This window comes from Cuculus canorus, chromosome 26 (assembly GCF_017976375.1).
Source record: "Cuculus canorus isolate bCucCan1 chromosome 26, bCucCan1.pri, whole genome shotgun sequence".
Taxonomy (NCBI): Eukaryota; Metazoa; Chordata; class Aves; order Cuculiformes; family Cuculidae; genus Cuculus; species Cuculus canorus.
Genome location: NC_071426.1, coordinates 6,628,418 through 6,740,239, shown reverse-complemented (window position 1 = coordinate 6,740,239; position 111,822 = coordinate 6,628,418). Strand labels below are relative to the sequence as shown.

General features: G+C 57.7%; 7 protein-coding genes across 10 annotated transcripts; 4 read left to right on the top strand and 3 right to left on the bottom strand.

Annotated features, from left to right (window-relative positions):
• Positions 1 to 6,133: 6,133 nt before the first annotated feature.
• On the top strand, positions 6,134 to 16,817 carry SEMA4C (semaphorin 4C). The gene is made up of 15 exons (XM_054049731.1): positions 6,134 to 6,169; positions 8,742 to 8,891; positions 10,672 to 10,820; positions 10,918 to 10,980; positions 11,076 to 11,174; positions 11,882 to 11,978; positions 12,057 to 12,173; positions 12,269 to 12,420; positions 12,506 to 12,681; positions 13,191 to 13,335; positions 13,414 to 13,636; positions 13,715 to 13,830; positions 14,342 to 14,499; positions 14,580 to 14,650; positions 14,752 to 16,817. The coding sequence occupies exons 2-15, from the start codon at positions 8,771 to 8,773 to the stop codon at positions 15,576 to 15,578; spliced, it is 2,514 nt and encodes an 837-aa protein (XP_053905706.1). The 5' UTR covers positions 6,134 to 6,169; positions 8,742 to 8,770; the 3' UTR covers positions 15,579 to 16,817.
• A 2,729-nt stretch (positions 16,818 to 19,546) lies between these two features.
• ANKRD39 (ankyrin repeat domain 39) lies at positions 19,547 to 21,646 on the top strand. Its single transcript, XM_054049631.1, has 4 exons — positions 19,547 to 19,704; positions 20,296 to 20,399; positions 20,483 to 20,686; positions 21,269 to 21,646. The coding sequence occupies exons 1-4, from the start codon at positions 19,605 to 19,607 to the stop codon at positions 21,404 to 21,406; spliced, it is 546 nt and encodes a 181-aa protein (XP_053905606.1). The 5' UTR covers positions 19,547 to 19,604; the 3' UTR covers positions 21,407 to 21,646.
• Positions 21,647 to 21,824: 178 nt separating this feature from the next.
• Positions 21,825 to 33,677, bottom strand: CNNM4 (cyclin and CBS domain divalent metal cation transport mediator 4). The gene is made up of 7 exons (XM_054049630.1): positions 30,800 to 33,677; positions 27,249 to 27,392; positions 27,032 to 27,169; positions 25,422 to 25,591; positions 25,196 to 25,295; positions 23,523 to 23,704; positions 21,825 to 22,996 (listed from the first exon to the last, which is right to left on the bottom strand). The coding sequence occupies exons 1-7, from the start codon at positions 33,345 to 33,347 to the stop codon at positions 22,787 to 22,789; spliced, it is 3,492 nt and encodes a 1,163-aa protein (XP_053905605.1). The 5' UTR covers positions 33,348 to 33,677; the 3' UTR covers positions 21,825 to 22,786.
• A 1,167-nt stretch (positions 33,678 to 34,844) lies between these two features.
• On the top strand, positions 34,845 to 45,131 carry LMAN2L (lectin, mannose binding 2 like). Of its 2 annotated transcripts, XM_009569699.2 has the most exons (9): positions 34,845 to 34,988; positions 36,045 to 36,163; positions 36,609 to 36,726; positions 38,081 to 38,163; positions 40,090 to 40,122; positions 40,483 to 40,644; positions 40,718 to 40,832; positions 43,414 to 43,533; positions 43,993 to 45,131. In XM_009569699.2, exons 1-9 carry the CDS (start codon positions 34,862 to 34,864, stop codon positions 44,133 to 44,135), a joined length of 1,020 nt encoding a protein of 339 aa, XP_009567994.2. In that variant the 5' UTR covers positions 34,845 to 34,861; the 3' UTR covers positions 44,136 to 45,131. The 2 variants fall into 2 exon arrangements, with proteins under 2 accessions (XP_009567994.2, XP_053905604.1); XM_054049629.1 differs by lacking the exon at positions 40,090 to 40,122.
• A 640-nt stretch (positions 45,132 to 45,771) lies between these two features.
• FER1L5 (fer-1 like family member 5) lies at positions 45,772 to 65,717 on the bottom strand. The gene is given in 50 exon segments (XM_054088788.1): positions 45,772 to 46,478; positions 46,563 to 46,710; positions 46,795 to 46,904; positions 46,987 to 47,189; positions 47,817 to 47,916; positions 48,003 to 48,144; positions 48,229 to 48,324; positions 48,403 to 48,491; positions 49,414 to 49,547; positions 49,677 to 49,825; positions 50,398 to 50,568; positions 51,367 to 51,458; positions 51,542 to 51,697; positions 51,774 to 51,868; positions 51,871 to 51,904; positions 52,353 to 52,457; positions 52,535 to 52,576; positions 52,687 to 52,772; positions 53,014 to 53,173; positions 53,252 to 53,401; positions 54,763 to 54,930; positions 55,271 to 55,452; positions 55,525 to 55,602; positions 55,677 to 55,791; positions 56,418 to 56,519; positions 56,841 to 57,003; positions 57,085 to 57,185; positions 57,283 to 57,365; positions 58,060 to 58,153; positions 59,044 to 59,199; positions 59,277 to 59,463; positions 60,093 to 60,184; positions 60,270 to 60,394; positions 60,901 to 61,078; positions 61,189 to 61,290; positions 61,750 to 61,835; positions 61,923 to 61,990; positions 62,841 to 62,884; positions 62,998 to 63,066; positions 63,143 to 63,234; positions 63,788 to 63,899; positions 63,983 to 64,033; positions 64,178 to 64,333; positions 64,407 to 64,469; positions 64,546 to 64,674; positions 64,752 to 64,904; positions 64,986 to 65,094; positions 65,176 to 65,267; positions 65,346 to 65,401; positions 65,633 to 65,717. Coding segments are annotated over 50 exon segments (5,637 nt in total). The 3' UTR covers positions 45,772 to 46,394.
• Positions 65,718 to 72,033: 6,316 nt separating this feature from the next.
• Positions 72,034 to 106,302, top strand: KANSL3 (KAT8 regulatory NSL complex subunit 3). The gene is given in 27 exon segments (XM_054088840.1): positions 72,034 to 72,313; positions 73,979 to 74,149; positions 75,620 to 75,710; positions 76,390 to 76,575; positions 76,752 to 76,883; positions 77,568 to 77,684; positions 78,587 to 78,688; positions 78,833 to 78,904; positions 79,985 to 80,059; positions 80,868 to 81,025; positions 82,337 to 82,400; positions 83,212 to 83,412; positions 83,684 to 83,840; positions 85,129 to 85,206; positions 88,858 to 88,913; positions 88,916 to 88,945; positions 88,948 to 89,053; positions 90,804 to 90,893; positions 91,911 to 91,945; positions 91,947 to 92,018; positions 92,020 to 92,048; positions 92,518 to 92,578; positions 92,580 to 92,648; positions 93,305 to 93,537; positions 93,762 to 93,897; positions 100,634 to 100,796; positions 103,056 to 106,302. Coding segments are annotated over 27 exon segments (3,480 nt in total). The 5' UTR covers positions 72,034 to 72,086; the 3' UTR covers positions 103,625 to 106,302.
• Positions 106,303 to 107,231: 929 nt separating this feature from the next.
• On the bottom strand, positions 107,232 to 111,460 carry ARID5A (AT-rich interaction domain 5A). 3 transcript variants are annotated; one of them, XM_054088838.1, is made up of 7 exons: positions 111,405 to 111,460; positions 110,782 to 110,992; positions 109,915 to 110,077; positions 109,781 to 109,833; positions 109,177 to 109,274; positions 108,949 to 109,093; positions 107,232 to 108,743 (listed from the first exon to the last, which is right to left on the bottom strand). In XM_054088838.1, the coding sequence occupies exons 2-7, from the start codon at positions 110,953 to 110,955 to the stop codon at positions 107,496 to 107,498; spliced, it is 1,881 nt and encodes a 626-aa protein (XP_053944813.1). In that variant the 5' UTR covers positions 110,956 to 110,992; positions 111,405 to 111,460; the 3' UTR covers positions 107,232 to 107,495. The 3 variants fall into 3 exon arrangements, with proteins under 3 accessions (XP_053944813.1, XP_053944812.1, XP_053944814.1); XM_054088837.1 differs by lacking the exon at positions 111,405 to 111,460 and having other exon boundaries at positions 110,782 to 111,152; XM_054088839.1 differs by lacking the exon at positions 111,405 to 111,460 and having other exon boundaries at positions 110,905 to 111,152.
• Positions 111,461 to 111,822: the final 362 nt, after the last annotated feature.

The following is a 111,822-nucleotide window of genomic DNA, read 5'->3' as shown; positions in this document are numbered from 1 at the left end:
CGGCTCTCCATTGGTTGCTCCAGCCCAAGCCCCGCCCCTTCCTCGCAACCCCGCCCCGTCCCGCCATTTCGGGGCTCCGGAAGGGGACGGGCGCTGAGTGCGACAGGGACCCCCCCCCCAGTCACTCCACGTCGCCCACCAGTGCCCCAAGGAACTCCATCACCCTCATGTTGCTCCCACAGCCCCCCCGTGCCCCGTGGTCTGCACAGTCACCCTGCGTTGGCCTCCGAGCTGAGGAGCCCCCGGTCACCCCACATTCTCCCCAGAGCCCCATGGAGCCCCATGGATCCTCCATCACCCTCGCATTGTCCCCCGAACTGAGGGAGCCCCCAGTCACCCCCACGTTGTCCCCGTAGTCCTGGTATCCTCACGTTGTCTCCATGTTGTCCACAGAGCACCAGGAACCCCCAGTCCACCCCCACATTGTCTGCACAGCCCCAGGGGCCCCCACGTAGCCCCACATTGTCCCCACAGTCCCAGTGTCTCCAGGGAACCCCCAGACTCCCACATTATCCCCAGAGCCAAGGAACCCCCTAGTCACCCCACATTGTCCCCACAGCCCCCTGCCCTGTGCACCATGGGCTCTACAGTCACCCCACATTGTCCCCAAAGCTGAGGGAGCCCCCAATCACCCCCACGTTGTCCCTACAGCCCCTTCTGTGCACCTTGGACTCGACAGTCATCCCATGTTGTGCCCCGCGGGCCCCCAGTCACTGCCACATTGTCCCCACAGCCCCAGTGTCCCCAGGGACCCCCAGTCACTCCCACATTGTCTCCAGAGCTAAGGGACCCCCCGTTACCCCCACATTGCCTCCACAGCTTCTCCTGTGCCCCATGGACCCTCCAGTCACTCCACGCTGTCCCCACGTTGTCCATGCAGCACCAGGACCCCCCAGTCACCCCACATTGTCCTCACATCCCTCCCTCTGCCCCACAGACCCCCCAGTCACCTCCACATTGTCCCCACAGCCTCTTCTGTGCTCCATGGACCACCCGGTCACCCCACATTGTCCCCATATTGTCCACACAGCACCAGGACCCCTCAGTCACCCCTACATTATCCCCAGAGCTGAGAGACACCCCAGTCACGGCCACATGGTTCCCAGAGCCCACCCTGTGTCTTGTAGACCCCCCAGTCACCCCCACATTTTCCCCAGAACCAAGGGATGCCCCAGTCATCCCATATTGTCCCCACAGCCCCCCTGTACCCCATAGACCCCTCAGTCACACTACATTGTCCCCACAGCCCTCCCTGTGCCCCAGGGACCCCCCAGTCGCCCCACATTGTCCCCAAAGCCGAGGGACCCCTCCAGTCTTCCCCACATTATCCCCATGCCCCTTCTGTGCCTGGGGAGATGGAAGAGCGTGAGGGAGGGTCCAGTGATGCCCTCGTGCCCATCACCACCATTCCCTAGTGCAGAGCTGGGACATCACACAGCGCTAGCATGGCCCTGGTGCCCTCTGGCTGCCTGCGGTGCAGGACAGCAGTGCCAACGGTCGGATCCTGCCAGCTTTGTGCCTGCGCAACCAGCTGGAATAAAGGAATTAGAGGCAGACGCATCCCAGCCTGCCCAAGCGTGGCACGGTGCCACAGGGCTGTGGCTGCTCCCGATGGCTCCCCATCACCGATCCGTAGGGTCACCATTGCCAGCTCTGCCTGGCATCTTGTGGTGCTGCAGGCAGGGATGTTCCTGCCCCTGCTCCGGCATCGGTGCAGCCAAGCTGTGGTGGTGCCAATAAAACTGGCAAAGGGATGGGCAATGGTTGGAGAGAAGGAGACGTAATAGTGGGCATGGGGCAAGGGATCCCCTGGTCAGGCAGGTCTGTCAGTGCGGCTCCCGGTGGGTGCCAGGGGAGATAAGGAGGGTGACAAGTGCCGGATGGGCACTGTTGGCACTGTGGCACAGCTGGGTGACCGGGCAGAGCACCAGGAAACAGAGAGCAAGGTGGTGCCCCACAAAGGAACCCTCAAATCCCACCATGGTGATGTCCCACCAGGCCAGGCTGGTGTGGCTGGCAGTGGCCCCAGCGGGCACCCCTCCAGGAGCTGGCACCAGCAGCGCCTGCACAATTAGCCAGGTGGAGATAACGAAGGCACAGAATCTGGGGCATGGGCAGCAGACTCGCACCTTGCACATCATAGAATCATGGAGACATGGAATGGTCTGGGTTGGAAGGGACCTCAAAGCCCATCCAGTTCCACCCACCCACTGGATCAGGGGCTCCAAGCCCCGTCCAACCTGGGCTGGAACACCTCCGGGGATAGGGCAGCCACCACTAAGGGTGTTGGGGTGTCTGCGCCACTGGGCTGAACTGGGATGAGCTGAGCCAGGCTAAGCCAAACTAAAGCTGGGCTTGAGTTGGGTTGAACCGCAGTGAGCTGCACCAAACTGGGCTGGGCCTAACTGGGAGAAGCTGGGCTGAACCAGTACGAGTTGGGCTGAGCCATACTGGGCTGAGCAAAACTGGGCGGAGCCATACTGGGATGAGATGAACTGGGCTGAGCTGAGTCTGGTTGAGCCAAGCTGGGTTGAACCAAACTGGGCCGAGCTGAACTGAACAGAGCCAAACTGGGGCAAGCTGAGCTGGGCTGAGCCACAGTCCGGTTAAGCTGCTCTGATCTGATCTGCTTCGCTCCAAGCTGAGTCGCTCCGAGTCAAGTCAATCAGATCCGCTCCGAGCCAAACCAGGTCAATTGGATCCACTTCGATTGGATCCGATTAGAACTGAACAAGGCCAGTGAGTGGATCCAAACAGAGCTGAGCCAAGCTGAGCAGATCCAAACAGAACTGACCCAACTGGACCCGACCCGATTGGACCCAATCCGATCCACTCCATTTGGATCCACTCTGAGCTAAGCTGATAGGACCTGAGCTGAGCTGATTGGATCTAATCCACTCCAATCTGACCTGATCAAAGCCAAGCTGACCCAATCAGATCTGACCCAATCAGATCTGACCAGAGACAATCCAGTTGGACCTGACTCAAGCCGAGCCAAGTGGATCTGAACAGAGCCGATCCTATCCAATCTGATTCGGCCCTACCCGATCCAATCTGGTTGGATCCAGGCCTGACCTAAGCCAAGATGAGCAGATCCAAACCTAGCTGAGCGGGTTGAACACAACTTGACCCAACTGGATCCGAACAGAGATGATTCAATCCGATCTGATCAGACCTGAGCCAAGCCAATCGGACACGACCTGAACTGATCCGAGCAGATCCGAACCGAGCAGAGCTGAGCATATCTGAACAAAGCTGATCTGATTTGACCCAAGCCAAGCTGGCCTGATCCAAGTAGATCTGACTTGATTGGAATTGAACTGAGCCAATCAGTTTGGATTCAATTGTATCCAACCCGACAGAATCCAAACTGAGCCGAGCTGACCAGATCCAAGCCAAGCTGAGTGGATCTGAACAGAGTTGATCCAAGTGGATTCAAACTGACCCAACCCAATTGGATCTGAACTGAGCTGATTCAATCCAATTGGATCCAAACTGAGCTGAGTCGACCCAACCTGATCGGGTTGGAACTGAGCCGATTCGATTTGACCCGACCTGATTTGAATCAAGCCCATTCGACCCAAGTGGATCCAGACTCAGCCGATTCAATCTGACCCGATTGAATCCAAATTGAGCCGATTCGATCTAAACCAATTGGATCCAAACTGAGCCGATTCAATCCAAACTGATCAGATCCAAACTGAGCCAATTTGACCCGGCCCAATTTGACCCGAACTGAGCCGATTCACTCTGACTGGATCCAAACTGAGCCTATTTGATCTGATCAGATCTGATTTGATCTGACCCAATCGGATCCAAACCGAGCTGATTCGATTCAGCTCGACTGGATCTGAACTGAGCTGATTCAACCCCGCCTGACCAGATCCGAACTGAGCTGATTCAATCTGACCCGATTGAATCTGAACCGATCTGATCCAACCTGATTGGATCCAAACTGAGCTGATTTGATAGGACCCAATAGGATCCAAACCGAGCTGATTCAACCCGACCTGATCAGATCTGGACTGAGTTGATTTGATCCAACTGGATCTGAACCGAGCCCATTTGATCTGATCTGATCAGATCCAAACCGAGCTGATTCAACCCGACCCGACTGGATCCAAACTGAGCTGATTTGATACAACCTGATCGGCTCCAAACCGAGCTGATTCAATCTGATTGGATTTGAAATGAGCTGATTGCATCCAACTTGACTGTATCTGGACTGAAGTGATTCAATATGACCTGACTGGATCTGAACCAAGCTGATTCGACATGATTGGATCTGAACTAAGCCGATTTGATCCAACCTGATTGGATCTGAACCAAGCTGATTCGACATGATTGGATCTGAACTAAGCCGATTTGATCCAACCTGATTGGATCTGAACCGAGCCAATTCAATCCGATTGGATCCAAACTGAGCCCATTTGATCTGATTGGATCCAAAACGAGATTATTCCATCTGACTCGACCAGATCTGAACTGAACCGAGCCCATTCAACCCGACTGGATCCAAGACGGCCTGATTGGATCCGAACTGATCCTATTCAACCCAATTAGATCTGAACCAAGCTGATTTGATCTGATCTGATCGGATCCAACCTGATCGGATCTGCACTAAGCTGATTCAACGTGATCCAATCGGATTCGACCTGAGCTGATTCAACATGACCCAATTGGATCCGAACCAAGCTGATTTGACCCAACCTGATCGGATCCGAACTGAGCCGATTTGACCTGACCCAATTGGATCCGAACTGAGACAATTTGATCCAATTGGATCTGAACTGAGCCAATCCAATCTGACCTGATTGGATCTGAACTGATCCTATTTGATCTGACTGGATCTGAACTGAGCCAATTCGATCTGATCGGAGCCAAACAAAGTCAATTTGACCTGGCCCAACTGGATCCAAACTGAGCTGATTCGATCTGATGGGATCTGAACTCATTTGATTTGACCTGATTGGATCTGAACTGAGCTGATTTGATCCAATTGTATCTGATCTGATCCTATTTGACCTGACTGGATCCAAACCAAGCCTATTCAATCGGATTGGATCTGTGCTGAGCCCATTCGATCCAATCAGATCCAAACTGAGCTGATTCAGTCCAACCTGATCGAATCCAAACTGATCCAATTTGATATGACCCAATCAGATCCGATCTGAGCCAATTCGATCTGATTGGATCTGAACCAAGCTGATTCAACACAACCTGATCGGATCTTAACTGATCCTATTTGACCTGATCGGATCTGAACTGAGCCGATTCCACCCAGTCAGATCTGAACTGAGCCCATTTGATCTGATCAGACCTGAACTGAGATGATTCAATCCAACCTGATCAAATTCGAACCGAGCCAATTCAATCCAATCGGATCTGAACCGAGCTGATTTGATACGATCCAATCGGATCCAAAATGAGCTGATTCGATCTGACCTGATCAAATCTGAACCAAGCCAATTCAATCTGATTGGATCCAAACAGAGACGATTTGATCCAACCTGATCGTATCTGTATCGAGCTGATTTGACCCGACATGGTCAGGTCTGAACTGAGCTGATTTGATCCGATTGGATCTGAACCAAGCTGATTTGATCTGATCGGATCTGAACTGAGCTGATTCAATCCGACTGGATCCAAACCAAGTTGATTCGATCTGATCGGATCTGAACCGAGCCAATTCAATCTGACCTGATCAGATCTGAACTGAGCCTATTCAACCTGATCAGATCTGAACCGAGACGATTCGATCCGACTGGATCCGAACTGAGCTGATTCGACCCGACCTGATTGGATCCGAACTGAGCTGATTCAATCCGATCGAATCCGAGCCGAGCCGATTCGATCCAATTGGATCCGAACTGAGCCCATTCAATCTGATTGGATCCGAACTGAGCCGATTCGATGCGACTCAATCGGATCGGAACGGAGCTGATTCAATGCGACCTGACTGGATCCGAACCGAGCCAGTTCGATCCGATCGGTTCCTACTGAATCCGAACCGAGCTGATTCGGTTCGATCTGCCCCGACCGGCCCCGCTTCGCCCCGGCCCCGCCGCCCCCGGACAAAGCCCCCGCTCATTTGGCCCCGCCCCCCGTGACGTCACGGGGCGGGGCCGCCGCGCCGCCGCCGCCGCCGCCGCCGCCGCCGCCGCCCGAGGTGAGTGCGGCCCCCCCCCCGCCCCGCCCGGTATTGTTGGGGGGCGCTTTGTTCCTCCCGGTACCGGGAACTGCCCCCGATCGGTCTGTGCGCGCGGCCCCCCTCCCCCATCGCCATTCGGGGGCACCGGGAACCCGGTATGCACCAGGACCCCCCGTTATGGCACCGGGAACGGGGCACCGAGACCCCCCCGGGATGCATCGGGATCCCACCACCGGGACCCATCCGGATGGAACCGGGAACCAGGACCCCCCGTTATGGCGCTGGGAACCAGCCCCCCCCCCCCAATTATGGCACCGGGAACCCCCACCTTTATGGAACTGGGACTCCCTGTTATGGCACCGGGAACTGGGCACCGGGACCCCCCACCGTTATCGTACCAGGAACCCCCTCCTTGTGGCACCGGGACCTCCCCGGGATGCACTGGGAACCTTGTTATGGCACCGGGAACCCTGCAGCGGGACCCCCCAGACGGAACCAAGAACCCCTTGTTATGGTGCTAGGAACCCCTCAGTTATGGCACCGGGACCCCCGGGATGCACCGGGAATCGGGCATGGGGACCCCCGGTTATGGCACCGGGAACCCCCTGGGATGCTCTGGGACCCCCCCATTTTGGCACCGAGACCCCCCCAGAGTGCACCAGGAACCGGGCACCGGGACCCTCGGTTATGGCACCAGCAACTGGGCACCGGGAACCCCCTACATGGAACCATGAACCCCTTGTTATGGCACCGGGAACCAAGCACCGGGAACCTCTTGTTATAGTGCTGGGAACCCCCCCCATTATGGCATGGGGGACCCCCCTGGGGTGCACCAGGAACTGGACACTGGGACCCCCCACCCCGTTATGGCACTGGGATTCTCCCTGGGATATACTGGGACTCCCTGTTACGGCACTGGGACCCCCTGGATGGCATCGCTGCAGGGACCCCCTGGGGTGGCACCGAGACCCCAGCACTGCCACGGGACCCCGGTCTGGCTCAGGCATGAGGACCCCGTGGTGGCAGTGGGGATTGCCAGGTGTCCAGCACCAAAACCTGAGACCCCAGGGACCCTGGCCATGACAGTGCCCGGCGCGCGCTGGCCGTGACTGTAGCACCCCGGCCGTGCCGATGGCACCCTGGCTGTGCCCATAGCACCCAGGGCTGTCTCCGTGTCACCCCAGCCATGCCTACGGCACCCTGGACATGCGTTTGTTGCCATGGCTGTGCCGACAGCACCCCAGCCATGCCCGTGGCATCCTGGCTGTGCCAATGGCACCCTGACCGTGCCCACGGCATCTCAGCTGTTCCCATGGCACCCAGGGTTCCCATGGCACCCCGGCAGTGCCCATGGCTCCTTGCCATGCCTTTAGCCCCTCCACTGCTCCCTTGGCACGTTAGCCGCACCAATTGCACCCTGACCGTGCCAATGGCACTTCAGCCCTTCCCCTGGCATCCTGGCTGTGTCCATGGCATGCCAGCTGTTCCCGTGGCACTCCAGCAGTGCCCGTGGCACCCTGGCCATTCCCCTGGCACTCCGACTGGACATTGGCTGTGCCAATGGCACTCTGACCATGGCAGAGACACCCTGGCCATGCTTTTGTCCCCATGGCTGTGCCCATGGCACCCTGACTGTGCCCGTGGCAGCATTGCTCTTACCCTGGCACCCTGGCCGTGCCCCTGGCACCCTCACCATGCCCCTGGGACTCTCACCGTGCCCACGGCTCCTTGGCCATGCCTTTGTCCCCATGGCCATGCCCATGGCACCCTGGCCATGCCCCTGGCACTCTCACCGTGCCTATGGCACCCTCACCATGCCCATGGCTCCTTGACCATGCCTTTGTCCCCATGGCTGTGCCTGTGGCACCCTGGCCGTGCCCATGGCACCTTTGCTCTTACTCTGGCACCCTCACCATGCCCATGGCACCCTGGCTGTGCTCATGGCACTCTCACCGTGCCCACGGCTCCTTGGCCATGCCTTTGTCCCCATGGCCATGCCCATGGCACCTTTGCTCTTACTCTGGCACCCTCGCCGTGCCTGTGACACCCTGGCTGTGCTTTTGTCCCCCTGGCCGTGCCTGTGGCCCCGGCAGCTCCCCGGCTTTGGGCAGCCCTCCCGGGGTGTCCCCCATTCCCACGCCCGTTCCTGGCCCCCCACCCTCCCGGAAATCCTTCCCGGCCCCCCCTGAGCCCCCCTTCCTGCTTCCCGCCGGGCAGGGCAGAACAATTCCCGGCCGCCCGCATCCTGCCCAGCCTTGGAGGGGGGGACACGGGGGGGGGTGACACAAGGGACACCCCAGGACAGCGGGCAGGGGCGAGGAGGGGGGTGTCCCGGGACAGGACACGGGGGGGGTAGGGGAAGCGGAAAGGCCTCTTTCCTCCTCCGTGGCATCGTCAAAGCCGGAGGAGGGACGGTGGCAAAGGGGGGGCAGCAAGCTGGGGACCCGCCTGTGTCCCCCCCTCGGCTGCGTGGGGTGCTCGTGACGCGCAAGCCCTCAATGCCCGCCTTGTCCCTGCGCCGCCCGCGTGACGCTGGTGTCGATGCCCCATAACCTTAACAGGGTCCGGGCGTGTCCCTGTCCCCCCCCAGGCCCTGCGTGTCCCCCCCACCCTGGCGCCATGGCCCCCCGCTGGACACTGGCCCTCGCCTCGCTGCTGGCCCTCGTTGTTGCTGTCACCGCTGCCACCACCCTGGGGTCCTCGTGGAGTGCCGTGCCCCGAAAAACTGTCCCCTACGCTGGTGAGTCCTGGGGGGGTCACAGGGAGAGGGGAGCAGGGTGGGGAAACTGAGGCACAGAGGGCAGGCACAGCTGTCCCATCACTCGCTGGCAGACAGTGACATCCTGGTGGCTGGGGTTGTCCCCAGCTTGGGTCGCTGCTGTACCCGCCCTGCTCCAAGCTTTGTCAGTGCTGTGGAGACCCCCAGGTCGTGGGCCTAAAACTGCAGGGAGCAGAGAGGGACACGCAGGGTCACTGCTCCTGTGTCCCCAGGCTGAGACATCACCCCTGTCCCCACCCCTCTGCTGTGTCCCTGTCCCCCGTTGTACTATTACCCCCAGCTCTGTGCCATGTCCCTACCCCTCTGCCCTGTCCCAGTCCCCAGGCTGTGCCATCGCCCCTGTCCCCACCCCTCTGCCCTGTCCCTGTCCTCAGCCCTGCGCCATCGTTCCTGTCCCCACCCCTCTGCCCTGTCCCTGTCCCTTCGCCAGCCCCTGTGTCCCCATCCCTTTACCCCACTCCCCTTTCCCTGTGCGGTAGCAGTGCCTCATGTCCCCCGTCCCAGTCCCCATGCCGTGTCCCCTGTCCCTGTGCTGTGTCCATGCCCAAGACCCTCTTCCCTCTGAGGTGTCCCCTGTCCCCATGCCATCCCTATGCTTGAGATCTCTGTCCCTGTGCTATGTCCCCTGTCCTCATGCCATCCCCGCACCAGAGACCCCATGCCATCCCTTTGCCGTATCCCCTGTCCCCATTGGTCATTCCCACGCCCAAGCACCCGTCTGTGTTCTATGCTCCTGTCCCTGTGCCATCCCCACACCTGAGACCCCTGTCCCTTTGCTGCGCCACGGTCCTTGTACCGTGTCTCCTGTCCCTGTGCTGTCCCCACACCCAGGACGCCTGTCCCTTTGCCTTGTCGTCTGTCCCTGTGCCCTGTCCCCCATCCCTGTGCTGTGTCCATGCTTGAGATCCCTGTCCCTATGCCATGCCACTGTCCCCTGTCCCTGTGCCATAACCATGCCCAAGGCCCCCATCCCTTTGCTATGTCCCCTGTCCCCATGCTGGATCCCCTGTCCCCGTGACATGTCCCCTGTCCCTTTGCCATGCCCCTGTCCCCATTCCATGTCCTTTCTCCCCATGCTGGCTCTCTTGTCTCTTTGCCATGCCCCTGTCCCTATGCCATGGCCCCTGTCCCTGTGCCATCCGGTGCTCAAGACCCCCATCCTTTTGCCATGCTGCTGTCCCCATGCTACATCCCCTGTCCCTGTGCCATCCCGTGCCCAAGACCCCTCCCTGTCCCTTTGCTGTGCCCCTGTCCCTTTGCTGTGCCCCTGTCTCTTTGCCGTGCCCCAGTCCCCATGCCATGTCCCCTGTCCCTGTGCCATCCCCACACCCAAGTCCGCCGTCCCTTCGCCGTGCCACCTCGCCGTGCCACCTCCCTGTGTCCCCATGCTGTCCCCTTGTCGTGCCGGCCCCATGTCCCTGTCCCTGCCTGGGGGCCCTGGCGCCCGCCCCATCAATGGGGCCTTTCTGCGGGGCCTGGGGGTGGAGGGAGGGATGCGGGGGGGGGGGGGGGCGGGGTCTTGCCAAAGGCCACTGTGTTCCCCTGGCCCCGCCAGCGCTTGCTCTGGTGACAAAGAACCCTTTGTGCCTCACGGGGGCTTGGGGGGCTTCTGGCAGCGCTGGGGATGCAGAGGAACTGTGGGTGCCTTGGAGGGGGGGTCAGCAGGGACAGAGGTGGCCATGGGGCTGGTGGTGGACTCCCCCTAATGTCCCCATGTCCCCCCCTCCCCAACACCCCGCAGAGCTGCAGGACGTGGCCAAGCGCTTCTCACAGGGGGGAGTCTCGCATTACCTGACGCTGACGCTGGATGAGGCCGAGGCACTCCTCTATGTGGGCGCCCGCGAAGCTGTCTTCGCCCTGGCCACCGGCACTGTGGAGCTCAAGGCTGCGGTGAGAGTCCAGGGACCCCCTTTTTTTCAGGGTGGGGACACGCACCGACTCTTCAGGGGGGTCTCTTCCAGCCTGCTCACTCTTTTCCTCTCCTCAGATCTCCTGGGAAGCCCCCATGGACAAGAAAGCCGAGTGCATCCAGAAGGGCAAGAACAACCAGGTGGGGGACACGGGTGCCGTGGCTGCGGTGGGGGGGTCCCAGGGCACCCCAATGTGTCCCCCCACCCCCTGATTGTGCTCTTTCCCCCTCTCCAGACTGACTGCTTCAACTACGTGCGCTTCCTGCAGAGCTACAACAGCTCCCACCTCTACGCCTGTGGCACCTACGCCTTCCAGCCCAAGTGCACCTACATCGTGAGTGCGGCCCCAGTGGGGAGGAGCAAAACCAGCACGTGCTGCCCCCCTCCTCTTTCCCAGGGAAGCCCCTGGCCTCAGGAGCATCATCTAGGGGTGTCCCTGTTCCTAGGGGTGTCATTTAGGGGTGTCCCTATCCCTGAGAGCATCATCTAGGGGTGTCCCTGTTCCTAGGGGTGTCTTCTAGGGGTGTTCTTGTCCCTGTGAGCATCATTTATGGGTATCCCTGTCCCTGAAGTTGTCATTCAGGGGTGTCCCTGTCCCTCGGGGTGTCATTCAGGGGTGTCCCTGTGCCTAGGAGGGTTGTCCAGAGTTGTCCCTGCCCCTGGGAGCATCATTTATGGGTGTCGCTGTCCCTGGAGGTGTCATTTAGGGGTGTCCCTGTCCCTGGGAGAGTCATTCAGGGGTGTCCCTATTCCTGGGAGCATCATCATTTTGGAGTGTCCCTGAAGGTGTCGTTCAGGGGTGACCCTGAGTGCAGGAGCATTGTCCAGTGGTGTCCCTGTCCCTGGGAGCATCATTTAGGGGTGTCCCTGTCCCCAGGAGGGTTGTCTGGGGATGACTGTCCCTGAGAGCGTCATTTAGGGCTCTCCCTGTCCCCAGGAGGGTTGCCTGGGGGTGTCCCTGTCCCCAGGACTGGTTTGGACACTGGGAGATGTAGAATGGGAAGGGGTTCAGGGCCCCCCACTTACGCTTTCGCCCCACAGGAACTGTCTGGCTTCACCCTGGACCAAGTGACGTTCGAGGACGGCAAGGGCAAGTGTCCGTACGACCCCACCAAGGGCCACACCGGCCTCATTGTGGGTAGGTGACACTGCAGGGCACTCGCTGGGGTCAGGGGTTCCTCGTTGTGTCCTCCACCCCTGAACCTTTGCCTCGCAGATGGGGAGCTCTACTCGGCCACCTTCAACAACTTCCTGGGCACGGAGCCCGTCATCCTCCGCAACCTGGGTCCCCACTACTCCGTGAAGACAGAGTATCTCACCTCCTGGCTGAATGGTAGGGTGGAGGGGACACGGGGAGGGGACAACATGGGCACACAACCCCCTGCCCCAGAGTGGTCTTACCCTCCTCTTTGCATCCCATCTCTGCAGAGCCCCACTTCGTGGCTTCAGCTTATGTGCAGGAGAGCACGGCGAGCAGCACCGGCGATGATGACAAGGTTTACTTCTTCTTCAGTGAACGGGCGGTGGAGTACGACTGCTACGCGGAGCGAGTGGTGGCCCGTGTGGCGCGGGTCTGCAAGGTACGGGGTGGGGACACTGTCCTGGCACAGCGTTGCTCCACCAGGGAGTGTGGTGACCTTTGTCTTGATGCCCTCTGGTGCTCAGGGCGATGTTGGCGGTGCCCGCACACTGCAGAAGAAGTGGACGACCTTCCTGAAGGCACGTTTGGTGTGCTCGGCGCCCGAGCAGCAGCTCCACTTCAACCGCCTCCAGGCTGTCTTCACCCTCCCGGGGACCGATTGGCAGGGCACCACCTTTTTTGGGGTCTTCCAGGCCCGCTGGTGAGTTTGTGGGGAGGCAGCAGCTCTGAAATTTCCTTTGAGTAGTGGCTCTGAGAAGAGCAGCATAGCTGGGGAAGGGGCTGGAGAGCAAGGGTCATGAGGAGCGACTGAGGGACCTGGGGTTGTTCAGCCTGGAGGAGAGAAGCCTGAGGGGGAGACCTCATTGCACTCTGCAGCTCTTGGAAAGGAGGTTGTGGTGAGGTGGGTGCTGGGCTCTGCTCCCAAGTAACAGGTGATGGATGAGAGGGAATGGCCCCGAGCTGCCCCAGGGCAGGTTCAGATTGGACATCAGGAAAAACTTCTTCACTAAAGGGGCTCTCAGGCACCAGAACAGCTGCCAGGGAGGTGGTGGAGTCCCCATCCCTGGAGATGGGCAGATGAGATGCTTAGGGATCTGGTTTAGTAGTGGACGAAGATGGTTGGACTCGATTATTTCAAAGGCCTTTTCAAACCAAGTGATTCTTTGATTCTATGATTCTCTCCCTAAAAACCTGCCCTCTCCCCTTCAGGGGCGACGTGGACGTCTCGGCTATTTGCCGTTACCACATCCTGGAGGTGAAGAAGGCGTTCGAGGGCCCCTACAAGGAATACCGGGAGCAGGCGCAGAAGTGGGGCCGGTATTCGGATGAGGTGCCAAGCCCCCGTCCTGGCGCGGTGAGTGTTGGCGCTGGAGATAGGAAGGGAGAGGCTGCGGGATCCAGCCGTGTGCCTGATGGTGCTTTCCATCCCCAGTGCATCACCGACTGGCACCGCCGCAATGGCTTTGCCAGCTCCCTCGAGCTGCCCGACAACACCCTCAACTTCGCCAAGAAGCATCCGCTGATGGACGAACCCATCCTGCCCCACCGCGGACGCCCTCTCCTCCTCAAGAAAGATGCCAACTTCACCCAGCTGGTGGTGGACCGGGTGCCTGGGCTGGATGGCACCATCTATGAGGTGCTCTTCATTGGCACAGGTACCCATCGGGGCCTGGGAGGGGACAGTGGAGGGCTCTGGGCATGGGGGCGTCCCTCACTGCCACCGCGCCCCCCAGGTGACGGCTGGGTGCACAAGGCACTGAACCTGGGCACTGGTGTCCATCTGGTGGAGGAACTGCAGGTTTTTGAGCCGGCGCAGCCCGTGGAGAGCCTTGTCCTGGCTGGCCAGAAGGTGAGTGGGGATGCAGGGAAGGGGCTGGTGCCCAGGGTGTCCCCTCAACCTGTCGCCCTCTTTGCTGTATCCCCTCTCCATGTTCCCTTGCTGTGTCCCCTCTGCTTGTCCCCTTGCTGTGTCCCTTTGCTGTATCCCCTCACCTTATGCCTTGCCCTATCCCCTTTCTGTGTCCCCTCCCTACATCCCCTTTCCCTATTCCCTCTCCGTGTCCCCTTGCCATATCCTGTCTCCCTCCCTTCACTGTGTCCCCTCATCACGTCCCCTCACGGTGTGTCTTTGCCGTATTCACTCACCCTATCCCCTCACCGTGTCCCCTTGCTGTGTCCCCTCACTGTGTCACTTTACCCTATCCCCTCATCATGTTCCCTTGCTGTATCTCATCACTGTCTCCTCTCCATGTCCCCTCACACTATGCCCTCTCTGTATCCCCTTGCCGTGTCCCTCACCGTGTCTTCTCCCCGTATCCCCTCTCTATGTCCCCTCACCCTTGCCTCTTCTTCCCTGGCAGAAGCTGCTCTTTGCTGGCTCCCGTTTCCAGGTGGCCCAGTTGCCCCTGGCCGACTGCGGCCGCTACCAGTCCTGCACGGACTGCATCCTTGCGCGGGATCCCTACTGCGCCTGGAGCCGCAACGCCAGTCTCTGTATCCGCACCGACGGCCTCAACGGGTAAGGGGGTTCCCTGGGGTGCAAGGGACACCCCACGGTGGCACAGGGTGCCCCTTCATCGCCGTCATGTCCTCCCACAGGTCCCATCTGGTCCAGGACGTGCTGAGCTCTGACACCCACGCCTGCGCCGTGCCACAAGTGACCAAGCAAGGTGAGACTTTCCTGGTGCCGCATGGGGCTGGGAGAGTGGGGAACACGGCTGTGTCCCCCTGTCCCCAAACCTCCCCTCCTGACTCACCCCGTCTCCTGCAGGTCCCATCACCCCCAAAAACGTGACGGTGGTGGCAGGCACCGACCTGGTGCTGACATGCCGCTTGGGTTCCAACCTGGCCCAGGCACTGTGGACCTTCGAGGGCCGAGCTCTGGCGGCCGAGCAGGCGTTGATGCTGCACGATGCCCGCCTGCGAGCGCTGGTGGTGCCAGGAGCCGGGGCACAGCACAGCGGCACGTACCGCTGCTTCTCAGAGGAGCAGGGCGCCCGTTTGGGGACGGAGGTGTACCGGGTGGTGGTTCTGGCCGGTCCTGGGGTGCCTCTGGAGACACGGGCACCGCTGGAGAGCCTGGGGCTGGTGTGGGTGGTGGCGGTGTGCCTGGGCGCCCTGTGCCTGGTGCTGGTGCTAGTGGTGCTCTCGCTTTGGCGACGGCTGAGGGAAGAGTTGGGCAAAGGCGCCAAAGCCATTGAGAGCACCTTAGTTTACCCCATCGAGCTGCCCAAGGAGCCTCCAAGTCCCCACTTTGTGCCCAGTGCTGCTTCTGACTCGGATGAGAAGCTTTGGGACCCAGCAAGTTACTACTACTCGGACGGCTCACTCAAAATCGTGCCGGGTCACGCCGCCTGCCGCAACGGCGGCCCCCCCAGTGCCACCTCGCCACCCAACGCCATTCCCGGGCAACCTCTCCACTCACCCACCCGCATCCACCTGGGTCCCCTGCGCGGTTCCTCCTCCAACGGTTACATCCGCCTGGCACTGGGTGCCGAAGAGCGGCCGCCCTGCGCTGATTTGGCTGAAGAGCTCCGGCGCAAACTGCAGCAGCGCCAGCCCCTGCCCGACTCCAACCCTGAGGAGTCATCGGTTTGAGCCACCGCCAAGCAGCCGTACCTACCTCAGGGCCCCGCATCCACTGCATGGACCCTGGCACCGGCACCCGCCGCGGGGACCACCGCCTCGGCACCAGCATCCGCCTTGGGGCTGCTGCACCGCAGGCACCAGCAGCTGGTTTGGAGATGCCGGTGTTGGCACCCGTCTTGGGGACTGCTGAGCTGGCACTGGCACCCGTCTTGGGGACAGGACTGCAAGCCTGGCATTGGCACCCATCTTGGGGACAGGATTGCTACCCCGGCACCCGTCTTGGGGACAGAACCACCACCCTGGCACGTGTCATGGGGGCAAGACTGACACTCTGGTGCCAGCACCCGTCTTTGGGACAGGATTGCCACCCCAGCACCCATCTTGGGGCTGCTGTGCCGTGAGTGCTGGCAGCGTTTTGGAGGTGCCAGTGCTGGCACTTGGGGACAGGACTGCCATGCCAGCACCCATCTTGGGGACAGAGCCACCATCCTGGTGCACATCTTGGGGCTGTGGCACCGTGGGTGCCAGCAGAATTTTGGAGATGCCATTGCTGGCACCTGTCTTGAGGACAGGACTTGCCACCTGGGCACCCATCTTGGGGACAAAACTGCCCATCCCAGCAGTTGTCTTGGGGACAAGACTGCCACCCCAGCACCTGTTTTGACACTGTGGCACCATGGGTGCTGGCAGTTGTTTTGGAGGTGCTGGTGCTGCCACCCACCTTGGGGACAGGACTGCCACCCTGGCACCCACCCTGGGGACAGAACTGCCACCACGACACCCAGCTTGGGGATAGAACTGCCACCCAGGTGGCAGCATGCATCTTGGGGACAGAGCTGCCATCCCAGCACCCACTTTGGGGACAGCACTGCCACCCTGGTGCCAGCACCCAGCTTGGGGACAGAACTGCCACCCTGGCACCCACCTTGGGGCACAGGCACCCGTCTTGGGCACCGGTGCTGCTCCCATCACCACATCCGCCTTTGGTACCACGTCCCGGACAAGGGACTGAGCTTGGAAACTGCCACCAGCCTTGGGGACCACTGACCCCCCCACCCCCACCCCCATGGCACCGCATCCCCCAGGATGAGTTTTTTGGGACGATTTAAGGACCGATTGGGTTTTTTTGCTTCCTGAGAACTTTTCTACCACCTCCCCCAGGGCCCTGACCTCAGCCCTGGCTGTAAATCCCCGCCTCGCCCCCTGCACGCCGCCCCTTTTTATAACCCCCCCAGTGTAATTTATTTGTTACCAAAATATATTTATTTGCTGTAAATACCTGAGTATTTTTATATTAATAATAAAAAAGGAGTAAAAAAAATTGGATGACACCAAGCTGAGTGGTGCAGTTGGCACACCAGAAGGATGGGATGGCATCCAGGGGGACCTGGACAGGCTGGAGAAGTGGGGGCTGTGAGAACCTCATGAGGTTCAACAAGGCCAAGGGCAAGGTCCCACACCCAGATCGGGGCAATCCCTGGTTTCAATACAGGATGGAGGATGGTTGAGAGCAGCCCTGAGGAGAAGGACTTGGGGTGCAGATTGATGAGAACCTCAACATGAGCTGACAATAGAGTCATAAAATAGTTTCGGTTGGAAGGAACCTTAAAGATCATCCAGTCCCACCCCCTGCCACCTCCCATTGGGTAAGGGGCTTCAAGCCCCATCCAACCAGTGCTTGAACACCTCCAGGGATGGGGCAGCCACCAGTGCTCTGGGTAACCTGGGCCAGGGCCTCCCCACCCTCAGTGTGAAGAAATTCCTCTTTGTGCCCAGTCTAAATCTGCCCCTCTCCTATTTAAAACCATTCCCCCTCGTCCCATCACTCCATACCTTTGTAAACAGCCCCTCCCCAGCTTTCTTGTAGCCCCTTCAGGTACTGGAAGGTCACTATAAAATCTCCATCCAGTACAGAATGAGGGATGATTGAGAGCAGCCCTGAGGAGAAGGACTTGGGGTGGTGGTTGATGAGAAGCTCGACATGAGCCGGAAACGTGTGCTCACAGCCCAGAAACCACCTGTGTCCTGGGCTGCATCCAAAGCAGCGTGGCCAGCAGGGAGGGAGGGGATTCTGCCCCTCTGTTCCTCTCTTGGGAGACCTCATCTGGAGTATTGTGTCCAGTTCTGGAATCCTCAACATAAGAAGAACATGGAGCTGTTGGAACAGGTCCAGAGGAGGCTCCAAGGATGATCCAAGGGCTGAAACACCTCCCATACGAGGACAGACTGAGAGTTGGGGTTGTTCAGCCTGGAGAAGGCTCCAAGGAGAACTTACTGCAGCTTCCAGTACAGAAAAAGGCTCCAGGGAAGCTGGGGAGGGGCTGTTTACAAAGGCCTGGAGTGATAGGACGAAGGGGAATGGCTTTACAGAGGAGCAGATTTATACTGGACACAAAGAGGAATTTCTTCACGATGAGGGTGGGGAGGCCCTGGCCCAGGCTGCCCAGAGCAGTGGTGGCTGCCCCATCCCTGGAGGGGTTCAAGGCTAGGTTGGATGGGGCTTGGAGCCCCTGATCCAGTGGGAGGTGTCCCTGCCTGTGGCAGGGGGTGGGACTGGATGGGCTTTGAGGTCCCTTCCAGCCCAAATCACTCCATGATTCTATGATATACACTTCTACGCCAAGCACAGCCAGCGTGGCTGTATCCAGTGCAGCGAGGAGGGCGCTGAGCCCCCTCCCGGCACTGAGCTCATGGAAAAAAGCCATAAAAGGGCCTCGGGCACGTTCCCGGGGGGAGCTCAGCAATTCCCAACCCCCCGGATGCTGGGGTCGGGGGGGGGGGACCTGCTGGGAAAGCAGACGGAAACAGCACCCGGGGTCCCAGTGTGGGGCCTGGGAGCGGCGCTAGGGCGTGGGAACAGGCGCTGGGGGGCCCTGAGCCCCATAGCGGGGTTGGGGGGGCAGGCACCCACATAGCTTGGAGGAAGGGGGCCCTGAGCCCCATTGCAGGGCTGGGGGGAGCCCTGGGGCCCCATAGTGGTGTTGGAGGGTAGGGGGCCAGGCAGTCCCACAGCCTGGGGGAGGGAGCCCTGAGCCCTATATTGGGGGTGCAGGGCAGGCACCCCCATATACTGGGGAGGTGTACCCTGAGCCCCATAGCAGGGTTGGGGGAGGGACAGGCACGCCATAGCTTGGGGGGCAGGGGGAGCTGAGCCCCATAACAGGGTTGGGGGGGCCCAGGCAGCCCCATGGCTTGCGGGGGAGGGAGTCCTGAGCCCCATAACGGGCTTGGGGGGGGGCAGACATCAGCTTGGGGTGGAGGCTGAACCCCATAGTGGGGTTGAGGGGAGGGGGCAGGCAGCTTTGGGGGGGTGTGTGCCTTGAGCCCCATAGCAGAGTTGGGGGAGGGGGGCAGGCACCCCCATATATTGAGGGGGTGTACCCTGAGCCCCATAGCGGGGCTGGGGAGGGGCAAGCAGTTCCATAGCCTGGGGAGGAAGCTGAGCCCCATAGTGGAGGGGGGAGCCCAGGGACCCAATAGGTGTGTGCGGGGGGGGCAGACACCCCTATAGCTTGAAGAGGTTGGGGGGTGCTGAGCCCCATAGCGGTGTTGGGGGGAGCCCAGGCAGCCCCATAGGTTGGGGGAGGGGGAGCACTGAGCCGCATAGCAGCGGGAGGGGGGCAAGACCTGAGCCCCTATAGTGCATCGCACCCCACAGCTGGGGGGACTGAGCCTCATAGCGGGGGTGGGGAGGGGGTGGGGAGGGGGTGGGGAGGGGGTGGGGAGGGGGTGGGGAGGGGGTGGGGAGGGGGTGGGGAGGGGGTGGGGAGGGGGTGGGGAGGGGGTGGAGCCCGGGCTGCGCCTGCGCCCTTGAGCTGGGGCAGGGGCGACGTTCGGCTCCACTCGGCTTTTTCCGTCATCCTTCGACCCTACTCGGCTCCCTTCGTTCTCGGCTCTTTCCGGTTCGGCCTCCCTCGTCTCTTTCCGTCCTCGCTCGGCCCTTTCCGTCCCCGCTCGTCTCTTTCCGTCCTCGCTCGGCCCTTTCCGTCCTCGCTCGTCTCTTTCCGTCGCCGCTCGGCCCTTTCCGGCGCGTCCATGGCGGCGGGCGGGCGCTCAGGGCCCGGCTGCTGCTGCCCCTCGCGGGTCGCGGCGCCCAGCGCGCACCAGAGCCTGGCCGAGATGGACTTCGAGCGGGGTGCGGGGGGCTGGGGGCGTTTGGGTTGCGGGAAGAGCTGGGAGGAGCCTGGGCAGGGTTTGGGAGCGGGGGAAGACCGGAGAAACCGTGTGCAGGGGAAGCTGAGGGTCCCCCGCGGCCGGGTTTGGGGCGCAGAATGGGATTGGAGAGCTCTGGGCAGGGTTTGGGGTACGGGGGGGGGGGCACAGAGTTTAGGAGTAGAGGGGCTGAGGGAGCTCTGGGCAGGGTTTGGGGTACAGGAGGGGCTGGGGTTGCTCTGAGCAGGGTTTGGGGTACAGGGGATTGGAGAACCCTGGACGAGGTTTGAGGTACAGAGTGGGTAGGGTTTGGGGCGCGGGGGAGGTAGGGGGTGCCTTGGGCACAGGTCGTGGTGCAGGGGGGCTCAGGTTGCCCTGGGCAGGATTTGGGGTATGGGGAGGGGGCAGAGTTTGGGAGCTGGAGGTGTTCAGGATAGGGTTTGGGGTGCAGGGGAGTGTTGGGGAGCCCAGGACAGGGTTTGGGGTGCGGGTAAGTCTGGGGGTGCCCTAGGCAGGGTTTGGGGTGCAGTTGTGTTCGGGGTCCCCCCCATTGATGCGCCCCCGCTGCCGGCAGGGATCTGGTCGGCGGCACGGGACGGGGACGAGGCGCGGGTGCTGGAGCTGCTGGAGCGGCACGGGGAGCCGGGACAGCCGGACGAGGCCGGGTACACGGCACTGGTACGGGGGGCATGGGGCAGGGGCGGGAGGCAAGGGCGGGGGGCAGGCAGCGCTGGAGCCTCACCACTGCACCTGCCCCCCAGCACTACGCCAGCCGCAACGGCCACCTTGGTGTCTGCCAGCTGCTGCTGGGGCGCGGCGCTCGCTGCGACGCCCGCACACCTGGAGGGGCCACCCCACTGCACCGTGCCAGCTACTGCGGCCACTTGGCCATCACCCGCCTGCTGCTGGCCCATGGCGCCGACCCGGCGGCCACCGACAGCGATGGCCACACCAGCCTGCACAAGGTGAGGGCATGGCCCGCATCGACACCGCACCAGCAGAATGTAGTGTTGGTGTTGCCTGTATGAGGATAACATGGTGCTGGCGTTGCCTGCACTGGGATAATGTGGTGGTGGCGCTGCCTGCACTGGGGTAATGTGGTGCTGGCGTTGCCTGTACTGGGATAGCATGGTGCTGGCGTGGCCCACACTGGGATAGCATGGTGCTGGCGTGGCCCACACTGGGATAACATGGTTCTGGCATTGCCCACACCAGGATAATGTGGTGTTGGTGTTGCCCATGCTTGGATAAAGTGGTGCCAATGTTGCCCACACCGGGCTAATGTGGTGCTAGTGTTGCCCACGTGAGTATAACGTGGTGCCAGCATTGACCATGCCAGGGTAATGCGATGCCAACATTGCCCACACTGGGATAACATGGTGTCGATGTTCCCCATACTGGGATAATGTGGCACCAGGGTTGCCTGTACGGGGATAGTGTGGTGCTGGTATTGCCCATGCCGGGATAACATCGTGCCAGTGTTTGTCGCACTGGCATAACATGGTGCTGATGCTGTCCACACTGGGATAACGGCCGTGTCTCCGCAGGCGGCTGAGCAGGGGCACCGGGAGCTCTGCGTGCTGCTCCTGCAGCACAGCCCGGCGCTAGCTGGCCTCCGTGATGCCAAGGGCCGGTGTCCCCGCGATGTGGCTGCCCCAGCGGTGCAAGACCTGCTGGACACCTGAGAGGAATGTGGTACCACCAGAATCAGAGTCACCACCCCGTGGATTCGCCGGGACCCCTCTCTGGTGGATCAGCAGCTCCCAGCACTCAACGCTGACTCTGCTGCCAGTGGTCGCCCCTGGAGTCATGGCACCTTCGATCACCACCAGCTTTGATTTCCTCAAAAAACACTATAAATGGGGCAACTCGTAGTTTGTTGAACCGGAAAAGGCCGTGGAACTGGGAAAAGGGGGCAGAACTGGGAGAAAGTGAGGGGTTAGAACTGGGATGGGGGGGTTGGAACTGGGAGAAGGGGGGGGGGCCAGCACCAGGATGAGGAGGCCCAGCCTCTCCCACTGCGACGCAGAAATAAACAGCAATTCCAGGGCTGGGAGGGGTTGCATAGAGGAAGATTTAATTAAAAAAGGAGGTTTTATTATTATTAATTATTATTATTATTTCTCGTATCTCCCCACGGAAGGAGCCAGGACCTGATAGTCGAGATGCCATTAATAAAAATAATTAACCTTCTCCAATAACTTACAGGGTTCACCCCAAACTTTGTGCTTTTTTGGGGGGAAGCTGTGTTTCCCCCTCCCCGTGCACTGCGCTCCGGCCTCACCAGGTTCACGGTGCTCACCAGGGTCGTGGGCTCCGTCCCGAGGCCACCAAAGGATTGGGGTAGGGGGGGACCTACCCCCGCCTGCCTGTACAACTTTGGTCACTAGCTTTGTGCCGCCTGGAAAAGCCAGACCCTGCATCCCGACCACTCCTGTCCCCCCGGCACGAACACCCTGAGACGCCCCATGGCACGGGGAAGGCACCGGCAGTGCCAGGAGGGGTGGCTGCCATCCCTGGGGGTGGCAGAGGTGACAAGGGACTCCTGCTCGGCTTCAGGCCAGAGAGGCTGAGCCCATTCCTTCGGCTGCCGCACTCGCCACCACCGAGCCCACCGCATCCCCAGTGCCAGCGGGAAAGGGGAATGGGCACAGAGCCGCAGTGTCACCCCAGTTCATCTGGAACGCTGCGCTCATGCCACACCCAAGCCTGGAAAACACCAGAAAGGGGCTGCGATGCCCATGCTGGGGGGCTGTGGCAAAGCCCCCCGCACCGAAGCGGCGTCCAAAACCTGAAGCTCCCTGAGCTGAACGAGCGCCGCCAGCGGGGCGGCCGGCAAAGCCGCACCGTCTCCCGCAACATCCATTTAAATTAATTAAAAATAAGCCAGTCTGGAAAGCAGCAGCAAATCCCGGCTCCCGTTTCCAACCGCCGCCTCCTCCAGCTCAACCGGGCTTCTCCGGTGCAGCATCACTGAGGAGATGCCGAGTGTTTCCTACCGGGGAAAAGGGTCCCTAAAAACGGGGACGTGACGTCCCTCCCGGCGCAAGCCGGCAGGGCCGGGGTCATATGCAGTTTTCCAGGGTGCTGTGGTTGCTCCGGCGGCTCAGGCAGTTCCTCTCGTTCAGGAGGCTGGTGGTCTCGTCAGCGGTGGCGGTGGGTTCTGGTTTCTCCGGTAAAGCGGTATCTAGCTTTGGGGCGTTGCTGTCGGGGGACTGGGGACAACTGTCCATGCGGGAGGCCGTCAGGCCATTCTGGTATTCCTGCCGCGTGATCTGTGCCAGGGAGGAAAAGAGGGGTGAGGAGCGGAGCTGGGCTCTGCAGGCGCAGCACCGTCTCTGCGCTGGTGTCACCCTCCTCATGCCAACATCAATGTCCTTGTGTCACCCTCCCCATGCCATCAATGTCCCTGCACCAGCATCGCCATCCCCATGCCAACATTGATCTCCCCATACTTGTGTCACCAACCCCATGCCAGCATCAACCTCCCTGTGCTGGTGCCACCATATCCATGCCAACATCAATGTCCCTGTGTTGGTGTCACTGTCCTTGTGTCACCATCAACGTTCCCAAGCTAGTGTCACTATCCTCATGCCAGCATCAATGTCCCCACACTGCCATCATCATTCCCCTGCCGATGTCCCTGTGTTGGTGTCACTGTCCACGTACCAACATCAATTTCCCTGTACTGGCATCACCATTCCCATGCCAGCATGAATGTCCCTGTGTCACCGTCCCCATGCCGGCATCAACGTCCCTGCACTGGCGTCACCGTCCCCATGCTGGTGTCACCTGCCTCACCTTGACGAACTGGAGGTCGGTGAGAGCGCGGACACTGAAGTCGGCCACGTACTGGGCGCCAGTGCCAGCGTTGAGCTGGTTGTTGCTGCCGCTGACAGGCGAGGAGACGGAGTCGGAGCGCTCGTGGTAGCTGAGCGACGCCGAGCGGTTGAGGCTGCTGACGTGGGATGGGGAGCGGATCTCTGTGGGATGGAGCAACGGCATTAGCAGTGCCGTGGCAGCTCTCTGCCTGCTGGTTACGGGGTGCTGGACCCTGGGGACTCTGGGCTAGGATACCTGCGTCCCACAGCCTCCAGGGACATGGAACCTGGTGGTGACAGGGAGTGATGGGACACACGGCATCCCCAGCACAGCCCTGTGCCGCCTGGCAGAGCGCTGCCGTTCTGGCTCTGCTGGATTCATCCCTTGCTGAACGGCCACTGACCATGGCAAGGGAGTCCATGGACCCTGCGCCGGGGGCAGGGGACACTGGGGCTCTGACAGGGTGGCTCAGTCTCCCTGTGTGGGGTTAGGGACAGGGTGGGAGTTACGGGGATGGCACAGTGATGGGAGAGTGGCTCCTCCTTGCCGGCCAGTGCTGGGACCAGTGGCCAGTGCCACGATTCTCTGCCCACACCCACCCCCATGGCGCAGCCTGCACTGAGCGGGAGCTGCCTTTCTTCCTCCAGAGGCCCTGAAATATGGGGCAAGAAAGCTGATGGTACGGGGAGACAGCCAGGAGGGCACACGGAGCCAGGGGAGACAGCACACAGCCAGCCCGGCATGGGGGACAATCCTGGAATGGTTTAGGCTGGAAGGGACCTCAAAGCCCATCCAGTTCCACCCCCTGCCATGGGCAGGGACACCTCCCAGTGGATCAGGGTGATCCAAGGCCCATCCAACCTGGCCCTGAACAGCTCCAGGGATGGGGCAGCCACCTCTGCTCTGGGCAACCTGGGCCAGGGCCTCCCCACCCTCACAGCAAAACATTTCTCGCGAAGATCTCATCTCAATCTCCTTTCTTGCAGCTCAAAACCATTCCCCTTGTCCTCTCCCTGCACTCCCTGATCAAGAGCCTCTCCCCAGCTTTCCTGGAGCCCCTTTCCATACTGGAAGCTGCTCTAAGGTCTCCCTGGAGCCCTCTCCTCTCCAGACTGAACAACCCCAACTCTCTCAGCCTGTCCTCGTACAGGAGGTGCTCCGGCCCTTGGATCATCTCTGTGGCCTCCTCTGGACTCGCTCCAACCCCCCACCGGGTACCGCATTACTGGGGCGGGGATGCCCCCTGTGCTGGTTTAGTGCAGTCATGGCACGGTTTGGCACGCATGCAGCTGCGCCATTACCTGGCCAGTGTTGACCTTGGCTTTGTGTCTGGGTGCTGGGGCTGCGCTGGGAGGGCTGGGGCAGAGATGGACACAACAGACAGAGAGGACAAGGTCAGGAGGAGCCTCCAGGGCAAAGGAGAGGGAACCTCAGCCCCTGTAGTGCCTGGGAAGTATGGCTCGGGGGGCACCGGTGAGGGCTCGGTGCCTCCAGCACCATCTACAATTTCTGCCCCTCGACTCAGCACTGGTGAGGCCACACCTCGAATCCTGGGTTCAGTTCTGGCCCCTCACTCCAAGAAGGATTCTGGTTCCCACCAGCGGCTCTAAACTGGGGTGGGAGGCTCTGCCCAGGCGGGTGGTGCTGCTTACCTGATGCAGGAGGGGGGCTGATGGCCATCACCCCGTAATAGGAGAACGCTCCCGCTTCAAACTTCATGCATTCCTTGCCGGCCTCCACCTCCACCTTGCCCTGCGAGGGAGAGACAGTGTGAGACTCCGTAAGCCACATCCTGCGGTGCTGTGTGGGATGAGATCTCCTCTCTCATCGCAGCTCATCTTGGGGTGATGGTTCCCCAAGAACCCCGTGCCCAGGTACCTGCAGGATGAGGATGAAGTAGTCGGCTGCCTTGTTCTTGCAGTAGAGGAAGTGACGCGGGGATTTCTTGTTCTCCTCATCGAATTTCAGCTCCTGGATGACGTCGGAGTATTTGAGGAGCCGCAGAAGGATCTTCTCCGAGATGAAGTTTGGGGTGAAGAGCGTCACCTCTGAGAGCGAGAGGGGAAGGGGATTCAGAGCCACAGTCCCTGTCCTTCTCCCATCCCTCTGGATGCAGGTGCAACCTCTCCATCCCTCGGGGTGGGGCTTGAATGTGACTGGAGCAGAAGCCCACGGCTCCAGCTCCAACACCAGTTCCAGGTCCCCAGCAAGGCCATCCCCAGCCTTGGTGACACACCTACCAGCTGGGGATGGGACCATCCTGGAGGGACAGGGCCACACTGTGCATCAGAGGCAGGGACAGCATTCCTGAGCCCTGTCCCTTCTCATTTTGCGGAGGACAGAGCAGAAGAGAGTGGGACAAGTTGCAGAGGCACTTGGCCAGGCTGGATCCATGGATGGAGGGCAGGAAGGATCTACAGAGGGATCTGGCCAGGCTGGATCCATGGATGGAGGGCAGGAAGGATCTACAGAGGGATCTGGCCAGGCTGGATCCATGAGCCAAGACAAATTGTATGAGGTTCAACAAGGCCAAATGCAGAGTCTTGCACTTGGGACACAACAGCCCTGAGCAGCTCCAGCTTGGGGAAGAGCGACTGGAGAGCTGCTGGGTGGAAAGGCCCTGGGGGTGTTGGTCAACAGTGGTTGAACGTGAGCCAGCGGTGGCCCAGGTGGCCAAAAAGGCCAACAGCACCTGGCTTGGATCAGCCACGGGGTGGCCAGCAGGAGCAGGGCAGGGATGGTCCCCCTGTGCTCCGTGCTGGTGAGGCTGCATCTCGAATCCTGGGTTGAGTTCTGGGCCCCTCACTCCAAGAGGGACATTGAGGGGTTGGAGTGTGTCTGGAGAAGGGAACGGAGCTATGGAAGGGGCTGGAGAACAGGGGTTGTGGGAGTGGCTGAGGGGCCTGGGACTGTTTAGCCTGGAGAAGAGGAGGCTGAGGGGAGACCTCATTGCTCTCTGCAGCTCCTGAAAGGAGGTTGTGGTGAGGTGGGTGCTGGGCTCTGCTCCCAAGTGACAAGGGATGGGATGAGAAGAAACGGCCTCAAGTTGCACCAGAGGAGGTTCAGATTGGATATTGCGAAAGATTTCTTCACTGCCAGAGTGGTAAAGCCCTGGATCAGGCTGCCCAGGGCAGTGGTGGAGTCTCCATCCTTGGAAGGATGAAAAACCTGTGCAGATGTCGCAGTTCAGGAAATGGTTTAGTTGGCATGGTGGGATTGGGCTGATGGTTGGACTGGGTGAGCTGAGAGGGCTTTTCCAACCTTAACAGTTCCATGATTCTAAAATGCAAGCACTCTGTAATTTCTAAGCGAGGTGGCTGAAGTGACACTTCCCCTCTGGGAGGATGGGAATGGAGCCCAGGTGGCTGCCAGGAGGACACGCAGCCCAACCAGGCCGGCGCTGGAGAGCCTCTGGAGCCAGTGCTCCATGGCCACATCGGGTCAAGGGGTGCCCTGTGCCACTGGGGGTTCCCTCCCAAAAAACTCACCCGTGGAGAGGAAGCGGTGGGCGGCCAGGAGCAGCTGTGGGGAGACCTTCACTTTCAGCTCATTGACAGGGTCCTTGAAGGCTGAGAAGTCCCTCTTGTTCTTCTGGTTGCCCACCCGCTTCTTGCTGCGGTTGTCGGCTGTGGGAAGTGGGGTGTCAGGGGTGCAAGCGGACCCCAGCAGTGAGGGAGGGGGAAAGGGGCTGAGCCCCAAACCTACTGAAGGTATCAGACTCGTCCAGGATCTCCGACTTGATGATCTCCTCGATGACGTCCTCCAGCGTCACCAGCCCCAGCACCTCGTAGAAGGGATCGCCCTCACCCTCGTTGTTTACCTTCTGCACAATGGCCAGATGGGACTTCCCTGTGGACAGACAGACAGACATCAGAAGGGAGAGCATCCCCAGCTCCACCACTGAGTCCCAGCACCCAGGAGGTCACCAACCCTTCCCTCCCTTGGCAGGAAACAATAAACCCGCTACAACCCAACCCAGCCCCTGGGCTGGCCACTAATTCACTCGAATGACAGTAATTAAGCCCACGATGGAGGCGCCTGCGAGGCTGAAGTCACGGTGGGGTGTGGGCTCAGCTCAGGGGTTCCCCAGGGACAGGATGTGTCCCTGGAGGAGCCTGTGCTGCGTCAGCGGAGCAAGGCACAGCCCCAGCTGTGCTGGGTGAGCACCCAGGAGTTGAGGGCACCTCCGTGTGCCATGAGGTGTGGGCCCAGGGGACAGGATGTGTCCCCCGAGGAGCCCGTGCCACGTCACCAGAGCATGGCATGGTGCGGGCGGTGCTGGGTGAGCACCCAGGGGGTTGTAAGCACCTCTGTGGGGTGCTGGCTTGGCTTGGGGTTCCCAGGGGATGGGATGTGTCCCCAGAGAGCCTATGCCATGTCACCGGAGCATGGCACGGTCCCGGCAGTGCCGGGTGAGCCCCCACGGGCTGAGGGCATCCTGGCACGGCAGCAACAATGCAGCCATGGTTTGGGTTTCTGCCAGCAGCCCCATCCTCTCCGAATGTCCTCGGCGGCTCTGCCAAGCTGATCCAGCACTGTCTCATCCCAGAGGCAACGCTCTGGACACCAGGTGCCGCAGCAGCTTCCCAATCCCAGAGCCAAAACATCCGGGGAAAGAGAACCAAGGGCAGCAGGCGCTGCCCAGCTGGCCCCAGCCACGAGCACGGAGGTTCTTGCTGGTGGGCAGAGCTCTCCAGCCCTGAACATCTCCCCTGGCTCTGCTGGCCTCGCCTCACGCAGGCACGACAACGTTTGCTTCGTTCCAGCTATATCCAAACTGCCAGCTCGTGTCGAAGCCAGTGTCGCTCCTGCCTCAGCTGCCGGGCGCTCACTGAGCCTCTCTGCAAGTCCACATTTCTCCTGCTTTGGCCCCAAATTGCCCCGAGCCGCTAGGAAAAGCCCCTCGGAGGAGGACACAAGAGGATTATCCACCTCCACTCCAGGGAGAGGAGCCGAGTGGCCACATGGAGAACCACACAGTGACCAGGCCAACACACCCACAGGACTGGTATCCTTAGCCTGGGGAAACTGAGGCAGGGCAAAAGGCGACATTCCCCAGCCTTGGAAAACCATCCCTTCCATCTCCTCAAGCCCCATGCTGGCCCCTAGGCCAGCAGCAAGGTGTCCTGCTCACTGTCTCGCTCCAGATCCGCCCTTCTCAACATTCTCTGCCACTCGGCTTCAGAGCTGGAGGCCGCAGGTGCCTCCTCGCTCAAGGAAACACGGATTTTAGGGATGGGCACCACGCAGCTCCCTGTTTTCTCCATCTTCAGCCAAACGAATGTGGTTCAGACTGCAAAAAGGCATCGGGGAGAAGGGGAAAAGACCCTAAAATTAACGCTTGGGCTGCGAAACCCCGTTCTCTCCCCTCTAACACCCACGGCTGGGCATGGTGGCTCCTTCACTGGCCGTGTGCGAGGCAGGGAGAAGAGGAAGGATCAGATGAGTCAGGCAGAGGCTCCTCTCTGGGACAATTGCAGTGGGGAGCGGCCGGTGGCAAAGCAAACACGCCACAGGGAGCCCCAACACTGGAGCAAAGGGCACGGCGCTGGCTGCTGCGGCATCGCCAGAGGGCTCTGACAGACCCTGTGCCACCACGGGGAGGAGGGCGAGCAGCCCCCTGCACTCAGCACGGTCCGAGTGGAGAAGTTGGGAACAGGCATTGATCTGAGTGCCGGCAGTGGCTGCAGGAGCTGGGCCACCTCTGTGGCACCCAGAGAGCTGCGTGGCGGCCGCGCGCCGCAGTGATAAGTGCATCTGGTGGAGTTTTCTCTCTTTATCCCTTTGCCGGGAGCTTCTCCTGCCTCTGCTCTGGATCCTGAGCAGTGGGGTGAGAGCAGGGCCTCGCTGCGCTGGGGCATCCGTGGAGATCGGGGTTCCCAGAGGGATCCCCAAGCCAGCCTGGCCCCATGGATCCCCAGCTCCTGACCCGGAGAGGCCGCGATGGAAAAACAACAACGCAGGCTATGGGCGGCTTTGGAACCGGAACAAGCGGGCTTTAAATCCCTTAATAAGGATTCGCCTGACGGAAAGCCAGAGCCGGCAGCTAGGATAACGCCGGCTCGGGCGGCAGTAGGATTCTGCTTCCGTACCAGTGGGTTTTGGGAACGGGGGTGAGCCGCACGGCCGCACACGCTTCTAGGGTGTTCTCGAGCTGAGGCGAGAGGAACAGAAGGAAAAGTGTGCGCTTTCAGTCATCAGGGCAGCTCTGAAATGATGAGATCCTGTTGCCAAGCCACGACCGAGGGGTTTACTCCCACTCCGATGTTTTTGGGCACTGGGAAAGCACGGGCGCAAAGGGAGGCAGGAGCAGAGCTGCCATCTCTGCCCGCCCTCAGCGATCAGCTGGGCGTGGATCCACCAGCTCCCAAACCCTTGCCCAAGCTCAGGCTGAGCTCTGGCTGCAGAGGGGATTATGAAATTCCCCAAATCCTAAATCTCGGCACGATCCCCCCAGATATGCCCAGGATGCAGCAAACCACCCAGAGCAGAGCGCAGGGTCATGCACAGCCGAGACTTGGCCCAACACCACCCAGCGTTCTTTTATCCCAGCCTGGGTGCCAGCAGCCGATCAGGGCTGGCAGGAGCGACGAGAAGCTGGAGAGGGCCGGAGGGTGCCCGGCTTGGTCTGGCAATGCTGAGCTGGGCCCCAAGGCAGGTCAAATCCTGCCTCTGAGCTTACCCAGCCTTTCCGGCTCCTGGTGGGATCAGCCCAGGTCCTGCTCCTCTCCCAGCCCTTCAGCCGCTCTCGGTTTTAGGCGCCTCGATGCTGCGAGCAGGAAGCAGAGCAGGAATGAGGGCCGGCACCGAGCTCACCGTTCCCTACGGCAGGGAAGAGCACCAAGCCCAAACCAGGGAGCCAAGCGATTTTCCAGCACTATTCAAGGGCCTCCGGGGCTGGCAATTAAAAACAAGGAGCAAGTAAACATTCCCAAAGTGTTTCCGGAGGCTGGCGCTCGGCATCGGTGGCTCTGACGCCGATAAAGCTCTCCTACACGGCACAACCTCGTTAAACCCCAAAGCCCAGGAGCCCCCTGTTCTGCCCATCTGCACCGCAGCAGCACCGACCCGGGCACTTGATCCCTTCTGGATTGATGCCTCCAGAGCAGCACGGACCCCATGCAGACCTGGAGTGGGGAGCTCCAGCGCCAGAGGGCAAAACTCCCTGGAGTTTTGCTCCCAGCATCCACCGGCCTCCTCCACACGGAAGCAAGTGGCGCCCCGGGAAAGCGTGGTCACCCCCTTCCCCCCCTCACCCTTTTTGAACTCCTCCAGCATGGCATCTAGCTTGGTGTCGTGGAAGACGACGTGGACAGGGTGGTTGTAGAACTTGGTGATGGTTTTGAGGGGGGTACAGTCATCCGGGTCGACAAAGGCCAGGTCCTTGACGTACAGGATGTCCATGATGTTGGAACGCTCATCCTCGTACACGGGGATGCGGGTGAAGCCGCTCTCCATGATCTCTGACATGGTGTTGAAGTCCAGGATGGCGTCGCTGTTGATCATGAAGCAGTTCTGCAGCGGCGTCATCACGTCCTCCACCGTCTTGGTGCGCAGCTCCAGGGCTCCCTGGATCATGTTGAGCTCTTCCCTCACCAGATCATTGTAGGGTTCCGTCACCTTCAACATCTCCACCAGCTTCTCCCGGTTGTAGACGGTGCCGATCTCTTGGCCTAGGATGCAGTCGAGGAGCTTGCTGATGGGGTAGGAGAGCGGGAAGGTGACCAGCATGAAGAACTTGGTGACCACGATGGTGTTGGCACCAACGGCCAAGCCGTGGCGTGAACAGAGCGCTTGGGGCACGATCTCCCCAAAGATAACGATGCCGATGGTGGAAGCCACAACAGCACCGATCCCGGAGCCGATGAGATCATCGAGGAGGATGGTGAGGGTGGTGTTAACCAGCACGTTGCCCAGCAGCAAGGAGCAGAGCAGATAGTTCCCTTTCCGTCGGATGGGCTCGATCTTACGGGCATACCGCTTCTCCTTCTCGGTGCCGCAGTTCTGGACGATGCGCAGCTCCATGGGATCCAGTGCCATCAGCCCCAAGTTGAGGCCACTGAACATTCCCGACAGCACCAACAGCCCCGCGATCAGGATGATCTGCAGCCAAAGCGGGAGCAATGATTTCTTCTCCTCCAGGACCAAGATGTGACCATCGGGGCCCTGGTGGGGCAACCAGGGCTGGCCAGGCTGGCGCTGGGTGCAGAGGATGTAGGTTTTGTCATGCTCGTCCTTGCGCAGGGGCTGGACGTGGACCCGCAGCAGGGCCGAGGTGCTGTGCAGGGGTTCGGCCGGGCCAGGCTGCACCACCAGGTCCTGCGAGCGCTCGGGGCAGGTGCCGTTGGGCGCCGAGGCATTGGTCTTCGGGCGCAGTTCGGCGAAAGCCACTCTCTCGGCAGCGCGGGGACCCAGGCCGTGCCCGTAGAGGCGCAGCAGCACCTCACTGCCCTCGGTCACGCGGATGGGTCCGAGGGATGGAGCCCCCACCGGCTTCGTGCTCTCCTCCAGCCGCATCCCCAGCACCACGGTGTCTGCCGGGGGCCTCGTGCTCTCCTCCAGCCGCATCTCCAGCGCCACACCATCCATCACTGGCTTTGTGCTGTCCTCCAGCTGCACGCCCAGCGCCATGCTGTCTCCTGTGAGCTTCACGCTCTCCTCCAGCCGCATCTCCAAGGGCTTGGCATTCTCCTCCAGCCCCATCCCAGGTCCCACACTGTCCCTGGGGGGCTTTGTACTCTGCTCCAGCCCCATCCCAGGTGCCACACTATCCCTGGGGGGCTTGGCGCCTTCCTCCAGCCCCATCCCCAGTGCCATGCTGTTCCTGGGGGGCTTCACACTCTCCTCCAGCCGCATCTCCAAGGGCTTTGCACTCCGCTCCAGTCGCATCCCTGGCACCATGCTGTCCCTGGAGGGCTCCAGCCCCATGCTTGGGGACTTCAGCTGCATCTCCAGGGGCTTCATGCTCTGCTCCAGCTCCAGCCCCACCCCGAAGGCCACAGTGTCCCCAGGGGGCTTCACACTCTGCTCCAGCTGCACCCCCAGGACCATGCTGTCCCCTGGGGGCTTCATGCTCTCCTCCAGCCGCATCCCCAGAGCCGCACTGTCCCTGGGGGGATTGATGCTCTGTTCCAACTGCAGCGCTGGGGGCTTCATGCTCTGCTCCAGCTCCAACCCCAGCCCTGGGGGCTCTGCTCTCTGCTCCAGCCGCATCTCCAAGGGCTCCGTGCTCCGCTTCAGCCGCACCCCCAGGACCGTGCTGTCCCCCAGCGGCTTCGCATTCTGCTCCATCCCCACCCTCAAGGGCTTCACGCTCTGCCCCAACTGCATCCCCAGGATCGCGCCGTCCTCGGGGGGCTCCAGGCTCTGCTCCATCCCCAACCCCACACCGTCCCTGGGGGGCTCCAGGCTCCGCTCCAGCCGCATCCTTGGGGGCTCCGTTCTCTGCTCCAGCCGCACCCCCCGGGGCTCTATGCTCTCCTCCAGCCTCATCCCCAGCGCCGCACCATCCCTGGGGGGACTGACGCTCCGCTCCATGCTCTGCTCCAGCTCCATCCCCGCCGCCGGGGGCTCCGCTCTCGGCTTCAGCCGCGCGGCCGCGCTGTCCCTGGGGGTCTCCGTTCTCTGCTCCAGCCGCGTCCCCAGGGTCTCTGCACTCCGCTCCAGCCGCGCCCCCAGCGCCAGGGCCCCGCGGGGCAGCGGGAGCAGCAACAGCAGCAGCAGCAGCAGCGGCGGCGGCGGCGGGGAAGCCACGATCCCAGTCCCGGCCCCACTGCCCCCGCGCCGCCCGCCGCCCGCCGCCATCTTCGCGCGTCTGGAGGCAGCGGGGCGCTCTGCGCCACCCCCCCCGCCCCGCGGCTTAAAGGGGCAACGGCAACGTATGGGGCCCACAGTTGGGGGGGATGTTAGAACCTAGGCGAGGGAAGAACTTGGACCTGAAGCGGGAGTAACTAGGACTTTGGGGAGAGGTACTGCGACATGAGAGGGCACAGGAATCTGTCGGGGAGGCAATAGGACCCGGCTGCCGGACAACAGGAGCCGACTGGGGAGGCACTAGGACCTGGAGAAGAGGCGCTAAGACTTGGCTGGGGGTGGGGTGGGAAGTGGGCACTAGGACCCGGCTGGTGGGCGGGGAGGCTCTAGGACCTGGAGGGGCATTAGTACCTGGCTGGACGGAGAAGGGGCACTAGGACCTGGGGGGGGCACTAGGGCCTGGGGGAGAGGCGCTAGGACCCGGCTGGGGGGGAAGCGCTAGGACCCAGCTGGAGGTGGGAGGCATCAGGACCTAGGGGCCCGGGCACTAGGACCTGGGTGGTACTAGGACCTGGGAGGCTGAGCACTAGGACCCTGTTTGCAGGGGCGACCTCTCTCAGGCCTCCAGAACTACATTACCCATCACCCCTTGCGTCCCAGGTTCCCCCGCCCACTTGCCAGGCGGGCGGAGCGGCCAATGGGAGCGCGGGGCGGGGGGTCAGTGGGGGGCACGGGGGGGTGAAAGGGGAGTACGGGGTGGGGGTCATTGGGGATGAATGAGGGGGGTCAGGGCGATCCAGGGGGGAGATGGGGGTACGGGGAGGGGGGTCGATGGGGAGATGGTGGGGGGGTCGATGAGGATGAATGGGGGGGACGGAGGGGTCCATAGAGGGGATGGGGAGGCCAATGGGGGGGCGGCGAGGCGCTCAGTGGGAGCGATGGGGGGGTCCATGGCGGGGGGGTCCATGGGTGGGGCTGTGCTGTCGATGGGGGGGACGGAGCGACGGGGGGTCAGTGGGGAAGATGAGGGGGTCTTTGGGGGTGAATGGGCCGGACGGGGGGGTCAACAGGGGGGACGGGGAGACCAGTTGGGGGGGGCGAGGGGGGGAGACCAATGATGGGGATCAAAGAGGATCAATGGGGGCATAAGGGGAGGGGGTCAGTGGGGGGGGGGGGTCAATGGGGATGAATGGGGGGACGGGGGGGTCAGTAGGGGTGAGGGGGGGAGAGCAATGTGGGGGGGAGCAGGGGGGAGCAGTGGGGGGACGGGGAGGGGGTCGGTGGGGAAGAATGGGGGGGCGGGGGGTCAATAGAGGGGATGGGGGGGACCATGGAGGGGGGCGGGAGACCAATGTGGGGGGGCGCAGGGGGGATCAATGAGGGGGCGGAGAGGGGGTCGGTGGGGAAGAATGGGGGGCGGGGGAGTCAATAGAGGGGATGGGGGGCCCCATGGTGGAAGCGGGGAGGGGGTCAATGGGGAAGAATTGGGGGGGGCGGTGCGCGGGGGGAGCGATGCGGGGGGCGGGGCCGGGGCAGGGCCGAGGGGGGCGGGGCCGGGGCCGAAGATGGCGGCGCGGTGCGGGTGGTTCGCGGGGCTGGCGCTGGTGGCGCTCGGGGCGCTCGGGGCGCTGCGGGCCGAGCAGACCGAGGAGCACCTGAAACGGGAGCACTCGCTCTCCAAGCCCTACCAGGGTGAGCCCCGCGCTCTCCCGGTGAACGCTGCGCGGTTCTCGGTTCTCTCCTCTCCCCCCCTTTCCTCTCCTTCCCGCCCCTGTTTCCCCCTTCTTTTCCTTCTCCTCTTCCCTTCTTTTCCTTCGCCCCCTTCCCGTTGCCGTCTCCCCCTTCCCTTTTCCTTTTCCCCCTTCCCTTCTTTTCCTTCTCCCCCTTCCCTTCTTTTCCTTCTCCCCCTTCCTTTCTTTTCCTTCTCCCCTTCCCTTTTCCTTCTCCCCCTTCCCTTTTCCTTCTCCCCCTTCCCTTTTCCTTCTCCCCCTTCCCTTTTCCTTTTCCCCCTTCCCTTTTCCTTTTCTCCTTCCCTTTCCTTTTCATCTTTTCCTTTTCCCCTTCCCTTTTCCTTTTCCCCTTCCCTTTTCCTTTTCCCCTTCCCTTTTCCTTTTCCCCCTTCCTTTTCCTTTTCTCCTTCCCTTTTCCTTTTCTCCTTCCCTTTTCCTTTTCATCTTTTCCTTTTCCCCTTCCCTTTTCCTTTTCCCCTTCCCTTTTCCTTTTCCCCTTCCCTTTTCCTTTTCCCCTTCCCTTTTCCTTTTCCCCTTCCCCTTCCCTTTTCCTTTTCCCCTTCCCCTTCCCTTTTCCCCCTTCCCTTTTCCTTTCCCCTTCCCTTTTCCTTTCCCCTTCCCTTTTCCTTTCCCCTTCCCTTTTCCTTTCCCCTTCCCTTCTTTTCTTTCCCCTTCTTTTCTTTCCCCTTCTTTTCTTTCCCCTTCTTTTCTTTCCCCTTCTTTTCTTTCCCCTTCTTTTCTTTCCCCTTCTTTTCTTTTCCCCTTCTTTTCTTTTCCCCTTCTTTTCTTTTCCCCTTCTTTTTCTTTTCCTTTTCCCTTCAGTTCCCATTTCCCCACTTTTCCCCCTCATCCCCCTTATCTCCCAATCCCACTTTTCCCCCTCATCCCCCTTATCTCCCAATCCCCTCCTATTCCTGCCTTTCCCCCCCTCCCTATTATTTTCCTCCTTTCCCCCCATTTCCCCAGTCTCGTTACCCCCCCACCTCGATGCCGGTACCGAGGGTCGATGTCCCCGCAGGTGTGGGCGCCTCGAGCTCGGGGCTGTGGGACCTGCAGGGCAACGCCATGGTGATGCCGCAGCACATCCGCCTGACCCCCGACCTGCAGAGCAAGCAGGGGGCCCTGTGGAACCGAGTGGTGAGCGGGAACTGGAGGGCTTTGGGGGGCACAGAGAGCTGGGAGGGGGGCTTTGGGGGGTACAGAGCTGGGAGGGGGGCTTTGGGGGGCACAGAGAGCTGGGAGAGGGGCTTTGGGGGGTACAGAGCTGGGAGGAGGGGCTTTAGGGTGTCAAGAGAGTGGGAGGCAAGAGGGTTGCTTGCATCCAAAATCCTGGAATCATAGAATGGTTTGGGTTGGAAGGGACCTTGAAGCCCATCCAGTTCCACTCCCTGCCATGGGCAGGGACACCTCCCACTGGATCAGGGGCTCCAAGCCCCATCCAACCTGGCCTTGAACACCTCCAGGGATGGGGCAGCCACCAGTGCTCTGGGAAACCTGGACCAGGGCCTCCCCACCCTCACAGGAAAACATTTCCTCCTAAGATCTTATCTTGATCCCTCTCATATCCCAACTTCTCTTGCAGCCGTGTTACCTCCGAGACTGGGAGATGCAGGTGCATTTTAAGATCCATGGGCAAGGCAAGAAAAACCTGAACGGGGACGGCTTTGCCATCTGGTACACCAAGGACCGCATGCAGCAAGGTAAAGCGCCATCAGGAGCTGTTGGGGCTGAGGGCAAAGCTCTTGTGTGCCACATGTCACCTGCTGCAGGACCTGTGTTGGCCAAACTTGTGTTCCTGGTCTTTAGGGGAAGCTGTGGTGTTTTGGAGCCTCAGGGCTGTGTTTTTCTCCCACCCTGGCAGGCACGGAGGGAATGATGACTGCCTGCAAGGCTGCCCCTGAAGCTCAGCTCCGGGGTTGGGGTTTGTGGGTGCCCAGGGAGGCTGGAGACAGCTCAGGGGTGGACGGATTTGGATTGTTCTGCCTTGATCTTGAGAGGGGTGTGATGGGAAGCAGGGCCTCCCATACTGGGAGTCATGTCCTTAAAGGAGAGGCTGTGGAGGGAGCTCCATCCATGATCAGCCAAGGGTGGGGATTTAATCTGGCCCTGTGACTTCACTGCATGGAGGGTCTGTGTAGGATCAGAGAATTGTTTGGTTGGAAAAGACCTTTGAGATCATAGAGTCCAGCCAACCCTGAGCACCTCGTCCACCTGTATGTTAAATCCCTCCAGGAACAGGGACTCCACCACTGCTCTGGGGCAGCCGTTCCAGGGCTTCACCACTCTGTCGGGAAAGAAATTTTTCTCCAATATCCACTCTAAACCTTCCCTGGTGCAACTTGAGGCCATTTCTTCTCGTCCCATCACTTCTTACTTGGGAGCAGAGCCCACAACCTCTTTTCCAGGAGCTGCAGAGAGTGATGAGGTCTCCCCCGAGCCTCCTCTCCTTCAGGCTAAACAGCCCCAGGCCCCTCAGCCGCTCCCACAACCCCTGTTCTCCAGCCCCTTCCCCAGCTCTGTTCCCTCAATGTCCTTCTTGGGAGTGAGGGGCCCAGAACTGCACCCAGAACTTGAGGTGTCGCCTCTTCAGCACTGAGCACAGGGGGACGATCCCTGCCCTGCTCCTGCTGGCCACCCTGTGGCTGATCCAAGCCAGGTGCTGTTGGCCTTCTTGGCCACCTGGGCCACCGCTGTCGACCAACACCCCCAGGGTTGTTGTGACCTTTTAAGGTACTCGATTAAGGCTGTGTGGAACTCAGCTCCATCTCTGGCCTTTGAGGAGGTGACACAGCTCTGTCCTGCAGGTGGAAGCTGGGGACAAAACATCCCTCCCTGTGGATCCCCCATTTCATTGTCCAAACTGGATCTGCCTGACCCCATACATCTTCCCTACTTGACTTGCCTGTGAGTTTTGATGCAGAGTTACCTGACTTGAGGGTAAATCGAGTATGGAGAGCACCTGCCTTGCTGCCCAGCACTAAGGGATGGGTGACAAACCCTCTGCAATGCCTGCCTGGCTTTGCCACCCTTATTCAGTGCTTATCCTTTCTTTAGGACCTGTCTTTGGAAGCAAGGATAACTTCTTGGGTCTGGGAGTGTTCGTGGACACCTACCCAAACGAGGAGAAGCAGCAGGAGGTGAGCTAGAGAGGACAAATGGGAACATGCTGGTGGCATATGGCTCGCGTCGCTGAAAACACAGGTCTTAATTGGTGCAGCGCAATCTTCTTTGAGCTCCGAATTGGGGACCAAACATCACTGTGCCTCCTCTGTGCTGCCGTTCCTTGCCATGCCTGGTTCTCCTTCCTAGTGAGGCAATAACTCTTCCGAAACATGAAAAGCCCCGGGGGGGTTGCGTGGTCAGCTTTACCCTGAGAAAAAGCTTTCAGGGCAGGAGAAAACTGGCTGCTGATGCCACTTCTGTGTTGTGAGCTCCTCTGATTTCTGGAGATGGCCAGCAAGCAGCGCTTGAGGTGAAGTTGTGCCACGAGCAAGGGTCCCTGCAGACCTTGAGTGGAGTAGAAGCCGAGCTGCTAGTCCAGGGCTGCCTGTGCCCAGGGGCTGCTTCATGGCAGGAGGCTTTCCCTGCTCTCCGGAGTGCAGTGTGGCTCTGCCTCTTTGAAGGATGCCTGGCTAAAGATCTGTGTGTTCCTGAGGTACCTGTTGGTTGTTTGGTGTTCATTCGTGTCTGTTCCTGTGGAGAAGGGAGCACAGAGGCAGTTAAACCCAAGAAATAGGTGGAACAGAACCACAGAATGGTTTGGGTTGGAAGAGACCTTTACAAGTCATCCAGTCCAACTCTCCTGCAGAAGAAGGGACATCTTTAACCGGATCAGGCTGCTCCAAGCCCCATCCAACCTGGTCTAAGATCCATCTCAATTTCCCCTCTTTCAGCTTCAAACCATTCCCCTCATCCTATCCCTGCACTCCCTGATCAAGAGCCCCTCCCCAGCTTTCCTGCAGCCCCTTTCCATACTGGAAGCTGCTCTAAGGTCTCCCCACAGCCTTCTCTTCTCCAGGCTGAACAACCCCAACTCTCTCAGCCTGTCCTTGTACAGGAGGTGTTCCAGCCCTCGGATCGTCTCCGTGGCCTCCTCTGGACTCGCTCCAACAGCTCCATGTCCTTCCTGTGCTGAGGACTTCAGAGCTGGATGCTGTTACATGACTCCAAAACCAAAGCTGGACCCTTTCTTCCACCTTCCCCAAAAAATAGGTGCTGTTTTACCCCAGGGCCTTGGTGCTAAACCCCAGCACTCTGCACAACCCCCTTCGCCCCAGGGAGAGAGATGTAAAGGCTCAGTCAGAATGTACCCTGACCTTAGAGCTGCCGAGCAAATGTTAACTCTCAGCTTTTGTTCAAACATACCAACCAGCTGGCTCGTGCACTGGGGTGGACTTTGTGCTTGTAAAAGCCTTTCTGATTCCCCTGGCACCACATTACCAGCAGCACTTGCGGATCAGCGTGGTGTTGGATGGATCCTGTTGATATGCAGGTTGGCAGTTCTGCTTTTGTGGGGTAAAGGGATGCACGACAGGTCTTAATTAAAAGAAATCATCAGTGGAAGGTGGGTGTCTGCCTTCCCAGCACCGTCTGCAACTGGAGGGCACTGCCCTTCTCTGGCCAAGCACCGAGGAAGGGGAATGATGGAGAAATGCTGGTTGGCCAGTTGCTGTAGTGGCGTGTGGGTTCACAGCTGCTTTCTCTTTCCTTTAAAAGGACAAAATAAGTGTCTTTTTCTCGAGGGAAGAGGGGCAGGTTAGTTGGGGGTCCCTGGGGGGGGCAGTCGTGACCAATGTGTCCCCTGTAGGGCGCTGGCTTTTGGGTAAGCAAGCTGCTGCGTGGCGAGGAGGAGAAATGCCACCACGTTCCATATGGCTTTCACCCACTGGCGCGGTTTCCTAGCTGTGTGTCCCATGATTCTGCACCGAACCCCTAAACCCCTTTCGGCTTTGGTCTCTGCTGACCAATCTGGGGAGGAAATTTCCAGGTTAATACTAAACTCTGGTCTGTGACCGTCTTGCTTCTGTGCTCTTTCTTGCTTTGCGTTAACCCTGGACTGGCAGGCTCAGAAGAGGAGGTACAGCCCGGGAAATCAGGTACCTGCTCCTTGCTGACCTACCCATTCCCAAGCTTTCGGGTTCCACTCTGGCTCCCAGTTGAGGAGTTGCCTCCTCAGCTCCAAAAATATCCCAGTGTGAGCCCTCAAATCCCAGTGTGAGCCAGGAGAGGAAACAGGCTGTCCTGCATCCCAGATATTTGGGAGCTGAAGCTGAGCCTAAGAAAGGCTGGGGATGGAGTGGGGTTGTGGTGTTGTCTTGCTGAGATGGGTTCTTGCAGGGAGTGAAGGAGTTTGGGGTCCGTGAGCTGCCCCGGGACACGTGGGCAGCCAGTAGAGCCGAGCTGTCGCCGGCAGGGCGAAGAGCAGGAACTCACCGCCAGCTTTTTCCACCTCGCAGCGTGTCTTCCCCTACATCTCAGCCATGGTGAACAACGGCTCCCTCACCTACGACCACAATCGGGATGGGCGGCCGACGGAGCTGGGGGGCTGCACAGCCATGGTGCGCAACCTCAACCACGACACCTTCCTGGTGATCCGCTATGTGAAGAGGAGGCTGACGGTGAGTGCCACCTGCCAGGGACAGGGTAGGCGACGTTGCCATGGTGGGGCTAAGGGACCACCTTCTTCCTCAGGTCTTGATTGATATCGACGGTAAACATGAGTGGCGAGACTGCATCGACGTGCCAGGCGTACACTTGCCCCGTGGCTACTACTTTGGGACCTCTTCTGTCACCGGAGACCTGTCAGGTACTGCCCCGGGGTCCCCATCTTTCTTTCCTAAGTGGCTCTGGCAACTCCTGTGCAGCTTTGGGTGCCCGAAGGTGCAGCTTGGTACTTGGTGGGGCTTACGGAATGGTTTGGGTTGGAAGGGACCTTAAAGCCCAAGCAGTTCCACCCCTCCATGGGCAGGGACACCTCCCACTGGATCAGGAGCTCCAAGCCCCGTCCAACCTGGCCTTGAACACTTCCAGGGATGGGGCAGCCACCACTGCTCTGGGAAACCTGGGCCAGGGCCTCCCCACCCTCACAGCAAAACATTTCTCTGTAAGATCTCATCTCAATCCCCCATCTTGCAGCTGAAAATCATTCCCCTTGTCCTGTCACTATGAGCAGCACGTGAGGAGTTTTCCATGCTTTAAGCGTCCTCGAGCTGTGAGTGGGAGCCTTGTGGTTTTTATCTTGCAGCAGCTCCTGAGGAGCCAAATGCCCAGTCTGATGTTGCTCCCCTGAGTGCTTTGTGTAGCGCTTCCCACTTTCCTGAGCTCCCTGCAGGGCCACGGCCTGGCCTCTCTTAATGACACGGTGGCAAAGTGGCTGTACTTACTCAGCCCGAGGGTTTGTCTCCAAAACTTGTGCCCTGGGGGGAGTAAAAACAGGATGAGCATTTAAAAAAAAAAAATCTCCTGTACTCATAGAATCCCTAGGTTGGAAAAGATCTTTGAGATCATTGAGTCCAACCGTCCCTGTCCACTAATAAACCAGATCCCTGAGCACCTCATCTGCCCATCTTTTAAACACTTCCAGGGATGGAAACTCCACCACCTCCCTGGCAGCTGTTCCAGCGCCTGAGAACCCTTTTGGTGAAGAAATATTTTGTAATGTCCTGTCAGGACCTGCCCTGATGCAGCCTGAGGCCATTCCCTCTTCCCATCCCTTGTCACTTGGGAGCAGAGCCCAGCGCCCACCTCACCACAACCTCCTTTCAGGAGCTGCAGAGAGCGACGCGGTCTCCCCTCAGCCTCCTCTTCTCCAGGCTAAACACCCCCAGGTCCCTCAGCCACTCCCACAACCCCTGTTCTCCAGCCCCTTCCCCAGCTCCGTTCCCTTCTCCGGACACACTCCAGCACTTCAATGTCCCTCTTGGAGTGAGGGACCCAGAACTGAACCCAGGATTCAAGATGCAGCCTCACCAGCACGGAGCACAGGGGGACACATCCCATCCCTGTTCCTGCTGGCCACCCCATGGCTGATCCAAGCCAGGTAGGGCCTGGCCCCTTCTTGTCCACCGGGGCCACTGCTGGCTCACTCTTCCCCAAGCCTGGAGCTGCTCGGGGCTGTTGTGTCCCAAGTGCAGACTCTACACTCGTCCTTGTCAGAGGCCACAACCTGTGGTGCCTGGATTGGCCCCGAGGGCAGCGATGGGAAGAGCTGACAGCGCTGTGGACACCCCAGGCGTTACAGCTGAGGCTCAGTGCTCGCTCCTGCTCTCCGGGACACACTTGTGGGTATATTTTTCTCATTTCCCAGCACGAGAGCTATCGCCTGCCCATTATTGAGCGAGGCAGCAGCTACGTGTGCTTGGAAATGGTGGCACAACGTGGGCTGATGTTATTGTGGGCTGGAGAACAAGGGTTATGAGAGGCAGCTGAGGGACCTGGGGGTGTTTAGCCTGGAGAAAAGGAGGCTGAGGGGAGACCTCATCGCTCTCTACAACTACCTAAAAGGAGGTTGTGGTGAGGTGGGTGCTGGGCTCTTCGCCCAATTAAAAAGTGATAGGACGAAAGGAGATGGCCTCGAGCTGCACCAGGGAGGTTCAGATGGGAGATTAGGGAAAACTTCATCATTGTAAGGGTTCTCGGGCACTGGAACGGCTGCCAGGGAAGTGGTGGTGTCCTCATCCCTGGAGGGGTTTAAAAAACAGGTGGATGAGGTGCTCAGAGATGGTTCAGTAGCAGACAGGAATGGTCAGACTCAATCTCAAAGGTCTTTTCCAACCGTATGATTCTATGAATTGAGTTTTGCTGAGACCTAAAACCAAAGCCCCCCACCTTTCCTCAGCGTAAAACCTCCCTCCTGGTGCTGGTTAAGGCGCTGTGAGGCCTGATGTTCCCCCGCTATGCCCCTTTCAGCAGGTTTTAGGCCCAATTTGATTTGTGCCTCTACAAAAGCGCATTGATGGTCGGAGTCTGGGCCCATTGTTGGCTCCAACAAAAGTTGCTTTTCCCTCTCAGACTGGCGCCAGGGGAGCGGGCAGGCTGGCGTGGAGTGCTTGCCTTGTCCTACTTAACTCCTCCGTCGGGAGCGAAGGAAGCAGGGCCACGTGAGGCCGATGCTAACGCGTTCCCTTTGGTTGGCCAAGCGCTTTCGAGTCAGATGATTTCTGGGTCTGAGCTGTTGTTTTTAAGTAGCTTAAAGGTTCCTGTTGGCTGAGGGCCCTGTGCTGGGGTGCCGATGCTCAGCCCAGTGCGGTGCAAAAGCGAGTTCTTCCCCCTTGGGTGGGAGAACCAGCGCCGTTTCCCCAGGTGATAACGTCTCACGGTGCTGCCTGTGACAGTGGGATCCCTGTCCAGAGCCATATTTATTGAACACGTTTCTGCTCTGCTTCCAGACAACCATGACATCATTTCGCTGAAGCTTTACCAGCTGACGGTGGAGCGGACGCCAGAGGAGGAGAAGCGGGACAGGGAGGTGTATCTGCCGGTTGTGGACAACCTGAAGCTGCCAGGAAGTGAGTAGGAGCCACCGGCCTCCAGCAGGGGAAAGTGGGACTGGCAGGGATTTGGGAGAGGCTTGCAGGGTCGTGTAGTTGTGGTACTTGTGGAGCTTCCATCTCGCCAGCAAAACAGCTGAGCTCCAGCTGGAATGGAGAGGTCTATGCCCCCTTCCTCTCCGGTCATGCCATCTGTTGATGCACTGGAAGCTCATGGAGGTTTGAACCTTGATTGGTGTCACCTCCTCCCAGAAATCCCATCACAGCTGCATCTGCCAGCCCCTTGTGTGCCCTGAGACCTTGTGGCTCCAGCCCTTGTGATGAGCTGGACCTGGGAGCTTTGGGAAGCCAAACCCTGGGCTGTGGGGTTACTGGTGTGTTGGGAAGAGGTGGGTAGAGCCTGCAGTGCAGGTGAATCTCGGCTGGGTTTTGGGGCGTTGGGGGCTCATGGGCTGCTTTTCCTCCTTCATCCCGCAGTGGAGGCACCGCTGGAGCCCATGAGCGGCCTGGCTCTCTTCTTAATCGTCTTCTTCTCCCTTGTTGCCATCGTTTTTGCTATTGTCATTGGAATCATCATCTACAACAAGTGGCAGGAGCAGAGCCGGAAACACTTCTATTGACTTGGGGAAACCCCAGGGTGGCCCGTTGCTGGTCGTTGTTAGCCACATCCTGGCTCCCACCCATCCTGGCCTGGCCAGGGCGTGATGGACCCCGGCGGGGACCCTCGTGTCCTCCCACAAACCCCAGCGGGGGTGGCTGCTGTTTCTTGTCAGACTCCAGAACTCTTCTGCCGTTCCCGGTGGGAGTGGGGGATCCGCAGCAGGGTGTGCGATGGGAGCAGAGTGCTGCGGGGCTGGACTTGCTGTCCCCGATGGATCTTTGAACGGAGGATGAGTTGTGCTGTGGGACACTGGCAGCGCTGAGCTGTCTCTGCCATCTGAGGAACCCGAACGCAGGCAAGAGTCACCCCCTTGGGTAGGAGTAACCCCCTTGTTGTGAAATCCCAGCTGCTTTCCTCACCAAACTCCCACCATAACCACTCACAGTGTTACCGTGACCCTCACAACACCTTGTCTCAAGTGGTTTCACGTCCAGGAGGGATTTTCCAAGCTGCTTGTTCTGCTCCGGCTGTTTTCTGTTGCTTGCGTTGGGCTGTCTTAAGAGACTGGCCTCCTTTTCCTTGGAATTTGAAGTCCCTGCTGCCACGTCCTGCCGTGTTTTGGGGCAGAGGATGCTGATAGCTTTTGCTGGCGGGGCTGGGAACCTGCCTGGCTGCTAGGCTGAGCCCTTGGCAAGCAGCTGGTTCCCTCCAGCGTGGACCTGGGGCAGCCCCATCCCTGGTTTGGGCTGGAACGCCATGTTTCCCATCTTCAACCATTTGCTGCTGCCTCTCGGGGCCTGTCCCTGCTCCGTAGGGTTGCTGCCGAGCATGCCGCCTCCGCACGCCTCCTGTTACGCCACGGCCTCCTGCACTGTTTGCATGTCGTGTCGTGGCTTCTGGCAGCGTCCCGGTGCCCCAGGGTCCCTCTGAGGAGGACCTGAGCCTCCGGGGCGATTCCCTTGCCTCTCAGAGTCGGAGTTCTTGCTGCCTTTCAGGGAGTTGTGGTTTATTCCTACCTCAGTGACTGCTTTGGTCAATGATTTCTTTTGCTGGATGTCGCAGCCACTTTTGCCCCTGGGGACCCCATCACTCACACAGAAGTCCCAAAGGGACCCAGGACAGCGAGGTATCCGGTCACTTTGTCCCAGGGGAGTCTTAGTGGCTCTGGTCTGGGAACATCAAGAAGGCAAATTTGTCACCCCACCGCACCCTCCTTGGCAGCGCCTGCCTTACCGGTGTCCTGAGGAGCCGCATCTGTGCCCCACAGCTTCTCAGGACATCCCCTGCGAGGGTCCTGTGGTGTCCAGGCTAGACACACGTGTGTGGCTGGACTATTTTTTACCAGGATGCTGTCCCTGGGGTGGGTGGAGCTTTATTCCAAGTGCCCAAGAATGGCTGGGGCGTGAAAGGAGATTTGCGGAGGGGGAAAGGTTTGGCCTCTTTTTGCCTGGTAACCTGGAAGGAAAGGTGCACACCTCTCCCTGGAGCTGGAACCAGTGTCTTGGAATAAACATTGGTGTGTGTGTGTGTGGGTGTGTGTGAGATGTGGCCGTGCTCCTGTCACCGCCAGGGACCCTGAGTGCGGCATTCCTCCCCCAAGTGATGCGATGGAGCGCTGTCGTGAGTTGGGGGTTGTATCCCAGTGCCGTGGGGCTCTGAGGTCTCTCGATGTAGCATTTCTTTCCCAGACCCGATGCTGTCAAGTGCTGGATGGAGTCAGGCGGCCATGTCCGAGTGCTGTGGGTCTTCAAAGCCCCTGATGTAGCATTTCCTCCCCAGCTGGTGCTGTTGAGCGCTGTAGGGGGCAGCTGGAGGCTGCATCCCAGGTGCCATAATGAGTTTGGGGCTGTGTCCTGTTGCCGTGAGGCTTAGAGGCCCCTGGAAGCAGGAACTGGTCTCTTGGAACTGGTGCTGTCAAGCGGTGTATGGAGTCAGGTGGCCACGTCCTAGTGCTGTGGGTCTTCAAAACCCCTGGAAGTAACATTTCCTCCGCAAGCCGGTGCTGTCGAGCACTGTAGGGAGTCTGTGGCCGTGTCCCAGTGCCATGGGGCTCTGGTGCCCCTGAATGCAGCATTTCCTCCCCAAACCGATGCTGTTGAGCACCGTAGCGAGCTGCATCACAGTGCCACAGGGCTCCCCAAAATGCAGTACCTCTTTTGCCACCCCAGCCCAGCCCACGGAGCTGGGGATGAGGCTTTGACCGTTCCTGGATGTAGTTTTATTAAAGAGGTGATGCCGGTGTGTCAATCTCCTCGGTGCTCCCTGGGGATGGCGACGCTTACAGCGTGCCGGCTGGGGGATGCTTAGCGCTGCCAAGGTCCAAACTCTGGAGAGGCTTAACCAGCTTCATGGCCAAATAACCCTGCAGGGAGGGCGAGAGGGAGCTCAGGGTGTGCTCTGCAGGCAAGGACAGGGGTTTGGGGTGCACCAGTGCCCCCGTGCTCACCGGGGTGGCATAGAGGAAGGTGAGAAGCAGAGCAAGGAGCATTGCCAGGGCGAACAGCAAGCAGATGCGGCTGCGGTGTTGGCGCCAGATGCTGTAGCGCAGGATGCGCAGTGGAGCTTGCAGCCACAGGAGGGATGACTCTGGCCGCCTACAAAGGGACACGGACATCAGGGAACCCTGTCCCCCAGTCCTGTCACCCCACGGGGATGAGCTGCTCGCCCCAGGGACTCACACGGGTGGCAGGAGCGTTGGGTACATGTTGGGATCCTCTCGACCTTTCCCCGCCGGCCGCTCTTCTGCCTCCTTCGCTGTCAGCACCTCCAGGCTCAGCTCTAATTTACCCTGGAGGGGACAATGGGTGGGAAGTGGGGGCAGGATTTGTCCCCCCCACCCCAGCATTGCTGTCCCAGTGTCCCCTGCCTACCGAGAGGCGATGTGTGTTGCCCTCCTGCACGATGCAGGGCCACCACCCCCTCACCCGTCTCTGGTGGAAAAGGGAGAACCGGGAGGGGAGCTGCGCCCCCCGGCAGCGCCAGCGGCTTTGGGGGGTCCGCTGCGGTGCTACGGCGCAGTCCTGGGGGCGCTGCGCTGGCTGTGGCAGCCTTGTGAGCTCCAGCTCCAGGACGCCTGCGAGGGAGACCCAAGGTGGGGAGGGCAGCTTGTGGGTGCCCCCATCACCCATGAGTGCCCCCTATCAATTGTGGGTGCTCTCTGTCACCCGTGGGTGACTTAATCACTTGTGGGTGCTCCCCATCAGTTGTGGATACTCCTTGTCACCTGTGCTCCCCATCAATTGTGGGTGCTCCCCATCACCTGTAGGTGCTCTCCATTACTTGTGTGTGCTCCCTGCATGGAGCTTCCTACTACTTGTGGGTGCTCCTTGTCACCCATGGGTGCTCTCCACCACTTGTGGGTGCCTCCCATCACCCATGGGTGGCCCCCGTCACTTGTGGATGCTCCTTGTCCCTTGTGGGTGTCCCCCATTACCCAAGGGTGCTCCTCATTATTTGTGGGTGCTTCCTGTCACCCGTGGATGCTCCCTACCACTTGTGGATGGTCCCCATCACTCATAGGTGCTTGCCACCCGTGGGTGCCCCCCATCACCACTTGTGGGTGTCCTCCACTATTTGTGGGTCCCCCCCAGAGCTTGTGGGTGGTTCCCATCACCCGTGGGTACTTCCCATCACTCATGGGTGCTTCTCATCAGTTGTGGGTGCTCCCCACCCTGGAAAATAGGTGGAAACGGGGTCTCACCCAGAAAATCATCAGCTGAAAACTTGTCGTTGTCCCACACTTGGAGGATGAGTTTGGGGGGCACCTTCAGCACCGTCTCGTCCAGGCTCCAGAAATGCTCCTGCCGTGACGGGGAGGAGGAAAGGTCAGCCTTGTCCCCTGTGTCCCCCCCCGCCCCAGAACCCCCATTCCCAGGGTCTCCCTCGCCTTCCGGGGCAGAACGCAGAGCTGCTCGGCCACCAGGTACTCGAAGGAGAAGACGAAACGCCAGTTGAAGTTCCCTTCGCCTTGCAGCGAGCGGTAATGCACATCCGTCCTCTGCCGCTGCTCCTCCATTCCTTCCAGCCACCTGGAGCAAGGGCACACCGTCACCCCACCCTTCTCCCCAGCCCTGCTGTCACCTCCTTGACGCGGTTGTGGTGGCCTCGCTCACCCGGTGACATAGATGTCGCTCATTCGCTCTCCAAGCATGTTGACATCTACCAGGTCCACGTCCTGCGTGTTCCAGACCACGCAGCGCAGCTCGTACCTCGAGGGGGGAAAAGGACGTGTCACCTTCTCCCCAGGGTGTCCCTGTCCCCTCTGTGGGGCCTGGCTGGGCGCTCACCTCTGGGGCTTGCGGGGGGTGATGTCCACAGGGGGGCCGGGGGGCCCAAGGCTCGCGGGGAAGATGTCCACCCACATCTGCACCTTGCCCTGCGCGGATGTGGGGACGCTGGCACTGGCACCCTCCGTCCTCCGGTTCCCTGCGTGTCCCTGTCCCCATGGGTCCTATCACCCCACCCTGGGGTCCCCTCCACCTTCCCCGGGATCCCTATCACCCTCCTCAGGGTCCTTGTCACCTCAAGGTTCTCATCCCCCTGTCACCCCCCATACCCCAAGGTCCCATCACCCTGGGGTCCCCATCACCCCCCATGAGGTCCTTGTCCCCTTGTCACCCCCCATACCCCAAAGTGCCATCACCCTGGGGTCCACATTACCTCCCATGGGTTCCTGTACCCCAAGGTCCTTGTCCCCTTGTCACTCCTCATATCCCAATGTCAATCATCCTGGGGTTCCTGTCACCCCTATACCCCAAGGTCCCATCTGGGGTTCCCATCACCCCACACGCGATCCTTGTCACTCCAAGGTCCTCTTGCCCCTGTCACCCATATGTCCCACAGCCACATCACCCTGGAGTTCCCCTCAGACCTGACAGGTTCCCTGTCACCTCAAGGTCCTCGTCCTCCTGTCACCCCTGTACCCCAAGGTCCCATCATCCTGGGGTCCCAGTCACCCCCCACAAGTTCCATGTCACCCCAAGGTCCTTGTCCCCCTGCCTTCCCCCTTATCCCAAGGTCCCATCACCTTGTGGTCCCCATCACCCCACGTGGGGTCCCTGTCACCCCAAATACCCCAAGGCCACATCGCCCTGGGGTCCCCATCAGACCCGGCAGGTTGCCTGTCACTCCTAGGTCCTCGTCCCCTTGTCATCTCCAATACTCCAAGGTCCCATCACCCTGGGGTCCCTGTCACCCCCCATACCCAAGGTCCCATCTGGGGTCCCCATCATCCCACACAGGTTCCCTGTCTCCCCCCACGCCCCAAGGTCCCTCCCTGGCTGTGTCCCCGTCCCCACCTGCTCCAGCCCGGGCTGGGTGCTGTTGTAGAGGGTGCGGGTTTCGAGGTGCTCAGGGACAAGGTGGCAGGCACGGAGCACGTGCAGGGCCAGGCGCTCACGGGGGGCCCCAGGGTGCGTTGGGGGGCCGCTCTCTGCAAGGCTGAGCCATGTCACCAGGGCACAGGGTCTGATTCCCCCAGACCCCCTAGAAGCCCCCCAGACCAACCAGCACCCTCCAGATACCCCCCTGCCCCTCCCAACCCCCCCAGACTCCCACACACCAAAGTGACTGAGGAGGAAGGTTTGGTCCCCGAAGGTGACTGTGGTGCCCTCGGCGCTGAACTCGGGTGCTGGGAGCCCTCGGGTGCGAGCGAAGCGTTCCAGTTCCTGACTGGGGGGCAACTGGTCTCGCCAGCAGCCAGGGCCATCACTGCAAGGACAGTGGGAGGGCTGCAGTGTCCCCACTCCTGGGTGTCACCACCCTGGCATGGCCACCATCTCCCTTGCCACCTCATTCCCCTGTGTCCAGCCCTGTGCCAACGCCATCCTCATCTTCTTGTGCCTACTCACCTCCACCCCATTTCTGCCCCATAACCATCTCATGCCCATTCCTGTGCCCACTCCACCCCCATCTCCCTGTTCCCATCCCTGCGCCCACACCATCCCATCTCCTCGTGCCAATCCCTGTCCTCATCCTATCCCTATCTCCCTGTACCCATACCTATTCCCATCCTGTCCCCATCCCCCCTGTGCCCTCCCTATTCCCATCCCCTTGTGCCCATCCCTGTCCCCATCTCCTTGTGCCACCCCTATCCCCATCTCCACCTGTCCATCCCTGTCCCATGTCCTCGTGCCAATCCCTGTTCCCATCTCCTTGTGCCCATCCCTGTCCTCACCTCGTCCCTGCCATCTCGTGCCCACCCCATGCCCTCTCCTGGCCTCGGGACAGTGCCCCCCGATGTCCTCAGCCCCCTGACGTCCCCTGGCCCCAGGGACACCCACGTGCGGTAGACAGCCGGCAGCCCGCAGTGGGCGCGGAAGCGGGACAGCAGGCGGTTCTCCAGGTCAATGGTGGTGGTGCCGATCTCCTGGTCAGGTGGCAGGAGGTCATAGTCCACCAGGGTGACCCGCAGGTCCTTCTGCAGCGGGATGGTGCCCGTCACCTCGAACAGCCTGGCAAGCAGGGGTGCCATCAGCCCTGGGGACATGCTGGAGGGGGGGCTGGCACCCACTGGCACAGGGAGGGGGGACCCAGAAGGATGGGGACCCAGTGGCACTTTCAGCATGGGGAATGGGGCATCTGGTGGCACGAGGATCTTCTGGCACAGGGAATGGGGACCTAGTGGCATGGAACATCTGGTGGCACAGGACGCCCCAGCATGGGAAATGGAGCATCTAGTGGCATGGGGACCTTGGTGGCATGGTGAATGGGGATGTGGTGGCATGGGGACAAACCAGCATGAGGAATGGGGCATCTGGTGGCATACGGACTTGCTGTTGTGGGGAAGGAGGACCCGGTGGCATGGGGACGTTAGTGTTATAGGGATTTGCAGATGTTGGGAATGGGGACCTGGTGGCACAGAGATGCATGAGGAATGGGGCATCTGGTGGCATGGGGACCTGCCGTTGTGGGGAAGGGGGACCTGGTGACATGGGAAATGGGGACCTGGTGGCATGGGGAACTGCAGATGTTGGGAATGGGGCATCTGGTGGCACAGGGACCCTCCAGCAGAAGGACTGGGGACCTGCTGGCGTGGGGATGTGCTGGCAGAGGAACTGGGATCTTGGTGGCTTGGGGACCTCCTGGCATGGGGAACGGGGATCTGGTGATGTGGAAGCCAGGAGAGGTGGAGACCCACTGGTGTGTCACCTGGTGGCATGGTGACCCAGTGCCATAGGGCCAGGCTGACGTGGGGAATGGGGTTCCACCAGCCCCCCTTGGGCCCACTGGCCCCCCAGCCCTGGCCATACCTGCCAAAAACGGGCTCCAGGGTGTTGGGCACGTACTGGTCCCGCTGGCCCACAGTCATCGTCCCCAGCGAGACGCGGATGTAGGGGTCACACTGCCAGCAGGGAGGGGACCATCAGGGTGGCACTGGGAGGGGCGGGCAGGGGACCCCTTCCCAGCAGCCATCGGTGGCCTTACCAGCCCATTCCTGTCACGCGGAGGAAGGTCGAAGGCCCGGACGATGTAGACCCTCACAAGGCACTTTTGGGGTTGTCTGGGTGGCAGCTCCTGGAAGTGGCGGGGTGGTGGAGCCACCCCAGGGTCCTCAGGCAGTGGGTAGATACGGAAGAGCCCCTGTGAGAACCGCTCAGCTGAGCACCTCGAGGTGCCCCCACCGTGGGTCTGGGGTTCCCCAGGGGCTCTCACCCACCTTGAACTCGCCCACAGGGCACGGGTCCCTCGCCTGCTGTGGGGGGACGTCCCGGCAGGTAGAGTGGAAAGTCTGGCAGAAATCCTGCAGCCCTCGAATTCGGGCACTGCCTCCAGCTCGCAGCTGTAGATCTGGAGAGCGGGTCCTGTCCTCATCCTTGTCCCCATCCAATCCCCATCCCTATCTTGGTGCTTCTCCCCCTGCCCTTCTTCATCCTTGTCCCCATCCCATCTTCATCCTTGTCCTTGTCCTCATCTTGTCCTCTCTATCCTCATCTCCATCCCATCCCCTTCATCATCACCGTCCTTGTCTGCAGCCTGTTCCCCTCCCGATCTCCATCTCTGACCTTGTCCCATTTTCATCCCTGTCCCCATCTCAATCCCCATCTCACCTCCATCCACATCCCTGACCTCATCTGTGTCCCATCCTCATCCTTATCTCCACCACTGTCTTTGTCCTCAGCCAATCCCATCCCAATCCCTGGCTTCATTCCTGTCCCCATCCCATCCCATCCCATTCCTGTTCCTGTCTCCATCCTTGTCCCCTGCCCCCTGCTCCAGGTCCCAGGCTTTGATTCACCTTCAGTCTGTCCCTGTTTGTCCTCCGCCGGCTTTTTGCCGTGCCCCCCATGGCTGCGTAGAATTTGCTCCACCAGTCATCCTCATCTTCATCCTCCTCCTCAGCCTGGTGGGAGCAGGGTGAGGTGGCAATGGGTGGCCCGGGTGGCCCTGGTGGCCCCATAGCCCTGTTCCTGCACCCACCTTGTCCGCAGAACCCTTCTTGGTGGTGATCCTGGGCAGCATCTGCAGGGAGCAAAGGGGACTGCTTGGGGAAACTGAGGAATGGGGCTGAAGATGCTGGCACTCAGCGATGCCAAGGGTGGAATCTGGGCGCTGAGGGCCCAGTGACTCACCTGAGCTATCCTGCCCCAGCGGGAGCTGCTGGGGAGGAGAGGGGCAAAAAGACTCTCCCGGAGGTGGTGCATGTGTGGGGTCCTGCCTGCAGGAGGGACAGATGGGGCCGGGAAGGGGCAGGAATGGGGCTGGGACGGGGCAGGGATGGGGCAGGAATGGGGCAGAGATGGGGCAGGGATGAAGCAGAGGCAGGGAGGAATGGGGCAGGGATGGAGATGGGACGCATTGAGGCAGGAATGGGGATGGGATGCGATGGAGCAGGGCTGGGCTGGGATGCGATGGGGCAGGGACGGGGATGGGATGGCAGAGATGGGGCAGGGCCATACCAGAGCCTGGTGGGGGGTTCCCCTCGCCGTGGGGCTGGCAGCAGTACTGCCCCAGGCTCTGCACGCACGCCTGCCCCACCTCAGGCCGGTACCCAAAGCTCCGCGTGTCCAGCACCCGCAGCCGGATGGGAGGCATGAACTCCTCCTCTGTCGGCAGGAGCTGGGGCGAGACAGGGTTCAGTAGGGTCCCAGCGGCAGCACCCATGGGTGCGGTGCTCCCCCCGCGCCCCCTTCTCACCAGTGTCAGCAGGAAGGCATTGATGGGGAAGTTGGGGTTGGTGCCAAAGTCGGTGATGGTTGGGGTCTGCAGGATCCGGCCCCCGCACTGCACCTCCAGGCTGGGCGCCCGCACACCACCACGCAGCCCCCGCAGCCCCCATGCCAGCACCTGGGGGCACCCGGCAGCTGTCACCCCCCGGCCACCTCGAGTTGGGGACGCTGGAGGTGCCCGTCCCCACCCTTGTCCCTGTCTGTCTCCATCCCCATCCTTTCCTCATCTTGTCTGCCTCCTTCTGTGCTTGTCCCCTTCTTCATCCCTGTCCTTGTGCCTGTCCCATCTTCATCCTCTTCTTCATCGTTGTCCCCATCCCTGTCCATGTTCCCATTCTCAGGACCTTCATCCCTGTCCCTGTTCCCAGCCTGTTCCCCTCCTAATCTCCATCTTGGACCTCAAACCCATCTCACCTTCCTCCCTGTTCCCCTCCCTGTTCCCATCCCATTCCTCATTCTAGACCTTGTCCCTCCTGTTTCCATTCCTGTTCCAATCCCTGTCCTTGTCCCCAGTCATCCCTGTCCCCATTCCCAATTCTTCTCCCTCCTCCTTGTCCCAAATCCATCCCCCTCTTCAACCCAGTCCCCCAGGCTGTCCCCATCCCATTCCCCACCCCAGGCCTTGTTTTCTTCTGTCTCCATCTCTATTCTAATCCCTGTCCCTGTCCCCAGCCACCCCTGTCCCCTTTCCTCTCTCTTTCCTTGTCCCCATCCCATTCCCTTCTTCATCCCTGTCCCAGCATGTCCCCATCCCATTCCCCACCCCAGGCCTTGGTCCCTCCTGTCTCCATCCTTGTTCCAATCCACGTCCGCAGCCACCCCCATTCCCTTTCTCTCTCTGTCCTTGTTCCTATCACATCCCTTTCCCCGTCCCGTTCCTGTCCCCAGACTGTCCCCTTCCCTCTCCCTTTTCTTGTCCCAAATCCACCTCCTTCTTCATCCTTGTCCCTATCCCCAGGCTTCTCCAGTCCCACTCCTGGACCCCAGACCTCGTCCCTCTTGTATCCATCCCTGTTCCAATTCCTGTCCTTGTCCCCACTCATCCCTGTCCCCATTCCCCTTCCCTCTCCCTGCTCTTGTCCCAGATCCATCTCATCCTTGTTGTCCCCCTCCCTGTCCTGACCCTGTTCCCAATCCCCGTCTCCATCCCTGTTCCCAATCCTGTTCCGCTCCACTTCCTCATCCCAGACCTGGTCCCTCCTGTCTCCATCCCAGTCCACGTCCACGCCATCCCCACCCTTCTCCCTCCCCTCGTCCCAGATCCATCCTCTTCTTCATCCCAGTTCCCCAGCCTGTCTCCAGGTCTCACCTCAGTGCCACCAGCTGCAGGAGCGGCCGGAGTCCCATGGGATGCTGAAGACACCATTCCTCCAGGGTGGATGCTGACCTGCACCAGGGACCCATCCGGCAGGGACAATGATGATGATGGGACCCTCCATCACCGCCATGCCCTCACCCAGCCCTAGGCCACCCCCTCACCTCTAGCATCGTGCAGCAGCTCAAAGGCGGCCTAGCAAGCTCCCCGGCCGGCCCCCGCGGCCGGCCCCTCCAGCAGGGAACCGCCGACGACCGAGGGGGCTGCCGGCGCCCCACGTCCAGCCAAACCTCTGGGATGCACACGCCTCTCCCCAGGAAACCACCGTCCCCCTGCAAGGTGTTACTTGGGTGTGGGTGCTGCCCCCCACCGGTGGGTGACCCCACCCGCGTCTCCTGTCTCCATCCATGTTTCAATCCCTGTCCCAACCACTCCTGTCTCCTTCCCTCTCTCTGTCCTTGTCCGAGTCCATCTGTTCTTCATCCCTGTCCCCAGCTTGTTCCCATCCCATTCCCCATCCTGGACCTTGTTCCTCCTGTCTCAATCCCTGTTCCTCTCCCTGTCCTTGTCCCCAATCCATCCTGTGTTTCATCTCTATCCTTGTCCCCACAGCCACCCCTGCCCCTCCCTCTCCCTGCCCTTGTCCCCACTCCATCCCCACGGGTGCCATACCCTTCCATCCTGGTCAAAGACCTCCACCACCACGGCGGGGGGCTCATCCCGGACCCCCCGGGGGTCCCCGTAGAGCAGGACCCGGTGAAAAAGTAGCGTCTGGTCCCAGAGCGGGTCCAGGGTGCCGGGCAGCACCCGGGTGCTCTGGCTGACGTGCACGAAGGAGACATGGGCGACAGGGTCTGGGTGACAGTGGCACCATCAGCACCCTGGGGTCCCCCACTGGGGGGACGCCGGGGGACAGGGGATCCCACCTGCGGTGGCCTTGGTGCCACAAGGTGTCAGCTCCAGGGCCTGGAAGATGTAGCAGCGGAGCTGGAAGAAGTTGGGCTCTGTGGGAGAGGAGAGGGTTGGCAGAGGGTTCTGAGTCCCCCCCTGGCCCCATCCCAGTGCCCCCAGGGCTCACTGTGGAAGGTGCAGAGGATGAGGGGCGCCGACTGCTGCAGGAGGGTCCAGGATGAGCCCCGTGCCTGCTGCTCTGTCTCAGCTGGTTGATCCTCCTCGTCCAGATCCTCCGCGCTCTGTTGTGGGATGGGAATGTTGGGGTGAGGATCCCCTTGTCCCTGCTTTTCTCCAACTCTGTGTCCTGCTGTCCTACTGCCCTAGCACCATGCCATCCCCACATCCTTCCATTTATCCCTCATCCATCCCTCCATCCTGCCCTCTGTTCCTGCATCCCTACATCTCTCTGGCCTTCTGTCCCTCTCCCTGCATCCCTCTCTCCCTTCATCTGTCCATCCCTGTATCCCTCCACCCTTCATCCATCTCTCCCTGCATCTTCCTCCATCACCTCTCTCCCTGCATCCCTCCATCCTTCCCCTCCATCCTCTTTCCCCCCACCTCTCTCTCCCTACATCCCTTCATCCTGCCCTCCATTCCTCTCTCTGCATCCCTCCATCCATGCCTCTCTCCCTGCATCCCTTTATGAAGCCCTATCCCATCCACCCTCTTTTTGTCCTCCCCTCCCTCCTCCCCTGGGTCCTCTCTCTCTTCATCTTTCCCTCTCCTGCATCCTTTCCTCTCTCCACCCCTCCCTCCATCCCTCTCTCCTCTTTCCCTGCAGCCTTATCTCCTTCCTTTCCTCCATCCTCCCTCCCTCCCTTGGATCCCTCCATCCTTCCCTCCATCCCTCCTACTGCTCTCCTACCGGGGAGCCATCCAGGAGGAAGAGGGGTGCCACGGTCTGGGGCTGGCTGGGCACCATGTCCCGGTGCCAGCACCGCCGCCGGCACGTGTCACCCACGCGGCGCTGGAGATGGAAGTGGCATCCCCAGAGGGACCCGTACTCCCAGGCCTCGGTCCCTGCCGCTGGCCTCGGCGCTGTTCGTGAGGACACGGGGGACGGCGGTGGGGGGTGGACAAGGCTGCTCATAGGCAGGGCTCTGTGGGCAAAGGCCTGGCCCTGCCACCACCACTGTCGTCACCTCCACCTTGTTACCCATCCCTGCCACCCCCATCCCCATCCCTGCTGTCCCCATCCCTGCCACCCGTGTCTGTGCCACCCCTGCCCGTGCCACTCCAGCTCTGTCCCCCCCGTCCCCCACCCCGTCCCTGTCCCTGCTGCCCTGACCAGCTGGAGGAAGGTGGCCACATCCTGCTCTGGTCCATGAGTGCTGGGATCCTGTGGCGGGTGCGCAGCCAGCGCCGGCGACGGTGCGGTGGTAGGTCTTCTCGGCAGCGTGCCATGCCAACGGTGGGGGTGCCGGGGGCCACACTCGCTCCGTACTGCCAAACTGCGGCACCCAGGTGTCCTCACCACTGCCACCACCCGCGCAGTGTCCACCCTTGAGTGCCCAGTGGGGACACACTCTCACCGGCCTCGTCCACGGCCCCGGCCACGGCCACCGCCAGCCGTCGGTGATGTGCCAGCCTTGGGACACTCCACCTCCTCCTTGGGCGGCACCGCTGACCCGCTCTGCAAAAACCGGGCAAGAGCTGAGCCTGATGTGCTCGTGTCACCCCACCCACCGCCATGGGTGGATACCAGTCCGGCCACACCATCGCCCACTCACAGCATCAGTGCTGGACACGGCTGCAGGTCCCCACTCGCCGCTGAGCCGTCGGCTCTCGTTCTCGTAGACCTCTCTCCAAGCACCTCACCCACATTGGGCCCTCTCTATGTCCAACAGCAGCCTTGGAGACAAGGGGACAATGGTGGTGTTCACCCTCTCTGAGGTCCCCAAGACGTCACCTATTCTCAATCTGATATGTTGGCTTGGATCAGTCCATGGGGTGGCCAGCAGGAGCAGGGAAGGATAGTCCCCCTGTGCTTGGTGCTGGTGAGGCCACAATTTTGAGGTCAATTTTGGACCCCTCACTCCAAGGAGGACATGAGGGGCTGGAGCGTGTCCGGAGAAGGGAACGGAGCTGGGGAAGGGTCTGGAGAACAGTGGTTGTGGGAGCGGTGAGGGACCTGCGGGTACTTTAGCCTGGAGAAGAGGAGCTGAGGGGAGACCTCATCACCCTCTGCAGCTCCAGGAAAAGAGGTTTGTGGGGAGGTGGGTGCTGGGCTCTGCTCCCTAATAACAAGGGATGGAAAAGAGGGAATGGCCTCAAGTTGCACAGGGCAGGTTCAGATTGGACATTAGGGAAATTTCTTCACCAAAGGGTCTTGGGCACCAGAATGGCTGCCAGGGCGGTGGTGGAATCCCCATCCCTGGAGGGGTTTAGAAGACAGGCAGACGAGGTGCCTCAGGGATGTTTAGTTGTGGACAGGGACAGTTTGACTTGATGACCTCAAAGGTCTTTTTCCAGCCCAATGATTCCACAATCTATCCCCCAGGACTCACCCGCCGCTGCGGCTCCACCTTCCAGGGTCCACTCCAGCGCCAGCCCTTGGGGGGGTCGGATCTTGGTGGCGGGGCAGCCTGGTTTTGCCCGGCGCTGTCGGAGAAGATGGGGCACCCCAGCAGCACCCGGGAACTCCACTTGCCAGCAGCCTGGTCTGGTTTTCATTACTGGGAGGGGGAACACACATGGCGTTGAGGGGGGACTGGGGGGCACCCTGCGGGTGTCTCCAGTCTCCAGCACTCACTGTCTCGGCATAGATTGCGCAGGGTACCCTCAAGGTGCCGTGACAGGTCCTTGCTGTCCACCACACGACCCAACACAGCCACAGGCGGAGCTGGGCACCAATGTGCCCAGAGCCTGGCATCTGGGGACAAGGAGGGGACACACGAGGGGGAGAAGGACGGGGACATGGAGCAGGCATGTAGGAGAGCCTGGGGGCCATGGTGGGGACAAGTAGTCGGACATGAGGGGGACAAGGAGCTGGCAATGTGGCTGACTCTGAAGGGACGGGGTGAGGGGACAAGGAGGGCACAAGGAGGGGGGACATGGAAGCCAGGCATGTCGGGATATCCTGGGGGGGACATGGTGGGGACAAGGAGGGGACATGGAGCAGGCATGTGGAGATTCTGAAGGGATGTGGTGGGGACAAGGAGGGTACACGAGGGGGACAAGGAGGGGGACAATGAGCAGGCATGTGGGAGAGCCTGGGGGACGTGCGTGGGATGGGGAGAGGACATTAGAGGGGACAAAGAGGGACAAGGAGGGAGACGTGGAGCAGTTGGACATTGGGGGAACACAGGGGACGTATTGGAGATGTGAAGGAGTTCTAGAGGGACATGAAGGGGACACAAAGGTAAAAGGTTCATGGATGGGGCACAGGGGAGATGGAGAGCGCTTGGATGGGACATGGAGGGGATATGGAGGGGACACAGGGCAACATAGAGGGGATGTGGGCTCAACATAGAGGGGATGTGGGCTCCTACTGTCAAGAAGAGGGTCTGGGTCCGTCCGCAGAGCTGGCCGCAAGCGCTGGGGCCACTCTGGGAGAAGATGATGTCGGACGCAGGGATGCGGGCGCAGGCCACCCGCTGCTCGCCCCGCAGCAGCCAGAGCAGCACGTCGGGCATGGTCACCTGTGGCTGCGGGCAGAGACGCCATCAGCTGAGACCGGCCACAACTCATTGCAGCAATGGACCCCGCGATGCCCGGCCCCCACCTCGACAGCCAGGGCGGCCACGCGGCACAGCCAGCCCTCGGCCACCAGCAGCAACGTGTCCCAGCCCGATCTCGGTGGTGTTGCCGCCACCGCTGCCACGTGCCGGAGGAGATGAAAGCGCGCGGTGCGCAAGTGGGCATCCAGTGGAGTCAGGGTTGGCTGCGCCTCCAGCTGGGACAGCGCTCGCCTACGAAAAACCTCACAAAATGCCTCATTTCCCCCCCAAAAAGCCTGGTTCCCCAACAAAATGCCCCATTTCCCCTCAAAACAGCCCAGGTCCCCCACAAAATATCCCATTTCCCCTTAAAATAGCTCAGTTGCCTCACAAAATGCCAGGTTTTCCCCCCAAAACAGCCTGATTCCCTCACAAAATGCCCTTTGCCCAAAAAAACCAGCCCTGTTCCCCCACAAAATGCCTCCTTTCTCCCCAAAACAGCCCCGTCCTCACACAAAATGCCCCATTTTCCCTCAAAACAGCCAAGTTCCCCCCAAAATACCCCACTTCCCCCCCACATGCCCCATTCTCCTCTAAAATTCTGCATTTTTCTCTCCATTTCCCCCTGAAATGCCCCATTTCCCCCCCAAATACCCCATTTCCCTCCCAAAATGCCCCATCCTCTTCTCAAATCCTCACTTTTCTCCCAATTTCCCCCTGAAATTCCACATTTTCCCCTGAAATGCCCCATTTCCCCCCACTTGTCCCATTTCCACCCCCAATCCCACTTTCTCCTCTCAAATTCCTTCTTTTCCCACCCAAGAGACCCCATTTCCCACCCAACCCCCCCCCCGTTTCTCCCCCTCTGGGACCCCCCTGACCTGCAGTCCTGAGCCAGCTCCCGCAGGAGCCTCCGGCCGATGTCCCCCTCACTGTCCCTGCGTGCGCCCCGCAGCTCCTTCACATTCTTCTCCTGCCAAGACGTCCCCAAACCATCCCAACCCTGAGCTGGAAGGGGAGGTCATGTCCCACCCCACCTATCACCCATGGGTGCTCACCAGCCGCCGACACAGCGCTTGCAGGACATTTAGGGTTTCCCAACGGTGACTGGTGTCCTCCCAGGAGGAGGTGACAGCCACCACCGGCTTGTCACCATACCATGGCAGGTAGTGGTAGCGGTTACCTACATCCAGAGGAACCTGAGCACCTCAGAGGGTTCCAGTCTGGTGTCCCCAACAACCCAGCATCTTCCTCAGCTGGAGAGTCCAACCCGGTGTCTCCCCATCCCAGCATCCTGGAAAGTCCCACCCTGGTATCTCCCTATCACAGCATCCCTGAGGATCCGACCGTGGTGTCCCTCATCCCAGCACCCCAGAGGGTCCCACCCTTGTGTCCCCACCATCCCAGCATCCCAGATGTTCCAACCTTGGTGTCTCCCCATCCCAGCATCCCAGAAAGTCCCACTCTGATGTTCCCCCATCCCAGTATCCCAGAAAGTCCCACTCTGATGTTCCCCCATCCCAGTATCCCAGAGGGTCCAACCCCTGTGTACACCCATCCCAGCATCCCAGAAGGTCCCACCCTGGTGTCCCTCCATTCCAGCATCCCGGAAAGTCCAACCTTTGTTTCTCCCTAACCCATCGTCACAGAAGATCCAACCCTTGTGTGTCACCCCAGCCTGCTGCTCACCATCGAAGACAGGACAACCATGTGGGGTGACGGAGGCAGACGGTTTGCAGGTGACATCACCAGTGTCCCCGTAGTTGCCAATGCTGATCTCAAAGCGCAGGAGCTCGGGGCCAGCTGGGACCATGGTGGCTGAATAAAAGACCCCACAGAGCCCGAACTGATGGCGGGGCAAGTGGCGCTGCAGAAAAAAAAAAAAAGTGGATAAAATACTCCCAAAATACTCAAATGGCACTTAAAAAGAGAAAAAAAAAGAGTCTATGATGAGGTGGCACCACCCCGTGTCCCCACCTGCACCTGGGCTATGTCCTCGGGGGCGATGGTGCCTCGCTGGTGCCCGTCTGGGGTCGCCATGTGAGTGCTGAGTTCCAGCAGCACCCGGCCCCGATAAGCCTTGAAAACAAAAACAAAAAGGGGTGAAATAAAGTAAAATTGGGTTTGTCCAGCCATGAGAAGAGAAGGGGAGACCTTAGAGGAGCTTCCACTATGGAGAAGGTCTCCAGGAAAGCTGGAGAGGGGCTCTTGGTCAGGGAGTGCAAGGATGGGATGAGGGTAATGGTTTTGAGCTGAAAGAGGGGAAACTGAGATAAGATCTTGGGAAGGAATGTTTTCATTTTGAGGATTTTGCCCCAGAGTAGTGGCGGCTGCCCCATCCCTGGAGGCGTTCAAGGCGAGGTTGAATGGGGCTTGGAGCCCCTGATCCAGCAGGAGGTGTCCCTGCCCATGGCAGGGGGTGGGACTGGATGGACTTTGAGGTCCCTTCCAACCCAACCCATTCCATGATTCCATGATTGAAATCAGGCCCTGGATGTCCCCTGTGATGGGTGATGTCTCCACCCTGCCACCACTCACGGTGCCACATGTCCTGGCAGAATCCGGCCGGGGGCCATAGAACGGGAGGAAGCTGGGTCCGAAGCAGGGTAAGAAGCCGGGGGTCCCTTCTAGGAGGCAAAGAAGGGGTTCAGGGGGGAGAAGGAGGGGCCTGGGTGTTGAGGAGCCCCCACCCAAGGGTGGAGCTTGCTCACCCTCAAGCTCTGCGCCAGCGGAGGAGATGTGGGAGAGGTGGAGGTTGGCGGTACCCAGGACGTTGCTGCTGCAAGAGATAATGGGGAGCTGTGAAAGAACCTCCCCCAGAACCAGGGTGTTCCCCCCAAACCAGGAGGTTTCTCCAAAACCAGGGGGTTTGCCCAAAACCGAGGGGGTTGCCCAAAACAAGGGGGTTCAAAAAAAATAAGGGGCCCTCCAAAACTGGGGGAGACCTCCTAAACCAGGGTTTTTGCCCAAAAACAAGGGGTTCCTCAAAACCAGGAGGGTGCCCCAACACCAGGGGTTTCACCCAAATCCAAGGGAGTTCCTCAAAGTGGGGGAGTCCCCAAAACTGTGGATTTTGCTGAAAACCAAGAGGGCTCCCCAAAACTGTGAGGGTCTCCCAAAACTCGGGGTTCTCCCAAACTGGGAGGGGTTACCCTAAACCATGGAGGTCCCCAAAACCAGGCAGGTCTCCCAAAAATAAGGGGTCCTCCAAAACCATGAGGGTCCTCCTAAACCAGGGGTTCCAACGAAAACCAAGGGCTTCCCCAAAACCAGGGAGATGCCCAAAAGCAGGTGTTTCAACCAAAACCAAAGGGGTTCCCCAAAACCAGGAAGGTCCCCAAAACTGGGAAGGTCTCCCAAAATGAGGACGTGTCCCCAAAACCAGAGTTTTTCCCTCTAAACAGGAAGGGTCCTCCTAAACCAGGGGTTTTGCCCAAAACCAACGGGGTTCCCCAAAACCTAGGGGTGTTCCGAGAGCTGAGAGGGTCTCCTAAAAGCAGGGGTGTCCCCAAAACCGGCGGTTTCACCCAAAACCAAGGGGGTTCCCCCAAAACCCAAGGAGGTCCCCAAAACTGAGGAGGACCCCAAAACCAGGGGGTGTCCCCAAAACCAAGGCCCCCCCAACTCACCCGCTGAGGATGGCCAGCTGGATCGCATCACAGATGGGGGGCAGCTGTGGGGAGAAAATAAAAGGGGGAGCTGGTAATGAAATGTGGGTCCCCCTCCCAATTTGGGGGTTGCCCCTGCTTTGGGTGGTGCAGGATGCACGCTGGGGCAGCACCTTACCCTCAGGGGGAAGAAGAAGACTTCATTCCACACGGGGTTGGCGTCGGGAGGCATCACCCGGGTGCAGAGCTGTGAGGAGCAGGGCCGTCAACACCCCTAGAAAGATCTGTGTCCCCCCAGTCCACGTCCCCTTCCCAGCACCCACCGTCCTGCCGGCAAAGCTGGCCCGCACCGCTGCCGCCACGAAGCCCCTCTTGCCACCACCCGGCACCGCCAAGGGAAGCCGAGCCGGCTCCGCTGCAGCGAGGATCAGAGAATCATGGAATGGTTGGGTTGGAAAGGACCTCAAAGCCCATCCAGTCCCACCCCTGCCATGGGCAGGGACACCTCCCACTGGATCAGGGTTATCCAAGCCCCATCCAACCTGGCCTTGGACACCTCCAGGGATGGGGCAGCCACCACTGCTCTGGGCAACCTGGGCCAGGGCCTCCCCACCCTCACAGCAAAACATTCCTTCCTAAGATCTCATCTCAATCTCTCCTCTTTCAGCTAAAAAATGTTCCTCCTCGTCCTCTCCCTGCACTCCCTGATCACGAGCCCCTCCTCAGCTTTCCTGTAGCCCCTTTCCATACTGGAAGCTCCTCTAAGGTCTCTCCTTCTCTTCTCCAGGCTGAGCAACCCCAACTCTCTCAGCCTGTCCTCACAGCATAGGTTCTCCAGCCCTCGGATCACCTCTGTGGCCTCCTCTGGATCCATTCCAACAGTTCCAAGTCTTTCTTATAGGTGGGATGGGGAGAGGTAGCCATGAGGGGGTCTCCAAATCCATCCCACCCCAAGCCCCGGTGCCCACCCTGCGGCAGGTCCTCGGCACGGTAGATGCGGAGCTGAAGTGTGGCAGCACATGGTGGTGGCTGCAGCAGGTTGGCCTCCACGTCTTCATCCTCTGCCGGTTCCTCCTGCTCCTTTAGAGGAGGAGTGGAAAATTGGGGACCCCTGCGCCCAGAGAATATTGTCCTGGGGGTCCTGGGGTGGATGAGGTGCTCACCTGCACCGTCTCGCCGGCGCGGAGTACGGCTAGGCTGACACGGATGTAGCCCTGGGAGCCAGCGTCGGGGCGTTGGGGATGCTGCAGGCTCAGCCACTTCCAGCTCAAGGCGTGTCCTGGCAGGGTGGGAGACACCAGCATCACCCTGGTGTCATCCCGGTGTCACCATGGTGTCACCCCAACCCTCTCGCTTACCCGGTGCGCAGTAGACAGTGCCGACGTTGAGCTGTGAGGATGGCAAAGGCGGTGAGAGTGGCTGAACTGGGGTGTGACCCGTGTGCTCAAGCCACCGTCCCTCACCTGGAAGATGCCAATGACAGCATGGGCGCGGGTGGCCCGTGAGTTCAGCACCTGTGACCAGGGGAACACGGTGTCAGCCACCACCCCAGTGTCCCCATCCCTGCCGGTGCCACCCAACCCTGACCTGGATGTGGATGGGCTCTGCCGCCAGCTGGGTGGGCGTCTGGTGGAAATTTTGGCAAAACACCTAGAAATGGGAAAAATGAGGTGAGGGTGGGGTGAGGGGACACCGACAGGTCCCCGTGTCCCCTCCCTGTGGTCACCTCGTTGTAGTAGGGGCTGTTCCCCACCCGGATCCTGGTCCTGAAGCGGTGCTGGCCGATGAGGACGCTCACCACAGGCTTGATGTCATTTCCCTGGAGCTGGTGGCCCTTGATGATCCTCACTCGTACCTGTGGGACAAATGGTGACGCGGTGGCTGCTGGATGGGACATCACCTTGGGTGCCACTGCACCCATGGGTGCCATACCTGGAAATCCTCTTTACTCCCTGCTGGGAGCTTGGTGGGGTGGTGGGGTGGCCCTGGTGACACCGCCTGTGGTGGCACCTGTCCTTGTAGAGGGACTGTAGCATCTCTGGCCGTGCCATGGGGAACGTAGGAGCAACAGAGGGTGATGGTGCACTGCAAAGGGATGGGTGGCACCCGAGATCATGCCAGGTGGCACCCTGGGGTGCTGCTGGAGGGTCCATGGGGGGTGCTCACTCCTGTGGGCTGTCCCTGGGGGTCCAGCAGTGGGACGTCACTGAGAGCCAGTGGTAGCTCAGGGTCGGCCACCAACCGGTCTAGTGAAACCACGGTGGCACCCAGGTCCCTGCAAGGACAGGTGGACACGGTGAGGGTGGCCATGCTGGGGAAGGTCCCCCTAGGGTGCCCTCCCATGGGTGCTACTCACCCCTGGGGTGCTGGTTGGCCCCAGTGCCGGAGACGCAGGGTGATGGTGGCCATGGGGTGCAGGGGACGCACGCCCAGCGGCCATGCCAGCGTCTAGGGAGAGGGATGAGGAGTTGGTGGGGTGACCCGAGTGTCCTCAGGCCACCAGGGGCCACCCTGCGGTCACCTCACCTCATTCCAGTTGGGACTGTGCTCCTCTGGCACCACTCGGGTGCTCCTGGGGACACCTGGGGGGGAAAGGAGGGAGTGTGGTGGCACGTTGGGGTGGGGACATGGGGTACAGGACAGCTGGAACTGTTGCCATGCATGGGGACAGCCAATGCTGTCCCCAGACACAGCCAGCACCACTCTGTCACACAAGGATGCCACCCTGGTACACCAGAATGGCCAACGCCATCTCATCCCATGGCCTCCCATGGGGATGGTCACCACGGCGTCCCCATGGTCCCTATCGCTACCTTTGAAGCGGGCAGACACATGTACCCCAGGTCCGGAGCCGGTGGCCCTGGGGATGTAGGCGCTGGCCACCAGCAGCCGCAGCATGGCCACCTGCCTGTGCTCCTGGGCCACCGCGGTGCTGTTACCATGGTGTGGTTACCATAGTGCCCAAGTGTGGGGTCCACAGCGGGCTGAGGACCCCTGATTAATGCACCCGGAAGGAGATCTTGGGACGAGAAGTGGGCAGACAATATAGGACCATGCATGAAAGTAGCACTATCCATTCACAGATTGTTTATGTATAAGCCAATCCAATCATGCGGAGACGCGTGTGTTAATCAAGGGTATAAGAGGCGCGCGTAAGATCAAGCACCGGCCGGCCGGCCCTGTAACTTCAATAAAGAAACTTGCTGCCACATCACCGTGTCGTGTCTCAACAGCGACATCTGGTGACCGCGACTTGATATAGCCAGCGATTTTCGGAGAGTTTTAATTTAGGGGTTCCCCGAGGTGGCACAGCCACTAAAAAAGAGTTTTCGGCAAAAATAGCCAAGAGAAGCGGCGAGAGAAGCTGCTAAAAGAGTTTTCGGCAAAAATAGCCAAGAGGAGCAGCGAGAGAAGCTGCTTAATTCCGGATCCGGGACTTTTAAGAAGCCACCGAGTGTAGGTGAGCTGCTTGGGAAAAAGATGGGAGCCTCACTAACAAAAGAGGGGGAAATGATTATAAGCATGTGGAAGCAAATACTAGAAAAGAAGGGGGTAAAGCTAGAGGAATTCATGTTACAAAAGATGCTTTTATGGAGTAAGAGACAGGGTTATACGCCAGATATAATGACATCATTTACTGTTTCGAATTGGAAAGAAATAAGGGACAGGCTGTTTGATAGTGCTTCACGTGGAGACAAAGAGTCAGTATCTTTGTTAACCACATGGTGCCTTTTGTTTGATACTTTGAAAGACTTTAAAAAAGAGAGGGATCAGGCAGAGCAAGATCTCTCACCCCTTGCCTCCCGAGACGAGCCTCCATCTGCTGAGGATTTGTTAACGGAGCAAGAGGACTTTTCTACATTAACTGCCGACCCAGACTCTGCATCTCTATCTGAGTTTCAACATCTAAATTCAAGAAATCTGGTAACGCACCCAGAGAATAAACCATCTCGGTTAGCGCGAAAAGGTTTTCTTGTTGATGAGTCAGAGGATGAAACAGACTCGGCCTGTCCGATATATGAACAAAGCCGACGGCGGGGTAACCCCGTAACGCCATCCGCCCCTCCACTGCCCCCTGAAGAGCGAGGGGCACCCGAAGCGTACAATCCACTGCTACTCCCGCCTTTGCCAGATGAGCCGGATGATTGGGACAATCCCGCGGTGGGGGGGGATGGACTGAGGCGGCTGCTTTAAAAAACAGAAAGATCAAGGCTAGCGCCGAGCCACCCTTTAGGGGTTCCTCCGGTAAACCTAAAACCCCTCAGGCGTGGGATCCACCCTTGGCACAGGTTACTGTGTTGGGCGTGGGATCCACCCTCGGCACAGGTTACTGTGTCGGGCGTGGGATCCACCCTCGGCACAGGTTACTGTGAAACCGTATGATCCATGTGTATTTTGGCAAAAGGTAAAACAATGGGCTATGCTAGAAGGACAGTGGACATTGTCTGAGGCAATAACTACACCCTTAAAGGAACGTGACCCGAGTCCTGTGACAGCTATGGCATTCCCGGTGGTCCGGGGGGATCCAGGACAGGGAGTTATGGATGAGCACAGACCATACACCTGGAAAGTAGTACAGGAACTTCAAAAAAACGTTACACAGTATGGTCCCAGCTCCCCTGCAACAATGCAATTGCTTCGATTATTAACTATGGAAGCAGAAAGAAATCAGGAAAATGGCAATTATTACATGACCTGCGAAAGATCAATGAAGTGCTTGCAACCATGGGGGCACTACAGCCGGGACTACCCTCCCCAACAATGATTCCAATGCAATGGGACATACTGGTCATGGACTTAAAAGATTGTTTCTTTACAATTCCTTTAGATGAAAATGATGTCGAAAAATTTGCTTTTACAGTTCCTTCAACTAATCATGCAGAACCCACAAAAAGATATCATTGGAAGGTTTTACCCCAGGGGATGAAAAACTCACCTGCCATCTGTCAATGGTTTGTAGCCCAGGCACTGAGTGTTGTACGGCAGAAATATCCTGAATGCTATTGCTATCATTATATGGATGACACTTGTAGAGCAAGCCATTCAGGAAAAGCATGTCTGGCGCATTGACCTGACTGTAATCGTGCAGGCATTGGTCTTTGTGGAAGACTCGATGCCCTATGCTGCGCTCGTGCAGTGGGATCAGGGGTGGGAAGACCCCCTCCATATATTGGAGTGGATCTTCTTACCATTTCGAACAAAAACGGCTGCTCCAGGATTATATGAGCTGTTAGCTCAACTCATTATAAAAATTCGAACACGATGTGTGGAACTATTGGCACGAGATCCGGAATGTATTGTTATTCCTTTACAAGTTCAATATTTTGAATGGTGTCTTGCCAATAGTTCTGCACTTCAAGCAGCACTACTTAATTTTACAGGCCAGATATCGTATCATTTTCCTTCCCATCCACTTTGTAAACTGGGAACTCAAATCTCTATTGCACAGAAATTGTTAAGCCAAACAGCACCTGTTGATGGACCCACAGTTTTCACAGATGGGTCTGGGAAAACAGGGAAAGCTGCTGTTACGTGGTTTGATGGACAAAATCAGCAACATTTAATTGAGCATCAACAAGGCTCCCCACGAGTGGTGGAATTACGAGCAGTCACATTGGCATTGCAGCAGTTCCCACAAGCCATAAATGTGGTAACCGACTCTGCTTATGTTGCAGGCCTAGTGCAGAGGTTGGATAAAACAGTTCTTGGACAAGTGACAAACCACCTGTTGTTTGGAGTTATGAAGCTCCTGTGGGGAACTGTACAAAAACGCAGCCTACCCTATTATATTCTACACATAAAAAGCCATACTGACTTACCTGGTTTTATAGCAGAAGGAAATGCCCGGGCTGACCAATTAGTATCTGCGGTAGCATTAGGACCAGTACCAAACATTATGCAGCAAGCAATTGCTTCTCACCAATTTTTTCACCAGGGTCACAGAGCACTCAAGAGACAGTTTCAGCTTTCTACTACTGAAGCTCGATGTATTGTTGCCTCATGTCCGGATTGTCAAGGCCAACATTTTCCAACAGTTTATGGAGTAAATCCTAGAGGCTTACAGGCCCTACAAATTTGGCAAACTGATATAACTCACATTACAGAATTTGGCCGACAAAAGTACGTACATGTATCAATTGATACTTTTTCTTCTGTCATTATTGCTACTGCACATACTGGAGAAACAGCAAAAGATGCTATTGGGCATTGGCAAAAAGCCTTCACCACCTGTGGTGTTCCTCGACAAATTAAAACTGACAATGGTCCCACTTATGTTTCTGGGCGAGTGAAAGCATTTTTACAGTCTTGGGGTGTCAGCCATGCTACAGGTATTCCTCATTCCCCCACCAGTCAGGCACTTGTAGGATGTGCCCATGGTACACTGAAGTACCTTTTACAAAAACAAAAGGCGGGAATGTCTGGGGAATCACCTGAAGCAAGGCTGAACAAGGTGATGTATGTATTAAATTTCTTAACTATCAATGAGGAACATCAGAATCCCCCAATGATTCGACATTTTGAATCCTTAAAGTCTACCACAGCTATCTCTGATGGAGTGAAGGTTCAAGTGAAGGACCTTCAAAGTGGTCAGTGGTCAGGCCCATGCAAGCTATTAACTTGGGGTCGAGGATATGCTTGTGTTTCCACAGATGAAGGACCTCGGTGGTACCCTGCTCGTTGTGTTCGCCCTGCTGTGGATAAGCCACGGAGGCCACGTGTGGAGAATCAAACAGCTGGAGATGAGCGTGATGGATAGCCCTTGCTAACATCAAAGAACTGCCATAACAACTGCAGTATAAGTCGTATACCGGAACCACAGATTAGAGTTGTTAGGATCAGTAGAAACGGAGTATAAGTCACTGTTTGTATACTTTTCAGATGCACCTACAATATTACTCAGCGTGGTCAAGTATTGATGCTGCTTTGCTTCCCTGTTTCAAGAATGGGTATGTTTGTAGTTGTGCTGTCGATGTTGCCCTGCATTGTGTGTCTGCTGCGAAGGGCCCCGCAGCAGCCGACACAGGCAATCTTTAACGGGCAATTTTCTTTAGCACAAATACAAAAAGGGGAAATTGTGGGGTCCGCAGCGGGCTGAGGACCCCTGATTAATGCACCCGGAAGGAGATCATGGGACGAGAAATGGGCAGACAATATAGGACCATGCACGAAAGTAGCACTATCCATTCACAGATTGTTTATGTATAAGCCAATCCAATCATGCGGAGACGCGTGTGTTAATCAAGGGTATAAGAGGCACGCATAAGATCAAGCACGGGCCGGTCAGCCCTGTAACCTCAATAAAGAAACTTGCTTCCACATCACCGTGTCGTGTCTCAACAGCGACACCCAAGGCACACCGAGATGGCACTGTTGGAGGAGATGGGACAGAGCTTGGAGGGTGTTTCCATGTCACCAGGCGTTCCTGTTCCCCCAGGCCCACGTGCACCCGGTGTGCTGGGACCTCGTGGAATCACAGAATTGTTCTGGTTGAAAAAGACCTTTCACATCATCCAAGAGTCCAACCATAAACCCAGCGCTGCTGTCCCCTCCATGAAACCATGTTCCTAGGTGCCACATCTACTCATCCTCCCAGGGATGGTGACTCCCCCATGGCCCTGGGCAGCTGTTCCAGTGCCCGAGAACCCTTGTTTCCCAATATCCAATCTGAACCTCCCATGGTGCAATGTGAGGTCATTTCACCCCTTCCTGTCACTTGGGAGCAGAGCCCAGCACCCGCCTCACCACAAACTCCTTTCCAGGAGCTGCAGAGAGCGATAAGGTCTTCCCTCAGCCTCCTCTTCTCCAGTCCCCATGTCTCTGCACCCCTATGTCCATGTGCCCCTGTGTCCCCACCTCACCAGATCCCCATATCCTATGCCCGTGTGTCCCCATATCCCCACTTCTCTCCATCCCCATGTCTGTGCCCCCATGTCCGTGTGTCCCTGCATCACCACATCCCCATTTCCATGTATTCTATGCCCACATGTCCCTGTCCCTGTGTCCCCATGTCTGTGTGTCTCCTGTGTTCCCGTGTCCGTGTGCCCCATGTCCATGTGTCCCCATATCCATGGGTCTCCCATGTCCCTGCGTCTGTGTGTCCCCACATCCCTCTGTCCCCACGTCCATCTGTCTCAATGTCCCTGTGTCTCCTTATGTGTGTCCCCACATCCCTGTGTCCTCATGTCCCATGTCTGTGTCCCCCATGTCCGTGTGTCCCCATGTCTCCATGCCCCCGTGTCCCTCTGTCCCCATGTCCGTGTGTCTCCCTGTCCTCGTGTCCCTCTGTTGCCACGTCTGTGCATCCCCATGTCTCCACGCCCCCACGGCCGTGTGTCCTAATGTCCGTATGTCCCTATGTCCGTCTGTTCTGTCTCTATCCCTCCCTGCCTATGTCCCCACGCGGCCCCACACACCCCACTCCTTCAGCGTGCGAACCACCCCCATTCTGCGCATGCGCCAGACACAGTCCGCCCCCCCCCCCGCCAACCATGTCTTCCCATTTTGCGCATGCGCTGGCCGCGCTCCCCAGTAGCGCGCGCTCACAGACCACGCCCCTACTGGCCACAGCCCTCCCGCGCACGAACCCCCTCCCATTCTGCACATGCGCACAGGCCCCCTCCCGCCCCTGAACCGTGCCCACATTCTGCGCATGCGCATTCTGACCACGCCCACCATGACCCCGCCCCTTCATCGCCCTCGAAACCACGATTCTGCGCGCACTCTGAATACAGGCCACGCCCCAAGGGGCTTCGCCCATTCACCGCCGCTCAAACGGTGTCCTCATCCTGCGCATGCCCTTATCCTAAGCATAGCCCCATTCGCCCCGCCCCTCGCGCACGCTAACCACCCTCTTCATTCTGCGCATGCGTTGCCTGCTCCCCGTGTCCCTACAGACCACGCCCACCCCTGGCCACGCCTCTTCATCACGCTCAACTCACTCACCATTCTGCGCATGCGCTGACCCCGCCCGCGCCGGAGGATACACAGACTACGCCCCCCGATAGACTGCGCCCACCACTGGCTCCGCCCCCCGCGCACAGGAACCCCCCCCCCCATTCTACGCATGCGCCGGCTGCGCCCTCAGCGGCGCGTTCACAGACCACTCCCCCAAACAGACCACACCCATCAGCGGACCCGCCTCTCGCCCACGCGACCAGCTCCATTCTGCGCATGCGCAGAGCCTCTGTCGCGCCCGCACGCATGCACGCACAGGCTCCGCCCTCCGCACATGCGCACAGCCCCTGCCGCCTCTTCGCCGCCGCCGCGATGTCGTACCGCGGGGACGATCCAGATCGCGACGCGGATCCGCCGTGGTCGGCGCGCAAGATGGGGAAGTCGCTGCTGCTGCAGCTGTCGGTGCACGAGCGGGAGCTTGACCTCGTCTGCCTCGACCACAGCTACGCCAAACCCTGGAGCGCCCATCCCGACGCCAGCGCTGCCCGCCCCGCGCGGATGCTGTTTGTGCCGCCGCGCCGGCAGCCCGGGACCGGCCCGTGAGAGAGGGGGAGAGGGGAGAGAGACGGGGGGAGTGGGGTCCGTGAGGGGAGGGAGCGGGGCCGAGGGGTCCGTGAGGGGAGGGAGCAGGGCCGAGGGGTCCGTGAGGGGAGGGGGCGGGGATGAGGGCGCTGTGACGGGTCTGCGAAAGGAGCGAATGGGGCTGGGGGTTAAGAGAGGGGGCTGAGGGGCAAGAGAGGAGGCTGAGGGAGGAGTGGGGTGTGTGGGATAAGAATGGGGCTTGAGGGGGCTGTGAGGGGAGAGGGTGGGGCTGGGGCAGTGGGGTTAGAGGGCTGAGGGTGGGGTTAGTGGGAGAGAGTGGGGCTGGGGGGGAGAGAAAGCGAGGCTGGGGGGGCAGAGAGTGGAGCCTGTGGGGTAAGAGAGCGGGGCTGGGAGGGGCAGAGAGTACGGCTGTGGGGGTAGAGAGTGGGGTCTGTGGAGTAAGATAGTAGGGTGAGGGAGCTGTGATGGGGAGAGAATGGGGCTGGGGGCCGCTGGGAGGGGACAGAATAGCACTGTGGGGCTGAAAGTGGGGTGTGTGGGGTAAGAGAATGGGGTTGAGGGGGCCGTGAGGGGAGAGAGTGGGGTGTGGGGAGGTAAGAGAGTGGGGCTAGGGGGCTGTGAGGGGAGAGATTGGGGCTGGGGGGAAGTGGGCTCTGTGGGGTAAGAGACTGGGGCTGGGGGGGCTGTGAGGGGAGAGAATGCAGCTGTGGAGGAGAGAGAGTTGGGGCTGAGGGGTAAGAGAGCATCGCTGGAGGCCGCCGGGAAGGGAAAGAGCAGGGCTGCAGGGGGCAGAGAGTGGGGTCTGTGAAGTAAGAGAGTGGGATGAGTGGCCTGTGAGGAGAGAGAATGTGGCTGGGAGGTGCTCGAAGGGGAGAGAGAGCCTAGGGGGAAGAGAGTGGGGTCTGTGGAGTAAGAGAGTGGGGTGAGAGGGCTGTGAGGGGACAGAGTGGGGCTGGGGCAGTGGGGTTAGTGGGAGAGAGTGGGACGGGGGGACAAGGGAGGAGTGTGGAACTAGGGCTGAGGGAGTGGGGCTAGGGAGGCTGTGTGGGGGAGAAAGTGGGGCTGTGGGACGAGGGAGGGGCTGTGGGACAGGCAGTGTGGTGTGATGGGGGAGAGTGGTGCTGGGCGCAGGAGGGGGTTCTGTGGGGCTGAGAGACCTGTGTAGAGGCTGTGGCATACAGGGAGGGGGTGCTCTTGTGGGGCTGAGGGTTGTGTGTGCGGTTAGGGGTTCCTCAAGGGTCTGTGAGGGGGGAAAATGTGGAGCTGGGGGCCTTGAAGGGAGAATGTGAAGTCTGTGGGGCAGGAGGGGGTTCCTGAAGGGTCTGTGAGAAGAAAATGTGTGGCTGGGGGTCTGTGAAGGGAGAATAGGATCTGTGGGGTTGAGGGTGTCCTTTGGGACTTGTGGGGCAGGGTGGGAGCTATGAGGCAATGGTGTGGGCCTGAAGGGAGGGATCTGTGAAGGAGTGTGGGGCACATGTGGGGGCTGTGAGGCGATTGTGTGGGGCGGGGGGCTCTGCGGCGGTCCTGAGTGCCCTGAGGGGTGGAGGAGATCCTTAAGGGTCTGTGGGGCAGGAGCTTTGCCTTGGAGTTCAGGGGCTCGGGCCGGGAGCTGAGTCTTGTGGTGAGCGACCCCCTTGTCTAAAGCACATTGTTCCTGGCAGCGAGGTGGATGTCCCCATCGACGTCGAGACGGTGACTCCCACACCCATGCTGCTCTATGACAACCAGAAGGCGCGCAGCGTGATGAACGAGTGCGAGCGCCATGTGATGTTCGCTCGCACAGATGCGGACGCCCCGCCGCCGCCGGATGACTGGGAGGAACATGTCAACAGGTAGCATGGGGACAGCAAAGAAGAGAAATCCAGGCACTAAAGAGCCATCCATGGCGTGGTAGGGGATTTCGTAGTCATAGAATCGTGGAATGGGTTGGGTTGGACCTCAAAGCCCATCCAGTTCCACCCCACCCAGGGGCAGGGACACCTCCGACTGGATCTGGTTGCTCCAAGCCCCATCCAGCCTGGTGTTGGACACCCCCAGGGATGGGGCAGCCACCCCTTCTTTGGGCAACCTCGGCCAGGGCCTCCCCACCCTCATTGTGAAGAATTTCTCTTTAAAGTCTAATCTAAATCTTCCCCCTTCCAATGTAAAACCATTCCCCCTCGTCTTATCCCTGCACTCCCTGATCAAGAGCCCCTCTCCAGCTTTCCTGCAGCCCCTAGAGCCTTCTCTTCTCCAGGCTGAACAACCCTAACTCTCTCTGCTTGTCCTCATAGCAGAGGTGCTCTGGCTCTCAAATCACCTTTGTGGACTCACCCTAACAGCTCCATGTTGGAGATTCCAGAACTGGAGACAATATTCGAGGTTTGGTCTCACAGCAGCGGAGTAGAGAATCCCCTCCCTTGCTCTGCCGGCCACGCTTCTTCTGATGCAGCCCAGGTCACAGTTGGCCTTGTGGGCTGCGAGCGCACGTTGCCGGCTCATGTCAAGCTTCTCATCAATCAGCACCCCAAGTCCTTCTCTTCAGGGTATTGAAGAATACCCTGTATTGAATCATCCCCCATTCCTGTATTGAAACCTAGGATTGCCCTGACCCAGGTGTAGGATCTTGCACTTGGCCTTGTTGAATTTCGGGAGGTACTCACAGCCCTACTTTTCCAGCTTACCCAGGCTTTTGGTGTCATTTGATACCATGACATTCCTGAACTGAATAATGTTCAAAGAAATTGGATTCTCATGTCCAAATTCCTCGCCTAGCAGCGGTGGAAGTGCTTGGATATAATGAACCTCTCCTACATGCTTCCTTTGAAGCTGTGCCCTCTGTTCAGAGGGGGCTGGGACTGTTAGTGGTTAGATTAGATCCTCAATTTGGCCATAGTCCCGTGTCAGAAATGGAAAATGAGGAGGTGCTGGAATCCCACCTTTTTGAACCCCCTCCCTGGAGCGGCAGTCAGGGCACACCATGGCCCTGATGCTATGAGGGATGGGACTTGTGTTTGTTTGAGAAGCATGGTGGTAACTTGCACTAAAAGGAGTGATTGTTTTGATCCTATTTACAACTTCTGCTGTCTCTCTTGTCTTTCTGATGCTTGGTTTATAAGCTACGTTTATAATGTTTTTTTTTGTCGAGCCATCCTACTAATTCAGTCTTCATTAAGCTCACTTGGTATTCACAAATTGGTTCTCGAGGCTGCAGTTGCAGCAATGCCTGGTTGTGTTCCAGCCTTTGGGAACAGCAGTAGCGTGTGGGACCTGGGTGGCCACATAACAGCAACCTATGTTTTCTTTCTCCATTTTCTTGACAGGACGGGTTGGACAATGGCCCAAAACAAGCTGTTTAACAAGATTCACAAAGCACTTCAGTCGGACAGGCTGGCTCGTTTGGCTAACGAGGGGGTAAGGTTGCTGTATGTGTGTTATTTATCTGTCATAGAATCATTAAGGTTGGAAAAACCCTTTAAGCTCATCCAGCTCAACCGTCAGCCCAACCCCACTGTGCTGACTAAACCATGTCCTGAAGCGCCACATCTGCACATTCTTTGAACTCCTCCAGAGATGGACTCCACCACTGCCCTGGGCTGCCTGGTCCAGGTCTTCACCACTCTGTCAGGAAAGAAATAATCCCCAATATCCAACCTAAATCTCTCCTGGCACAATTTGAGGGGTCATTTCCTCTCATCCCATCCCTTGTGACTTGGGAGAAGAGACCAAAACCCACCGCACTGCAACCTCCTTTCTGAGAGCTGCAGTGAGTGATGAGGTCACGCCTTGGCCTTCTCCAGACTAAACAGCCCCAGGTCCCTCAGCTGCTCCTCATAAAACTTGTTCTCCAGACCCTTCCTAGCAAAGCCTGACTGAGTGAAGATGAAAGTCTTGGCCTTTGGGTTGTGTAGCCTTAAGAAAGAGGCTGGGCTCCTCGGAGTGTTGGCTTTGTCCTCACTGCGAGGATGTTGATCTTTGCTTGATGCCAGCAGACCTCGGGCTGCTCAGGCCATTACTCCCTGTGGCTTGGGGTGCTCGTAGCATGCTTGATTTTTCCCATAACTATGTTTCTTTTTAATTTCTTGGGGTTCAGGCCTGCAATGAGCCAGTCCTGAGGAGGATAGCGGTGGACAAATGTGCTCGGAGGGTCCGCCAAGCTCTGGCCAGCGTGAACTGGGACACCAAACTGATCCAGTGGCTTCACACAACGTTAGTGGAAACCCTCAGTTTGCCAGTACTGGCTGCTTACTTGGATGCTCTGCAGACGCTTAAAGGAAAGGTGAGAAGAGCAGTGAAAGACTTCCTGTTGCTTGTAACGTTCCCCTCTTATAAAGCTCTTTAAAGGAAGTTGATGGAGTCTCTATCCTCCTTCTTCGGAGTGGCAGGGGTGATGTTTAAAAGCCCCTTGAAGAGGCTGTGTGGGTTTTCTCAGTCCTTCCTGGCCTCTGGTTTCAGATCCCCACGCTGATTGACCGGATGCTGCTCTCCTCTACTGCCAAGACGGGGGCAGCAGGTGCTGAGGCACTGTCTCTGCTGCTGAAGAGACCGTGGGACCCGGCAGTTGGCGTCCTGTCCCATAATAAACCAGTGAGTACCTCCTGGGGCTCGCAGGCAGCGAAAGGCTGCTCTCACATTTGCTTTGTTCTTCCCATGCATCTGCTGTCGTCTTCCTTTGACATCTCTCTTGCTTCCTGGTCTCTGTTCCTCCTGCTGGAGACTCCTTCTGTTGGTCATATTCCTCCCAATCTATCCTACTTCAGCCCAAATACTCTCACCCACGGAGACCCTAGAGGACACCCCTCCTGAGCTTCCCAAAGGACATCGTGGAATAGTTTGGGTTGGAAGGACCTCAAAGCCCATGCAGTCCCACCCCCTGCCATGGGCAGGGACACCTCCCACTGGATCAGGGACTCCAAGCCCCACCCAACCTGGCCTTGAACACCTCCAGGGATGGGGCAGCCACCACTGCTCTGGGCAACCTGGGCCAGGGCCTCCTCACCCTCATCGTGAAGAATTTCTCCCTGAGATCTCCCCTCTTTCAGCTCAATCTCCCCTCTTTCAGCTCAAAACCATTCCCCTCATCCTATCGCTGCCCTCCTGATTAAGACACCCCCCCCCAGCTTTCCTGTATCCTCCTTTCTATGCTGGAAGCTGCTCCTGGTCTCTCTGATCCCTCCTGCTTCATTGTGCAGGCCAGGCTAGGCAGGGCAGCGTGACCTTGGGTGGGGAAGTGGCTTTTCCCTTACATGTCTTTTCTGTTGAAATTTTTAGAGCAAATTGCCTGGTTCCCCCCTTATTCTGATTGCTTCTTCTGGACCCTCCAATTCCATGTTCCCCGCTTCTCGACGACACCGGTTCTGGCAGTCGCAGCTTTCCTGCTTGGGAAAGGTTTGTATGGTCAGTTTTGGAAGGAGGGAGGTTCAAACTAGCAGCTCTGCTGGCATGGCAGCTGCCGAGCTTGATTTTTGTTAGCCTGCAGAGCAGCACAATCCTTGCTGCTGCTGAAAGCAGAGGCTGGCGTCTGCCGCCTGCTGTGTTTGCCAGTTGAGACACTACACAGCAAAGGACGTTGCCAGGATCCGATGCATTTGGGGTCTGTGGCTGACCAAAGTCATCCAGCAGTTCGGATTGTATCATTACTGTTATTAAGGTGTGAAGGTTTGAAGGGGTTGGAAGAGGAGACCATTGCAGAATCATAGAATGGGTTGAGTTGGAAGGGACCTCAAAGCCCACCCACTCCCACCCCCTGCCATGGGCAGGGACACCTCCCGCTGGATCAGGGGCTCCAAGACCCACCCAACCTGGTCTTGAACCCCTCCAGGGATGGGGCAACCACCACTGCTCTGGGCAACCTGGGCCAGGGCCTCCCCACCCTCACAGAAAAACATTTCCTAAGATCTCATCTCAATCCCCCTTCTTGCAGCTCAAAACCGTTCCCCTCGTCCTGTCCCTGCACGGCCTCATCAAGAGCCCCTCCCTGGCTTTCTTGTAGGCCCCCTTGAGTATAGGTCACTTTAGTTCTCTGCCTGGATCCAGAGTTACTCGCACACCTCCTGTTGTGGTAGATACACTGGATGTGGAGGGACGAGGTGAGTCGCAGAGGTTGTCTCTGTGAGGAATTCTCTACTTCTTCTGGTTTCAGTAGCTAGAAGCAAATCCTGCGGGGGAAAAAGGGAGAGTGAGCGCAAATTCATGCGTAAACTGGGTTCTGGTCTGTGATCATTATTTTCGATACCTGTTGTCCCCAGTAATGCCTTTGTTATCCAACTCTCTCTCATTTCAAATGGCAGGTGATTCCCATTGCCACCCACTTGCTGAACAATGGCAGTGGGGTGGGAGTGTTGCAGTGTCTCGAACACATGATTGGGGCCGTGAGGAGCAAAGTGGCAGAGGTGAGTAAGGGGCACAAGCGTTTTGGGGAGCCTTTGCTGCTCCCTCCAGCCCACCCTCCTTGCCTGTCAGTGCTGTTCCCCCAACTGCCTCGTCCTGTTAGCTTTCCCTTTTCACCATCCTTGCTTTTTTTCTTTCTCCTGTAGATTCACAGTCACTTTTCCCACAAGCCAATCATCCTGATTGGATGGAACACCGGTGCCTTGGTGGCCTGTCATGTAAGTACCTGATTCATGGAATTGTAAGGTTGGAAAAGACCTCTGAGATCATCAACTCCAACTGTACCTATCTGCTACTAAATCATCTCCCTAAGCACTTCCATCTGCTCACCTTTTAAACCCCTCCAGGGATTGGGACTCTATCACCTCCCTGAGCAGCCTTTCTGTGAAGAAATTTTTCCTAATGTCCGATCTAAACTTCCCCTGATGCAGCTTGAGGCCATTCCCTCTTGTCCTATCACCTGTCAGCTGGGAGAAGAGACCAACACCAACCTCCTTTTAGGGAGCTGCAGAGAGCGGTGCGGTCTCCCCTCAGCCTCCTCTTCTCCAGACTAACAACCGCAGTTCCCTCAGCTGCTCCTCATAATCCTTGTTCTCCAGACCCTTCCCCAGCTCCGTTCCCTTCTCAGATCACGCTCCAGCCCCTCAGTGTCCTTGGCGTGAGGGTCCCAAACTGAACTCAGGACTTGAGGTGTGGCCTCACCAGTGCAGAGCACAGGGGGAGAATCATTCCTTTGCATCCTCTCAGATCCCGCTTGACAGCTTCTGTTCAGAGTTAGACTTGAATTATTGTTGCGTTTAAGGCTCTTTGTAGTTCTTCTTATCGTAAGAATCATGGAATGTCCTGAGTCGGAAGGGACCTGCAAGGATCATCGAATCCAACTCCTTTCCCTGCACAGGACACCACAGCATTCACACCATGGGGGTGAGGGTGTTGGCCAAATGCTTCCGGAATACTGTCTGGCTTGGTGCCACGACTGCTTCCGTGGGAGCTGTTCCAATGCTCCACCACCCTCGAGGGGAGGAATCTTTTCCTCATGTCCAACCTAATCCTCCCCTGGCACCTTCTTGCCATTCCTTTGGGTCCTATCATTGGACCTGGCTTTGGGACAGACACCTTTCTGGTTATGGGGACTTAAGCGATTTGGGTTATTCAGGTTTTTTTTTCCCCAGCCTTTTAATGAAGCAAAGTCTAAATACGAAGGAGGTTTCTGTGCCTGGCAGGAGCCTGGCAAAGCAGCCTTCACACTGTTGATGTGCTTGGCTGTTCGGGTGCCGACTGTTGCTTTTTCTACCCAGGTTTCAGTGCTGGAGTACGTCACTGCAGTTGTGTGCCTTGGGTTCCCGCTTCTCTCTGTTGATGGCCCCCGAGGGGTAAGGACCACAGGGAGAAAAAGCCTTTGAAATAAATGTACTAATTTTAATCTCCCTAAATTGGGCTTGGAAGCCCAGTGATAACTGGCAGATGTTTTGAGGAGTGTCTGAGTGATAATGGGTTTGGAGCAGCCCTGAGGAGAAGGACTAGGGGTGCTGGGGGATGAGAAGCTCAACATGAGCTGCAATGTGAGCTCACAGCCCAGAAACCAACCGTGTCCGGGGCAGCATCCAGAGCAGTGGGACCAGCAGGGCCAGGGAGGGGATTCTGCCATTCCGTCTCTTCCTGTCACTTGGGAGAAGAGACCAATGCTCACCTCGCCACAACCTCCTTTTAGGAGCTGCAGAGAGCGATGAGGTCTCTCCTCTCCTCCTCTCCAGGCTGAACAGCCCCAGGTCCCTCAGCTGCTCCTAGAACCCCAGGGCTCCAGATGCTTTCCCAGCTCTGTTCCCTTCTCTGGATGCGCTCCAGCGCCTTAACATCTTTCTTGGAGTGAGGGGCCCAAACTGAGCACAGTATTTGAGGTGCAGCCTTGAAGGGGCAGTCTCAGTGGTTTATAACAGCAGGTATTCACTCACCTTCTGAGTCAGTTTTTCTCCTGAGATGCTTAAACGAACTGCATGGTTTATACTTCTCTCCTTCCCGGACACACTTGGTATGTACTGGGATTGCCACAAAGTCCTCTCTGCCCCTGTGGCGCATGCCTTCACTTTCTAGAAATGCTCATCTAACTTGGAAAGTTGTTAGGCTTCAAAGACTGTGTCCTGAATCAGTTCTTCTGGATTACACTTCCCCTTGTTGTTGCAGGACGTTGATGACGCCCTCCTGGAGATGAAGAGCCCTGTCCTCTTTGTCATCGGTCAGAATTCCCTGCAATGCAACATCGAAGCGATGGAAGACTTCCGGGAGAAAATACGAGCTGATAACAGCATGGTGGTGGTGGGAGGAGCAGATGACAACCTCAGGTAATGGTCTGTGAGGTTGATACCTCTTCCCAGGAGCCCTGGGCAAGGTCTAGGTGTGCCGCATATGTAAATACCCCCAGATATGGTACTGGAGCTAGATGGGAACTGCATGAAAATGCTCCATGAAAGTCGCCTTTGTTACTCAGAACCTGCTATGATGGGTGGAAGGTTGGTTTCCTGTGATACCACTGGGAGAAACGATGCAGATTTCAGTTAAAGATCCAGGGTGGTACAAAACTAGAATAAGTGTTTTCTTCTTCATGCCATCTAGAATCTCTAGATTTTGGAGGCTGTGCATGGGGTCAGGGAGGCTGTAAAAGCCTGGAAAGAGACATGAAGGGCTTCGATGAACTTTGGAGCTGGTTCTGTCACACTTGTGCGTATTTGGAATAACTGCCATGAAAACCTGAGCAAGTTGTGGGTGAGAATAGGGTTGGCCTGAGGCCCAGAGTTGGGCCCAGCAGCACAGAGGTGGCTTTGGAGCATCTTAGAGGTCAGAAATCTATAGTAGGGATAACCGGTAAGGGAGAGGAAAGAAAGCAATGTGAAACTGCGATTCTGGGTCTGAAGACAGAGCTCTGAAGGAAAGGAAACATATTTATTTCTTCCGCTCCCTCCAAGAAGGACATTGAGGTGCTGGAGCCTGTCTGGAGAATGGAACGGAGCTGGGGAAGGATCTGGAGAACAAGGGTCATGAGGAGCGGCTGAGGGACCTGGAGGTGTTAGCCTGGAGGGAGACCTCATCGCTCTATGCAGCTCCTGGAAAGGAGGTGTATGTTGGTCTCTTCTCCCAAGTGACATGTGATAGCACAAGAGGGAATGACCTTAAGTTGAGTTGGGGGAAGTTTACGTTGGACATTAGGAAACATTTCTTCATCAAAAGGGTTCTTGGGCACCAGAATGGCTCCTCAGGGAGATGGTGGAGTCCCCATCCCTTGAGGGATTTGAAAAATGAGCAGACGAGGTGCTCGGGAATGGTTCAGTTGTGGCCAGGGATAGTTGGACTTGATCTCAAGGTTTTTTTCCAATCAAATGATTCTACGATTCAGTTTTCTTTGCAAAATGCTTTGAGGTGCTGGGCCTTTTCCCTCATCATCATAATTTTGTCTCGGCACTTCCGAGGGATGAATCTCATCTTTCCAGCAGATGGTGCTCTTGAGTGGAGAGCCGGCAGAGCTGGCTCCAGCCTTCCTCTGAGTCTGATGGTGAAAGAGAGTGGATCTGCTGTCACTCAGACTCACTCTCAGGTGAAAAATGGTAATTTTGATGTGGAAAAAGAAATGTGTGTTGACTTCTGTCTTTTTTTAATAGGATAAGCAAAGCCAAAAAGAAGTTGGAAGGCCTGACCCAAAGTATGGTGGACAGGTGTATCCAGGTAACCACAGAAACCTTTCCTCTACACCTCATATCTATAAGATAATCTGTGCTGAAGGGTCATCCTGGCCACCAGTTATAACTTACTGCCAGGACTAGTGGGATGAGGGTAACCTGCCTCCTGAGTGAAGTTTTGAAGTGGCTGTCGCCTTTCAGGAGGAGACATGGGAGCTTCCCCATAGTGCACCTTAACTGAAGAGCAGTGTTCTCGGTTTTGCAGTACTTATGGTTTTAAGATGAAAGGAGAGAGATGGAGTGATTTGGGTTGGAAGGGACCTCAAAGCCCATCCAGTTCCACCCCTGCCATGGGGGCAGGGACACCTCCCACTGGATCAGGGGCTCCAAGCCCCATCCAACCTGGCCCTGAACGCCTTCAGGGATGGGGCAGCCACCACTGCTCTGGGCAACCTGGGCCAGGGCCTCCCCACCCTCATTGTGAAGAATTTCTTCCTGATGTCCAATCTAAAACTTCCTTCCAATTTAAAGTCATTCCTCCTTGTCCTGTCACTCCAGGCCCTTGTAAAAAGCCCCTCCTCAGCTTTCCTGAAGCTCCTTTCCGTACTGAAAGCTGCTCTTGGTCTCCCTGGAGCCTTCTCTTCTCCAGGCTGAACAACCCCAGTTCTCCCAGCCTGTCCTCAGAGCAGGTCTACCTGTTAAGTTTTAGAGTCTTTTTGTGGAGTATTAATTCTAGAGAGCCTTACCTGTTTGTCCTGTTGGGAATCTTCCTTTCTTAGTATGTGTCAAGCTGTGAAGATCAGTTGTTACAAGACCTGCTCACCACTTAATCTAACCATTTGTTTCATCCTTCCTAGGATGAAATAGCTGACTTCTTGACTGGTGTTCTCACCCGAGCGGAGAGCCATGCCGGCTCTGATCCTCGTGACCTGGATGCTGAGAAGAAGAGGAAGCCACGCGACTCAACCAGGAGGGATCTGTCATTTGACCTGCCGGAAAGAACCAGCAGGCCTGCTTCACCAGCAGCCAAAGTGCCTGCCTCGCCTTTGGGCTCGGAGGTGGGGCTCTCTCTGGGATACTTTGAGCTGGGGAAGACTGAGGTTGTGTGAGGAGAGGCTTTTGTTCGGCTGAAACATGTAGTGAGAAATATGGTTAGTGTTGGAAGAGGGAGATGAAGGATACGGACAGGCTTGTGCAGGGCAAACAAACCTTCAGAACTAGGTTTGCTCCAGCAGATGACGTGTGTTCTTGTCTGTGTGCTGCTATGCTCGGAGTTACAACTGCCTCTTGGGAAACATGGGGTAAGAGGTGTTCCTTCTCCTGGAGCAGGACTTTTCCAGCGTCTCCAGCAGCCCCACTTCAAGCCCCAAGACTAAGATGGTTGCTGTGTCCTCCATCCAGAAGCCTGGCCAGATCAGCGCCACGCAGCTGCTGAAGAGGCAGATGCAGAGGACGGACGCTGTCCTGACACACAAGCAGGCACAAGGTAATCCTCGCAGCTTTCCCACCCTCTTCCCTCCCAGCACCCAGATCTTTGGTCTGTCCTAGTGTGTCTAGGTTTTTGTCTTCTGAGTCCTGTCTTGAATTCCACACTCCCTGTGGCAGCTTTTTCTATGGCTCAATCCCCGGTCACTGTCATCTGAAGACAGCAACCTGTGCAGGGTTGAAATTGGGTTGGAAATGATGTTTCTGCAGCTTGTGGAGCTGTTCTGAGTGGGAAGGCTTTTCCCTTGCTCTGGTTGACCAGATCGCCACGTAGCCATAATTCTGTGAGCCTTCTGTCTCTTATCCTGCTTGGGAGGGAGATCAAAGGTTCGCGGGAGATGATTGAGACTATTGAATTGTGTGGAGCTCGGGTAATTACAGAATCATCTTGCATCAAATGGCAGTGGGAAACCTGCTCTGAATAAGAAACAAGCTTGAGCTCTGGGATTTATTTTGCCCTGTTCGATACTGATTAAAAACCTGGCAGCGCAGCTTCAGTCTGATTGCGAGTGCTGTGAGTGCAGGTAATGGTTTTGTTGATGATGATCCCTTATGGCAAATACTAGTAGCACCTGAGGAATAGTTCTCCATCCTCCCTTCTCTCTCTGTTTCTTTTCCCAAGACAGACCTGAACAGGCTTGTTGTTGATTCCAGCAACAGTGTGACCCTCTGCATTCCGTAAAGTCTTTCTCTAGCTCGGGATTGGCTCCAGAGGGGAAGCTGAAGCTGGAGTCTCCCTTAATTTCTTAGACCACAGTCTAAAGGATCTATTCCTTTGTCTTTGTAGTTGAGGGAGGAAGTTTCTTGATAGCCTGCAGGAGGCGGTATCTGTGGTGTGGATTGTGTCATGACCCCTGCAGCGTGGTGTGTGGCCTGAGTTTTGTGGCTGTAGCTCTTTGGGGCAGTGCTGGCTGACGTCTCACAGCTGCTCTCAGCTTCTCAGTGCAACTGCTCGGTCACGCTACTGGTGTCTCTCGCAGCCAAGCCTGCTCTCGTTCCTGGGGCGTTGGACACTTTCCCGATGGCTGTGGGGCTGGAGAAAGGTTCGTGCTTTTGGGATGTGCTCTCTGGGGTAGCTGGGATGATTCCCTTTCTAGTGCTGGATCCTGCCATCTGGAGAGGAGGTCGGTGTCTTTCCTTTGTGCCCTGGGGCTGGATGAGTCCTGCGCAGAGCTCTCTGCCTGCCTGCTCCGAGGTCTCTGTCTGTGGGTCGCAGTGGTGTCCCTGGCATTCCCTGTCCCCCTCCGGAGCCAGGCTGTGATACTGTAATTCTCTCTGATTCATTTCAGCTCAATTTGCTGCTTTTCTGAAACAAAACATGCTGGTGAGGAAAGCTCTTCCTCCTGGCACCTCTTCATGTCTCTTTGGTGAGTATCTCCTCACTTCTTGCTGTCTCTCTCTCTCTGTTTTCCTCCTTTCTCTCTGTCTCTGCTCCCTTCTTCCATCATCTTTCTCTTCCCTTGCCTTGATTTGGGGATGTGGCTCAATGTGTCCCCTCGTCCCCCTGCTTTTTGCTTTCTCATTGCTGTGTTTGAAGCTAAAGTGAATGACCCACTTGCTAGCTGAGAGCACTAACTTCTCCTGAGCTCTTCCCTTTTCCCTGCCCTTTGCTCTGATGGACTAAAACCTTCCTGAATGATGTGGTGGCTTTTTTTGTGATCACGAGCTTAACCCTTTCTGATGCTGCAGCTGAGAAGGGAATGTGGACACCAGCCTGTGTTGGTGGAGGCTCCCAAACGCGTGGAGCAGCAAAGAGGCTGTCAGTGGGAGCAGAAACAAAGGCCTGCCCCTTGGAAGGGGCAGATATAGACACGAGGAGCAGAGTTTCTTGCTCAGAGAGAGTTGGAGGAGAGCAAAGAGTTCAGGGAGTAGACAGGTGGTGACGTGGTGGGAGAGGGGTGTTCTCTGGACTAGGAGATGCATGGAGGTGAGCAGTTCTCAGCGCTGTGGTCTCTGGCGTTGGGTGCTGGAGCTCACGGAGAGGTGGAGCTCGTTGTGTGAGGTGCTCTGAGGCTTTGGGAGTGAGGTGCAAGATCCTCAGTGTATCTAAAGATGCATTTTGCTATCTTGAATAGCGGTGACTGTGAGGATCTGGGATTAGGAGGGGGAGAGAGGTTGAAATCCAAGCCTTTGGGAGGATGCAGTGTAATCCTTTTGAGTGACCTCAGGGTGCTGAGCTCGTAGACAGGGTGAGAGCTGTGTCTCCACAGCATCCTGAGTGCTGGGGCTTTAAACTGGATGTGACAAGTGCTGGTTGTAGAGAAGCTAGTGGTATTTTGGCATGCTGTGTGGACTCTGAAGGTACAGGCTCCGTGCTTGCCCTGAAAGCACCTGAGATCAAGTCCAAACTGCACGCCTGCAGCTGTGGTAACAGACTCCTGAGGCAAGTTTTGGCCTAAGCTGGTGGTTTGAAAGGTTTGTTTCTCCCTCGAGTCTCGTTTCGTGCTCTCCCCTGTGTGATGAGATTATCCTGGGAGCGCACATGGACTTATCCAGAGTCCTCCCACCCAGTGTCTGCTGGGAAGAGAAGCCACAGAGGATGTTACCCTGCTGGTGGGGAGACATGGAGAGGCTGGCACCAGCCCGGGCTGCATTTTGATAAGATTAAAAGCAGATTAAGATCTCTGGGCTTCTTACTGCGTTGGCTCAGCTGCCTGAGCTGTGAGGTGGGAAGCTGGCGTTTGGGAGTGTTTGCTGTTTCAGGAGCGTGGTGCTTGTCCTGGACACACAGCCAACCCTTTGTGGTGGGATCTGTTTGCCCCTGTGTGAGGAGAAGAAGGCTCTGCTCTACTCTTGTTTGGTGGGGACACAGAGGGACATTGGGTCACTGCTTGCTAATGCTTTGAGAGGTACCTAATGCCTATGCATGTGCCGTTTCACTGTCCTGCTTGGCTGGTGGCATTTTTTTAGACGGGGGCTTTAGTGTCTGCAGTCTGTGCACGCCTGGTGAGGGCTCTCCAGATGGTGATTTGCACCACGCATGTTTGCGGTGGGTAGGACGCATGGGAGCATTGCACAAGTGTTGAGTTAGCACATGTAAGCCCCAGGTCTGGCCATTGATAGCAGGACAGCAAACTCGGTGCTTGTCTCGGGGACCAGGGCTGCCCCAAAATACTTTGCCTGATGTTTAGGGATTGAACTGCAGTTTTGTTCTACACCCACAGCTTGGAGGTGTGTGGATGGTATGCAGTGGGTGTATAAGTACGTACACACATACACATGTTCACATCTCTCTATTGATTTTATATAACATCTGTATCTAGATAGAGATAAACAAAAAGGTGGTGGGTACATCTTGGCCTCTAGGCTGTAGAATATAGGATCACAGAATAGTTTCAGTTGGAAAAGACCTTTAAGATCATCAAGTCCAACTTAGCCCTGCTAAGTCTGCCACCAGACCATGTCCTCAAGTACATCTACTTGTCTTTAAACCCCTCCAGGGATGGTCACCCAGCCACCTCCCTGGGCAGCCATTCCAGTGCCTGAGAACCCTTTCTGTGAAGAAATTCCTCCTGATATCCAACTTAAATCAACCCTAGCACATCTTGAGGCCATTTCCCCTTGTACTGTCACTGGCTTCCAGGGAGAAGAGACCAACCTCCACCTCGCTACAACTTCCTTTCAGGCAGTTGTAGACAGCAATGAAATCTCCCCTCAGCCTCCTCTTCTGCAGGCTAAACAGCCCCAGGTCCCTCAGCCACTCCCACAACCGTTGTTCTCCAGCCCCCTCCCCAGCTCCGTTCCCTTCTCTGGATGCGCTGCAGCCCCTCAATGTCCTTCTTGGAATGAGGGGCCCAAAACTGAGCACACTATTCGAAGTGCGGCCTCCCCAGTACTGAGTCCAGGGGACGATTCCTTCGCTACTCCTGCTCCCTAGAATGTGGCTTGGATGCCCAGGACCGTCGCAAAGGAGGGAGTTTGCTGGCTCAGCAGCATCTGCAGAAGTATCTACAGAAGTTCTTTGAGCAAAGGCCTTCCTCCCTGCTGCAGATCGCAGCAGCGCTCCGGTGTAGCAGTGTCTGCATTTCTGAGCGCTGTCAGGCTGCAAATGCCACAGTGGGAGCAGGTCTGTGCCCTTATTTTGACCCCAGTCCACCCGCGTTTTCAAGCTGGGACTGGACAATCACAAAGCCCAGCCGATGGGAGACCTGTGGAGAGCAGATGGGCAGGATGGGGCAGCTTATGAGTGGGCAGTTCCTGGGCTGTCCTAGAAGGCCACTTGTGGGTCCTCTGTGCTTTTGGGGACAGCCCTGACCCCAGCGAGGTGGTGCGCTAGGCAGGATAAAACGGATGCAACGCATCAAGGATTTGGCAGCAGAAGGAGCCGTTGGGACACAAGAGAGAATTGTGGTTTTCTTCTCCCTCAGTACCAAGCAGGATAGAGTTGGGGGCGGGCTTTGGCTTTGCTGCAGCGCGTTTGTGCTCACGGCTACTTCGCTTCGTTCCTCTAAGAAAACTGTCTGCTTCAATCCAGCTCCTTGAGGGCCACTTAGGATGTGCTGATCGACCGGCATGCGGATACCTTTTGCTTGGCTGCGTCGGAGGAGCCGGTGGGCTGAGCTCTAATCCCAGCCATTGCCCAGCGTGCCTGCACTGGCTCCGCAAGTCCCTGCACCCCAACCCTGTGATGCTGGAGGGGTCCTGATGCTGGGATTGATTGTGCCATGCCTTTGAAATGAAAAGCGTTCACGTGGAGATGCAGTGTGCTCTAGACCATCCATTTTTTTCCTTTGCTGCAGAGGCAAGGCGGGCTTCTCTGTACTGTCCCACCTTAGCTCATGAGTAGCTTAAGCAAAGTCCTGACCCTAAACAGCCAGCTTGGGGCACATGGAAGTCAGCGTAGATGGTGAGAAGGAGAAGCGTGGGTTCACGCGTGCATGGGAGCTGGGCAAGGCTGGCATGGAGGGAGTTGTGGAAGTGTGCATGGCATGCGTCCCTCCTCCTGCGCACACTGGAGCAGCGCTGACCTCGAGGGATCAGTCGCCACCTTTCAAAAAGCTCCATTCTGTGTCCCCTAGTTCCAGTCTCCTCAGAGCACTCGGAAGGGGCTGACAGAGATGATGTGCGTATGCATGCTTGAAGAGGCATCAGACTCCCAGCCCGAACCCAGTGCACCCAAATCCTCCAAACGAGCCAAAATCAAGGTGACCATTGTCTCCCACGGAGATGCTGCTGGCGTGGGGAACGGAGCGCCCCTCACCACCCAGGCAGAAAGTGAGTTGCGATCACATAGCTGCTTTTTAACCAGAGCACAGGGTCGTGGCTGTGTCCAGACCTGCTCTTTCTGGGAGCATGGGGTGTGGGGAGGGGACATGCGATTTCTGCCAGTTTTGGAAGGAGTAGTTAGCTGCAAGAAAACAGACCGGAGGGCTTGAGGTCGTGAGCGACCTTAAGGGTAGCTGGGGAAGCGTCGGGGCTGACAGCACGTAGGAGCTTGGCAGGAGCCTCTGTTTTCCATAGCAGTTGGGACTGCATGCTCAGCGAAATGCTCGGCTGCAGCCGCATGAGCTGCATGGCTAGTTTTACACCTGGAAGGATACCAGTCCTGCCGGACCCCTTGCTCTAAGTAGGTTGCACGCATCTCTGGTTCTGCTGCCCACTCCTGTGTGAAGCTCATGTCTGAAACCCGCTCCTGCTTTAGGGATAGTGGCAACCTTTCTCCCTCTGGAAAACCTTTGTGTGTTCAGACTTCACGCTTCAGCTGAGTGCCCTGCTCTGCAGATCCTCTTTGGGCCTGAAGTCTGGCACAATACGCACTTCGTGCTCATATAAATACATTCCAGCTGCTTTTCTGCCTCTGCATCGGGGAAAACCCACTGCGACGAATCCCCTGCAGTGCAAGAAGAGGTGACGTGCTTGGTCTTCTTCCTCTTGAGACTTTGTGAGGGAGGCCAGAATCTTTGACTGCCATCACCCTTGTACCCATATGATGTTGCCTCGCTGCTGGCCGCATATGACTTCCTCACGCCAGGGTGCAGAGCCCCGGGGATGTAAAGCAGTTGCTGTATTAGCATTAGCTCGATGCTGTGCAGGACTGAAAGGCCAGTGTCTCCATTCTGATAGGAAGCTGGAGGTTTTTCAGAGCTGGGAAATAATTCTGCACCTTTGGAAGCTTCTCTTGGTTAATTTAACAGTTATTTTGAGCTGTGAAAAAGAATTGATGAATCCACATCTCTTTTTTAAAGGTTATGGTTTATGGAATCATTTGGTTGGAAAAGACCTTTGAGATCGAGTCCAACCGTACCTGTCTGCTGCTAAACTGCATCCGTATCTTCTGGCAGCTTTGAAAGCTCTGGTTTCTGGAATCTTTATTTAATTTTCCAAACTTTACTTCTTTTCACAGAAAGGAAATGAATTTGCAGCTGTAAACATGAACCAAACCAAGAATCCCCTCTTACCGCCTGTGGGCAGGAGGAACGCGCAAGACAAATGCACTTGTATCCCCAAAAGCCGCAATAAACAAATATTGTGACTCCTCGAAGTCCACGTGTATTTTTGTAAAGTCTCTAAAGAACGCTTACAAAATCGCTCCAACTAGCAATCCAGCCAGGGCTGAACCGATTGGTTCAGGCGGAAAGAGCTGTGCCGCGATGAACTTGGAGGAGGGGGGTTAATGGAAAGAATGACTAGGAGAGAGGTTTGTGGTTGGTGCCGAGGGCTTGAGATTTTCACTGCTTTTTGCAGTTTTGAAGCAGATTCTTTCAATCTTGTCTGTCCTAACACTTCTGGATTGGCAGCTTTCTGGTTTTTCAGTTGTGATTCTGCTCTGGTTGATCCTCTCGATCTCCCTGTGGTGCGGTGGTTGGAAGCGTGTGTTCCTGGCAGGAGCGAAGATTTCCTTGAGAAGGACACTTTGTGAGCAGGATGAGTCCCTGGCCTGCAGCACTGGGGCTGTGAGAGAGAGGGGCAGTCTCGAAGGACTTGTGGAGGATGGAGAGTGAGGCTTCTTCTTTCTCTTTTGCAGTTGTTGCTGGAAAGCCGGTCCCCATGGCTGTCGGCCAGGCTGTGTCGGGCGCAAAGGAGCTCTCGGGGCTGCCTCACCACCCCCAAGTGAGTGCAATGTCACGTTTATAAGCTGTGGGGCTTTTTGACAGGCTGCTGATTGGAACCACCGCACCGGGGTGATTTCTGCTCGTGGAGCTTTCTGGTATCTGGTTTATGACTGGATTTCTATGAGTGGAGACTTGGGCTCCTGAAAATGATCAATCAGCAGTCAGGTCTAAGATGACAGCAGTGGGCAGAAGTAGAAGGTATTGTGGCTGTTGGGCTGTGTTTCTATATGGTTTTCCAAATCCATGTATGCTTATCCCTGTCTTTTGTATGACTATGATGTCTTTGCCAAAAATTCAGTGTTGTCTTTAATTCTTCCCTTCATTCCCTCTGTCAGGCAAGCAGTTTTTCCCAAAGATAGGGGATAGAAGCCTCATAGAGTCATGGAATGGTTTGGGTTTGAAGGGACCTCAAACCCCATCGAGTTTTACCCCCTGCCATGGATGGGGACACCTCCCACTGGATCAGAGGCTCCAAGCCCCATCCAACCTGGCCTTGAACCCCTCCAGGGATGGGGCAGCCACCACTGCTCTGGGCAACCTATTTTCAGGGCCTCCCCACCATCATAGTGAAGAAATTCTTTCCTTATGTCCAGTCTAAATCTGCCCCTCTCCGGTTTGTACCCATTGCCCCTTGTCCTATCACTAGAAGCCTTCTTGTAGCCTCTTCAGGTGCTGGAAGCTGCCTCTTGAGGTCTCCTCGGAGCCTTCTCTTTTCCAGGCTGAACAACTCCAACTCTCTCAGTCCTCATATGGGGACATGCCCCAGGCCCTCTGGTCATCTTTGTAGTCTCCTCTGGACCCATCCCAAACAGCTCCATCTCCTTCTTATGTTGAGGATTCCAGAACTTATGTTGCTTTGGGTTTTTTGTAGCTCATCAGCAACCTGCTTTACACTTCCAGGAGTCCCGCTTTGGTTGCGTTAGGCCAGTGACAGCTTGCTGTCAAAGCCATCTCGCCTGGTTCTGCATAGTTTATCACTAACCAGAGTTTTTTTTCCTTCTGTGGCTTTGTAGGCTGAGGTTCGGCAGCAGAAACCTCTTCCACAAGTCCTGCCTCCGTCTGCCATCATCCCCAGCAGCACGGCGCCCAGCGCTTTCCACACCCTGCAGAGCAGGCTGGTGGCCAGCATTGTCCCACTGCCTGCAGGCCCAGCCAGCCAGTTACCCTTCAAGGTACTGCCTCTCCATGTCTCTCTGTGAATGTAAAAGGTAAACCAGGTTCAAAATCATTTGGTGGATCCTCTTTCTTGCGTTCCCTGGTTGCTTTGGGTGTGGCTGAGGCAGCATTTGTAGAGCTTTGCTGTTGCAGAACCTGCAGAGATCCAGTGGGATGCTGTTAAGTGGGGCTGAAGGTGCCTGTGACCTGTTAATTGTGGCATTTGTATTTAATGATGCCTTGAGATATCCAAGCTGACCTCATTTTGCCTCCCGGCTTTCACAGCTGGCTTTATTTGTAGCTGCCGCAACAAAATGTGTTGGTCTGTGTGTGGAGCGTGGGGAGACTCCCTGCTGACCTCAGCGCGGGCTGCTTGGGACGTGGCTCTTGAAAGAATTGTTTTGCAGACCCCTGCCATCTGTCAGACGTGGAATTTCATGGTGGTGAATTCTCCAAACCCGATTTCTTTTGTTCTTTACTCTTAGGAGCAGCATCGGCTAGCAGCCTGCTGCAAGGGCTGAGCTTCAGCCTGCCAGGACATTGGGACCCAAGGTCATCAGCCCTTTCCGGCTAGCATGTCCGCCGCGGGGCAGCCTATGCAGGTACACAGCCTCCGAGCACCCGGGACCCCTCTCTGGAGGGAAGCCGTGTGGAGGATGAAGTGGTAGGAGTTGGAGGGAGCCGTGTTTGCTCCAGGACCAGAAGAGATGAGGGCTGCTAGGTGTGAACTGCAGCTGAAATGATGTGTGCTGAGTTCCTGTACAGACATGAGGTCCACAAACAGGACTGTGGGAACTTGTTTCTAGGTAGCCACCTGGAAAATGATCATAGAATCGTTAGGTTGGAAAGGACCTTTGAGATCATCAACTCTAACTGTAGATGAGGTGATGAGAACAAGCTGGAGAATGGACTTCAGAGGGAACAGTGCTCTTTCTCGTTCTTGTGGGAAAGCACATGCTGGTGGCCTCATGGGAAACGCTCCCCATCCCTTCAGTGTGAGGTGACCTCATTCAGAACTGGTGGCTCTGTTGGAAGCGGAGCCACAATTTCTCCCAGTTGTGCTTTCAGGTTGAGATGAGTTTGTGCAGGCTGGCAGAGATGGGTTTACTTGCTGTTAGACCTGCTTGTGGACACCAGAACGAGGTACGGAAGCTCTGACCTCTCAAGGCTTTTAGCTTCTGTGTCACGGGGCAGCTGTGCCATCCTGGCGTCCCCTTTCCTTCCAGGTACTCATTGTTGCTGCTTCTTCTCCTTCCAGACCTCAACTGTGAAGACGCCCACGGCTATCCAGAACCTGAGTGCCATCACCACAGGCACCGGCACAATTGTCCGCACCATCCCGGTTGCCACATCATTGTCTCTGGGAGCCTCGGCGAGCGGAAAGCCCACGGCCATTCACCAGCTGCTGACGAACGGGGGCCTGGCGAAGCTGGCCAGCAGTCTCCCTGGCTTGGCCCAGATCTCCAACCAGGCATCAGGTGAGGGAGGAGGGTGACAGGCATGCGATGCAGGTGCCCAGAGCACCTCGTCAGCCCTGAGAGCCGGTGTTTCCAAAGCTCGTTTTACCTTTGAGCTGTAGCTACGGGCAGCTGCATGTGAGCAACTTCCACGCAGCTGCCTCAAATGGGAAGAGGCTTCTGGTGCAGGCCATGGTTGGAGAGCGCAGCCTCCACAGTCCCTGTGTCTCAGGGAGATCTCACTCATGTGTTTTCTAGGCTTTGAAGGCCCCCAACGACCATCACTGTGACACTGCGCGGTCAGCCCAGCCGCATCACCACACTTAGCCAGGCCGCGATGGGGACTGTCCAGCCCCAGCTCGAGGAACAGTCGATGCAGACACAGGCACCTCAGGTAATTTTTGGCATCTTCTCTGTATAGAAACCGCCTGCTGCAGCTCTTCTGAGCTTTTCATGACCATTGTAGTCAAGGGCAGATGAGGGAAGTGTTCTTTGTCACCTCTCTTGGATGTGTACAGCACACAGGAAAGTACAGCAGAGTGTGCAGAAGCAATGCCGTGGAAAGTAAGTGAGAAACAGTCTCAATTTTGACAGCTGTGGAATGAGGAAACTTTGGTTGACCACCCAGTGCAAGGGAAGACATGGAGCATTACCCTTCTGGGACCAACAGGAGCCTGGGTTTGCCCAGAGTGTTGGACGTACCAGTAGGAAAACTGGTGCGTGACAGCTACAGCTCTTCCTCCTGGAGCCTAGAAACTTACCAAAGCCCGGACTGAATGAAATGAATACAAATCTGGTAGGAAACTTGAAAATCTTCCTGGTATTCATCAGGAACTGCAAGTTTCCAAAAATCCTGTATTGCTAAGCTCAGCCTTTGTTGTTTTGCTGAGGCTGTGCAGAAAGAGGCTTCACAAGGCTGAGGTTAAGAGGACCCAGTTCATCTTCGCATCTCTTAGTGGCAAGAGTGATAGTGCTCGGTATCACGCTCTGCACCAAGGGGATGTCCAGCTGGCCTTCGAAAGCTGACATCAGATTGTAAATGGTTACCGAAGCTCCAGGCTCTGTGGCAGTAACAGGTTTTGGAGGGAGAAGGAATGCTGCTTGTAGGGTGTTCAGACAGGAAAGTAGGTTGACTGTGCTGTCTGGAGCCAGATTCTTCCTGAAAATGCTACTTCTGACCATGAGATGCCCTAATGTGAGGCTGGGCCCTAGGAATTCCATTTCCTTCTGCTCCCCAGCTCCTGCTCTTTCTCACTGCCGTGCCACTGAGACCAGTTTGTAAGTGCCAAGTCTGTGCTCCAAGGCTGTGTCTGTTCGACACAGATCTCCTTTTAGAAGTGGATGGCTGACAGCAGGAAAAGCTGTCACTGTTTGGACTCTAAGCGCGTGCCGGGAACTGTCTTGAGGGTCCTGGCTGTCTCCCTGCTGCCTAGGCTAAGTTTTGGTGTGACCAAGTTGGAAGCACAAGATGCCAAATCAGAGAGGAGTTTGTTGTGTACGCAGTGGTGTTGGGTCCTGTGACGTGGACCTCTCAACCCCAGATCCTGGAGGCAGCAGAAGGCATGAATTTACTTCAGTGATCATAGAAATTATAGAATCGTGGAATGGTTTGATTTGGAAGGGACCTCAAAGCCCATCTAGTTCCACCCCCTGCCATGGGCAGGGACACCTCCTACTGAATCCAATTGCTCCAAGCCCATCCAGCCTGGCCTTGAATACCTCCAGGTATGGGGCAGCCACCACTGCTCTGGGCAACTTGGGCCAGTTCTTCCCCACCCTCATTGTGAAGAATTTCTTCCTAATGTCTCATCTAAATCTTCCCCCTTCCAATTTAAAGCCATTCCCCCTTGTCCTGTCTCTGCCCTCCCTGATCTGGAGCCCCTTTCAGTACTGGAAGCTGCTCTAAGGTCTCCCTGGAGCCTTCTTTTCTCCAGCCTTCTCTCTCAGCCTGTCCTTGTACAGGAGGTTCTCCAGCCCTCGCATCATGTCCATGGCCTCCCCGTTCCAACAGCTCCATCTCCTCCTTATGTTGAGGATTCCAGAACTGGACATGGGGCTTCAGGTGGGGTCTCATCAGAGTGGAGCAGAAGGGCAGAATCCCCTCCCTCGCCCTGCTGTTCACACTGCTCTGGATGCAGCCCAGGACATGAGTCGTTTCCATGCTGCGAGCACATATTGCCGTCTCATGTCAAGCTTCTCATCAACCAGCACCCTGAGTCCTTCTCGTCAGGGCTGCTCTCAATCACACCGTCTCCCATCCTGTATTGAAACTGTGGATTGCCCTGACTCAGGTGCAGGACCTTGCAGTTGGCCTTATTGAACCTCATGAGGTTCACACGTGCGTGTGATGCAAGGTGTCCCCAGGTGCTCTCCTAAACCACTGTCCATTTTGAGATGGATCTGGAGGGTAGGAAGGCTTGCTCTGGTTCGCTGCACAGGATGGTTGCTCAGCGGTCACTGCCGTGTGTCATCAGTAGGGTTGACCCGAGCTCAGGTGGCTTGTGCATGGTACCAGCTCTGGTGCTGTCTTGGGTCTCTCTAGTAGGTGCTTTAGTGGATGTGGGGATGGAGGAGGAAGCACAACCCCCTCCACCTCGTGGGACTGGAGGAGGCGTTGCAACTGCCTGTGTTGTACAGAGAGGGGTATAACTTTCCAACAGCTGCCGACTGCTGTGATTTGAGGCACTCACAGGGTAGAAGTAGTTCAGAGAATGAGTCAACAAACTCCTTGAGTGATAAATGTTGCCGCTTGGGCAGTCGGAAGAGTGTGGAACATCCAGTGGATCTCAAGCTCCAGTTCCAACAGGGAATAATAAACTGGCACTGAAGGCTGAGGATGCCTAGATCGCTCTGGGCTGGCAGAGTTTGTTTGGTTTTCTTATTTCTCTCTCACATGGTTTTCTTTTGGTGCTCTAATGCAGGTCCTGGGTGGCTGAGCTGGTGCAGGAGAGGCAGAACAAGCTTTGCTTTATAGTTGGAGCTCTTGTGGGTTTGGTCTCTGGGTTGGAGCAGCACCCTGGAGGCAGTGCTTCTGCTGCTTGCTGCTGCCTACAGTTGTTGTTTGAGGTACCTTGTAGCCCTGAGATGTATTTAGGGAAGCATTATCCTGAAGGTGAAGGCTTTGTGTGGAAGCTGGGTGAGTATTGACTGCGGCAGCCATAAATCCTTAATTTGTCCTGCACTGCTTTGGAGCTGACGCTGCATCCCCTGCTGCCGGGAGGTTCCACACAGAGTCCTGGGTTCATAGAGTCACAGAATCATAGGATGTTCTGAGTTCTACAAGGATCATCGAGTCCAATTCCTGCCCCTGCACAGGACACCCCAACATTCACACCGTGGGACTGAGGGCATTGGCCACATGGTTCTGCAATATTGTTCGGTTTGGGGCCGTGACTGCTTCCCTGGGAGCTGTTCCCGTGCTCCACCAGCCTCTGGGGGAAGAACCTTTTCCTCATGTCCAACCTAACCCTCCCCTGGCACATCTTCCTGCCATTCCCTTGGATCCAGAGAGAAGAGATTGATGCCTGCTCCTCCTCTTCCTCTTGTGAGGAACCTGCAGAGAGTGATGAGGTCTCCCCTCAGTCTTGGCTTCTCCAGGCTGAACAGACCCAGTGACTTCAGTCACCCCTCACATGGCTTCCCCTCAAACCCCTTCCTGCTGATTGCAGCTCAGATTTGGGATCATCCACTTCATTCCCCCCTTGACTATCCTGTGCTTTTCAGTAGCTTTGCTAGTGTGGCAGAGCCTGTGTGCACTGGCAGAGCTGAGCTTGGAGCCAGCTCAGGTGGAGATCTGAAATGCAAAGCTCAGTGCAGATCCCACCTAAACAGTAGGTGAGTCCCTTCCATAGGTCTGAAACTCATCCTTTATGCTGGAGGCTGTTTTTGTGCTCTTCAGAGCCTGTTCAAGAAACCAGCAGAGCAGATGTACGTGCTTTCCTTGACTACCTTTGCGAGACCCTAAATAGCCAGCAGAGCAGTGACTCCGTGGTGTGAAGGAGCTCGGTACAGACCAGGGTTAACGAGTTTGCTTGTGGGTTGATGTTTGAGGGCAGTGGCACTTGGAGCTGGATACTGGATTGCACACTGTGGCTTTTCATAGAATCACAGAACAGTTTTGGTTTGAAAAGACCTTTAAGATCATTGAGTCCAACCATTAATCCAGCCCTGTGAAGTCTGCCACCAGAGCATGTCCTGATGTAATCTACTCATCTTTCAAACCCCTCCAGAGATGGTGACTCAGCCCCCTTCCTAGGCAGCCTGGTCCAATGCTTGACAACCCTTGCAGTAAAGAAATTCCTCCTGATAGCCAACCTAAATCGCCCCCAGTGTGTCTTCCATTTCCCCTTGTCCTGTCACTGGCTACCAGGGAGCAGAGTCCAGCACCCACCTCCCCACAACCGCCTTTCCGGGAGCTGCAGAGTGCGATGAGTTCTCCCCTCAGCCTCCTCTTCTCCAGGCTAAACAGCCCCAGGTCCCTCAGCTGCTCCCAGAACCCCTGTTCTCCAGCCCCTTCCCCGGCTCTGTTCCCTTCTCCAGATGTGCTCCAGCCCCTCTATGTCCTTTTTGGAGTGAGGGGCCCAGAACTGAACCCAGGATTTGAGGTGTGGCCTCACCAGCAACGAGTCCAGGGGGACAATCCTGTCCCTGCTCCTGCTGGCCACCCCATGGCTGATCCAAGCCAGGTGCTGTTGGGCCTTCTTGGCCACCTGGGCCACTGCTGGCTCGCGTTCAGCCACTGTCGACCAATACCCTCGGGTTCTTCTCCTCCAGGCAGCTTTCCATCTGCTCCTCTCTGAGCCTTTTACCTCCAGTGCTGTGTTTGTTTGTTCAAGGTAATGCTGAATTGTGTGGCCAGCTGCGAGAGCTGCTTCGAAAGCAAACCAAGAGCCGTCTCTTACAGGAAACAGGCTGAGCTGTGTCGCTGTAACTAATTTTAGCCTTGACATCATCCCATGGATATCTGGAATGCATCGGGATTGCGTAATCCAGCAGGGCTTCCTGTGAAAGAACAAATTTATAAAAGGCTTTGAGCGATAACTCCCAGGGCTTAAACTTCTTGTGCTTTCAGCCGTGGCCAAAGCTGTTTTGGGTTGGGTTCCCTTTGAAATTCCAGCTGATGGCTCCACAGTGCCGGAAGTGTGAACCCACGCATTGGCTACCCGCTGTAATTTTGTAAACTTTGGAGGCTGGGGCGGTGCCTGGAGCTGCTGAGATGCAGTTTGAGTGGGTGACTCGTTTCCTTCTCTCGTGGGCATTAAACTGGAGGCGGAAGGTTGAGGACTCTCCCTGGGGAGCTGGGTGCAAATGCTTTCTTTGAACAGCGGAGTAAGAGGAAGCGAGAGTGTTTGGGTGGTGAAAATACGAGTGAGCTTCATCTTCTCTTTCCAAGAAGCTGCTCTGTGGTGGGGTGGATGTGGCTTCTTGTGTCAGTCTTCCCCTGCAGTGTGGTTGTATCATAGAATCATGGAGCAGTTTGGGTTGGACGGGACCTCAAAGCCCATTGAGTTCCAACTCCTGCCATGGGCAGGGACACCTCCCGTTGTATCAGGCTGCCCAAGGCCCTTCCAACCTGGCCTTGAACACCTCCAGGGATGGGGCAGCCACCACTTCTTTGGGCAACCTGTTCCAGGGCCTCCCCACCCTCATGGTGAAGAAATTCCTCCTTATGTCCAGTCTAAATCTGCCCCTCTCCAGTTTATCCCCATTGCCCCTCGTCCTGTTACTCCAGGCCTTTGTAAACAGCCCCTCCCCAGCTTTCTTGTAGCCCCTTCAGGTACTGGGAGGTCGCTCTAAGGTCTCCTTGGAGCCTTCTGTTCTGCAGGCAGGACAACCCCAACTCTCTCAGCCTGTTGAAAGGCTCCTCAAAGAAGCTCCATAAAGTGTGGAGTGATGCTGATACTGGATCACACTCTTGTTTTCTGCTTAACTGGCAGGAACATTTATGCTGTGATGACCGGAGCTGCAAGCTGAGATCATGTTTTGAGCTTTGGGCAAGAGTCTCCCTCAGGTGGCACCAGGAGAGCTCTGACCCTGGCCCATGCTGCTGCATGGAGCCGGCTGCTGCTGGTGGTGGATGTGCTGAGAGCAGGCACTGAAGACCTTTCTTTTCTTTAAGTCCGACCCTTTCACAGGGACAGGAATATTAATGATAACTAATTGAGCACTGCTTAATTGCTGCAGAAAGCATAGAAAAGCAGGTGGTGACCTGCATGAGCATCAGGTGGGGGGCACAGTCTGAAGCATAAGTGGTTTTGTTTTGTCAGTGGTGGAGGTGAGCGAGCAAGCTGGGTCAGAGAAGGCTGACCGAAGAGGTGGGTATTTGCTTTTGCAGCTGGAAAAACTGTTTTGGAGCTTCGGTTCTGTCAGCCCAGGGCTGTGAGGGCTCCGGGGAGAGCAAAGGAGCATGAGCTCCACAGTATCACATTGCACATGCGCACCTGGATGGAGGTCAGGCAAGGGAAGCACACCCAGAGGTGGCTGAAGAACCTCTTGAATGAGGGAATTGCAGGTATTCACTGAAGCTTCCCAGTACTCTCCAGGGAGCTGCCTTGGGATACAAATCCCAACTCCTCAGCTGTCCAGCTGTTGGACATCTGTGGACACTGCTGCTGTGTAACTAGCTGGCTCTTGTCAGAGGGAAGCTCTTCTGATGCAGAGGATGCTGTGGTTCTTCCAGTTTTTGCTGAGCTTTCACCGGTAATACTGTCCGTGTCTTTCTTGCAACTGGCTCTGTGTGATGCGGGAATCGTTCTTAAGCTCCTAGTTTTGGCTTTACAGAGGAAACGAGAACAGGACCGATTTCCCTGACAGCCAGAGGAGGGGACAGAACCATCCCATTCCTCTCTGGAAAAAGGCAGTGGTTTTGTGGTGTGCTCAGCCTGAGCCCTGTCAGTGGCCATGGTGCCGCAAAGCACTTTTAAAGTAGAAATCTCCACAGGTTTTCACCTGATTCCCATTTTCTCTTGAGCTTGGTAAGGACTGTCCAGAGCAAGGGCAAAGCTGGGAGAAGCAGAGAGAGAGCATGCTCTGATGTTTGTGTTCCAAGTGAGGGCTAGCGCAGGTCCCAGTGGTCTCAGCTGAGGATGCGGGGCACTTCCAGTAGCTCTCCATTACTTTAACCCTTCCAGGCTCCAGACGGTGCTGTTGGGAACCTGGCCGCCCCAGCTACCAGTGCCCCTGCTCCTGGCAAGCTGCTGTCTCAGATGGATCTCAGCAAAGCCCAGGCTGGTGCAGAGATGCCTCCCGCCGACCGTGCCACACACCTGACCGCCGCTGCGGCAGCACCTGTAGGTGAGGCACATGGCAGGCACGGGGTGTGGAGGCCGGGTTGGAGCCTCGCTGCCGGGTGTTGCGTGTGGAGTCCCTCTGGGGAAGAGCTGCTGGAATGCTTCTTGGGTTTAAGCCCGTCACTTGTTTTTTTTTGTCCTTCCGTTTATGCTAGGTGTCCCCATGGTTTCTTGGCACAAGGTTTGGCTTAATGCAGCCATTTTGGAGCAGTTGACGAGGAGCAGGATGTTAAACTTGAGCCCAAACACAGAGGGATTATCTGAGTTTGTGTCCCTGGGCCCTGTCGTGCACTTGTGGGACTAAGCACGTTTATTTCCCCTCCCTGGGAAGCGCAGACCCATCCCGTTAGAGCCAAATAAGTATCGTGGAGCTGCTACTCAGCTTCAGGCTTAAAGATAACACTGACATAGAGCAGGGATGTGGCTCGTTGCATCCTCAAAGGCTTCTGGACAGAAGCGCTCGCTGCCAGCTGAGTTGGTGGTTTCATTTTCTTCACTCCAGCTGATTTCTAAGCAAGGGGAGTGGGGAGTCAGCACTCACAGCTGTGCCTGTTTCCCAGGGGGCAAATGAGGCAGCTCTGGAGCGTGTGTGCTTTACCATGCCATTGGCTTTTCTTGCAGGCATTAAACCCAGCCGGCCACTCTCTGCAGAGCCTTGCAATCCGCCCAACTTTAAGGGAGGCACAGAAGCACTGGGCTCAGCTCGTTATGTGTGGTTTATCTTGTTCCTTTTGTTGTTTGTCATAGCCAGTGGGCGAAGTCAGACCTGAGGGAGCTGTGCCTGCTCTTTCTGAAGGTTCTGGCTGGCTTTGCATCCATTGGGGAGGTCCTATGTAGGAAGGCTGCTTGAGCAGCAGGGTAGGCTGGGGTGTTAGCACAGAATTCCAGACGTTTCTCCTAAGTGACAAGGGATAGGATGAGAGGAAATGGCCTGAAGTTTGCACCAAGGGAGGTTTAGATTGGGCATTTCTTCACCGAAAGGGTTCTAGGGCACCGGAATGGCTGCCCAGGGAGGTGGTGGAGTGCCTATCTCTGGAGGGGTTTAAGAGACAGGCAGACGAAGTGCTCAGAGATGGTTCAGTCGTGGACAGGGACGGTTAGACTTGATCTCAAAGGTCTTTTCCAACCAAAATGACTCTTAGTTTCATGGAGCGATCATTGCCGATGTCTCAGCGTCATTGTGTGTCTGTGCCGCTTGCCCAGCCTGTGTGTGGGTGACTGGAGTCGCCTGTTCCCACTGTCCTCTCTGCCTTGCCCCAGGATGGTGGGGTGGTTGGTCCCATCCTGCTTAGACGGTGGGTGGTCAGCCTTCGCTCCATGTCCTCCATGCTCGAGGCGCTTCATTTTGGAGAGTTCCAGGCTGCTCTGGTGGTGTTTGTGGCACGCTGACACCGCGAGGGACACTGTGCCACAGTGTTGGAGTGATCGTTGCTGTGTGCCAGGCTGACCCGGTGCGGCTTGGCATGCTGATTTCCATTCCTTGGTGCTGGCTCCAAAGGGACGAAGCACATTACAGCCTTGGGTGACTGCACGGGCAAACCATGGGCTGCTCCAGGTTGGGGCTTTTCTGGCCAGTGTGGTTTTTAACTACGTGTCTCCAGGCTTTCTCCCATCCCTTGAGCACGTCCAAACCCAGGGATTCATTCCAGTGAAATCTCTCCCCTCTTTCTTTGGGCTGTGGATGCAACTGGGGAGCAGACTTAGATGGGGTAACCACCACAGTGCAACCTCTGCTGTTGCTGTAGAGCGTGGAGGGCTTCCATTTCATAAAGCCTGAAGTCTTTTAGCTGCCTCCTGCGTGGTGATGAAGGTCTCAGCACCCCCAGCGCTGGTGGTGGTACTGAGTTGGAGTTGCCAGAGTTGAGCAAAAGCCTGCCTTTGGCCTGACCACAGGGAGCAGCCTGAGCTCAGTGTGGTCCATGGCAGCTGCACAGGAGGAATGGGGCAAGAGGGAGTAGGTTTGGCTAACGAAGAACCATGATGTCCTGTCCAAATAGGCGGCGGAGAAGATGAGGCAGAGAGAGGCTTCCTTGGGGCCTATGGGCAGTGTAGGAGGGGAGCAGTGCTGCCAGTGCCCTGGTTTGGCTGTTGTGGTTTCCTTGCCCAGGCTGGGACAGCACTGGGGTTTGGGGTCTTGCTCTGCAGAGCGGACAGGGCCAGGTCTTTCTGTTCAGTCCCAACACCCATGACTCTGCTGCTGAGGGAGCCAGGGCGGGTGGGCGCGTCCCCACGGCCACTGACCATGCTCTCCCCTTCTCCGCAGTGACCACCACCAGCCCCATGAAGATGCTCTATGTCATGTCAGACGCCAAGCTGTCTGCGCTTACCAAATCCATGATGGGAGAGGCTACCTCCGCCGCCCTCAAACTGACTGGTATCCAGCCTTCCTCTTCTGCCAGCTCTCCCACTGGCACCATCACCTTTGCCTCCTCCTCGCTGCCCGGCACCCCCAGCGCTCCCGGCAGCCTCCTGCACTCCAAGGTGGGACCTGTCCTGCAGGCCACATCCAAAACTGTCATCCTGTCCTCAACGCTGGCTGCAATGAAGAGTGAGGGACCCCTGGGACACATCAGTGACAAGGTTAGCCTGACCAAGAGAGCAGCAGCCCTTGGCCATGCTCTGGGTGCCATGGAGACCCTGGGGCGGGTTCCCTCCGTGGTGGACAATGGGAGCACTATCATCCACGCCAGAGAGGCTCTGGCCAACAGACACTTGGTGCCACAGGGTGTGCTGCCAGGAGGGGCTGGCACCACGCTTATAACGCTGGGCAGCAGCCTGGCCAACTCCTCCACCATCGCCGTGGCGGGGCCCATGCTCAAACAGAAGCCGTAGGGACCCCTGGACCCCTCGGCTACCACCGGCGCTTTGGGATGAGCTCAGCTGCGAGATGGGAGAGGGAGCAGCCCTGTGTAGGGTCAAGGGACTGGTTTGAGCTGGAACAAACTGGGAGAGGAGGAGCCCCATGGGGATGGGACTGGTTCAGACTAGAGCAAACTGGGACAGGAGCACAGTCATGGGGATGGACTGGTTCAGACTGGAGCAAACTGGGAGAGGTTCAGGCTGGACATCAGGAAAAAAAATTTTCATGGAAAGGGTTCATTGGGCACTGGCAGAGGCTGCCCAGGGAGGGGGTGGAGTCACCTTCCCTGAGGGTGTTTGGAGGACGAGTGGATGGGGTGCTCAGGGACATGGTTTAGTGGCAGATAAGAATGGCTGAACTCAATGATCCAAGAGGTCTTTTCCAACCTGGTGATTCTATGAAACTGGGAGAGAAGGAGCCCCATGGGAATGGGACTGGTTCAGACTGGAGCAAACTGGGAGAGGAGCAGCCCCATGGGGACAGGGGACTGGTTCAGACTGGAGCTAACTGGGGATGGTTTTTTGGTGGTGCTGTTTAATAAAAGGTTTGTTTGTTCTTTGCTGGCTTTGTCGCACATGTCCCTTCCAAAAGCAGCTTTGGTTATGCCTCAGGTGCCTTGTCGAGGGCTGATTTCTCTTGCTGTGAAGGTGTGGAGGGTGCAGCTGTGTGTGGGCAGAGCAGGATTGGTGCTGTGGGTCCTGTGAGCGGCCTGGGCAGCCCCCAGGGCAGCATGATCCCCTCTGCCTTTGTTCCCTCCTCTGGGTGAGAGCGTCAGCTTCTCCTGCTATTGGGAGTGTTTCTGCATAGAATCACGGAATGGTTTGGGTTGGAAGGACCTCAAAGCCCATCCAATTCCACCCCCTGCCATGGGCAGCGACACCTCCCACTGGATCAGGGTTATCCAAACCCCATCCAACCTGGCCTTGAACCCTCCAGGAATGGGGCAGTCACCACTGCTCTGGGCAACCTGGGCCAGGGCCTCACCACCCTCACAGCAAAACATTTCTTCCTAAGATCTCATCTCAATCTCCCCTCTTGCAGCTCAAAACCGTCCCCCTCATCCTGTTCCTGCACTCCCTGATCAAGAGCCCCTCCCCAGCTTTCCTGGAGCCCTTTTCTGTACTGGAAGCTGCTCTAAGGTCTCCTCAGAGCCTTCTCCTCTCCAGGCTGAGCAACCCCAACTCTCTCATCCTGTCCTCCTACAGGAGGTGCTCCAGCCCTTGCATCATCTCCGTGGCCTCCTCTGGACTCTCCAACAGCTCCATGTCCTCCCTGTGCTGAGGAGTCCAGAACTGGATGCAGGGCTCTGCGTCAGATCTCACCAGAGCAACTCCGAGCCTTGACTTAACCTTTACAGCAGTGTTTGCATCATCAGGCAGGGTCGTGCTGAGGGAAGTGGCGGAAGGGCTGACGTGAAGGTGCTGAGATGGTGACGCTGGTTTGCCAGGAGTCAGGATGAGTGTTCCCTCAGGGCTTTGGGGCTTTCACAGGACGGAGCTTAAGGCTTTGATCTTTTTGGGGCTATCAGGGCTGATCCCAAGGCTCCGTCTCTCCTGTGCTGCATCTCCTGAGCCCTTGGTCCTTGCTTTCCGCCAGGGACACACGGTAGGATGCAATATTTGCTGGCTGAGATGATTTTGGGGAGCATGATGCTCAGCGGAGCGAGATGCGTGGTGCTGGGGTGGCTCCGTGCTCCTGCTGAGGGCAGGAGTGTTTCCCAAATCTCCTCTCACTTCCTAATCCCAACGGCTCTTGAGAAGATCCTGGCTTTGGCTCGGCATGGCTTGTTATGGGGAGCCTGAAAACAGGAAAGCAGGAAAGCCACCCTGTTCCCCTGTGGTGGCTGCATTAGCTCAGTGTGAGAGGAGGGAGATGCTGCAAATCCCTTCCTGGGACCCACACGAGCTGCTCCGGATGCTGTTTGGCTTCTTGGGCCCTCTCACAGCCTGGACTTCACACCACGACGATGGTGAGGAGCTGTCTGGGAGATGCTGTGCTTTGCCAGCATCCTGAGCGGGCTTTTCTTCCCTTTCTTCCCATTTCCCTGGGGTTTTGTGAGTAAAACTGGCAAGATTTCCCTTCGCCAGCAATCCGGGTTCAGCCCAGGCAGTGTATCCTGCAGGGAATGATGAGGATGTGAGATGACCTGAGGTTGACTTGGCCCTTGGCGTGAGTTTGCTGCTGGGATGCCACCAAACACAGTACCTTCTCCCCATGCCGAGAGCGATGGTAAAGCAGCTGGGATGAAATTAGGCTCATGGATGCAAGCATGTCTGGCAAAAACAAGGTTCTGCTGCCGCCATGCAGTGTTTTTCAACACCTCAGCTCCATCTTCCAGGCTTGAAGTCCCAGATTCTCTGCTGTGATGAGGCTGAGGCACCCTTAGGAGGTGGCACCTCCAGTGCCCTCGCTGGACGTGGCTCTTTGTGGGAAGACCTGAGGTCCGTGGCCAGTCCTTGCTCACAGCCCGGGGGCAGTGAAGGTCTCTGGGTGCAGCCGGGGAGGTTTTCAGCGCACATAATGTCTTTCTGATGTCCATGCTGGAGGATCCTGGAGTGGCTGGGTCCACGCGTTGGCTCTTCTCCATGAGTCTAACGCTCAGAACATCACAGAGGGACTGGGGCTGCCATTCACCTTTTCCAATTTCTATCCCAAAGCTTTTCCTGTCCATGGATGCAGCAGAAGTGGCCCTTAAAAGCTGACATAGTGCTCCTGGTCCACCTGAAGCCATGACCCTCTCCACGGATGGGCAAGTGCCACCATCCCTCTGCTCTGGCTGCTGTGATGGCTTGTGGTGAGGTGGCCACAACGGTGGGGAATCACAGAATCGCTTGGTTGGAAAAGACCTTTGAGACCATCCAGCCCAACCATCCCTTTCCACGACTAAACCATCCCTGAGCACCATCCACCTCTCTTTTAAACCCCTCTAGGGATGGAGACTCCACCACCTCCTTGGCCAAAATGGGGAGCGGATGGACAAAGGCCTTAGGCCATTTGCCAGAGCCCAATGGGAGCTCCTGGAGGACCAAAGCACCTGGAGGTGTTGCTGGGCTGGTTCACACTTGCCCCCTGCTCCACTGAACAGCTGCAATCCCCCAGAATGGATGCACAAAAGCACCTCCTTCCCTCTGGGATCAGTGCAGCCTCCCAGGTAGGTCTGGAATCACAAACCCTCCCCGGGGCTCCATGCTCAGGATGAGGATCTTCCCAAAAGCCGTGCCCCGATTCCAGAAATCAACAATGCCCCAAACACCGCCAGACTGAGATCAGCCGGCTGTCACGGCTCTTCATAGTGCGAAGCAGTGGTGAGCTGGGCAGGCACCCCACACAGCGGCTACTCACGCAGCCCCAACCACCTGAAAACCCCTCCGCATCCCTGCATAGAGGCAACATGATTTAAACCCAGAATTGCATGGCGTGAGCCAGCGGGGCTGGACCAGAGAGTCACGGAGCATCCCGGGCACGGCTCAGCCTCCGCACCGCACAAAACCACGCAGGGCACGGCCCCTCTAGCAAAACAGAAACCTCCACGACTCATTTTGCTCCCTTTTTTATGAGTGTATGTGTGTGTGTGTATATATATATATATATATATATATATATAATCTCTATCTCTATAACCTTGTGATATTGGTAATTAAGTCACTGGCGTTAACGATGTTGAATACAAACAGCTCTAAGATCAAGAGTAAAAATGGCACCGTTCACATTGTCTCCTCTCAGTCCCCTTTGCAGGCTCCAATGTGGTGATGGGCTCCAGCATGTGCCTCGCTGCTGGCTCAGCCACCACAGCATCCCACCTGGCTCCCTTTTCCGAGACCGATCAGGAGCGGGATGGCAGCGTTACAGCTTGGTGTGGCGATGGAAGGCAGGCGCGTAGGCAGGTTGGCTTTGCCATGTCGCCGCCGGGTAAAGCCCGTGCCGCGGTGAGCTCCTGTAGGATGCTGGGTAGTGCCTGGGGCCAGTCGCCAGCGGCCGGCACAGGTCGGAAGGCTGCATGGAGGTGGCTAACAAAGGGCTGGGGAAAGCTGGGATGATGAAGGGGTTGACGGACAGAGCCGGCGCTGCTGGCACACCTTGGGTTCTGAGGTGTTCCAGTGGGCTCCCAAAGCTCGCCGGGAAGTGCAGCATCGCTCCCTTGTAAACGTCCATGGTTTGCGGCAACGACGTGGTGTAGCCTGGTTTGGCGACCACCGCTTTGGGTTTGGCCAGCCCATGGTGGCCCCCGGGTGAGCTGGTACCCGTGTCCCTGCCGTCGGCCTCCTTGCCAAAGGGGGAGAGGGCACGGAGCTTCACAGCAGGGCGCAAAGGCAATTCCTCGTCCTGGCCACGCTTGCCCCTCGGTGCAGCAGGGGCAAAGGTGGCCCCGGGGGGCACCCAGCAGGCTTTGACGGTGGTGCAGTCACCCACCGGATGGTTCTCCCTGCTCCAGCCCTGTCCCGCTTTGCTCCGCAGGTCTTGGGGCTGCTCCGGCTCCTCGGTTGGCGATGGGAAGGTGGAAGGTGGCTCCAAAAACTCCTTCAAGCTGGAGAAGTACCCCCAGAGGGGGTGGCAGCCGGCGGGCGGCAGTGCCTCGCTGCGGTATGCGTGGAAGGAGCCAGTGAAGACGGTGGGGGCCAGACCCCCATCCTCGGCCTGCGGGCAGGGCTGCCCCTCTTTCACGCCGATGGTGATGGGTCCCACATCGCTCCTGACACCTGGAGCTGAATCCTGAGCTCCTGATGGCTCCAAACTCCTCTGCTCATTGAGGTAGGGGGCGGTGGGCAAACGCGGGAGCTCAGGAATGGGGCCAGCATCGCTCGGCATGCGCTGGCCCTCGGGGCATTTGAGGCTGTGCAAGGACTCTGCCTTGCTCACCTGGGCCAGCAGCTTCTTCTTGGCCAGCGGAGACATGATGGGGTGGTTGCCTTTGGAGTAGAAGCTGGAGAAAAGGCGCGTGTAGGTTTCGGTGTGGGTCCTGCAGGGGCCAGGACCCTCCCCTGAGGGGCTCGGGGTTGGGACCACAGGGCTGGAACATCCATCTGCCACCAGGGTGTCCCTTGTGTCCTCTGTGGTGGTCGCCACCTCTGGCTTCACCTTGTCTGGAGGCATCTGCAAGCAAAGGTGATGTGGGGCACGGGTGATGGGCTCTGCTGGGGTCCCAGCTCCCCTAGACCCTTCAAGACCTCCATTCCCCTCTTTTCCCAGCCAGCCCCATCCCTCCTGGCTCTTCCCAGCCCCACAATGGGTTCCTCCCAGGGAGGAACAGATGGGGCTGCCGTGGGGTTACGGGGTTGCTCTCAAACTCGAGCCACACCTGCTCCTGGCCCTTCTTCTTGGCCCTCTTGCTCTTCTCGCCCGTCTCAGCGCACTTGGAGACCTTGTACTGCTTGCGGGGCTTGCTGGGGGGCAGGGGTTTGTCCTCCTCCCCCTTGAGATGCCGCACGTACGGGAGGACCAGCCTGCAGGGTGGGGTTGGCAGTGAGAACCGGTGCCAAGAGGGGGAAACTGAGGCACAGAGTGGGACCCCCGCCTCCTCCCCTACCTCTCGTAGTGCCGCCGCGTGCACGTGGCTGCGCTGGTGCTGCCAGGGCTGCCCCCCAACTCGTCGTAGACGTTCTTCCAGAGCCGTCGTCCCGTCACCTGCAGCGGGAGGAATGGCTTAGTCCTGGCGACCAAGGGAGGTCCTGGCGCTTGGGGGCCATTGTGGCAACTGAGGGCCATCCTGGCAACCAAGGGGCAGGTCCTGGCACTCAGGGGACATCCTGGCAACCAAGGGGCAGGTCCTGGCACCCAAGGGACATCCTGGCACCCAGGGGCACACCTCCTGGTAACTTGGGGGTGTCTGGGCATCTGGGGACCATCCTGGCAACCAGGGACATGTTCTAGGAACAGGGGGATGTTCTGGCTCCCAGGTGGTGTTCCAGTACTTGGAGGCTGTCCTGGCACCAGGGGACCATCTTGGCACCCAAGGATGATCCCAGCATCCAGGTCACGTACGTGAGGACCATCCTGCCACCCAGGGGCCATCCTGGCACCCATGGGTTGTCCCGGCACCTGGGGACCATCCCACCACCCAAGAACCACCCTAACACCTCAGGTCCATCCACCCACCCACCCATCCATCCATTCATCTATCCATCCCTCACCAGCTCGTAGGCTCCCAGCTTCTCCACGGCTTTGTAGATCTTCCAGAGGTTAACTGGGAATAAAGAGGATGTGGAGGGTCAGGGTGGCCGTGTTGGCCCCCAGCAGCCCCTCCTGGCCCGCGGGGGACACGCACTCTGCTTGAAGCCAAGGTGGGGGATCCTCTCAATGGGCGTGTGCCGGTCCTTCATGAACTGGTAGAGGCTGACAAGGAAGGCTTCCTCCTCCTCTTTCTCACTGCCGCTCGTCTCCTCCACCACCTTCTCCTCCTTGGAGCCATCCTGTGGGATGAGAGCCTCCTGTGGGACACGGAAGAAAGCAAGAGGCGAAACTGAGACAGAGAAACACCCCACAACCCCTCCCCAGTCCTGCTTTGCAACCCGAAGGCATCTAAAAAGCTCTCGCTTCGTTAGCCGGCAGCCTGGGCCGCCGGCCAAGTTGGTCAAAGCGTGCGAGAACACGAGGAACGGCTTCCAGGAAAACAGACGGGCAGAAATTCATCCTCCACAACCCCCCCTGCCGCCACCGCCGCCTTTCTCAGCTAAAAATGTTTCTCGTTTGTTTGTTCTACATTTTCCGGAGTTATAAAACTTGTTGCTATTTTTGGGCAAAGCAGCTGCGCCGCTCCCGGTCCTTTCGGGTTTGGTTTTTGTTGGTTTAATTCTTCTTCTTTCTATTCTTTTTGCCGCCCGTGACAGACGCGGGTTTTAACGGCTCCAACGAGCTCAAGGCTTCGCTTCTTTGGAGCGAAAAAAACACTGGAGGGAGGGGGGAGAAACCAGCGCTTCCAAACCAACCCCCTGTCCATCGGGAGAGAAAATAAGTGGAAAAATGATACGCTGTGAGGGCGGTGGGGCATTTTTAGGGAGAAATTGGGGGTATATTTGGGGTATATTCCCCCCCCATACTGGGAAATCCACCCTCCTCTTCCTCATCTTTGCTTTTCAAGCTGGAAAACTGCCTTCCTCTTCCTCCTCTTTGCTTTCAAAGCCAGGAAACTTGCCTTCCTCTTCCTCCTCTCGACTTTTTCAGCTGCCAAATGTGACTCTCGCTCTTCCTGTCCCCCAAAATCAGGGGGTTCAGCCTCCTTCCTCCCCCCCGAAACAAGCCGGGGTGCAGTGCTCACCGCAGCTTTGGCAGCTGGGGAGTCTTGGGGGTCTTCTTGGTTGTCGTCCATGGGGGTTGAGGAGGTGATTGGGATTTTAGGAGGGGTCCTGCGAGGAGAATTAAAGGGGAGGGGCATGAGACACCCCAAATTTTTCTTTTCCCACACAAAATTTGGGACGATTTCAGCCACGGCGTTGCCCGAATGGCCGATTTAAGTGCCTGGCGGGCAACCCCGTGGCCCGAAGATGCTCCCTAGGTGCCTTCCCCCCAAATTTAGGCCTCCAGACCCCCTTGAACCCCCCCAAAATTCCCCTTTTCTCCCCCATCCCCCACTTTTTTTCTGGGACCCTTTTGGCTACACGGGTGCAAAAGTCATGCCCCGACCTTTTAGGAGTCCGACCATCCCAGGGGACACCCCAATTCCCACCGAACCCCCCTAATTCTCACGCTACCCCGTCTTTTTCCAGCGCCCTCCTGCCCCCCCCCCCCCCCCCAAGCCGCTCCCCGGGTCCCGCTCACCCGCGGCCTCCGCGCCATGTGACTGCGCCTCGCGGGGCCACGCCCCCTTCCGACCATTGGCCGAGAGACCACGCCCACTCCGTTCTGATTGGCTGCGCCCCCACGCCCCCGCCGATCATTGGCCAGTGGCCCCGCCTCTCTCTTCTCTGATTGGCTGCGTCTCCACAGGCCGCCTCTCGCCCCGCCCCTCCGCGCAGGGTATACTGGGATTTGTAGTCCTCGCTGTGCGGGTCCCCTGGCGCGGGGCATGCTGGGATTTGTAGTCCCGCTGTGCAAAGAGGGGGGAAACGCGTGTGCAAGCAGAGGCGTGTGTGTGCACACGCGTGTGTGTGCTCGTCTGCAGGCATGGAGCTCCATGCATGTGCGTGTGGGTTCATTTATTTTGGGGTGCAAGGTGCGCACATGTGGGTAAATGTGT

Bases quoted from the DNA above. Each gene is read 5' to 3' on its own strand.
- SEMA4C (XM_054049731.1), top strand. From the start codon at position 8,771: ATGGCCCCCCGCTGGACACTGGCCCTCGCCTCGCTGCTGGCCCTCGTT. The intron at 10,821-10,917 runs GTGAGAGTCCAG...TCCTCTCCTCAG, and splicing joins CTGTGGAGCTCAAGGCTGCG to ATCTCCTGGGAAGCCCCCAT. The intron at 12,174-12,268 runs GTAGGGTGGAGG...CCATCTCTGCAG, and splicing joins TCTCACCTCCTGGCTGAATG to AGCCCCACTTCGTGGCTTCA.
- ANKRD39 (XM_054049631.1), top strand. From the start codon at position 19,605: ATGGCGGCGGGCGGGCGCTCAGGGCCCGGCTGCTGCTGCCCCTCGCGG. The intron at 19,705-20,295 runs GTGCGGGGGGCT...CGCTGCCGGCAG, and splicing joins CGAGATGGACTTCGAGCGGG to GGATCTGGTCGGCGGCACGG. The intron at 20,400-20,482 runs GTACGGGGGGCA...CCTGCCCCCCAG, and splicing joins AGGCCGGGTACACGGCACTG to CACTACGCCAGCCGCAACGG.
- CNNM4 (XM_054049630.1), bottom strand. From the start codon at position 33,347: ATGGCGGCGGGCGGCGGGCGGCGCGGGGGCAGTGGGGCCGGGACTGGG. The intron at 27,170-27,248 runs GTAGGTTTGGGG...CACTTCCCACAG, and splicing joins GGACGAGTCTGATACCTTCA to CCGACAACCGCAGCAAGAAG. The intron at 25,592-27,031 runs GTGAGTTTTTTG...TCTCGCTCTCAG, and splicing joins CCACCGCTTCCTCTCCACGG to AGGTGACGCTCTTCACCCCA.
- LMAN2L (XM_009569699.2), top strand. From the start codon at position 34,862: ATGGCGGCGCGGTGCGGGTGGTTCGCGGGGCTGGCGCTGGTGGCGCTC. The intron at 34,989-36,044 runs GTGAGCCCCGCG...ATGTCCCCGCAG, and splicing joins GCTCTCCAAGCCCTACCAGG to GTGTGGGCGCCTCGAGCTCG. The intron at 40,123-40,482 runs GTACCTGCTCCT...TCCACCTCGCAG, and splicing joins GGTACAGCCCGGGAAATCAG to CGTGTCTTCCCCTACATCTC.
- ARID5A (XM_054088837.1), bottom strand. From the start codon at position 111,021: ATGCCCCTCCCCTTTAATTCTCCTCGCAGGACCCCTCCTAAAATCCCA. The intron at 109,834-109,914 runs GTGCGTGTCCCC...CTTTATTCCCAG, and splicing joins CCACCTTGGCTTCAAGCAGA to TTAACCTCTGGAAGATCTAC. The intron at 108,744-108,948 runs GTGTGGCTCGAG...CTTTGCTTGCAG, and splicing joins AGAAGAAGGGCCAGGAGCAG to ATGCCTCCAGACAAGGTGAA.